This window comes from Balaenoptera ricei, chromosome 10 (assembly GCF_028023285.1).
Source record: "Balaenoptera ricei isolate mBalRic1 chromosome 10, mBalRic1.hap2, whole genome shotgun sequence".
NCBI classification, from domain to species: Eukaryota; Metazoa; Chordata; class Mammalia; order Artiodactyla; family Balaenopteridae; genus Balaenoptera; species Balaenoptera ricei.
Window position 1 is genome coordinate 61,918,319 of NC_082648.1, and position 144,179 is coordinate 62,062,497.

Genomic DNA, 144,179 nt, shown 5'->3' on the forward strand with positions numbered 1-144,179 from the left:
TTTAGATGATGAGATTTTGAGTTTCTGAGTTGATGAGATTTAGATGTGATTTGGGATTTGAGTTGATGCTGTAATGGAAGGAGACCTTTACGGATTTAGAATGGGATGAACGTATTTTGCATTTGGGAGGGACATGAACCTTTGGGAGTCAGAAGGCAGGTGGTGATAGGCAGAATGACCTACTAAAGATATTCACGTCCTAATGCCTAGATCCCTTGAATATGCAGTATTACAGGGAAAATGAATGTAATTAAATTGATGGACCTTAAAATAGGGAGATTATCCTGGATTATCTTGGTGGGCTCAACCTAATCATATGAGTCTTTAAAAGCAGAGAACTTTCTCCAATTGGAATAAAAAATATAGGGCAGAAATAAAAGTCAGAGAGTGATTTAACCTGCCATTGTTCTCTTTGAAGATGGAGGGACCAAAATGACAAAAGATGCAGGAGACATTAAGGATCTGAGAGAAGTTCCAGACTGACAGTCTGCAAAGAAACAAGGACCTCAGTCCCACTGCTGCATGTAACTAAATTCTGTGAACAACCTGAGTGAACCTGGAAACAGATTTTTCTCCCAGAGACTCCAGATAAGATCCCAGACTGGGCAAAACCTTGACAATACTTCTGACATACAGAACTTTGAAATAATACATTTGTGTTATTTTTAGCTGCTAAATTTGTGGTAATTTGGAAGAGCAGCAATGAAAAAATAATATAGCCTGTGATTCAAATGTAATGATGAAGATGTCAAATCTTCTCTCAATCTATGTCAGTGTTTACTGTTACAATGGTATCTGTCTCCACTGGAGCAAGCTTTGTGATTATGCATATACATGTGTGTGTATGAGAGACTGATGACAGTAGTGACCCCAGTTTTTCACCCTTTTCTCTATTCAAACCCTTTGCCATGTGAACATGAATTTCCTGTCACTAAAATGATCGAGTTAATTTCCGTACCCATTGATTCTGGGATCAGCCATGTGATTTATTTGGCTATCCCAATGAGGTTTAGAAGGGATGATGTGGTGAGCCAGTTTTGAGTCTAAGCCTCATAGGGAGGCTTACTTTTCCTTTGATCTGTCTTGTAATCTGTGACATTGCCAAGAGAATATGCCCAGGCTTTACTGCTATGGGTTGAGAGACATGTGGGCAGTGTCAAGTTGCCCCAGTTGTCTCAAACAAAGCCATCCTGGTTCATCTTACAGCCTAGCCACCCCCATAGCATGTGAGTGAGTCAAATAAAGTCCAGCAAAGCCACCTAACTGCACACTAGGTGATTAACAATCTCTTATTTTTGTGTACCACTATGGTTTTATCATTTGTAATGCAGAATTATCAGCCAATAGACAACAGATATAGTGTGATTATTTATCTTTCCCATTAGACCAGGGGTCCCCAACGCCCCGGTACTGGTCTGTGGCCACTTAGGAACCAGGCCGCACAGCAGGAGGTGAGCGGTGGGCGACTGAGCGAAGCTTCATCTGTCGCTCCCCATCGCTCCTCATTGCTCGCATTACCGCCTGAACCATCACTTGCATTACCACCTGAAACACTCCCCCACGCCAATCTGTGGAAAAATTGTCTTCCACGAAACCGGCCCCTGGTGCCTAAAAGGTTGGGGACTGCTGCATTAGACTAAGCTCCTGAAGGGTAGGGAAAATAGGTCTATTCACTATTTTATTCTCAGAATCTAACACTAACTGTGACTTTTTAATGTGTATTTGTTCAATTTAATTAAATTTCTTTTGATCCTTAAAATTTAGTGAAGTCAGAGTAAGTTAGCAATTGCTATTATTTTCAAGATTATGGAGAGTTTAACTGAATAACAAGAAGGTTATTTGACTTTTCCAACATCATCCTGCCTGAAAAGAATTCAAAAGGACTTCCCATGAATTCTCAGAGTTGGGGGCGGGGAGGAAGTCTTTGCTGTCACTGGTTTTGATTTATTATTCAAGCACCCTATTCCAATGCCTTTTAGAGAGTGGATTAGAAAAAGGCCCTCTTAAAATTGGGATAATTTGTTTTAACTAAAATTTCTCTATATTGTGCATCCTACTTGCTTTTTTAGGTTTCTATGAACCACCCAACTCTTGGGTATATAATTCTGGCTTAAGAACAAGTCAATAATCTTTAGGTGGCTAAAGAGGATCTGAGAAGCAAAAAGTCAAACTTTACTATTTTTTTTTTTAATCGACCTGAAATGCTTTTATTTATTTATTTATTTATTTATTTATTTATTTATGGCTGTGTTGGGTCTTTGTTTCTGTGCGAGGGCTTTCTCTAGTTGCAGCGAGCGGGGGCCACTCCTCATCGCGGTGCGCGGGCCTCTTACTATTGCAGCCTCTCCCGTTGCGGAGCACAGGCTCCAGACGCGCAGGCTCAGCAATTGTGGCTCACGGGCCTAGTCGCTCCGCGGCATGTGGGATCTTCCCAGACCAGGGCTCGAACCCGTGTCCCCTGCGTTGGCAGGCAGACTCTCAACCACTGCGCCACCAGGGAAGCCCCAAACTTTACTATATTTATCTTGCTTCTGTGTAAATGATATTTTTGAATGTCAGTAGCATATTAAAAACTAGAGATACCTCAAAGTCCTCTTCTCCCTTCAATTACCATCTCATAACTCATCTTATGCATGGGAAGCAGTAGTTACAGTGTTCAGAAGGACAAAATGTAATCTAAACTCATAATTAGACGACAGTGCTATGGGTGGAGGTTCTAAGGAGAAAGGTTCAGAAATTAGAAATAAAATTGGATTACAGAAAAATGTTCTTCTGACTATTTGACACTTACTCTTAGCTTACGGCTCTGTTCTTATCTCTCATACTTTCCTTAGAAATGGAAAAATACAACAGAAAGAAAATTTTTTCCTGCTCAAGAAGATGTCCCTTTCCCATTCTCTAGTTTTAAAAGGCTAGTTGGAAATTAGCATGAAGCCTAGAGGAAAGGAGGTGGGTGATGGGATGTTTGGGGCTGGGATGTTCTCAGCCTGAGAGAGAAACTCTTTCCCTTGGATTAAGCTTTTGAGGTTTTCTTGTCATTAAAGTATTAACACACAGAGGACCCTACAGCTGCCCTTCCAAGTTGTCTAGGCTTCAGGCCAGAAGAGAAAAAGTACAACTGATACTTTATTCATAGTCTAATCCAATTCCTCCATACTAGAATATCAGGTAACGAATCTGAGTTCATTGTCTCCATCCCACAAAGCATGGATAATGACCAAGAATGGTACCTGTACTCGTCTATCAGAGGACTCTCTTTTTCCTAATAAACAAGTAGATGCTTTACATTTGCAGTTTTTCATAAATTATACAAAAGTTTCACATATAATATGTTACTTGATATAATAACTTCTTGAATATATTGTTGTTACTTTATGATTTTGGAGACTCTGACTTGGAGTAGTTGACTTTCCTAAAAACACACCATCTTGGCATAATCTAATCTCTACTCATCTAAACAAAAAAGTCTAATATTTCATTCTGTCTAATGCAGCTATTTTCCTAGTATCTCACTCAAGCTTTGCTTATATCAACAGAATAAATTTTTAGTTGGACAATCAGAATTAGATATAGTCAGTTCATCCCATTAGGTGATCTTAGCTCTTTCAGTCACAATGTGAGTAGTTGAGTTTCACTTTCGACACTGTGATGTCCTGCTTGTTTATACATGTGTTATTGAATTGAATCATTTAGTTTATTGGCTCAGGTGTTCATCTTTGAGAAACCAAAGTAAAACCCTAAAAATTATTTTTAAACTTTTGTCTTTTGTCTAGGCTCTATTTATTTTTCTTGGCTCTACTATTTTTTTCCCTTGTATTCTTTTATAATCTTCTTAGAGCAAAATATAATAATTTCTTTTTTTTTTCCATCACCATTGCTAAAGCTCAATTCCAATTTGTATTGAACAGAGTTGCATATTGGCAACAGTAATGGCCTGAAGCCCAAGGTCTGCACAGAAAATGTTATAACACGTTTGAAGTTTAAAAAGGAACCACCAACAAAATATAATAATTTCTTTATTGCTTCCCATTCAAGAGATTCTAATTCATGTTTTCTTTAAAACATTATGCTAGAAAATAATTACTATTTTTCCTTTTTATGTCCTCTTTGTATCTATCTATCATCTATTTTGTGTAGTATCTCTGACAATATCTCCTTTATCCATGTGGATCAATGATGTGACTAAATTTGTCTTAATATTGTTTCAGAGATGCCATATATCCAGTTATGTATTCTAATATAAAGAAGGTGAAAGGCATCTGTAGAAAATATATTTTGCCAAGTTTTGGAATATTTAGTATAGAAAAACACTGCATAGTGGCTCTGGACCTTGTTCCTTTGAATTCTTTCAAAACTGAGGTAACTGTTTCAGCATTGCAGTTCAATACCATTTCATTAAATTCCAGATGTTTTATCCAAGACTTTGTCAGAAGACACAGGAAATTCTTTATTAATTTTTTTCATGGCTAAAGAGAGACCTGGGAAGTCTATAGTTTGTTTTCCTTTTCTCCAATTCTTATAAATGAGTTGAGCCATGTGGAATTTTAAAACAATCAATCAATAAATGTTTTAATAAAAAGTAATATAAAAATTATTTTGTTTTTCTCTAAGCAAATTAAAAATATCAGGTAGCTGATCTAGAGGAAAAAAGTCATACCTGAAACAATCACAAGGTAGACATCAAAAGGTATAATGATAAGGCTAGTACAGACAAGTTATAGGGTGGAGAAGTAAAGCTCAAACTGCTCCACAGAATATACAAACTATTTTATTCCAACTAAGCAGCCTCTGGAACAGTGATAACTCTGTCTTGCAAGTATTATGTTTTACATAAAACTACTAACTTTTACCTTTAACTCTAATTTTCTGTACATACTCCATCATGTTCCTTCAGCAATTCTCCACATTCTCACAATAATCAATTCTGATAATTGAACCGTAAGAGAAATTACCCCAGAAGTCATGCTTATTATCTTAAGCTATCATTTTAAAGAATGAATCGTGAGAAAAGCACAGACCAAGACAAAGCCAATTTAGTAGTGGAAAAAGCAGGATTAGGATTGGGGAGGCCACACAAACTAATCTGTGACCATAATTTCTGATGTAACTTTTGGAAAGTGATTTTATTTCTCTGGGTATCAGGTTAGTCATTTTCAAAAATGAGGGTTATCTGAGAAAGATGTATGCTGATCACATGTTGAGAATTCAAAGTCTATAGAGATGAAGGTGGGATATGGTAGAGAATGGTTTCATAAGTAAGTTAATGATGTTATAATAGTAGAAACAATGTAAGATCAGCTCCTCTTGGATACTTTATTAATGATATCATTTTAAAATGGTTTTAGGCCAATAGAGAGCAAGAGAAGAATTAAGGAAAAGAAGCATGTACTTAGGATTAAGCATGAAATAGATACACTTAGATGAAGAGCAGGATATGAGATCTGGATTGATGAAAAAGGAGGATGTTTAGGATCTCAGTGTTAACAAGTGGAGAAAAAGGGGCAGAGATGTAGACTTTTGAAGGCTATCATGATATATTTATAACTCTGTCCAGTACTCATTATTTTTTCAAATGTTGTGAGTTGCGATCTAAAGTTTCAGAAACATGAAGTTGTAATGACTAAAGACACTTTTTGTTGTCATATCTTTCTTCTCTCAAACAAGAATAGGTGACCCACAACATACTCCTGTGTGCCTACTGTCTGAATTGTAGCAGATAATCTGTACGTAAGTAATGCCACTATTATCATATAATGTTAATGAGGCAAATATTTGAGACTTAGGAATAGATACAACTTCGTAGAATGACAACAAAAGAAATTGCTGCTTCAGATGTTGACAGCTTTGTCTACTATGGTGGGACCTAGAAGGATCTTGTGTTTCAGTACAATCTTAAGACTTTTGGTAACAGATGGATTATTGACTTGAAAGCAACAAAAGGTCAATGAAAATGTTGTTTTCTATCAGTGAAGATCTACAGAGTTATGACTTTGTTTCCTTGTTTTGGCATTGTGTTAAATTTTCACGTTTATATTTTAATTTTATCTATTTATATAAAATATAGAATACATTGAACATATTGGATGACTTAGGTGAATATAGACTTTGAAATTATCTATAAAATTACAAAACTTTGTTAATTTTGTTTCATGTAGATAATTACTTTCATAATCAGGTGTAACTATCGACTATATTTATAGACAATGTGTGAATTTAATAGCTTATTGTAGCTATTTTATTCTGTTAACTATTTATTTTTTATTAGCATAATGATGTACTTAAAGCATAAATACCAACCTATTTTCTGAGGTTTGAGTGCAACAGTCTTTTCTCTTTATGTATAAATACGTTTACCCCTGTACAAAATTAGGAATTCAGGACATTCAGTTAGGTATTCAAAAATTTTTAGTTTCCTAGTAGACTTTTTAATGGTTGATTAATATACTCTCTGAGAGTTGACATTTTACTTATTCTGAATATGTATTTGTGCCCCTTAAGCCACGTACATTTAGTTAGCTACTATATTAATACTTTCCAAATGTCTCTTTAGGCCATTTGCTTACTTATGTAACTTCAGATACTGTCATGACACTGTGGTTCAAGAGAGCCAGAGTTCACATTAGCATTATTTATTAAATTTGCCAATTCAAAAACATGAACACAAACACAAGTTTTGTTTTTTTGTTTTTTTCCTACAATCATTAGCAGCAATGCTATTTTATGGATCAAATTCTCTCAATAGCCATCAGATCCTTCCCAGAATAGTGTTATAATCTATGCTTTCCAAAGTGAAATGTAGAAAAGTTAGAGAGGTGTCATTATTGAATCATAAAGATAATGAAAATCTTACAGAGTAAGTTTTACACTGTGAAAAAAGTTAAAGGACTCATAACGCTAGCGTTATAAAGGGCGTGGATCATTTTATTAGGCTTTATCTTTCGAAGTCAGATTATCACTAGTTTTGACGTATTTTAAAATTGCAAAAATATTCTAGGACAGACTCTATAACTACTGCATGCATAAATGAAAGAAAGTGGCTCTAGACTAAAAAAATTATGTAATTTCAAGGAAAAAAAATATTTATTCCAAGAATTCTTTAGTTTGTGGAGGAATACTTATGCTTTTAAGTATTAAGAATGGTGTGCACTGTGTTTAGAGAAGTGGTTGATATTTATAAGTTAAAAAATGTAAAGGATCATTCTCCTTTCCAGTTTGCAATCCTAACAGAGAATGGCATCATCAGCTGTCACTGGAAAAAAATATTAACCCATCCAGTAACTAGAAAGATTTGACAGTATCATGTTTAGCATAAGAAGATGGTAGTGATAATCTACTGTCAATAGTTTGGTGTTATTTTTTTCCATTGTATTGATGCATAAACTGGCGATCTTAATATTCAACAGCAAAAATCAAGTCCAGATTATACAGAAGGTAACCTTTGTGGTTTCTTATATATGGAAATATTTATAGTTTTAAAAATTTATAGAATATCTACGTTTCTACTAATTGAATAAATAGTATTTTGAAAGGGTTTTACTACACACAAGGTATTGTGGGAATTCAAAATATCAACATGTAATTATTATTTCAAGATTATAGTACAGTTTGGATGAAAGTAAATAATGTAGAAAACTAAAAAACAATTAAATTTTTAAAATCATGACAAAAATTAGATGAGAAAAGACAAAGTATAGGATTAATCTCTGAGCAAACTGTTCAGGTAATATTTGGAAGAGTAGTTCAGAGGTATGTGAAATAGTTTCAAATGAAGTCTGTTAGGGAAGACCTTTTCTTTTTCTCTTCTTCTAGGACCCCTATAATTCGAACGTTTTTGTGTTTAATGTTGTCCCAGAAGTCTCTGAGACTGTCCTCAATTTTTTTCATTCTTTTTTCTTTATTCTGCTCTGTGATAGTTATTTCCACTGTTTTATTTTCCAGGTCGCTTATCTGTTCTTTTGCCTCAGTTATTCTGCTATTGATTCCTTCTAGAGAATTTTTAATTTCATTTATTGTGTTGTTCATCATTGTTTGTTTGCTCTTTAGTTCTTCCAGGTCCTTGTAAAACGTTTCTTGTATTTTCTCCATTCTATTTCCAAGATTTTGGATCCTCTTTACATCATTTCAGGCAGACTGCCTATTTTCTCTTCATTTGTTTGGTCTGGTGGGTTTTTACCTTGCTCCTTCATCTGCTGCATATTTCTCTGTCTTCTCATTTTGTTTAACTTACTGTGTTTGTGGTCTCCTTTTCACAGGCTGCAGGTTCGTAGTTCCCATTGTTTTTGGTGTCTGCCCCCAGTGGGTGAGGTTGGTTCAGTGGCTTGTGTAGGCTTCCTGGCGGAGGGGACTGGTGCCTGTGTTCTGGTGGGTGGGGCTGGATCTTGTCTTTCTGGTGAGAAGGGCTGTCTCCGGTGGTGTGTTTTGGGGTGTCTGTGAATGTAGTATGATTTTAGGCAGCCTCTGTGCTAATGGGTGGGGTTGTGTTCCTGTCTTGCTAGTTGTTTGGCATGGGGCGTCCAGCGCTGGAGTCTGCTGGCCGTTGGGTGGAGCTAGGTCTTATTGTTGAAAGAGAGATCTCTGGGGGAGCTCTCACCTATTGATATTATGTGGGGCTGGGAGGTCTCTGGTGGTCCAATGTCCCGAACTCGCCTCTCCCACCTCAGAGCTTCAGGCCTGACACCAGGCTGGAGCACCAAAACTCTGTCAGCCACACAGCTCAGAAGAAAAGGGAGAAAAAAAGAAAGAAAAAAGAAATAAAAATAAAACAAATAATTATTAAAATTAAAAAATTAATAATAATCATAAAAGAAAAGAAGAGAGCACCCAAACCAATAAACAAATCCACCAATGATAGCAAGCACTAAAAACTACACTAAGATAAACATAAAAATCAAAACCAAATCAGTCACAGACAGCAAACCCCAAGTCCACAGTTGCTCCCAAAGTTCATTGCCTCACGTTTGGGATGACTCGTTGTCTATTCAGGTATTCCGCAGATGCAGGGTACATCAAGTTGATTGTGGAGATTTAATCCGCTGCCCCTGAGGCTGCTGGGAGAAATTTCCCTTTCTCTTCTTTGTTCGCACAGCTCCTGGGGTTCAGCTTTGGTTTTGGCCCCACCTCTGTGTGTAGGTCACCCTCAGGCATCTGTTCCTGCCCATACAGGACAGGGTTAAAGCAGTGGCTGATTAGGTGGCTCTGGCCTATTCAGGCCAGGGGGAGGGAGGGGTATGGTAGTTACAATTGGAATGCAGGACAAGCCTGCAGTGGCAGAGTCCAGTGTGACATTTCAACAGCCTGAGGCACGCCATGTGTTCTCCCAGGGAAGTTGTCCCTGGATCACGGGACTCTGGCAGTGGTGGGCTGCACAGGCTCCCGGGGGGTGTGGATAGTGACCTGTGCTTGCACAGAAGATTCTTGTTGGCTGCAGCATCAGCCTTAGCATTTCATTCCCGTCTTTGGGGTCCAAGCAGATAGCTGTGGCTCACACCCATCTCTGGAGGTCATTTAGGCAGTGCTCTGCCTTCAGAGGACAGACAGGGAAGGAATCCCCTCTCCTTGCGTGCCCCAAAACAATGGTCTCTTGCCTCTTAGGCAGGTCCAGAGTTTTTCACGGACTCCCTCCCGGCTAGGTGTGGTGCACTAGCCCCATTCAGGCTGTGTTCACACAGCCAACCCCTGTCCTCTCCCTGGGATCTGACCTCTGAAGCCTGAGCCTCAGCTCCCAGCCCCCACCCACCCCAGCGGGTGAGCAGACAAGCCTCTCAGGCTGGTGAGTGCTGGTCGGCACGGATCCCCTGTGCAGGAATCTCTCCACTTTGCCCTCTGAACTCCTGTTGCTGTGCTCTCCTCTGTGGCTCCAAAGCTTCCCCCTAGCCCACCCCCTGGCCCCACCAGTGAAGGGGCTTCCTAGTGTGTGGAAACTTTTCCTCCTTCACAGCTCCCTCCCAGAGGTGCAGGTCCCATCCCTATTCTTTTGTCTCTGTTTTTTCTTTTTCCCTACCCAGGTACGTGGGGATTTTCTTGCCTTTTGGGAAGTTCGAGGTCTTCTGCCAGCGTTCAGTAGGTGTTCTGTAGGAGTTGTTCCACATGTTAATGTATTTTTGATGTATTTGTGGGGAGGAAGGTGATCTCCACGTCTTACTCCTCCGCCACCTTGAAGGTTCCCCAATAATGTACATTTTAAAAGTAATTCTAAGTATACATGTTTTCACATCCAGGTTGGTCTTTCTCTCAATGACCTCATTATTCAATGTTATTTTTTGGAGTAGGGACAATTTTACAATATAATTATGGTGTTCATTGGCTAAAATAAAAGCAAAGTATCTCCATGACCCTCCTGTGTTTTAGTGCAATACCTTACCAAATTTCTGCATTTAAAAGGTTCTTACACAGAGTATCCTCACTATGGAGGATAAAACACTATGAATCCATCCTAACTACTACATGAATGATTTAAGTTCAATAGGAAGATTGATTCCTTGACAGTAAGAGATATTAAATATTAGAAAATATTTTATGATGGTTTAAGTGATCTCTGGAGTTATTTAACATGGGTAAATAACTTTAAAATTGCCATGTAGAATTTAAAAAACTGTTTCTTCTTTGAGAAATCTTCTAGTTTTAAAACTTTGATAAACATGCAAGCTGCTTTTGAAATCTAAGCTCAGTGGATTACTTTTTCAGAGGCCAGATGCAAAAGGCATCTGTGCCCAGCTGTTCCAAGAGTCACTTCTGCTCATAGGGTGAACCAAAATCTGTAACCGAAAACAGTCAGAGATGTTCTGAAAATAGATATTTTAATGGTAGAAAACCATCATGAGTGTGCTTATGTATCTAAAAGGTTGCACATATAAAAAGAAAAAAGACCAAGAGAGTGAAGGCAAATCTGTTCCTCTGTTCCTCTAATTTGTATCTAATATACATACCAATATAAAGAAATTACTTTTACTTAGGTAAAAACAAGTTTCAAGACAACTGAATCTAGAATACTGGACACAGTTTTTGCTATCCAGTCTTTTAAAAGTACTTTTATTTTCTAATTATAGTGAAATGAAGAGAGATTTTTTTGAAAAATACGGAAAAAAATGAGAATATAGTGAACAGCACTATTATTCATTCAATTATAACTTATGCTTAGAAATTCTTTTTCCAAACACTATTTTCTTCCAAGATTAAAATCACACCAATCATAGAATTTTGTATCTTGTTTTTTAAGCCATTACTTAGCATTTTCATTTTTAAGTAAATCTGTGTATAAACATACTTAAATCTAGCATAAATGTCTAACTGCATATCATTATATGGAGGTATTTATAATTATAAATTATTATAAATTATAAAAATTATATATTATTGTAATTATACATTATAGTTTTAAATTATTATAATTATATCTATAACCTGCCTAAATATCCCTGAATTTTATATATCAACTCTGATAATTGAAATTACACTGTCAAAGGAAGTGGATATATATTTGTATTAATCAAACAGCACTATATTCTTGACTTTAAATAACTAGAGACATGGATGAATCTAGAGACTGTCATACAGAGTGAAGTAAGTCAGAAAGAGAAAAACAAATATCATATATTAACGCATATATGTAGAACCTAGAAAAATGGTACAGATGAACCAGTTTGCAGGGTTGAAATTGAGACACAGATGTAGAGAACAAACATATGGACACCAAGGGGGGAAAGCGGTGGGGGTGGTGGTGGTGGTGGTGGCGCTGTGATGAATTGGGAGATTGGGATTGACATGTATATACTAATATGTATAAAATGGATGACTAATAAGAAACTGCTGTATAAAAAAATAAATAAAATTCAAAAGCAAAAAAATGATTAAGATGGTAAATTTTATATTATTTGTATTTTACCATGATCAAAATTTTAATTAAAATAAAACAATTTTTTTAATTAAAAAAATAACTAATTAGATACAAGTGTGTTTTCAAATGCTTTTTCAGAATACATTAAGTAGTTTGTGTATTTTTTTCATATATAATTTATTCCTGACTTGTGGGCACTAACACATTCCATAGTAAACCACTCATAGTCATCACTTTTAATTTCACTGTTTTATTGTATTTCTTTGTATTCTATTTCAGTTCTTGGTGTCTATGTTTATAAATATTCTTTTTTGTGGTCCATATTTTTCAAGTTTTGGGTCAAGAGCTGCCACCTGCATTAAATAAATTTGAATACCTTTTCATATTTTTACATGCTTTTAATATTTTACTTAACATTGAAATTATTTGTTGTGACAATTTTTAAATATTTTACTCATCAATCCCCAGGTCCAAAATTCTTTTTTTAGAGAATGCAAGTGAGAGGCAAGATTTAAACTCTTTCATATATTTAGCTGTTTCGTATACATGGGCATGTATTTTTCTCTCTCCTATTATAGTGTTTTTGTCAAACTTTCTAAAAGTACTTTGTTTTCATAAATTTTATTATGTTATTTAACAGATATATTTATGGATACACATTATGTTACAATAAAGTGATTCTGTTTGCTAGGTATATTGTTTTAACTCTAACAATTTAATTTCTTTGATATAAATAGTGTTATTCAGTCATGTTTTAATTTGAAAAGAATCAATCTATGTCCTTGCTTTTGTTTTAAACTTTGTATTTAATTATATTTTACATATGTCTCTTGTAAGACAACTGGTGTTTAATTTTAAGACATATATGTACATTTGCTTTTCTTAAAGAAGAGTTCAGTTCATTTATATTTCAGATTAAAATATGTCTGGGAGAAAAACTCCAGGAATGGTGGAATAATGACATCCCCAAATATGTTCCCCCAGAAATACAAAAAGAACACTGGTAAAAAAAAAAAATGTAAATATAAACTTTTTTCTAATTCTGGAAGTTAACCAAAGGCTTGCAAAAATCCAAAGAGTATTTATTCAAAACAGTACAAACAGCTGTATCTCAGTAACAATGAGCTTTATCACATTTTAACCTACCTTATTCTTATTCTCCTGGTAATCATAGTAGCTATAAAACCAGTAGCTTAATGACCACTGCAGGTGGCAGAATGGATTTGAAGCTCCACAAATGTCTCATTACCAGAGAATTGTCACTCTATATAACCTGTCTAGAATTTCCCTGGAAATCTCCATTCACAGAGCAAGTCTTCATTTGACCTGACTCAGAGATCACTCAGTGAGAAAAATTCTACCCGCAACGTGTTTGTTGACAATAATCAGTAGCAACTGTACAACACTGCAGTTGCCTGTGACAGTGACAGCAATTGGGGCAAATAAGAATCTGGCCAAAAAACCTTAAAAAGAAAATCTGAGAATGAGCTATCGGTAGGGGACTTAGAAATGTTGTACCATATTCCTGGAATCTATAAAGCTGCCCACATGTTCAGAGCTGTACACATGCTTAGGAAACACCCAAAAAAGCATTACTTCCTCATCTCCAGCTAATCTTGAGAATCCACACAAGTGTGAAATGAAGGCTTTTAAACAGATTTGTAAACTAACTGCCACATCATTGAAGGCATGCCCCAATTCACATATAGAGAGAACAGAAGACTTATTGGTTTAAGGCATCTAATAAAATATTTATCCACTCTTTAGCTGACCACTAAGGTAACTATGCAACTTCAATGGCTGCACATTGCAAAGAATACAGACTTAACATAGTTCAGTAAGGTCATTTGATAAACAAATAGGAACAACAAAAATAACAGAAATAAACAGCAATAACAACAATCTCTGGGTAGCAGGGATGGGTTCTGACTTCCAGAGATGCCACATAATATTATAAAATACATTTTTTTCCAAAAAAATTATGAGATCAGAAAGAAACAGGAAAGTATAAATATGCACAGTATATGCATATGCAGGAAAAAAAGCAATCCATAGAAACTGTCCCTGAAGAAGCCAAGATATTGTATTTATTAGATAAATATTTTAGATTAACTATTATAATATTTTCAAAGAACTAAAGGAAACCATGTATAAAAACTTCAAGGAAAGTATGAGAATGATGTCTCACCAAATAGAAAATGTCAATACAGAAGTAGAAATTATTTAAAAGGAAAAAGAGAGAACCAAATAGAAACTCTGCAGTTGAAAAGTTCAATAAATTAAATGAAAAATTCACTAGAGTGTTTCAACAGTGGATTTGAGCAGGTGAAAGAAAAAAATCAGTGAATTTGAAGGTATGTTAATTGAGATTATTCAGTCTCAGGGATAGGAAGTAAAAAGAATGAAGATTGAATAGAGCCTCAGAGACCTGTGGAACATCAACAAGCATACCAATATATACATAATGGGAGTGACATAACAAGAAGATGAGAAAGAGCAGATATAATATTTGAAGAAACAAGGCATGGATACATCCTAAATTTGATTAAAAACATTGTCACATATTCAAGAGGGTCAATGAGCTCTAAGGAGAATACACAAAGAAATGCACACTTGGAGAGGCAAGCTTGTCACAATAGAATAACAATAGGCTCAGAAGGGATTAAACTGATACTAGAGAAAATGGATTCGGCTATTGCTACTAGGGGAAAGTCAGGGATTGCTAGCTGAAGGCAGCAGAAAGTGACATCTGAACATTATGGCAACAAACAACAGATGATCTTCTGAGGAAGAAACTGAGTGATTTAACATGGAATAAGGTGTATATCTTGACAATTGCTTAGATCCAAGGAGAAGGAGAAAAATGTAATATTCAGAAATCTATGAGTCAAGCAGATGACATGGGGAGGGAGTTCTCTTAGTAGGCAGGGTCCTATCTACTAGCTTCAGGGAATTTAGGCTATCTTTATGTAAGTATATGTGGAGGGGAAATGAAAAGGACAATATGTGGGGATTAGGTATCAAGAAAAAGGAAAAAAAATCATATTTTGATCCCTGAAATAACCAAACTGGAGAAGTAAGCAAAAGGATAATGATAATATGCTGAGAATCCAATGAAACATTTTGAATTTTAATCTTTGGCCCTGACACCAAAATCTAGGTCCTGAAAATTCAATGGGTTTGAGTCTGCTGGTCAGGGTCAAGTGTTCTCACATTTGGAAGTCTTGAGTCTGGAATCCAGGGAATGAGACATGGAAAAGAAAGATAATTAAAATACTCTGATTCTGTGTATAGACCAATACTAGATTTTTCTAAACTGTCTTTAATTCACACATGACTTTATTCTCACATGTGACTTGAAACCCACTGATGATTCAAAATCATGCCAATTGGTTTTAATAAATAGTTAAGTCAGTCTCTATTTTTTATCATATCTAATAATTGTATGATGCTTTGCACCTTAGAGAAAGCATATTCAAGTAACAATTTAATTTTTTTCTGTTTTGCTTAAGACACAAAATCTTAATATAATAATAATAGTAAATTATCTTTCTTGGTTCACTTAATTTGTCACTATTTATAGTTTATTATTTATTTCTTATACTCTGGCAAATTTGAAAAAAAAAAATAGAATGAAGGGTGATTAACCTTAATCCTGATAACTCACAGCTTAAAAAAAAATATCTAAAGTATAGTTAACCTCTGTAGTAGCTAAACAAAACAGTATAATAAAATCTTTGTCTGGGAGATTAAAATAGCTTAGAAAAGTCTAGTTTTCTGGACTTCAGTTTTCTCATCTGTGGTAGGAGGCATTTGGACCAGCTTCAATAGTTTTCAGCTTGGGAGAGGTATGTTGCATAGGGTCATCTGGACATGGGGAGAGCATTTTGTTTGTTTTGTTGTTTGTTGTCTTCTCCATGATTTGTGGGATACTACTGGCATTTAATAAGAGAACTGGAACTATTGTACTAAACTTTTGCTATGTTCAAGATGGTTCTGCCCTATGAATGATTCCATATTTAGTGTTAATTTCTTTTAGCTTTATAATGCTTTAGTTTTCTAATCCATGAAAAAGAATATATAATCACATATTGGAAAAAATGTCAAAAATATTGTATTAAGACACACCTAACTTGAGTGTCTTTGAAGTCCTTTTCAATTTTATTATTCATAGATCTGTGAACTTTATAGTTATTTAATTTTTAAAACAATGGTTGTTACATTTTTAATTCATTTTCTCTAACATCCCCTGCTCAGCAAAACTCCTACCAGAGTAAATGATCTATACTTTAGAGATTTTTTTTGTGTCTTTTCCAGCATTTTCAATCAGTGACTCATATATGAGATTTTTGAGTTACTGAATGAAAATTGACTAGCAAGCTAATTATTTACCATATATTCCTACTAGAAAAAAATACTTCATTCCAAAACTGTATACTTCCCCCCCAATTCCATGATCTTTTTCAAAAATAGGTTATACATTGTATATTATATTTTGTAAAAGCTTCATGTTCGCTCCTATTTTCTGTTGCTTTTACTGGGATTAGCTAATTTTTTCTTTTTATCATTTCTGAGATCAACAAAAAGTATATTCTAAGATATCAACCTCTGCGATTGTGAACATTGAATTTAAAGTTGAAAGTGATTTAGAGCTTGAATATCTATCACAATAGCTTATAACGTCATCCAAAAAACTTTCTGAGCTGATTTTTTTTCTTTTCTTCTCAACCTAAAGGCGAATAATTTGGGAAGTTTAGGCAAAATCAATTTAGTAGTTTTTTTTTTTTTTCTTGTACTTACATGAGAATGAAAAAGTTAAATTTCTCATTCTGATAAAAATGCCAGAAATGCCTCCAGCATCTATTGACACTCACATTACTCAAGAACAGCTAAATTTATAAACCTGAAACTTGATAGGGGTGGAGCTCTTATTGTGGAAGAAAAAGATTAAGATAAATGTATAAAAATTATTCAAGTTTTTTGGAAGATATGATGGTTTACATATATATGTAATTTTATGGGATGTATTATGGGCTTTTGTTCAATTTCTCTAGTGAATAGCACTGCAGGTTAGTAGACTGAATACAGAATTAAAGTTAGACATTCTCAATTCTAATTTTCATCTTTGCTGTCAATTTCTCTTAGCTTTGCTTTCTCAATCTCTAGTCTTTAAAAGAGAGGAGAAAAAAAAAATAGTAATCAGTTTGGTACCTTGCACTGCTGTGAAATGTGAGTAGCTATTTAATTGATAATTTTCTAAGAATTGATATGTATATGAAATTTATTGAGCTTTAATTAGAAGTTTTATTTAAAGCACATTATGGAAATCAACTGGAATCACAAAAGGAGATCACCTTCAATTCAGATACCCTATTACATGCACTCTGCATGGTCTCCTGGGAATAAAATGTTCATTCTGTTTTTCCATGAAGTTGACTACAATACTTTCTGGGTCCAATCTAATTTAAGTCCTCTTCGTCATAATTTACTTGAATATTATTAGCATTGGAAAGGGGACAAGTAAAGGGAAGGAGTTTCTGTCACTGAAATTTTTAAACCTTTCTTTGGTAGTGAAAACCAAAGTCAAGCCCTTTTAGTTAGTATCTACCTGGTGACCCAACACTAGAACTTAGCCCTTTTATGACTCTGTGGAGACTTCTGAGTTTACCTATTTTTCAATTTTGCTATTAGTATAGTTAATTTAGTAACTATAGTATCATAAACACAGGGTTGAGAATAAATTTTTCTCTACTATCTCATTTATACAATAAAATTATGTTAATTTTATAAACTTGTGAGTAGTTCCTCAGTTTTGGCTCTCAACACACATTAAGGTTTTTAGATCAAATGAGAGCACATTGATGTCAGTGACATACCATCCTTACTTCTGCTTCTGCAATAACAGCAAATTCACCACACTGAGTTTTTAATATAGCTGCCTGAATTGCATCTAATCTACTTTCAGTGTTATTCTCACTGACCCACATGTTTGGCAACCAAAACCAATTACAAGCCTTATTAAAGCCTGAACAATAGAAATGTTATTTTATTAGCACCTTATTTTGTGTCCAAGCTCCTTTAGATTTACATTTGTTCACTATGGGCCATATGATGCCCTATCATGGGGAAAAATGAAACAGAAAGAAAATTCCCTGAATCTACTTGAGAAAAACAAGAGTGCAATTTGCCACACAGCATGCCCTCTGATATGCACAAACAAGAACTTGTCATAACCATCTGTAGCTCTGTTTACATGAAGATACATGCAGGCCAAAAACCAGAGGAAGTCTATCTGAATTAATAAATACGTGGAAGAGGAGCTTGCAAGAAATATATCTTTAACAGATACAGGCAAGTCTGTTTTCAAGTGCAAGGGAACTTGGAATCAACAAAAGTTCACTGTCAGCCGAAGTTTGTTTTTATTTTTCAGAAACATGTCAGGATATCAAGAAAATGTGCTGGCAGCAGGAGAGGTAATTAAAAGGTGGTACATAAATATTTGCATATATGTACATTTCTGACATTTCGATTCTTTAATGCTTTAATAATGATAATATGTGAATGATAACATTAATTGAAATTTATATGTGAAAGAAATGAAGTTGCTTCCCATACTCATCATTTTAATCCTCAAAACTATACATGTATTATTAGTTTCTTTACAGATGGAGGGTCTGAGGCACTTACCAAAGATCACATAGTTGGCACACAGAGGCAGAGCTGCTGTCAAAATCTAGATAAACAACTAATACTGTATCTCTTGAAAGTCTAGCAGTGAATTACAGGAGAATGAAGACTCCATGTTAAGGAGTTAAAGACTTTCTGTATCCTGTTACTTGGATATTTATTGAGTGACAGGCAGTGGATATTTGTAGCTGACAGAATGTTGATTATGCCTAGGGCATAATAGGAGTCTCTTCATAGAAAATAATTTTAAGACATAGATGCCTAAAAGACTAGATGCATAGGATCTAGTCCTGCTTGTACCGAATTGCAAAATTCATTGGTATTTTACTTAATTTTCTAGGATGATTAAAATTCAAAATCTCCATCGTGACCTGTAAGAACCTAAATAAATCTACCTGTATCCTCAACCACATCTACTCTTCTACGCTTTGCTCATTCCTTTATGGTCACACTGTCCAGGTGTGCCCCACCTAATGAAGTTTTGGTATGCTGCTACCATAGATATTTGTATGATTCTCTATCCCAACTCCTTCAGGACTTTTGCTCAAATGGTACCTTCTCTGTGAGACCCTCTCTGGCCATCCAATCTAAAAATGCTTTTTCCCCCAGGATACTTGTTATGTACTTTCCAAACTTTACTTTTTAGCATCTATTACAATTTGTATGTATATGAAATTATATATTCACTTTTATTGTCTGCATCTCCCACTAAAATGTAATCTCCATCGAGGTAGAGAATTTTCTTTGTGCCCCACTTCATAATAGTGCCTGACAAATAGGAGATACCCAATAAATATTTGTTGAATGATTAAATGTGTGGATGAATGAATAAATATAAGAGCTGCATCTAATCTCTCATCCTAAATTACACTTGTCAGTAGTTTTCTGAAAAGTCTCTGCCTACTTTCCTTCATTCCTAGTTCTTTGCTAGCTAGAAAGTCTCTCTCACTCATTTATCTGATGCTAGATATCACAGCTACTGTCCACTTGTCTGGAACTCTTCCTCTTGTGTTAAAGATTCCCTCTGATCCTGCTGGGAGTATCAGGTCCTTTACAATCTAACTGTAAATGATTCCCTCACCTATACAAAAAGTCTACTCCATTATCTAAAGATACATTCATTCTATAAAATTATTTCTCAGACTCCCCCTTCTCCCAGGTATCTAAAACCTTTCTATACCACAACCTAATGAAACTATATCCTCCCTCTGAAACACCTGCAAATTTATAGAGCCTCATACTTTAGTATATCATGAATGTAATTTAAAAAATGACCAAGTGCTATTCCAAGGTACCTTCCTTTTGGATCAGTTGTTTTTTTTTTTTTCACTTTTCTATGAACTAATTTTCTTGTTGAACTATTCCTCATTTAGTCACTTTGGGAAAGCCTCCAAAGCATAAATTTAGCTCATTAACATACAGAATTGCACTTTGATAAATTCACTACAGACTTCACACTCTGCAAATACCTTCATCCTCAAGTTTGTACTTGAATGTGTCCTAGAGCAAGTATGGCCTATATTTCAAAGAGAGACTAAAAATCTTACAGATTTTGCTATAATTTTATAAAAGTAAGATATCATTTATAAAAATATTTTCTCAGTGTCTGGGATTTATATTTTTGTGCATTTCAATTTTGACTATTATAGACACTCATGTTTAACTGGTGTTATAAGTGTTCATGCTTGTAACACGGATTTCTTTTAAAGTACTTTCAGCAAAATTAAATCTGAGGCACTTTTATAACAAACAACATAATAGTAGGACATTTTGTTCATGCTTGATTAGTTAACACAAGTGCAGAGAAACCTCAAAGGATACCTTCCCCTACAACCCTGTTGAGCATTTCCCTCATTCTGTTTACATGAAATCCCTTCCAAAAACAGCTTACGGAGAAGTTGAGTTTTGATTAATTACATAAGAAAAAGTTATTTATTTTTTCTTACTACTGTTTTAAATATAATAATGCCACAGATAAGCAAATTCTCACTTTTTGAGGATGCCAAAGTGACACCTAAATTGTAAAACACACACACATGACTCATATCAAGGTTGACAGTCATTAAGGACACTTTAAAAATATTTGTGGTATGTCTGGGTTAGGAGAATATCACTATTCTTTTCTTTCAGACACCATCCCCCAAATCTGGGAAACATTTTCTATTAAACAATGTGGTTCTTTTCCTGCTGGAAACTCTTTAACAATAAAATAACTAAGATGATATTAAATCAATTACAGACAAATAGCATTAATTAATGTTAATTATGAAAATTGTTCATGATTTACTTTAACTCATAGCTAACCCCTAAAATTAACAATGGTTCTATGTTGGGAGCTATCATGATCTGCACTGCCTTCCTCTGATGTGGATCACTCTAATGATGTAAAATTTTCTTCTAGAACTCTTTAGAAAGGCTTTCCTCATAGATACCACTCCTCCAGTACAGCTGTATCCATTTTTCTTATCCATTATTTTTTCTCACACACTCTAAAAGTGTTATCAATAGGTCCCCACTGACTTGGTCTCAGTTTTGCAGCCCTTAGGGTAGAAAATTCACAGTATGAGAAGATTTCAGGATAAGACAGATCTTGGCTTGAATGTTGGTCCTGTTAAATTATGTTGAGCAAATAACTTAACCCAGAGCTATGTTTTCTCATCACTACATGTTTGTAATGAGCAACGAATAAAGATAATGTATAATCATGTGGCATACAGGAAGTAGCTGATAAATGTTATCTCATTATTTATTATGACCTTATTTGCAAGTTCACACTCATTATCACCTCAGTAGTGGTTAAGGTACAAATGCTCATAAAATATTATTTATCAAGAGTATAACTCTTGCCTTTATAATTGAATATTTCTTGACATTGTCTGGAGAAAATATTGATTGACATTAACGCCATGATTGGAGTAACCTCCAAAATAGTGCTTATATCTGAAGTTAGTTTGCCCCAGAAACACAAATCTCTTGAGAATGAGATTTGCGTGCAGGTCAATTCATGGGGAGTTTTCTCTGGGGCAGTACCTATAATCATGTGAGAAGCTGCACTGGTGGAGAGAAATGGTAAATTGTGATGAATTTGCAAGACATAGTTTTCACAGAGTCCTTGGCTGATCCTGTGAGGGACTGTGGAGCAGGGATGGACCTTCAGAATTGTTCTCAGTCATGAAAAGGGAGCCAGGCATTTGTAGCCCAATACAGATCAGTCATTGGGTGCAAGCTATGCTCAGGGAGGGAACATGGTGTTGGGCGAGGCAGCTCCCTTCAGATCAGTTTCTGGAGAGGGACTCAGCTGTGAGCTGTCAGTAGTCAACATACCTGGTAGCTGGAGGAATTAGTGCCTGGGTTCTGAATGGGGGATTTAAGTGTTGTGCCAGAGAATCTACTACATGTGCCAAACTGTTATATTTCATAGATTCATACATTTTTAAATATAGAGCATAAGTTTGCAAATGTTTTCTTGAACCAAGTAAGAATGTTAAGAGACACACAAATACTCACTCAACAAGTATAGGCTGTTTAAAAATAGTTGCAAAAAAGAAAAGCATTTTAACATAAAAAATGTAGAAGAAAATCAAGATGAAAGCATAATCATTAAATTGAAACTTACTATATATATGTGTGTATAAATGATATAAATATAATCTCTATCTCTCTATCTATTTTTCTCATATTCCTTCAGAATTGTAATTAAGGAGGAAAAAATAAACCACTATTAACCTCAACATTAGTATTCTTCCAATATTCCTTAGGAGTGAGTTGGATAGTTTTTTCAAAAGGACTCACCCTTGTCCTACAGTAATGATCAGATCAGGCTTATGATTCCTCATTATACATTTTTCAAATATGCAAAAAGTCAACCAAGTCAAAGAGTTCTATGCATATGGCTTTTGAAAAGAAACCTTAATAATTTCAGTTCATCCACATAAGATTTTATCAGCAATAGTACTTTCTTTATGATACCAACAATTCCATGACATCTGCAATTCACGTATAATAGAGAAGGTTATTTGAACTTATTTATTTAAACTTCTTAATTTTGTTCACTTGAGGGCATATTTAAACATATTGATATTTTTTCATGACATTAATATTTACATCTTTTATATCAACACTCTTGAATCTCCATCTATGACATTTTTTAAAAGATAGATGGATGAATTTCAGATGTGTGGCTGCCTGTAGGTCTCTATTTATAGAATCAAAGGGGTCACTGCTTATCTTGTCCGGCACATTGCTGAGCTAATGTAATGCACCTCCTTTGAAGTTAGTGGAATCTCAGCTCTTAGATATTCTTTTTTATGGCATAGAGTAAAATAAGAAATAAATTTACTATCAAGAATATCTCTGTAGACTATATTCATAAATCATATTTTTATAGTGTTTCTTGAAACCAGTAATTGATTTTGCCTAGTTAGGGAAAATGCAATCTAAGTATAAACAGATAAAGTCTTTCATTTTATTAGAGAGAATTAGCATCTTATTTTTGATATGTGAAGAACCAGTCAACTTTCATCCAGTTTGAAGTTAGTCTGAATTATTCCAGGCGATCATCTTGATGTTTTATGCGTTATGTTATTAGTTTAAAAACTATATTGTAAAAAGGTATTGTTATCTATCATACAATAAAAAAATTTGAGAATCTAAGTGGTTAAAGTTTCTTGTTCTAAGTAAAAAGTAGGCCAACCTAACTTAGGCAAATCTGTTTGTCTGGAGTCTAATGGTCCTGACTTCTTCTAACCAATTATAATTACAAGGATACAATGAGATTAAGAAATACATTCTCATGAATAAACTTACATGGAAATACATTTGCTCTTGATTCTTGCATGTTCCTGGCCTTTGAACCTGAGGAAAAAGCAAGTATTTACTCTTTTTAGTAACTGCTTCTCATATATTAATTATAATGTTTCTCATATATCAATATTTTTTTTATCTATGCCCACACATATAATACATACACACACACACACACACACACACACACACACACACAAAACACACAAAATACATATATGGGAAGTCAGTTTGAAGCGGGCTGTAAATTTTAATAAATACAAATATAAAACTTGGATTTTTAAAATCCTTGTTATTCTACGTATGATTTGTGTAAATTGAGCAAATTATCTAATATTTCTAAATCTCAGTTTCAGATCTTTGAAATGGAGATAATCAAGATAAGATTGTTCTGAGAAATATGAATAATATTTCTTCACCATTTTATATTTAGTAATCAATAAATTCTAGCCATTAGTAAAATTATATACTGAAAAGTCATTTATAATTTGAAGAAGTTTAAATAGCTTCACTTTTTGTCTCAGTTTAGTTAGTAAAAGGGAAATTTAAGTTATAACCAGAAAAAAGTAAGTGACAAAGACTTGTAAGAAACACAATTCTTTCTTTTGCATGTCTTTATGTAGAAATAGTCATTTTTACAGCTTTAATGAACTTACATATTTTGGAAACAGTTTTGATTAAGTATTTTCTCCAATTGCCAAATCACTTTTATAAAATTGCAGAGAGTCTCTCAACTTGATTAGGAAAAACATCAGAGAACTATTTAAAATATAACATTGGATTCATTATGTTAGTAGGTTGTAAGCTGCATTGTAAATTAGATTTAAGACAATTCAACTTGCCAATCTGAAAAACATTTTCCTGTAAAAATCCTCACTAGAAAATATATATTCTTTACATCTTAATAGAATATTTGCATACTCTTATTTTTAAAGAAAACATTATGTTTTCTAAAATTTAACAGAACACTAAATTATTCCTATCAAAATTCAGAGAGGCACTGGTAACAATGCTATTCAGATGTTGAATAGGACCCTTTGTAAGCAGTTCAATTATTTTTCAATTCCTTTTTCTCTGTGCTTTGCTTAATGCTCAACAATACATAAACTGAACTTTCACTGAGTAGATGTTATGTTCCAGGAACCATGAAAACTATATACAAATGGAGTAGTAGAGTAAGGAAACAGAGACACGTGATGATACCATCAGAATCATTTCTAAAACAAGAATAATTCCTAAAATTTGTACAGGATGAATTAGTTGAACTCAGTCTTAAAGTCTAAAAGTTTTGAATAAGATACAAATTGAAAGCAGAAAGAGAAGCAAAAGCATAGACACCATGGAAGGAAACACATGACATGTTTATGGAATGACAACAATTTTGGAATGGCTAGACAAGAGGTAGAGATGTATTTTCCTTGAGCTAAAAAACCTTGTGATTCAGGGATCCTCACTGGCACAGGCTCCTTCTAAGAACCTGGGAAATACCACAACATATTCATGTAGTCATATATTTTTAAAAAATTATGAAATTGATATACTTTGAATATAACTAGTTATGACCACTGTCTCTCTTGACTATGATTTCTCCTCTGTGACAGTTTTTCTCATGCCAGGTGGCATTGGAGGAGGCTATTGCCATTGTTATTTGACTAATGGGAATTAGAGTAAGAGTTTATGCTGTTTGTATGTTTATGAGATTTAAAATCACTTCTGCATATGTTGTTATTGCCAGTGTAGGCATAGCTTCCAAGGGTCCTTACTGCCCAATGTATAGACACACCTTGAGTTGTAATATGAAAATAAGACACAGGTGTTAGGTTACCTTCTGGATTTTGTGATGATTCTTTTATTTGTAAGATTTTTAAAACCTTTAAAAATTTTATGTGCTTCAACTATGCACTCTAAGTAAATATGCATTTTAATACCTGCTGGAAATCTTGTATTCTTTTCTCAAAAAGCCTCCCCCTTCCTTTGCCCCACAGCTGTTTAAGCTTCAGGTGCCACAAAATGTATATCTTTTCCTAACCATTGGTTTCACAGAGGATGAGATATGAAGAACCATGGGAATGAGGTGAGGATGGAGAGGTGTGTAGAAGTAGAACACTACCACAAAAAGGAAAAAAAAAAAAAAGAGCTGTTCCTATTTATAGGCTAGGAATGGTTATAGCTTAAGTAAAGGATAAGATATCTTCCATTCCACTTTCACCATCCTGTGGTAGTTTTTTTCTTAATATGCCCAAACGCTGGAAATTTGCTAAAATATGTATTATTCATTGTATACTGTGACCAATATATATTTTTCTTAAAAAATTGTGTATTTGGTGAGTAGAAGCTGTGAATACTACCATTTTTAATAAAAATTACAGGAGCTTTCTTATTTAAAAGTATTATCAGGCTGAACCTGATAAAAATCAATTGTCCATCTATAACAAATAAGCTTAGAATAAATGTCTTAGATAATTTTGTGCATATATAATAACCTCAATTGTCAAATCCATCATTTAATAAACAAATCCTGGGTTTTGTTATCATTTGGTAGCATCTCTTTCATGATTCTTAAATTTTAATATAGTTTATATAATTTTAAATAACTGAGGTGTGTGTGTGTGTGTGTGTGTGTGTGGCATGGTTTCTCCATCTGTTTAAAAATAAGGAAGAATTTCAGTGTGGCACCTCAGGATGCCAACTTCAAAGAAATGTTTGTTTAATAAAACTCCAACATGCACCTTCATTCTACAAGAGCACTCTGTAAGTAAAATTAATTGTTACTCTTGCTTTCTTCTTAGCAAATTACCTTCATCCCTTCTTGAACTAAGTTCCTGCAGGATCTGCCCTAAATATTGTTAAAGAAATCAGAAGGATTTTATACTATGAATGTCATCATGGTTGAATTAATTCTATAATAAAAACGTCATTATTCTCAATTATTTTCTTTAAATCGGCGACTAATTGCTTTGATGCTATGTGGACTTTGCCTAAATGGACTATCAATGAGTATCTGGCTGATCAGTATACATGACCTGAAGTGTCATCCTCTCTTGGAAACGCACAGGGGAGTGGAAGTTTTGCTTCCTTTGTTCCTGGCTAACATATAATACAAGCTGAGCAGAGCATTTTTATTGATAGGGAAATTTTTCCAAAATTTAATTATCAGCATAGAGTGGGTGCCTTGTTTCTGGGTTTTTACCAACTGTGGAAGACAGGCATATAAACATATGACTCAAATAAAATGTGACAAATGTCATAATAGTGGAAGTTATACATGCTAAATGAAAGCTTAGAGAATGGAATGTCTCCCTGAACTCGGGCTACAATGAAACTAAGGTGGTCTCTAGGAATGGATAACTTTTATCAGATAAAGAATTTGGGAGAGAACATTATAGATTTATGGAGCACATAAGTGTTGTGACTCAGGAAGTTCTAAATGTAGAAACAGTCATTTGGTGTGCTTAAATAGATGGTGTGGAGGGTAAAGATTGGAGACAGGTGAGGAGAAGGGCTGTAAAACTATTTAAATTATAAAGAGCCTTAAAGTCATACTAAGGATAATCTCTTTTTTTCTGAATGTAATGAGAAGCCATTAAAAAAAATTAAAACACAAGAGTTAAATAATGGTACGCATGTTTGACAAAGTTCATGGGTGACAATGAGGATTATACGTTGAAGAAAGGAACCTGGAGCTACAGAAACTAGTTCTGAGATTATTTCTGTAGTCCACAGAGATAAAGATAAGGGTCTGTCCTAAGGCAGTGACAGTGGAAAAAGAAAAAAAGAATATACAGTGTTCTAACTGATCATCTAATCTCAAATTTTTACTTTCTTTAACCTAAACTGCAGATACCAGATTAATATTTTCCAAGCAGAACTTGAATCTTGTCATAGCCATGTACAAAACATTCAATGGTTTTTTGTTTTTTGTTTTTTAATTATTTATTTATTTATGGCTGTGTTGGGTCTTCGTTTCTGTGCGAGGGCTTTCTCTAGTTGTGGCAAGTGGGGGCCATTCTTCATCGCGGTGCGCGGGCCTCTCACTATCGCGGCCTCTCTTGTTGCGGAGCACAGGCTCCAGACGCGCAGGCTCAGTAGTTGTGGCTCACGGGCCTAGTTGCTCCGCGGCATGTGGGATCTTCCCAGACCAGGGCTCGAACCCGTGTCCCCTGCATTGGCAGGCGGATTCTCAACCACTGCACCACCAGGGAAGCCCCATTCAATGGTTTTAATTGAATTCAATTCAATTACTTGTTCAATTACTTATCAGGTTAAATCTTTGTCTTCATAACAAGACTTACACCCTACCTTTTTTTACAGTATTTTATTTTTGCTTCTTTTGTTTCTTTCTTCCACAATCAGAAATCTAGTCAAACCAGTCCTCTTTCTGTACTCCAAAAATGTGTTCACATAAAATTCAGCAAATTATTTGGCTTCAGTTGCCTCATGTTTATAGAGAAAGTAACAGACCTACTTATAGGACTTTCATGAATATTAAATTAGACAATCACTTATTTAACATAGAATTCTGTTTTGGAAAGGATGAAAGAAATTTAGCAATTTACATTATTATTTCTATTCCATGTTTCTATGACTTCGCTCATGCTCTGCTCTGTATGTAAAATTATATGTACCTGTCTTTGTCAAAATCTGATCTTTCCTCCAAGGCCAGGATCCATCTTCATGTGTACCTTCTCCCTCTGTTACCCAAGAGCCTGTTGCTTTATGTTTTCCTTGTTCCTGAGTTATCATTGCATTCTGCTTTGTATTTAATTACGTTTTTATTTGCCCTCATCTATCTGACATTTTCTTGAATGAAGAAGTCATGTTTTGCTTGTAATGGAAGGCAGCATGATTAGGATCATAAATATATTCAATTAATTTTAAAGGCCTCGTGAGAGATTAGAATACCATTCACTTACATCATGAGGCTACTAATCTAATAGGATCCAAAAGAGGTTCTTTATGAGATCTTGAAGTGGGCACTACTAAAACCTAAATGGTTTTATTCTATTTTCTAGGTGACTATAGCAGGACTAATTAATGCTTATTTTGAATTTAAATTGAGTTTCTTATATGCTAAGGACATGTGCAACTTGGGATGTGAGGAATGAGTTGAAGGTCTACTAATCATCAATTTTGATTGAGTTTATTTTCTGGTAAATTGTGTGTAAGAACACATTTTTTAAGCTGTGAAGAAAAGCGCGCTGTTCTGTTGCAGGAGGAACATGAAATGTCTGAGTCTATAGTAAGGTTAGTGTGATGAGGTTGCATGACTGGGATGCCCATGAAGCATAAGAGAAAGAAGAAATAAGGATCAGGATATGGCATGATTGACAGTGAAAACATTTTACGTATACAGGGGTAGTATAGGTGGAAATTCAGAAGTCAGGGCAGTGAACAATGCTGCACCCCACTGGCTCATTAAAGGAAGACTTCTGCTGGAGAAGTAGATAGAATGCCTGAGGCAAACAATTCCATGGATAAAAACTAAAAGTACTAATGACTCCAACACCATACTGGGGCAAAGAAGTATCTCTGAAATAGAATCTACGCAGGGCCTGTATTAGTTTCCTAGGGCTGTTGTAATAAAGCAGTACTAACTGGGTGATTTAAAACCATGGAAATTTATTATCACACACTTCGGGAGGCCAGAAGTCCAAAATTAAGCTGTTGATAGGCCTATGCTCCCTCTAAGGCCATCAGAGATCTTTCCTTGCCTCTCCAGCTTCTGGTTGCCCCAGTGTTCTTTGGCTTGTAGGTGCATCACTCAATTTCTGCCTCCACATTCACAGGGCATTCTTCCAGTGCGTCTGTCTTCACATCATCTTCCCTCTTCATACACCAGTCATGTTGAATTAAGGAGCCACCCTAGCTCAGTATAACCTCATCTTAACTAATTACATCTGCAATGACCCTATTTCCAAATAACATCACATCCTGAGGTATTAGGGGTTAAAACAACATATCTTTTGAGGATTGTGATTCAAGCCATAACAGGGTCCACTCACTTAATTCAATCCACAAAGAAGTACCTGCTTTTTATTAAATATTCTGACTTCTTTCCTCATATGTTATTCCTTAATAATTCCATGAGACACTTTCTCTATCCAAGACCTCCCTGTGATGGGAGCCCACAGGTATTAGCTCATCTGGATCTGTTTTGGGGAAAGTGAATCCCTCTGTTTGATATGGAGATTGGCCTGTCTAATAGTCTAATGGTTTTCTTTTTTCAGAAACGTGAATGCCCATGGAAGGAGATAAAAGATTAGAAAGTTGTTTTTTTTTTAAGACTAGGTATCAGAAATGAGTAAATCAACATAATTCAACTATCACCAGTTTAACAGCATTTCAAACCACTGAAATTCCAGATCATTATCTAAGACATTGAAATTAGTACATATGAACCTACAACCATAATTTTGGGCTAATAAAATTTTTGGCAAGGGAATTTCCAACTCTTTAAAGCCTACCTTAAAATAGCCGTATCATAGTAAATTGGCTAAGTGAATTACTGATTGCTAAATGACTATTGCTTAGGAATTAAATATTTGTTTTTAAAACCTGAGGAGAAGAGATGATTATTGTAATTAATTCACGTTCAATTACACCCTGTTAATGAGGATCTCACTGTCTAATCCATACCATTTCATGACTTACACATTCTAGAGGGTTGAAGTGAAGCCCACTGGAGAAGCAACGATTGCGATCACTTGAACCATGGTTTAAAGATGTAAATGCTGGACTTTCTAATCTCAATAAAGAATTAAAGGTGTATCCATTGAAGCCGTTATCTATGACATTTTGTTTTGACTTGGCCTCTGATAGACCCTATTTTACACCTTGCTAGCTAATGCAACGTTCCCCTGAATCTATCAGTTACCCCTCAGAAAACTCCAACATGAAAAGAAGCTACTGACTTTGTAGAAATATAACCTGGAAGGTTGCAGAGATAAACAAGAAGCAGGGTACTGTTGTGAAATAATTATGAACCTTGCTTTCAGGAAAATGACATCATTAAAAAAACAGTAGTGTAAAAAATTTAATTTTTACTTACTATATGTATAAGAAGAATGTTTTAGTATGAAAATATAGTCAACTATTCATTTACTGTTTTCCCCGTCTTTCTAACATATAAAACAGTTGATACATGGTGGAGACTCAAAAAAGGTTTGTTAATTGATTTGAATATCAATCAAAAGGACTGTTTTAACTCTGAGTGCAACAATAACTAGAAATTTGAAAACATATTTTTTTTCTAAGATCATTAAATAAAATTAGTTTCTGAGATTTTTGTTGACTGCTTACTTTCATTAAAAATACTGCAATTACATGAAGGAGAGACTACCACCAAGGTAAAAGAGTGGAAAATTTCTGCCTGTTATTGAATAAGTTAATCAGATTTTACTCTTCTCCATAGAACACTTTTTGATAACAATTAGCATCTGATGGGAAATAAATACAAATTCATAAGACATTTTATCAAAATATGTAATATAAAAAAGTTTATAAAAGCCCTTGTGGGAAATCAATAAGGTGTCAGTATATTAAATTCCATTTAGAGTAAAACATTAAACTATGATTATTGAGAACATGTAAATATTTTATTTCCAAAGAAAGAAACAAAAAGACAAGGGGCATTCTTATAAACAGTTAAAAAAACAAAAAGAAACAATTTCAGAAGTTAATATTCAGTTTTAGCAGGGGGTAAAAAACAACAACATAATTCTAAACAAATGTCTATTCTGAATAAAAGTTGTACATTACAGATATAGTTTTCTATATTGCCTGCCACTACTAAATTTAACTTCTAAGTTATATAATACTTAATATAACTAAAGTCAGTTTTCAATGGAAAATGCATTTGTTTCTGTCATTAAAGTTCAAATAAAACTATCTTTCAGCAATCTAAGTTTACTTATAAGTGTGTAATTATCTAATTTTAATACAGTTTGGAAATATTATCTATAATTAAACTGTTATAGGAAAGCAAAAGAAATATAACAACAAAGCTTTGTGATTTTTACTCCAATATCCCTTTGATGTTCTAGCCAGAATCAACCTTGCCAATATTTGCACGATGATTAAGTTACTGGGAACAAACAATCTACTGGCTGGCAGAAAGACCTCTGAACCTTTTTAAAACCAGGAAAAAAGAAAGTATTATAGGACTTCTAAAACAAGTCCCTGTGTTCTCATCCCAACCCCACTTTCACATCATTTAGAATATTCAGTTCGTTTTCATTAAAAATATATTGAGGGCTTCCCTGGTGGCGCAGTGGTTAAGAATCTGCCTGCCAATGCAGGGGACACGGGTTCGAGCCCTGGTCTGGGAAGATCCCACATGCCGCGGAGCAACTAACCCGTGAGCCACAACTACTGAGCCTGAGCGTCTGGAGCCTGTGCTCCGCAACGGGAGAGGCCGCGACAGTGAGAGGCCCAATGGGCCAAAAATTAATTAATTAATTAAAAAAAGAAAAAAAATATGTTGAATACAGGAATGAATCAGACAAAATGCTCTTCAGCTTGTCTCAATTCAACTACTAATTATTAATTTTTAAAATGCCAAAAAATTGTTAGATGTTATAAAATTGCATGAAACAGATAAAATTAAAGTTAATATAAGGTAATATTAAATAATCACTCCCATGTAGCCACAGTCTGACCTGGCTTTGCGAAAACAAGGAATTCTATTATGCATTGTGAGAGGAGGGCACCAGAGGTCCCTAGGCTTGAAATATATTGCTATGAGTTTACCTGAGATTACTCCTTGATTAAAGCAGAATACCTTTGTTGATAAGAAATCATGAGAAAGCAATGCCAAGCCTGGAAAGTGTTCCCATTCTCATTGTTTTATATAACATATCCTCTATCTTCCAATACTGTACTGTAAAATCTAAGGGCATATATAATATTAATTTAAATCTTAATAAAAGAGTAATTTCAATTTAAACCAATAAAAACTAAACAACACCAGGTCCCTCCAAATGCCCACATCATCAAATACATTTCGAAGCCAACAAATGATGAGGATTTATTGCTTATATTACAGGAAAAATATGAACAGCTCTCTGCATATAGCTAATAATATATTCATATATTCCTAATATGTAAGGTAAATCTATTTTTTTAGCTCACATACACAATGATATTTTGTTATTTATAAATGGATTTATTTAACACTGTATTGTCTGATTAATAGGTAGGGAAAACTGTTGAATGCAATATATGAAAAACAAAACAAAGAGACCTTGCCCTAAGGATCTTCTAGTCTAATAATTCTGACCTAATGATTGTTTTATATTCAGATTATTACAATATTTGAGGATTAAGCATATCTTTATTATGGCATTAAAAAAAGAGGAACATTGCTGTTACTGGTAGAGAAGCAAAAAGGGGGAAAATATTGTGTTTTTATAAACCTGACCATTTTCATATTTTCAGAGGGGAAGCCTGAGCTCTTTCCACTACATTAAACTTTCATGCATGTCTAAGTTAAACAATATATAATATATATTTAGCACAATATGAAAGAAACAAAAATAAAGAAAAATATTAAAAGCAGCAACATAACAGATTATCTTCAAAGCAAACAGCATGATTTAAAGCTGACTTCCCAAATTAGCAAGGTTGCAGGATATAAGGTTGCTAGACAAAAAGGGGAAACAATCCAAATATTCATTAAACAGAGAATGAAAAAGCAAAATATACTATATCCATACAACAGAATGCAAGTCATCATTTAAAAATAATGAGCTAAGTAAATTGGTATGGAGTATAATATATAAAAATATCAAAATAATATGTTGTACACCTGAAACTAATATAATATTGTAGGTCAACTACACTTCAATAAAAAAATTTAATTTAATTTAAATTAAAAATAAAAAGAATGAGCTAGTGATATATAAAACAACAGGGATGAACCTCAAAATAATTATGCTGAAAGAAATAATGCAGACCAGAAGATTATGTATAGTATAGTTTCTTTTGCATATATTGCATTGGCCAAAAAGTTCATTTGGGTTGTTCCATAACATCTTATGAAAAACCTGAACGAACTTTTTGGCCAACCCAATATTTCTGGAAAGTGCAAACCAATATATAGCGACAAGTAGACCGGTTGTTGTTGCCTTGGAATGAGTGGGGTGTAGAGGGGCAGGTGGAATAATTGAGAAAACTTGGTCTAATGAATTTGTTCACTATCTTGATTGTAACAATTCCCTGGATGTATACACATGCCAAATATATCAAAGTGTACTGTTTATTATATGTCATTTGTATTTCAATCATACCCTAGTAAAGATGTTTTCAAAAAGAGGTTGAGATCATTCCCAAATATTTTCAGCTCTTAGGGAAAAAAAAAGTGAAAGTGGATGAATTTGATTTTGTTCTAATGGAGGAAACATAAATGCAAACAGGTGAATTGTTGTCAGCTTGGGAAGTGGTATGAGAGCAGTGAACGACACAGCGTGGATCCCAAAGGAAGGAGCAGATACCTCTGCCTTGGAGAATTAAGGAAGGAACACTTGACTTAGTTCAGGATTAGTTATTATTTTTGTTTACTTCCTAAAATACCACTCAAACCCTAAAAAGGGCAAGTTGAGGATAGAAGACAGAAATAAGAGCCTCAGAATGTTTTGAATTCTTTTCCATAGGCAACAGTTCTTAGTGAGTTGGTCTTGTTCCTGGGGGAAGTTTTTGGAATCTAATGAGGCCAAGAAGGTTTGGTCTTCAGAGTGACTGGGGAAGCCCTTCTGACATACAGTAGGCAGGACTAGAGTTGCTGGATGTCCAGCAATGCCAGGGCAGTAAAAACAAAAACAAACAAACAGAAAACAAAAACAAAAAAGACTTAAGAGTCTATTATTCTATTGTCTATCAGTCTATCTATCTACCTATGTCTATCTGCCTGTTATGTGATCATAGGCAAAGTGCTTTACTTCCTTGTCTTCTAGATTCCTAATTTATAAACTTATCCTACCTCATAGGATTGCTGTGAAAATTAAATAAGATGATGTATAAAGATTTCAGCAAAATGCCAGACACGTTGTTCACTAAATTTTAGCTATTATTATCTATCATGGAAAATTAAGTTTATTGAAGGGAAATATAGAAAAGGTAAAAAGATAGGCAGTTCCCACCATGTAACCACCTCTGGCTTAGGAGATGATATGTCACTCCAGACTCTCAAATAGTCATAACTTAAAAGAAAATCATTTCTGTTTTGTTTTTGTTTTTAAAGCACATCTGAGGGGGAAAAAACAACCAACGATCATGCAAACAAACAAAAAAGTTATTTCACAAATGGGGATGAATTAGGATTTTTCTATCTTCACAACTGTAACTTAAAACAAAACCTCTCTAATTCAAATCTTTTGGAACATGGAGAATAAAGGTTTGCTAAATATTCTATGCTGACATACGCATGAGTGATTAAGGCAAGAGGGGATTTATTGTTTATCCGTAACATTATAAAATTACCAAATACAGTCATTTATATTTGGAAAAATATATCTTATTTTAATTTTTTTGGTATAGAATAAGGAACATTTTTGCTAACTTTGAAATGACATTTCTTTATATCAAGAAGCTATATAAAACATAAGATGAATGATTTAAATCTGGCAATAGTATTGAAAAAAAAATCCATAAGACAATGAGCACCCTTTATGGAAGTCAAAGCTTTTTATACCATTAATGTAAATTTAGGAGAAAAAAAAAAAAAACCCACAAATTCTGGTTTGTTTTATGTCGTTAGGTTAGCCTGTCTGCCAGTTGAAACCCAGTAAAATCTAAAGAATACAGTTAAGGGCTTAGATTTCCTAGGAGTCACTAAAAGACAGTAGCTGTGCTCTTGAATTAGTGTATATCACCATATGGCTCATGAGATTCAATTAATTAATATCTATGGTATGCCATGGGGTTTGTGCCTGATAGGCACTGTATGAATTCAAGTTATTATGTTTATTTCAAAATGGCTAAAGGACACTGCAGAATAAAAAACTGTGTATACTTTGAAAACAGAGCAAAGGGCTTGGCAGAATGTAGAAGTACTTCAAAGAAGAGACTTCTAACTCCAGGGTAAAGAGATTCATCTGTGTGTGAAAGGAAAGGGCATGGAAAATGGGCATTCTTTCCCTTGAATTTTTCATTTCTAATATGGCAAAATGCATTAATTAATGACTTTTCTTTCAATCAGTTTTTTTAAACAAACATTTACAGTTATCAGACTAAATAAAACACATCCTTTCCAGAAAATGGTCCATTTATTTCAAGTTAATTTTCTAAACAAATTTAATTGCAGTATAGTGACTGCTACACTGTCTTCAAATTGAATTAATTTAAGGATACTGCTCACCATTATTGAATCATCATGGTTTAGGCATTTAACCAAATGCCAGGGGAATACCTGTCCAACTTAAATATAGATTTAATACTTTATTTGAATTATTGAAGAATTGTTAAGTTTATTTGACCATAAATTATGTATTCAGAATATATCTCAACATATGGAGAACTCTGATACGAGTTCTCCATAATGAGTTCCATGTAACTTAGCTTTTTCAAACAGGAAAAATTTTAATTAATTTGTATTTTAAGTATATGCTACAATTGTGTATTTTAATTAAAATGGAAGATAAAAGAAGGAAATAGACTAAAATTACAAGATTAAAAAATATCGATAATTCTAGCATGTAGATGTTAGTTATTTGCAGGTTTATTAGAATATACTTCCTACTTTTGTGTATATTTGAAAAATTCCATACTAAAAACTTTAAAAGATCATTGATGGGCTCAAATAAGATGAGTAATATTACTGAAAAACTTTCAAAGGTAAAGGAGCTTACAATTATGTTATCATAATATACTACACTAGACTGTATAAAATACTACAATTTTTCTATGTAATATACTGTAATATCTTTGCCTTCTATACCTTAGTTGACTATGCTAGTATAATTACTTTCTGTTTTTATTACCAACAGTGAGTGATTTGCTAGACAACATTAAACTAATTTAAGTCCACTTTGACTCCGTCTCATTTCTGCCATATGTTCACATAGAAATATTTTTACTAATGATTTTTCCTTCTAAAATTGAATTCTGTCATTATTCTACTAATGAGTGACAATTTTTTCTTGAATGCATGTCATGTCGATTTGAACTATTAGATTTGTGAAGAGGGAAAAAAACGTAGTGAGGAAAATGTGGCAAAAGATAGATGAGAATGAGAGAGATAGACAGAGAGATAGGGAGAGAGGCAGGGAGGTAGGGGGAAGAGAAATGGATACATGCACACATAAATACATAGATATTATCAAAAATCGTTTCAGCTAATTTGACAACGTTCTTTGGGCATTACTAAATTTTGACTAGTACTATAGAAATTTAAAATTTAAAACATTTTAAAATTTAAGAAAATTCTTTTTATATCCTAAGTCCAAATTTGTATTTAATTCTTTGTTGTCCCCAGAACATTACATCATGTTCTATAAGTCCCATAAAATATTTGTTAAGTCACCAGGGCATATTCTGAGAAAGAAAAAATTAAGAAGAGTTGAGATAGTTACAAATATTTATTTGTGATCTTTAATTTCAAAATGTGATAAAATATGCCTATAAAATATCTCTTAAATATAAAGAAACATTAAAAAATATAAAAATAGATCAGTTAGGCATAAGGGGGAACTCTTAAATTTTTTGTCAAAATTTAAGAAATAAAAGATCTAATAATCAGGCATATAGTTGACATATACCTGACATAAACATAGTAGTCTTTCTATACCAAAACGCAAAGAGATAAAGTTTTTACACTTTTATTAACATTTTTCTTGTTTTAAAATGTAAAAAATGTGATAAATTATATTGAAATAATGGAAAATTATTGCCAGGTCTGACTTTTAAGAATTTTAACGACTGTTATAATCTTAAAGCAGAGGTTATAATCTTTTTTTTTTATTTTTCAAGAGGAATAAAAAAGATATTACTTTCTGTTATAGAAAGTGAAGTGACTAAATAATTTTTTTTTTTTTTTAATAATAATAATTTTTTTAAGTAGCAATCTTTCCATCTAAAAATTTTAGGACATCAGTGTTAACATCTTTAAAAGGAATCATTTGCATTTTTGTAAACACCACTAAATAAAATTTACCACATATTGACTTCCATATAATACAAAAAGCATATAAAACTTTTCTTTGTAGTATGATTCCATCTCATAACTTTTAAAACTTTCTTACTGTTCAATCTAAATTTCATTGATGCAAATTAAATTTTCTTATTCAAATTTCAATGGAAAATAACAGACCATAATGTACATATTTCTAGAAATATATGAACATGGAACAGAAGCAAATGAGAGCGTTTAGGTACAGCTTGTTGACCTTTTCCCCTCAATAAAAATAACCCGCAAATTGAGAATTACAGTATCTTAAGAAACCATGGCAAGATGAACACAGGAGATATTAAAGTAAAGATTCTCACATAATAGTGTTGGACGACTTGGATTGCAAACACTGAATCTGCCATTGTCAAGGGAGTGTTGGTAAGAGTCTGTATCAACCTGTGTAAAGAAATATTCTAGTCTGCAGGGCTGGTTTACACTTACAATAAACAGTCACTGCACAGGAAACAAAATTAATATAATAATATTTTCATGTAGAATGCATATATGTCAGGTTGCCCTTTATTTATTTTACTTCCTGAGTAACTTAATTCAAGAAAGGAGGGGCTTGGCCAGTGCAAATAAACATTTTAGTCTTAAGAGTAGGCATATTTTTTATTATACTTGTGACTCTGCAAAGGCATAGATGCAAATGCTGTATCTTTAATGCTGTGTTGGAACACACATTTGACTGAAATTAAACATATATTATCAATTTTCATGAAAAGCAATGTGTCAGTCACTTTCAGTCTTATCAGATATAGTACTATGAGAAACAAATTCCTATCTCAGTCCTCTATCTTAATATTCTAATAGAAGTATTATTATCTAAATTATCTAGTATAAATTTTAGTAAATTACTTAGAAGCGTCAATGGAAAATTCTCTGTGAGTTTGAGTCAATGGAGTAAAATAATCATTTCAGAAAATAGAAAATATGTCTTAACACTGTCTATAAACTTCAAATGTAGAATGTAATAAGAGAGAAACCATACTGGTTTTGTATTCTTGAAAACAAGTTAGTTTTGATACCAAACATTTTACGAATTAAATAAATAAAACATAAGAGGCTATTTGGTAAGTATTTTAAAATAGATTTAGATTTGTAATTTTCATTGGAAGAAATCAAAAGAAAATGTGCTGGATACACATGTGACAAAATAAAGATATACAGCAATGAGCTAGAGAGAGTGAGAGACAGTGAGAAGAAATATTCCTATAAGGGAGGAGATTAGTCATGGCCTTATTTGGGGAGAACATACTGTGTCATTCCCATTGAGAACAGGTATAACATTTGCAGTATACATAGCTACACACACAATTACACACACACACACACACACAATATTCTCCTTTACTGTATGCCACAATTGCAAAAGACCTGAACTGTGAATATATTTCTCTTCCCTAATATCAGAAGTCCTAACTGTATTACCCAGAAAATATAGTGGGTATTGTTGATAACATGAAATCCTGGGCTAAGCCAGTTCTATGGATTTGGAAAGTGCTGACATTCTAGTTATTGAGTCACTTTTCAGATAAAAAAGAAAAATAAAAAGGAAAATAGTCCATGTTCTAAAGCAAATTACAAATAGCCTCCAGACAACCTCTTAGGTACTTATTTAGAGATACCAATACTTCACCTCAACCCCACTTAAGAAAGGGGTGTCTCCTGCTAAAGTGAGGGCAATGATTGGAAAAAAAATGGAATCCTGAAAGCTGTAATGGGGACATGTGGAAAAAGCCTGATAAAGTTGCAGACACTGAGCCCCTAAATTCTGATAATCCTTTGCCAGTATTTCTACTAGCCTCTCTAATCCTAGGACAAGTAGACTCTCCATCCCCAGAGGTAGCTCCCCTGCTCCCCTCTGAGAAGATTAACCCTGCATTGCCTTCAGAAACTATAAAGGCTCCCTGAGGCTGCTGCCTTGCAAGACAATGCTGATTCTTCTCGGGACCCACCCTCACCACTTCTCTTTATTTCTGGACCTATAACTCCATTCAAGTCAGGATGCCCCTGACTTGGAGCAGGCCCCTTAAGTTGAGGAACAAAGTATGATCCATGAGGAATTATGCTACACTCCAAAAGAACTACTTGAATTTTCAAGTTTATACAGATAGAAATCTGGGCATATGCTGGGAATGGGTTTATTAGGTATGTGGGATAATGGTGGGAGGAACATAAAGATGGATCTGGCTGAATTTACTGATATGGGTCCACTAAGCAGAGATTCTGCATTTAATGTTGCAGTTGGAAAGGGAGTTAGAAAAGTCTCTAACAGTTTGCTTGACTGGTTAGTTGAAACTTGGATCAAAAGGTGACCCACTGTGAGTGACATGGAAATGCCCAACCTCCCACAATTTAATGTAGATGAAGGGATTCAAAGGCTTATGGAAATTGAAACACTAGAGTGCATTTGTCATTTAAGACCTACTCATCTAACCTGGGAATATCCAGAAGAAATACCTTTCACCATGACTGTGAAAATAAATTTATGCGTGGAACTCCAGCATCACTAAAGAGTTCTGTAATCACTCTTCTTTGTAGGCCAGACCTTACAGTGACAACTGTGGCCACTGAATTGGGAAACCTAGATGCAAGAAGAGTAATTGAATCCCAAGGGGGCAGGGACTAAGTGACTGCACTCAACCACCAAAGACAAGGTGCTTGTGCTTACCACAGTGGACAACAGAATCAAAATATCAATCAGAATAGTCTGACACCCACATCTATGGTTTTGGTTAGTTGATCATGGTGTTCCTAAAAGTGGAATATATAGAAAGATTACTAACTTCTTACATGATCTATATAAATAGAAATGTTTTAGGTCAAGTGAACATGAGGTTTACCTGAATTATCAAAACAGAAATGTCCCCTCAATCAATTCCCAGATTTCAGTTTACAGACCCAGAACCCCTTGAAAGAAGGGGAGGCTGAGTTCCTTTAAGGAAGGATCCTGGTATACTGTTGAAGTTTTTTATACTGTTACTCTTTCTCACAGTCTTCCCCAAAGTGCTCTATAACCTTTTACCAGGCTAACTGTGCATTGGGGTAAATAAATTAATCAGACCTTTTAGGGACAACTAGACACTGGCTTTGAACTGACACATTTCAGGAGACCCAAAATGTCCCTGTGGTCCACCAGTCAGAGTAAGGGCTTATGGAGGTCAGGTGATCAATGAAGTTTTACCTCCGGTCAGTCTCACAGTGAGCCCAGTAGGTCACTGAACCCATCCTGGAGTTAATTTTCCCAGTTTGGGAATGAATAATTTGAATAGCTATACTCAGCAACTGGCAGAATCCAAACATTGGTTGCCTGACCTGTTAACTAGGACTATTATAATGGGAAGGGGCAATTGGAAGTCACTAGAACTTTCTCTACTGTTCATTTAATAGAAAAATAGTAAATAAAAGGCAATACAACATTCCTAGAGTGATTGCAAAGATTAGTGCCTACCATGAGGGACCTGAAAGATGCAGGGTGCTGATTTTCATCACATCCTCATTCAACTCACCAATTTGACCTGTGCAGAAAATTGATGCATCTTGCATAAACCAGTGGATTATTATAAGCTTACCCAGATGTGGTTATTCTGATTACAGCTCTTGAACTAGATGTGGTTTCATTGCTTGAGCAAATTAACATATCCCCTGGTACCTGGTATGCAGATCCGGCAAATGCCTTTTTATCCATCCCTGTCAATAAGGCTCACCAGATACAGTTTGCTTTTGGCTGGCAAAAGAAGCAATATACCTTCACTGCTCTACCTCATAGGGATCTTGATTGCTTTTTTCTTCCACAAGGTAACACACTGGTCCATGACATTGATGACAAAATTTGGAGACTTTGGCAAGCCCGTATAGGTGAATCACAATACAGACCCTTATAATTTTGTAGCAAAGCCCTACCATACTCTGTGGATAACTACTCTCCCTTTGAGAAACAGATTTTAGCTTTCTACTGAGCCTTACTAGAGACTAAATACTGAACCATGGGCCACCAAGTTACTATGCAACCTGAGCTGCTCGTCATGAAGTGGGTGCTATCTGATCCACCAAGCCATAAAGCTGAATGTGTATAGTAGCATTCCATTATCAAATGGAACTGGTATAAATATATACAGGAGATCAAGCCTTAATCTTTACTGTACATGTGCTTAATAACAAAGGGTTAAACTATGTGAAGGAAAAAAAATAATAGAATTGCAAAGAGCATAGATGAGTCCATGATTATAGGTAGAAAGTTAAACACCCTTTGATCACAAATGCACATATCCAACAGGCAGAAAATCAGTAAGGACACCTGAACTCACGATCAATCAACTGGATATCATTGCCATCTGTAGACTACTTCATCCAACAACAGAATACACGTTTTTCTCAAGCTAACATGAAACGTTCACCAAAATAGAGCACATTCTGGGCCACAGAAAACACCTTAACCAATTTAAAAGAATTGAAATCATACAATGTCTGTTCTCAGATCACAATAGGATTAAACTAGAAATCAATAACAGATAATTAGAAAATCCCAAAATATATGGAGATCCAACAATATACTTCCAATTAATACATGGGTCAAAGAAGAAATATAAAAAGAAATTTGAAAATATTTTGAACTAAATATTTGAAAACACAATTTATCAAAATTTGTGGTATACAGAGAAAGCAGTGCTTAAAGAGAAATATGTGACATTGAATGCATATATTAGAAAAGAAGAAAATTCAAAAATTAATAATCCGAAGTTCTACCTTAGGAAACTAAAATAAAGAAGAGGAAGTTAAATGCAAAGCAAGCAGGAGAATAGAAATAATGAATATTAGAGCAGATCACAGGAATTGAAAATAGGAAATCAAGAGAGAAAATCAGTGAAACCAAAAGCTGGTTCTTTGAAAAGATCAATAAAATCAATAGGCCTCTAGCTAGCAAGCCATGACTCCTTGCATTCCCTTGTCTGTCTCTCCAATCATGGGGGCAGCAGTGCCTTGTGTCTTCTCTTCTCTTATGGATCCAGGAAGTGTTTCTGATTTTTCAATATGTTCAGCTGTCTACTTGTTAAAGACTAAGTGGTGACTTTCAACTTCTTACATGCAGAATCAGAAAACTTGCTCTTTTTCAAAATTGTTTTGGTTATTAGGTGCTTTGCATTTCCATATAAATTGTAGAATCTGGTGCCAATTTTTTCAAAAACCCTGCTAGAATTTTCATAGGAATTGTTCTAATCTATAGATCAATTTTAAGGGAATTACTATCTTTAGTACATTGAGATTTCCAAACCATGAACATGGAATGTCTCTCCACCTATTTAGATCTTCCTTTATTTTCCGCATCAAAGTTTTTTATTTTCTTGCACTTTTTTTGTTGTTGAATGTTTTCTAAGTGCTATATTCTTTTTGATGCAATTGCAAATGGAATTGTAGTCTTAATTTCATTTTTGTATTGTTCACTGCTTGTATGTGGAAATACAGTTACTTTTGTATATTGATCTTGCATCCTGCAACATTTCTCTACTTATCCTGTGAACTTGCTGAATTTAAATATCTTTTTAATAAAATCTTTTTGCTTAATCAACCAGGATCAGCTTTTTTTCCTGACTCTGAAAATATATTTATGCACATCTATACATCTAGGAATTAAAAAAGAAATATATGTGTGTGTGTGTGTGTGTGTGTATATACCTATATACACACACACACACATATATATACACACACATAGAAAAAAAATTAGAAGATTACACACCATTTCTTCATAAGAAATCTCTCAGTAAATAAAGAATTGGAGGGATATGCTTTAACTCTATAAATGTCATTTACTAGAAACTCAGAGCTCACCATCACAGTTATTATTCAGCCTTGTACTACAGTCATTGTCAATGCAACATATACAAATAAATTAAATATATATAAATATTGGAAATTAAGAAATGAAACTATCATTATTTATAAATAATAAATCTTCCACCTAGAAAATCCAAAGAGGCAATAAACATAATACTATAATTGGGAAAAAGTACACCAAGGAGACTATATCAAAAAACAATATAAAAATGAGTAAACTTCCTATGTATTTCTCTATAGTAGCAATAATTAATTAGTATTTGGAATAAAAAAAGAACCTATTTACATTGATCAATTTTATAATACACTTAAATGTAAAAATAAGCTTAAGTTAAAAGTGTTATATGAAAAAGACCTGACAGCAACAGTAAGAACTATAAAACTTTACCAAAAGACATATAAAAAGACCCAAATGAATGGAAAATATATACCGTATTTTTGAAAGAAGAGTCATTATTGTCAAGATGAACATTTTTCAAAATAACTTATAATTTCTATACAACACCAATCCAAATTTTTATAGGATATAAAAGAATAATGGTTTCCATTGTGCAAATTCCTCCCAGGCAATCCTAGAATCTGTTGTAAATAGGAAATTGCTATTCCAGCTGAAGTGGGAGCTCTTCCAGTAGTGTAAACAGCATGGGAAGACAAAATGAGAAAAAGACTTCTACTCCTCTTTCTAGATCTGTGGGATACAGGGTGATAATGCACAGTGTAAAAACTATGATGTCTGGAAGATCTCACTGTCACTAAATACATCACGGTGATAAATCAGGTGTGTCTGGAAAGGTAGTGGTTTTAATTACATTAGAAAGGTGATTTATAAGCCCAAGGATTATAAACTGTTTCTGCTTCATAGGTTCAAGGCCAGTATCCCTCTGACTGTGAAAGTTGAAGTAAAGTGGAGATCCAAGAGGGCAGCAAGAAAATGTCCTGGCACTTTTACAAAGGATTCTGTGCACCAAAATTCAATATTTTTGATCAATTTTTATCAGTACTTACATCATACTAAACAGAAATGTCCATTACCAACAGAAGGCATAAATACCTTATTGTGTACATTCATACAATGGAATGTTATACAGCAATAATCATTATTGAGCTACAACACTGTCAAATAATATTAAGCTAGAGTAGTCAGATGCAAAAGAATACACTACATAATTTAATTTATATATAACTTCAAAAGCAGATTTAACTAAACAATTTAAATAGAAGTAAAGAGAGTCATTACCTTTGGGAGGGAAGAAGGAGATAGTGATTGGGAGAGGACATGAAGGGATTTATGGGATCTGGCAATGCTATATTTCTTGACCTGGCAGTATTTATTCTGATAATTCATTGAATTGTGCATACACGATTAATGCATCTTTCTACATGGGTGTTATATTTCTTAAAATACAAATCCCTCTCAATCCTATAATATCCTCCTTCCTTCTATTAATATCCAAGTTGAGGGAGAAACAATCCATATTTTCTTTCTGCTTTCTCACCTCCAACTCCCTCCTCCACCAGTTTCTATTTCTACATCTCTCATAACACTTACATCTCAAATGTCTCCATAGATCCCCTAATTATCCTGAGCTATAATGCATTCCAGAATGCTTCGCATGAGCAATGGGGAATGAGCTGAGACTTTTAATCTCAGCCTGAGTGCCTAGTCCATGCAATTAAAACAATAAATTCAGGTTTGACAGTGATTTTTTAAAGTATTTGCTTTGGACCCTGACCCTTGTTTCACAACCCACATGTCTTGTTTTTCTTTCTTTCTTTTTTTTTTTTTTTTAATTTTTATTGGAGTATAGTCAGGTCCTTCATGAGTCTTCAGCCTCAAAATTCCTGTATATCTCTAGTCCTTCCCCTAGCTACATAGGTAAGATAGTCCTCATTTTGACCTGGTTCTGTGGATACTTTCAGACCTAGTTAGTTCCCCAGAAATTGTGAAACTCCATCATGGGGGGATGTTAGGACTTTAAACCTCACCTGGCTTGCTAAAGTAACTACTCTTCATTAGGTCAGCTACTTCTAGAGAGGTAAAGCATTACAGTCACAAAGTAAGAAACAAGAGCTTAAGTAAATGACATTACCATTCTTGAGGAAGAAGACCAGCAATACTTTGTGGGAGCTGAGATATCTAGCTAGTAAAGAACGGACTCCAACTGTGGTGGGCAAGTGGAGTAAGAATTAAGAACAATACTGTTGGAGTTCAGAAGGATTCAATAAATAATAATCTCTTTTCTATGCCTGAGCTGGGATCAATTGGGCGTAGACTCAAGAGTCAAACAGACATTAAAAAATCAATGGTGTCCCTAGAGTAGAAATCATATCCTAGGAGAAGCAGTCCCAATGGCCTTGCTAATATTTAACGTCTGAAATATACAGATTTACTGATGCAGATGAACAGTTGCAGGGCTTCTGTATAGGGGCAGGTATGTTACTCAGCTCTGAAAAACTACGAGTCAGGAAAGGTTTGACAATGACTCTTAACTGAACATGTCCAAGTTCTTCTCCCAAATTCCAAATCAGATCATCAATCTTCCTTTCACTGGGGATAAGTGAAAAAGGGGTGCAAAAGGAGGCCGAGTATTACCAGGTAGATTTCCCAAACATGGAGATCAGGGGAAGAGCTAGATCCCTACTAAGGCAGACTGTGGTTCAAAAGTTATACTGGTTAAGCTCTCCATTTGAACTTTTAAGACTTACCACGGAGCTTAATATTTTTGACAATTGTATCCTGTTTGAAACTGTTTCTTTTTATGTATTCCCTGAAATCTAAATTTCATGTTTCTTAATCCCCTCTTTGCTCATTCCATCTCTATCTGCTTTTGGACACCACATGTTTTTCTTTTCCAAACTTCTAATCCTAAATTTTTCCCCTCTCCTGCCCATCCTCTCATTTCCCTTCTCTCCTCTCCTCTCCATTTCTCCATATGCACTCATTTGATACACTTTATTTTTTATGGCTTTATATATCACCTCCATGTAGATCAATAATTAATTCATCAAACATTCATTTTACCGTTACAGTGAACAAATCTCCTAAGTGCTGGGGACAGAAAGATATAATTAGGTAAAATATGTTTTCTTTCATGAAGAAAGTTTTAATGTAACACTTGATAACTTGAAAGCAAAAATAGTAGTAGTTTCGTGCAAGTCCTCTGGACCCTGACCTGCCTGAGTATCTAGCCCAGCTCTACCACTTCCAAGCCATGAGGCCTTTGACACATTACTTATGCTTTTTGTGTCCCAAGTCCTTTATTTCTCTATGTGTGTTTGCTTATTCTAAGAGTTCAATAATTATTTAACATTATTACTTGTACATTGCATTTTAGATTTAAAAGCATTCAATATACCATATATCATTTATTTTTGCTATAATAATCTGAAAATTTATTTTTTCCATAAAATTGAGGCTTATGGGACTTTTTAAAAGGTTAAAAAAATCATAAAACAGAGTTTTTATTTATTTATTTATTATTTATTCTATTTGATTTATTTTTGGCTGCGTTGGGTCTTTGTTGCTGTGCGCGGGCTTTCTCTAGTTGCAGCAAGTGGGGGCTACTCTTCATTGCAGTGCTCAGGCTTCTCATTGGGGTGGCTTCTCTTGTTGCAGAGCACGGGCCCTAGGCACACGGGCTCTAGGTGCACGGGCTCTAGGCGCTTCAGTAGTTGTGGCACACAGGCTCAGTAGTTGCGGCTCATGGGCTCTAGAGCACAGGCTCAGTAGTTGTGGCACACGGACTTAGTTGCTACACGGCATGTGGGATCTTCCCGGACCAGGGCTCGAACCCGTGTCCCCTGCGTTGGCAGGTGGATTCTTAACCACTGTGCCACCAGGGAAGTCCATAAAACAGAGTTTTAATTTTAACCTCTGACTTCTAATTCTCTGTCCAGTTTTTTTCCTCATAGCTACTGCCCTAAATTTATCTTAAGATCTGCTCTCTCTTCTAAGCTCCAATTCCACAACTGTTACCTAGGCATCTCACTGACACTGTAAAATCGACCTCAAAATAAACAGGTTCTAAACTAGATCATCTATCCCATAAATGTTTCTTTTCTTGAATTCTTTACCTTTGAGTGACAGGAACATTTCCTAGACAAGAAATTCCAAAATATCAGTATCATTTCCCATTCTTTTCTTCATTATCCCTATAGACATCTCATCTTCTACAGTTTCCATCTCTAGTCTTCCTTCATGATATCTGACTTCCCAATCCCACTGCAACAGGCTTTATCAGAATTTTATTACCTCTAGTTAATATTAATTGTTAACTAACTGTTTCTGTGTGAAGTGTCTGCAAAGACAAATCTGTTCCCCACAGTGCTCGCTGTCAGGCTAACCACGATTCATTGAAATTCAATAATCTGTCCAGCGTTGCACTTAGGTGCTTTACATACATTATTTCATTTAATTTTCACATTAATCCCCCAAACATAATTTACCAGTCAGTATTACATATGAGGAAACTGAGGCTAAGTTTCTTCCATTTACACAGTTGGAACTGAAACACAAGCATGCCCAATTCCAAATTTGTGTGCTACCTCGCTGTTTTTTATTTGTTTGTTTTTCCTTCAATCATTTTACTTCCCTGCTCAAAATAACACAGAATGCTCCCATTGCCTTACAAATTACACCCAAACTCATTAGCCTGTTATTCTAATGTTCCTTGATCTGGTGTCAACTTACCATTCTAACCTCATTTTCCACTTCTTGTATACACATTCAACTCATAACCAAACATGCACTCTAAATCAACACACTCCACAATGTCCTGCTTCCATCCTGGTGTACAAATTAGTCCTTCTATTTAAATGGCCTTCCTCCTTAACTCTAGTTCTTCAATTGATTCATCCTTTTAAGGTCTAGCTAAATATCTCTTCTGCAATGTCTCTTCTATTTTTTTTTTCTTTCTGAAAAATTAAGCAGGTATTTTAAATTACAGAGCAAAGAAGCATAGAGAGATTTGGGATGGTGTGAGATGGGACTTCCTTTTGAATTGTGGGAGAAGCTCAAAAGTGAAAGGAGAGATGGGAAAGAAGTGGCGAAAGGGAGGTTTTCTCAGGTAGACCAGTTTTAAAGCAGAATACATATATGTTTTGGGTTCCCCTAAGGGTCTCCATGACTGCGAATCCCTGGATAACATGTGTATCCCCAGGAGTACGTTGGATACCCAGTTTAAGGAACAATGGATTAGCAAGAGAGCTATCAGCAATGGGGACCAATGGTTCAGAGGGTTTTCTCCCATGCCACTTGAGACACCTTGAACTCTTTCAACAGAATGACATTATTCCTCTGAACTTTCATAGTATTGACAATTTTCTAATTTGTATTTGAGCTTTATTTTCTATTTACTTAGCTTCCTAAAGTAGCATATGTCTGTCTCTAAGCATCTTTGTACACCGAAGCCCCTGGATAGTAATCAAGTACATAAGAGAGACTGCTACCTTGAAATTACTCTTCATTTTGCATGAAAATATGGTAAGATATTATAGCCAGTGGTGGTAAAGCAGAACCTAGTATATACTATTATGCATGAAGTGACAGGCACCAAAGTTCAGATAATAGACATAATAAATTAGGCTATGAAGTTTGACTTCTCTGACAGAAAAATTTCTTTTAAGTGTCTTAGAAAATTGAGCTAAATGCAGTCAATGCAGCTAAAATGTTTCTAATGACTCCTTGCAAATTCTGCATTTTGCTGTGCTTTATTAGAGATCAGTTATGAACATCTCTTTTTTCTTTTAAAATGTACTTTCACAGATAATTATCTCTGTTAGTGGGCTCTATATGGTTTACAGAGGGGAAAAAATGTATAAAACAACAGTACTGAAAATTTAACCATAACTGCTTAGAATGATAATTCTAAATGAAGAATAATAAAGGAGTTTAGAACAAGTCTCTTAAATATTGAATATAAACTACTTACTCTTGCTACCACTTAAAAATTTAGCAATGAACAGAGTTTATTTGGGATGACACATACAATGCTTTAATTATTGAAAAGCGTGACTGTCCCCATTACAATCATAATGCATATCTAAAGTTAAAAAGAATTCCTACACATAATTTAATTTTAGACCCATAATGGATTTTTAATTTTCTTATCTGAAAGTATAAACATCTGTTGATTTTTCTTTCACTAAATCTCTCTATATATTTAAACATAAATATATATGGATATTGGAATGAGAGTGTAGGAGAGATAAGGGAGGACTTATCAAAAGACTCTTTAGAAAATATTTAAGATGTAAAAAAAATTTTTAAATGTTTCCTTGTCCAAATTCTATTAACTAAGTTTGATGTTTATGATTCAAATATTTAGTTAGTTTAGTTTGTTAGTACAGTTTGGTTAGTTTAAGCTAATTGCCTTGTCTATACTGCTATAATAAATTATACTTAGGTTATTTAGTGCTACTCTACTCACTTTGATTGACTCAGAAATTTTTATTAAAAAAATTTTAGTAATAATAATATTATGTATAGTGACATTTTAATATGCCTTATATTTTACAAGATATAAATCATTTGCTTACTTGAGGGGAGTGCTAACGATATAGTAGAGGTATTCGAGATTTTAAGTCAGTTTACCATAATATGAAATATGCAAGTTCCAAACTAATAAAGAAACAAGAATGTAAAATAAAAGTCCTCTAGTACCTATTATGGTGCATGGTATATTATAGTACAAAAAATCAGATGGACATACAAACCCAAACAAAAACACAAAAAAAGAAAAGCTATGTTTTTGAATGAGTATTTATATAGTGCTTAATATGTCAGGTTCTCTTTGAAGACTTTACAATAATTAATTCATTTAATCATCTTTTGAGAAAGGCACTCTTATCAAATTAAATACAGATGTGCCCCAGAGAGGCTGAGTAACTAGCTCAAGATTCCACAGTTGGTGGTATGTAAAGCCTGGATTCAACCAAGTATTTTCACTCTATACTCTGTGCCCTTACAAAAGGTTTCACCTTATCTCCCATTCGAGGTTTCAATGGAAGCTTTCTGAGTATGTAAGATGTGAGCTGAAATACAATTTTAATTCGGAATTTCTTATAGAATATCCTATTGTGAGCCTACAATACACCTAAACAGGGAAAAAAAAATTCATTCAAGCATCGTTGTATATGTTAACATTCCTAGATACCAGAATTCTTACAGCAAATGTAAGCTAAGTTCCAACTGACAGAAGAACATCTCTTTAATATTACCTCTATTTATTTCAGAGATTCATTTCTGTAAAGGTCCATATTTCTAGATTATAATCTTCAACAACTGTAATTATATAGCTCTAGGTATTTGGTTATTATTAACTATGGAGGTGACATTTTCTTCAAAATATTAACCATGGCTGCTGACTTCTTATCCTCTTATTGTTGGTGATTCAAGTGTACAAACTTGGAGTAAGAAAAGAACTTCCAGGATAAACAACCCCTTGATAAGTTGTTTCTTTCCACTAGCTTTAATTGGCATAACAATCTCACATAATTAATGTATATAATCTGGTGAGTTTAGGCATATGAATACACTTGTGTTATCATCACCACAATCCAGGTTATAAACCTATCCATAAACTCCAAAAGTTTTCTTGTGTCTTTTTTTTTTTCTTTTTTTGTGTTAAGAATATGTAACATGAGATCTACCTTCTTAACAGTTTTTAAGCATGCATTACCTTATTGTTAATTATAGGCACTGTGTTGTACCCCAGATTTCCAGAACTTATTTTGTATAACTGTGACTTTATACCAACTGAACAAGTTCCTATATCTCCCTACCCTTATCTCCTGGCAACCGTCATTATGCTGTCTACTGCACCTTTGACTACTTTAGATGCCTCATATAAGAGGAATTATGCAGTATTTATTCTTCTGTGGCTGACTGGTTTTACTTAGCATACTGTCTTCCAGGTCTATCTAGGCTGTCACAAATGGTAGGATTTCCTTCTTTTGTAAGACTGAATGATATTACATTGCATGTATATACCACATTTTCTTTATCCATTCAGCTCTCAAAGAACATTTGGGTTGTTCCATATTTTGGCTACAGTATGTCCCCTACATACGTACCTTCAAGTTGTGAACTTTCGAAGATGCGAACATGCATGCCAGCCCCTGTATGTCAGCTGTTGTACTGTACTACTGTACTTTTCAAGGTACTGTACCGTAGATTAAAAATGTTTATTTTTTTGTTTGTTTTTTATGTACGTATTATTTGTGTGAAAAGTATTATAAACCTATTATAGTACAGTACTATATAGCTGATTGTGTTAGTTGGGTACCTAGGCTAATTTTGTTGGACCTATGAACAAATTGGACTTATGAACTAGCTCTCTGCATGGAACTCGTTTGTATGTAGGGGACTTACTGTATTAAGCATAATGCTGCAATGAACATGGGAATGCAGATATCTATTTGAGACAGTGATTTTATTTTATTTATTTTTTGATATATATGCAGACAAGTGGAATTGCTGGATCATATGGTAGTTCTATTTCTACTTTTTTGAGCAATCGCCATATTGTTCTCCACCTTGGCAGCACAACTTCTATATTCTTACCAACAGTGTACTAGGGTTCCAATTTCCCAAAAACCTCACCAACACCTATTATCTTTTTTTTTTTTTTTTTTAATAATAGTCATCTTAAAAAATGTGAAGTGATAATTTATTGTGGTTTTGATTTGAGACTGGGAAAAACTTTGTGGTACTAGACTTCAGAGAATTATATGCTGGACAATTCACTTTTAAATTCAGGATAGGAAAACGCATTCTGTTGAGGTAAATTAAGGAACATACTGTTGTTTTTTTCTTTTTTTTATTTACATTTTTCTTGTCAAAAATAATTTTTCATATAAGAATATATTGTGAACATCCTTCCACAGCATACAATCATCATCTTGGAGGTCTTTAAAATCTTTAAGTATTAAGTATTCAAGCCACTCTTTTTTTTTTTTAAATGGCATTATGTTAGAAAATAATTTAGTTTGTCTCATTTTGCAAGAATTCTTTTTATGCACCTTGAGGACTTGAGATATCACTACCAATTACAAATTGAGTTACTCTTAATCACATAACTTTTGGTGTAGAAATTTCACTTTTATAGCAATAGAGACACATGCATTCATGTAAGATGTAGGTGTGGTTAAAAACTTTTCATACAACTCCACAGACACTGATGTTTTTGGTCCTATTAACAGAAGTAGACCACTGGAAGAGAGAAGGTGATGACACTTCAGCTCCCTCAGGTAAACACTGATTTCATCCCCCCACCAATCTTATGGTTGGAGAGATTAACTCACTTGCTCAAGGTCACTCAGTTGATAAGTGGTGGAGTGGGGGTAAGTTTGGTCAGCTTGACTTCAGAGGTTATGCCTTACCTTCCAAGGAAGTGATTTTCAAGGTGTGTCTCAGCCCCAGGTGCATCAGATCACCTGGAGAACCCCTGAAGGCTCACTAGATGAGACTCTTTGCTGGACATTTTTCACAGAATTAGAACAAAAAAATTTTACAATTTGTATGGAAACATAAAAGACCTCGAATAGTCAAAGCAATCCTGTGGAAGAAAAACGGATTGAGAGGAATCAGGCTCCCTGACTTCAGACTATACTACAAATCTACAGTAATCAAAACTGTATGGTACTGGCACAAAAACAGAAATATAGATCAATGGAACAGGGTAGACAGTCCAGAGATAAACCCAAGCACCTATGGTCACCCAATCTATGACAAAGGGGGCAAGAATATACAATGGAGAAAAGACAGTCTATTTAATAAGTGGTGCTGGGAAAACTGGACAGCTACATGTAAGTGAATGAAATTAGAACCCTCCTTAACACCATATACAAAATAAATTCAAAATGGATTAAAGACCTAAATGTAAGATTGAATACTGTAAAACTCTTAGAGGAAAACATAGGCAGAACACTCTCTGACATAAATCGTAGCAAGATCTTTTTGACCCACCTCCTAGAGTAATGAAAATAAAAACAAAAATAAATAAATGTGACCTAATTAAACTTAAAAGATTTTGCACAGCAAGGGATACCATAAACAAAATGAAAAGACAACCCTCAGAATGGGAGAAAATATTTGCAATATTTGCAAATGAAACAACTGACAAGGGCTTAATCTCTAAAATATACAAACAGCTCATGAAGCTCAATAGCAAAAAAAGAAAAAACAAAAGCAACCAAATCAAAAAATAGGCAGGAGATCTAAATAGACATTTCTTCAAAGAAGACATACAGATAGTCAAAAAGCACATGAAAAGTTGCTCAACATCACTAACTATTAGAGAAATGCAAATCAAAACTACAACGAGGTATCACCTCACACCTATCAGAATGGCCATCATCAAAAAAAATCTACAAACAATGTATGCTGGAGAGGGTGTGGAGAAACGGGAACCCTCCTACACTGTTGGTGGGAAGTAAATTGGTACAACCACTATAAGAACAGTATGGAGGTTCCTTAAGAAACTAAAAATAGAGCTACCATATGATCCAGCAATCTCACTACTGGGCATATATCCAGAGAAAATCATAATTTAATAAGATACATGCACCCAAATGTTCATTGCAGCACTATTTACAATAGCTAGGTCATGGAAGCAACCTGTCCATTGACAGAGGAATGGATAAAGATGTGGTACATATATACTATGGAATATTACTCACCCATAAAAAAGGATGAAATAATGCCTTTTGCAGCAACATGGATGGACCTAGAAATTGTTATACTGAGTGAAGTCAGAGAAAGACAAATATGATATTGCTTATATGAGGAACATATTGTTTCACAAGACTTAAAGATGCTTTAAGGAGCACAACACACTGACCGTCCAAAAGATGAAGGCAGAACTCTTTGTTACTTACGGCTGTGAATGACAGAAAGGTGCCTTACAGGGCCGCACAATCTGGGAACATGATAACAGTGAGCTGGAAATATAAGGGGCAGCTTATACATGGCAAGTGAGGTAGGGTTAGCTAGATTTCAAGGGCTTCCTGCCATTTAGCTAATTTGAATAATTTCTCTGGCTCTCAGCCATAGAGGCTGTCCCCAGTTTTCTGGTACCTGGCCCAGTGGTAACTGGAGATCTTGTACGGTGGTTGGAAGTGTGAGACACTGATAAGAGAAGTGGTTGAGTGTGGACTGTTGTAATTAGCTGCTCAAGGAGAACTGACTAGCCTCAAAACTAGGTCAAGACAGCATTTCAAGAAAAAGCTTTATTACACACATGAAGAAAGACAAGATTGAAGAATGCATCTGACATGTGGCCTGGATGGACTGGGAAAGGGATATAACACACACACACACACAAAGTTGCCAAGCTTATAATAACTGACATTATTTCCAGGCACTGTTTTGAGCATTATGCATGTGTTATTTCAATCTTTGCCAACACGAGGTAAATGCTATAATATTTGAAGTTTACAGATGAGGAATCTGAGGCACGGGACCTTAAGTTATATGCTCCAGAACCTAAAGTTCCTATGTTGGAAATAGAGGAGCCAAGGCAGTGTTAATCTTAGAGCTCAGGTTCTTAACTCCTTCTCTCCTAGCCATGCCCACCAAATGCTGATTGTCTTGCTGAGATGGAATTTATTAAAGTTATAAAGATGTAATTATATCCATGCACAGAACGGTGTTATTTCTCGCAGAAATGCTAAGCGACCCAGATGTAAGAAAGAAATTGAGGTTTATAGGGCAAATCACTGGCAGGAAAAGGATATAGATATTGTGAGTTAGGGTGTAAGGGGTCCAAATAAATAACACATTCTTCATAACTCAAGAATGGAGCAAGTTGAGAAAAAGGTGCAGGAGTATGAATAATAAAAACAAATTCTCACGTTAATTCCTATGAAAGGTGATTACAGAACATGGCTTCCCTTCTGCAACCAACAAAATTGCTAATTCCTCATCCCTGAGTTAGATATACTTACCTGTCACCGGAACAGCTGATTAACTAGTTGCTTGTCTTTCCCTTCAAGGGCAGACTTCTTTCCATATGACAGAGAGTAGGTAATTATGCAAGATCTATATAAATAGGCTTGCTCCCAAAAGGGAAGCAGCTGAGGTAAGCATGCTCAGTGTTTTCTCTTAAATATATCTCAAAGATTATATTATCTTAAATTATCTCAAAGATAATTTACTTTCCTTCCCTATGTAAAGATGTGTGAAGAATAGAGAGAGAGCCAGAGATGTTAGTTTAGTAGAAGACCATGCATGGAGACAGAAGGAGTAGAAAGCAGCTGCCTTCCTCATTCCTACTCCCTTGCAATTTTGAGCTCAGGGGAAGTGACTGATCAAGGAGTTTAGCTTATTGGGGAAGAAAGTGAGGTCAGGCTTGGAATACGGATTGAGAGAAAAGGATGGGTTTGAGTGACTAGAAGTTCATGGGGCTAGGGGAGGGAAGGGTAATAGGGATATATTCTAGTTCACTAGAAGGTAGGAGGTGGTGGTGGAGATAGTTGTGAAAGGTTTTTTTGTTGTTGTTGTCGTGTGTTTGTTTGTTTTTTTAAAAATTGATACTAAGGACATGAGCAGAAAAGGTAAAAAGTCTTTATCTTGAGTGCTAACCCTAGCTGGCTGATATGGTCACTTAAAACAGTATCTTGAGAGAATTGAAAAGCCATTTTCAGATTGTGTTTAAAAGAATGCTAACACTGATTTTTGTGGTCATGCAGTTATGGAAGGAGAAGTAAAGGTTTGTATGCTGAATGTTTGTTATTCAGTGTAAAAGCAGGAGTAAAGTTTGAAGTGAAATGTAGATTAATTTTTTTTGGTAAAAAGGGAAATAATCTATGTTCTTTGTTAATGGGTTATTCACATTAATGAATTTTCTCAAAATATTTCAAAAGTAGAGTGGAATGGATAATTATAAAACCAAAGACAAAATCCACAATAAATGCATAGAGTAATTTAATAGGTTAAAAAATGGTAATTTTTCAAGAAGGAGGAGACTGGCCAAAAGCCATGAAGAGGCATTAGGACAATGCAGATATTCTCTACTCTTTGCCCCTGAGATAGAATGGACTATTGTCAAAATATTTACTGCCCCTTCCTACTGACCCCTGCTTATTGGAGACTTAAATTCCATTTGCTAATGTGACTGGCTTTACCCAATTAGTCATGAATGGAAGAGCTGCCGTGTCAGTCTTCCAGGAGACAGCATATCTCAGGTAGGGGAAGCACCTTCAATAATGTGAATAAATATGTGAGAAATAAAGATGTGAGAAAATAGAGCCATAGTTGTACCACAATAGACATTCATTTTTATTGGTTTTAAGTCAGTTATTTGTTACTTCAGCATTACTTAGACTAAGATATCAAACATAGTGCCTATACCTGGCACCATGAGTTTGAGAAGCTTTAATGCAGCAATTTCCTTCACACAGAGGAGAATGATAATTAAGTTGATTATAACCCATGCTTTGCTTCAAGTGTTGTAAAGATAACTGATGCTAATGAGGATCAACATATTTATTCCTCAGTGACCATCAGGAGTCTAATTCTAGTTATTCCATGGCTAATAATATTAATGTGGAAAGTTAAGCAGATGAACCTATTAAGCATATTGAAAACTCAGCAATAGTTTCTAAATAGATGAATATCACAATGTGCTAATTCATCAAGACTTTCATTTTGGTAAGTTTAATTAAGCATTCTTTCACTTAAAATACACACAATTTCATTTACTCTTACATTTTCTGAAGCACAATGCAAATGAACTTTTTTTATGAAGTGAGGTCTAATAAATTACTTTGCTAAGTGTTTCTTTGCTTTTCACATTTAACAGATGCTTCAGTTTAAAAATGTCCATTTTACTCAAAGAGAAAAAAATTGTCACTCATGATTAGAGCTATACTTAAATTTTATAAAGCTCTCAATTGATCCACAAATCACATTCTGTGTTACTCTTCAAAATACAAAAGAAATGGATGAAAGCTGTGAAGTACATATACAAGTGGAAGTAATGGCAGAGACAGAAAAGAGCAGGAAGTAGAAAAAAAAATAATGTAAAAGCAATTGCATGTGGGAATTGAGTAAATATAAACTTTTTTTTCATTTATAATGCCTGGCTTAATGGCTTCTTTGTTGAATAAATTTTGAAGGGCTACTTGGATTACCTTTTGCAGTTTATTTTCTCCCTCTATCTTTAAATCATGCAAAGATAGTAGTCTATGCAGAGTATTTAAATCTTTTCTGGAAAAGATGCGGTTTTCAACAAATAATTGTTTTCTAAAATAGAAATTTATATCTACTTTTTTAGTGCTTTCATGTTGTATTTCAATTTGCTTGTGTATCTGTTTTTTTCTATCAGACTGCACAACTAGACCAAAACAGAAGATGTTTCACAAGTATGCTTGTGTTCTCAGGGTTTAACACCGTGTGCAACACATGGCAGATGTTTATTAAACGTTTCCGAGAGCTTTCTAAGATCTCTCAGCTTTTCTGAACATCTGAGGTTATAGGATTCGTTTGACTTTGTTTTGATTTTGACAGCTTTGAATGAGTTTGAAGTGGTAAATAAGTCAGTAATTGGAAAGTTCAAACTCTGTCAAGCATATGACTATAATTATTTATACCTTTTCAATATAATAATAAAAAGACTCAAACATTTTTTCATGGGCTGCTATTCCCTTATCAGTATATTTGATTAATCTCATCACTGGTATATCCTAATTTTCAATTCATTATTTCATAAAGTAACTTCAAGTCTTTGAAAATAAACAGATTAGGAGTTTTTAACTAATAAGTGCATTGAGATAAGATATATTTTGTTTGCTAATTTGCTTGTTTGCTAATTTTTCATGGAGAGACTAAAATCACCCTTGGTTTTCATAATGAAAATTATTTTATTTGAGAAAAGATGAAGCTCACTTAGAGATTTCTTTGTCTTCCCCATCACTAACACATGGATCTATTAAATGTAAAATTGGTAATTATAGTAGAAGACTGAAATATTTAAGTATCGCCATATTTAAGGCAAGATAATAGGAATATCATAAGTATGTGCCACAAAAAAACACTACATAATAATCCTGTAAAGGGTATTTTTTAAGCACGAATACAAAGCTGATGATTTCTGGTAAAGATCAAAGTGACTGGCTTTGAAAATGGTGGAAGGATTGGACATGGTGAAGTTTAAAGAATTTTCATGATATGCTTCATAATAAACATGAGCAAATAAATTCTAAATAAAACCTAGAGTTATGAAAGAGGAAGAAACATTCTTGAAATGATCCCATGTAAACCTGACTTGAGTAACAGCAGAATATTCAATAATGTTTTAATCTGGAAAATTTGGGAAAACAGATTTTTGGAAAAGCTTAGGACGTGAAAAAACTGAGGAGTCTCTCTAGATCCTTAATTCTGACTGCATATTAGATCATATCAAGTGAACAAAATGAAGGAACAAAGTTTTCCTATTTTTGAAGACATTTCACTACATACACACACAAACACACACACAAACCTATATACATATACACACACAGTGCCACATACAAATTTTATGTTTGTGTAAATGTACAAGTACACATTTGCACAAATAGATGTGTTTATTTGAAAACGCAAGTACGCATATCCATGTGTGTGTATAGGTAAATATCTAACTACACGAAGTATGGACATGTATGTGTGTGATCTCTAAGCTGAATAAATATCCTGAATAATAAAAGATAAAAAAGCAACTTATCCTTTAATGTTACCATTTTGATCCCCTTTCTTAATTCAAATATACTTTTCCAAGGGGCATTTTCAATTATTTTTAAATAAATTAGCGGTTCCATTAAAGCACTTTCTCATACACTGAGGCATTCCAAAGTGTGAATATAAAATTTCAAATGTAGATTTGATAGAATGTCTAAACTCTCCTTTGAATTGTTCAGTTCCTCCCTTCTCTTTGTAGTGGTACATCCCAATGTCTTCCTGTTACATATAATGTTTTCTATAATCACAATTTACTAAAAGCTTAAAATCTGACATTTCGTGCTCCATTTGAAAAATACTTGATTAAATATTTCAAACTGATATGGAACATTATGTAACTACAATTTAAAGTATTTACTGTCAAAAATCCCAATACCATTTTAGGACACTTAGTCTGATTTTAAATATATCTTTTGAAGGGCTCAAAAGCATTTCTAAAATCCAATGAATGATGAATGACATAGAAAGTATTACCACCATGCAGATGTTACCGTTTAACGTTCAACATCACCTTTTAACAAAACTATATTTCAGTAAATCTATCAGTGTTTAAATACAACTTCAGTTTGCATTTTGATTTTAGAATTTCACAGCACTTTTGGAAATAATTATAAATAGAGCTCATATTACAACATATTACAAATTATATCTGTCTGGTTTCTTAATTAAGAACTTTTTCAACACAATGCTTTGCCCTATCAAATTTTAGAACTTTAATATAATAAATAATTTTATCTTCAATATTGAACTTTTTAATCTGAAGTTATAGGAGCTTTCCCAGTTATTTCTGTGTTTCATCTTTAACAAAGAATTTTCAAAAGCTTTATATCCATTTAATTAGTTCAATACAACAAATATAAACCACTCTTCCAATTAACGTTGAGTGATTTTCTCTTTGGAGAATCTGATATCACCAATATAAAAATCGGAATTTATCTGCTTGCAAATTCTCCTTTTGTAAATAGAGCCAACATATTAACAGTCATTGTTTCATGTTTTATATGTGCAGAGGAAAACTTAGATTTGAAAATAAATGAAAAAAATGTAGAGGAAGGGCCACTTTATTTAAATAAAATGTATCATTGCATGGAATGACATTGTAAATGCACCTTCTGCCGCTGCATATAGTTAACATCAACTCTGGAGAGGGCCAGTCTTCCTAAATTAACCATTAACTTCTAAAGTAAATGCTGATGTTTCTTTAACAGATTTATCTCTTCTGATTTTATGCAGTCAGGGGTAACACCAAGCTTCCTATTGTGGACGAAATCAACTCTCTTGAAAAATGGACATTTAGTATGTATTTTTAAATTAAACATGCACTTTTGTTTTAGTTCACTGATACAGAAAACAGTTATAAACATTTTTTAGACTTACAGCACATTATGTGCATAAAGCACTGTAACACACATATTCAGTCTACTCTCCATTGGGTCCCTGGCACTAGTTCTCAGTCTCAGTTTCCTGCACAAATTTCTCCTACACCTCAATTACCATTCTTGTGTTCTCCTCCACTGCCGAATGGCTGGAGGCCGTATCTACTGGAGCCCCAAAGTGGGGTGGGGGTTCGCAGTGGAAGTGGTAAGCCCTGGCAGGGTGGAATATTTTGTCACACCATTGTTCAGAATTGCCGGAGCATTATGCAATAAAAAGCAGAAAAATTAGCAACTGTTAGCGTTATTATTGTTTTAAAAATTCTCTATGTATAATGCACTCCCCTATTGGCTGCACCAGGGACAATCTGTACTTCCCCCATCTTGGTACCATTCTATGATAGCTTACTGCATCTTTTAAGTCAGCACACTGGACTCAGCACAGGTGGTACAGCTAGTGTCTAGCAAGGGGGAGATGTGTTGAAGACTCCTCATGTAAGAAGGTGTTAACTTTCCATTACTGCTGCTCTTGAAAAACTCTGCATCCTACATTTAGGACAAAGGTGTTTGCTAGGATGTATTTGAGAAAGGGTTGAGTAAACAGAGCTGTATTTTTGATGGCCTGGTGGTCTTTCAGACTTGACCAAATTAGAATTCTGCAAAATTCATGTATCTCATGGTTTCTAAATGGAGCCATGAGAGAGACTGGAAGTACAAAGTAGACATTGGCAAAACCCCTCTAGGTTTTTAATGTGACTATTTAAAAATTACTTTTTTAAACAAATTTAAAAATCCGTGAAAAAGATATGTAGGACAAGACCTTGGGACCACATTTTGATTAAAAAAAATAAATTGGGGATCTTTGAGCATGCTTATAAAGTCATGCTCTCAGTATGACCCTGAGCTTGAAGTGTACAAGACAGCAAGCAGTAAGGGTCCTCAGAAGGAACAAGAACAACTACTTTTCAGATAATTGATCAGAATCCAGAAAAAGATGGTGATGGTGGTGATGGTGAACTCATGATTCTACTATCCTACACTCAACAAATGGACAAAAGTGGCCTGCCTTGGCATCCACTACAGCCAACAAATTCTGAACTGACAAGACAAAGACTTGTTCAAACCCACACTCACCTTCCTTTGTGCAGCTCTGGGGCTTTTGCCTTTATAAGCTTCACTCTTCCCTTTGGTCACAGAGACTGTGATCCAAAGGCTTCTTTCTCTCTCTCTCTCCTTCTCTCCCCCCACACACCCCATCTGTCATCTATATATCATGTATCTATCTATCTACCTATCTATCTATCATCTTATGCTTTATGATTTTCTCTAAGTTCATCTTTGACAATCAATCTATGGGCACCATTTCACTCAACCCAATCTCTTTGCTTTGGATCAGGTTTTCCTGTCTTGTTTGGTAATAAACTCAGATTAACTCCCACTATATCTCTGTTTTTGTTTTCCTTTTTTCAAAGCATAAATCAACTCTCCTAGGGAAACCAGAACCCACAGTCGATTTAGAGTTACCAACATGAGTTCTTCAACTCAGTCCATCTTCTACTTAAATTATACCTTTCTAACAATGTCAGAAGCTTCTGATTTGATGAATGAGAATTCATCAATTCCTTGTCTTCTCAAAAAACCAGGTTTTAGTTTTATTGATCTTTGCCATCATTTCCTTCATTTCTTTTTCATTTATTTCTGATCTGATCTTTATGATTTCTTTCCTTCTGCTAACTTTTGGGTTTTTTGTTCTTCTTTCTCTAATTGCTTTAGGTGTAAGGTTAGGTCATTTATTTGAGATGTTTCTTGTTTCTTGAGGTAGTATTTTATTGCTACAAACTTCCTGCTTAGCACTGCTTTTGTTGCATCCCATAGGTTTTGCGTCATCATGTTTTCATGTCCTTTGTTTCTAGGTATTTTTTGATTTCCTCTTTGATTTCTTCAGTGTTGCAAATCAATCAATGGGATAAACCATATGAACAAATTGAAGGAGAAAAACCATATGATCATCTCAATAGATGCAGAAAAAGCTTTCGACAAAATTCAACACCGATTTATGATAAAAACTCTCCAGAAAGTAAGCATAGAGGGAACCTACCTCAACATAATAAAGGCCATATAACCCACAGCAAACATCATTCTCAATGGTGAAAAACTGAAACCATTTCCACTAAGATCAGGAACAAGACAAGGTTGCCCACTCTCACTGTTATTATTCAACATAGTTTTGGAAGTTTTAGCCAAGCAATCAGAGGAGAAAAAGAAATAAAAGGAATCCAAATCGGAAAAGAAGAAGTAAAACTGTCACTGTTTGCAGATGACATGATACTATACATAGAGAATCCTAAAGACGCTACAAGAAAACTACTAGAGCTAATCAATGAATTTGGTAAAGTAGCATGATACAAAATTAATGCACAGAAATCTCTTGCATTCCTATACACTAGTGATGAAAAATCTGAAAGGGAAATTAAGGAAACACTCCCATTTACCACTGCAACAAAAAGAATACAATACCTAGGAATAAACCTACCTAAGGAGACAAAAGTCCTGTATGCAGAAAACTGTAAGACACTGATGAAAGAAATTAAAGATGATACAAACAGATGGAGAAATATAACATGTTCTTGGATTGGAAGAATCAACATTGTGAAAATGGCTATACTACCCAAAGCAATCTACAGATTCAGTGCAATCCCTATCAAACTACCAATGGCATTTTTCACAGATCTAGACCAAAAAATTGCACAGTTTGTATGGAAACACAAAAGACCCCAAATAGCCAAAGCAATCTTAAGAAAGAAAAATTGAGCTGGAGGAATCAGGCTCCCTGACTTCAGACTCTACTACAAAGCTACAGTAATCAAGATAGTATGGTACTGGTATAAAAACAGAAATATAGATCAGTAGAACAGGACAGAAAGCCCAGAGATAAACCCATGCACATATGGTCATCTTATCTTTGATAAAGGAGGCAAGCATATACAATGGAAAAAAGACAGCCTCTCCAATAAGTGATGCTGCGATAAATGGACAGCTACATGTAAAACAATGAAATTAGAACACTCCCTAACACCATACACAAAAATAAACTCAAAATGAATTAAAGACCTAAATGTAAGGCCAGACACTATAGAACTCTTAGAAGAAAACATACGAAGAACACTCTCTGACATAAATCACAGCAAGATCCTCCTGACCTACCTCCTAGAGAAGTGGAAATAAAAACAAAAATAAACAAATGGGACTAATGAAACTTAAAAGCTTTTGCACAGCAAAGGAAACCATAAACAAGATGAAAATACAACCCTCAGAATGGCAGAAAATATTTGCAAACAAAGCAACTGACAAAGGATTAATGTCTAAAATATACAAGCAGCTCATGCAGCTCAATATCAAAAAAACAAGCAACCCAATCCAAAAATGGGCAGAAGACCTAAATAGACGTTTCTCCAAAGAAGATGTACAGATTGCCAACAAACACATGAAAGGATGCTCAACATCACTAATCATTAGAGAAATGCAAATCAAAACTACAATGAGATATCACCTCACACTGGTCAGAATGGCCATCATCAAAAAATCTACAAACAATAAATGCTGGAGAGGGTGTGGAGAAAAGGGAACACTCTTGCACTGTTGGTAGGAATGTAAATTGATACAGCCACTATGGAGAACAGTATGGAGGTTCCTTAAAAAACTGAAAATAGAATTACCATATGACCCACCAACCCCACTACTGGGCATATACCCTGAGAAAACTATAATTCAAAAAGAGTCATGTACCACAATGTTCATTGCAGCACTATTTACAATAGCCAGGACATGGAAGCAACCTGTGTCCATCAATGGATGAATGGATAAAGAAGATGTGGCACATATATACAATGGAATATTACTCAGCCATAAAGAGAAATAAAATTGAGTTATTAGTAGTGTGGTGGATGGACCTAGAGACTGTCATACAGAGTGAAGTACGTCAGAAAGAGAAAAACAGATACCGTATGCTATCACATATATATGGAATCTAAAAAAAAAAAAAAAAGTTCTGAAGAACCTAGGGGCATGACAGAAATAAAGATACAGAAATAGAGAATGGACTTGAGGACACGGCGAGGAGGAAAAGGGTAAGCTGGGACGAAGTGAGAGAGTGGCTTGGATATATATATATACTACCAAATGTACAATAGATAGCTAGTGGGAAGCAGCCACATAGCACAGGGAGATCAGCTCTCTGTCCACCTAGAGGGGTGGGATAGGGAGGATGAGAGGGAGACGCAAGAGGGAGGAGATATGGGGATATATGTATATGTATAGCTGATTCACTTTGTTATACAGCAGAAACTAACACACCATTGTAAAGCAGTTATACTCCAATAAAGTTGTTAAAAAAAAAAAAAAAAGGGAATTCATCAATCCCAAATTGGTCTTTTGGAAGGTCAATTGGTGCCATAAAAAAATCACATATCAGGGGTGCAATGATTTTTTATATATTTGAAATATTTTGTTTTTTTGATATTTGGGTCAAGACTAAGCATAAAAAAAGACATGTCCTTATTTATATTGAAGGAAAACCAGAAAAAGAGGTTTATACAAAACAGTGATGGAAACAACTTAATATTTCGTCTCCAAAGTTTTCTTCCCCTTACTTATCTCCCCTGACTTTCATTTTAGCTTAGTAGCTCTCGTTCAGTCAATTAGCAGAGGGAATAAAGCTTAGACCCTTACTCAGCTGCTCAAAGGGATTCTCTATGCTCTTTAATAGCAAGTGCATCTTCATTAGTATTTATTTCTAGCACGGGAGAGAAAATCTATATAGATGCTAGAAAGCAAGTTACAGACAGAATTAAGTGAATGGAAAACTAGTGTTGAAAGGTGTAAACATCAAGTATAAAATGACATTATTTAAGGTATTAGAACCCTGACTAGCAGAATAAAAACAAGCATTTAGGCCAATATCAGCAAAAACTTCTTAATGATTATGACTTTTTAATGATGATGAGTGTATAACACTCTCTCCAGGGAAGAAATGGAAGCTATCGTTTATAAACTCTGTAGCTTAACTGGATAAAAGATAAACCACTAGACAACATCCTTTTGGGAATAATATGCATTGGCAAGTAAGATGAGATAGTCTAAAATTAAGAGTGGAAAATAAATTTATGACACTCTGTTTCTATCCTATAATTTTATATGTAAAATTAAATTGTCATTCACTTTTCTGAATGATAACAAAAATTACTTCTTTAACTATTTCTAAATGAAAAACTCAGCCAAGTTTTCCTTTCTTGGAGTTATCTGCCTAATAGCTATAGTTACACTAAATATTTTGACTTGTTTTACCACTCTTAATTTCCCCATTCTCAGCTAAGGAGATACATATGCTGGAAAGCCACCACATTTGCTGAAAGGGGGCTTGGAAGTCCTGATCCAAGTCAATTAAAAATGTACCACATGTCAATCATTAATATTTTCAGTGACATGAAAAGCAGTACCATCTACCAATTATTTTTCAATACAGAAAACAATGAATAAATTATGTCAAGATTTCCAGCAGCTTGTTGATCTCAGCGAAAGCATCTTAATTTTTGACTATGAACAATAAGAAATTTTCAGGGTCATTATATACAACAAGGTTGTTTTCTTTCTAGAGAAAAGCCTTGTTGGGAATCAAGGCTAGAGTTAGGAAGGAACAGAGCATATCCCTTTGACACTTAGGGGAAAATATACTAGAAATGGTTTGTTGCCAAATTGAGAACATATGCGTCATGCGATTTTGTTTCGAAAAATATCTTTGATCAGCTTGAGACCAATGTTCCCAAGAAACATGCATGTCGAGTGTGCTGTCAGAGTCCTTCCCTTCGCTGAGGTATCTACAAGGGATGTGAAAAAGGAAAAAACAATCAAAACCCAGAAACATGGGGAAGTCACTTTTATTTTGTGAGATAATTTATCATGGAAGAGTTTACATTATTTTTAGTAGAGAAGATTAAGTGGTAAGCCCTCTTAAAATTTTTACTTAGCTAAGAGACATTATTTCAGCTTTATGTATAGCTTCTCATTAAGGGTCTTGGTATGTCTGGAAGATGGTTGAGTAAAAGTAAGCTTACTGCTCAAAACATGTTTTAAAAAACAGCTAAAATCAATAAATGGATGAGCTATTCATTATTATTCAGAACACGCTGCTGGAAATTGACAATTGTTAACCCCGACTACAAAAAACCCTACTGTGATCCACTAGTGAGTGGCATCATGTTGACTAAGGCTTATCACATATTTGAAGCCTGAAAATTCTTTAAATTTACAAGTAAAACAAAATTATGCTGAACATGAAAGAAAACATTAATGTGAAGTATCTTTTGTTGAAGTAGTGATTTTTGTATCAATATAGGGTCCATTGAAAACTGAAAGGTAAGTGAGCTGATGGTATTGACATCCTAATAACCTCATGTTTTGGACATGAATTTAAACTTTTCACCAGTATATGTCAGTAAAATACTATGCAATTATAGGGATGATCCCATGGAAGTAGATTTTATCTATAACAACATTTATAAAACACAGAACACTGTATTTCTATACTCTGTTACATAAACATTTTTTGAGCCTACGTTTTTGTTCAAAAGCAAGGAAAATCTCTGCTGAGAATTTCTTTCCATAGTGAAACTTCCTATTTGATGCAATCTGTGTCCAGCACTTTTGCCATTATCACCTTTGCCACAAGCATTTTTGCTACTAACATTTTCACAGCATAACCAATTGGCCATAAGGCAATTTTGCTGTCAAAGATTAAATAATGAAAAACAAAAGAGAGACATAAAAAAAAGACACAATGAAACATGAGAAATAAATAAAATTTAAAAGACTATATTGAGAAATACAAAGATATTTGAATACATTTAAAATGTGTGTAGACTCTTGGGGCAAATAACTGATTTTGTGGGTTGTACCTAAGCACTTGTCTTCCAAGTCTCTCATTCACAGTTACATATATATATATATATATATATATATATATATATATATATATAATTTGATTCATCTCCTTGTTCAGCATCACGCTTTTTCTTTTTTGCTAAAATTTCTTTCTTCGTTAAGAGAGGTATCAGTTTCCGAACACTAGGATGCATATTTGTAACTGAGCTTTGTATTCATTGTGAAAACCTCTACAATGTTGTACGCTTTTGGCATCAGGTCACACGTCCACTGATAGATGTTCTAAAGTTCTTTGGGAAACATGGGCTCAACTCTGTGCCTTTGAGGCCCTCGACTTCATTCTCCTCCAATACAGTGTGTTTCAAAACAAGAAACCAAATGTTGGGGGGAAATCATCATCATCTGTCAGCTCAATAAAGCCATCAGTAACATTGCTAACTGGAGGAAATTCTAATACATTTCAACCAGCTAAAACCAAACTGGCAAACTAAAAACTGTCAACTGTTATTTTATCTTTCACGGCAAAATTGTGTTACAGCCAATTAGTTATGGTGAAAATGTTTGCGGCAAAGATGTGTATGGTGAAATCAATTTAATACATTTCCTTCATCACACAAATTATTCCTTGTGTTTTCTGTTGCTTAATATAGTGTCCATGAGGTGGGGAATAGTTCCATAATTCATGACTCATGGCATATATAATCTTAGACTACATTGTGCCCTTTTATCCACCATACTCCCAACTCTGGTAAGCTATTTATATGAACTAAATATTGATAGTGCTTAAACTATAATCATCATGATCATTAAAATTATAGCCAGAATCTGTATGGAAAACATACTAGGTATCTATTAATTTCCATCATCACGGAATTACAGTGAAATGTGAACTAGACCCCATTAGATAGTTCTGGAATGTGTAAATTTTAAGAATTCTTCAATCTCCCAAGAATCAACAGTTCCCAAAGGTCAATTCTGACAAAACATAAGATATATTTAGATCAAGCAATGGAGCTGGTAATGTGCTCTGTATACTTTAATTCCTTTACACATTCAAAGCCTCCAAGCAGGCAGGGCAGGATTTACTTGTTTCACTTTACACTTAGCTTTCCCACTCAGGAGCTTTAAGGTGAAACTCCCAAAAGATAACAAGAAGCTAAGAGGAGCTCATCTAAATGCAACCCAGTCATTCAGGTTTAGATAATAGCCACTGCTGAGATAATTTATGGTTTTCAACATTTGTTAGCATTGGTAACCAACCAGGCCCTAGCAACTGTATTAAGTCATGAGCTGACACAAGTGCAAAGTAATTTGCACAGGCTGAAAAAGGAGAGTCACAAAGAACTTTAATAATGTAAGTTTTATTTGAACTTTGCCATCACCCTAGTTTACAAAAGTTAATTCCTATCCTCAGTTTCCAAAGACAAAGATTAATTGATCCTCCTTATCTGAGTGTTCTTCGATTAGAAATGTTCTTTTCTCATCTATATCTTCCATCATAGATGGTGGTCGCTCAATAAAAAGATGTCCCCTGAACCAATGCTTCCTTTTTTCAGAAGTACAATATGTGGCTACAGGTTACTGCTTTTGTAAAGCTATTACTTTTACTGTCAACATGACTGCTGCCCTAAGATGTCTCATTAGGTGGAATAAATTGAGACAAACAAACACAACATTTGACCAAATGCCCTCCTCCCCCCAAATATCTGCTTCGGTGATTAAAAACTAAATATATAACTTCTGTAATCAGACATTAAAAAAACCTGGAGAATGGGAGTTAACCCTAACTGTACCTCCAAGAAATGTGTCATTGGATAAGACCGAAGGAGAGTAGGAGAGTAACCAGATTCCTAAATTCTAAAAACCAGAAAATGAGGAGCTCTTCCACTATGCACTCCATTATAACACAAAAGTATAAATAAAACTATTCAAAGATGTAAAGACAAACAGAAGATTCCACATCTAAAAAAAGCAATGGGTTTATTCATGAAAGCTAGTTAAACATATCATTTGCCTGTGTGACAGATTCATTTAAATTCTATTTCCTGTGGGAACATAGATGAAAGCTTGAATTCAGCCCAAGTTTCGGCTTGTGCTGTCATTTATAAATAGGACTTTAAGTTTCTGGTTTGATTTCTTATTGAGAGATGATTAAATCCCTTAAAGTACACAGCCAAAAGGAACCATCAATTTGTATAAAATATTTATAAATGAAAATTAGTCAAGAAGCCTTGTCTTGAGCTTACCCTGCTCAACGTTAGCATTAACCCCTACTTAATTTTAAGACCGCTCAACATAATGAGCCAAAAATTATCTCTGTCTCACATATATTATAGATTTTTACTTTTTAGGATATTAAATACAAGAAATTTTGTTTGACATCTATCTGTATGTCATTTAGACTCTTGTATAATACTTCCTCTTCAATATTTTGAAGGAAAAAAATTATCCTGAATAATTCTACCTGTTGGTCAATACATAAGTGTTTTAGGGTTGAATTGATTCTCCCTCAAAAAAGATATGTTGAAGTCCTAATCCCCAGTACTTCAGAATGTGACCTTATTTGAAAATAAGGTCAATATAAATGCAATTAGTTAAGATGAGGACATACTGTTAGAGTGGGCTTCTAGTCCAATGTGGCTGGTGTCTGTATAAGAATATTGTTATGTGAAGACACAGAGAGTTAGGGAGAACAGAAAGTGATGATGGAGGCAGAGATTGGAGTTATGCAACTACAAGCCAAGGAATGCCAGGAATTACTGGTAGCACCAGGAACTAAGAAAAAGGCATGGAGTAGATTCTTCCCTATAGCCTTCCATAGAACATGGTCCTGCCAACAACTTGATTTTAGACTTCTGGCCTCCAAAAATGAAACAAAAAATTATTTTTTTTAAAGCCACTCAGTCTGTGGTACTTTGTTACGGCAGCACCAGGAAATTAATACAAGTCAGACAAAATAAAATTGCTTTTAATATAAAGACTATCAAGCTTAGATTTTCTTCATCTCTATCTTCTCCCTTTAATTATACCCCTGACATTTTCCTGCATAAGGGGAATAAAGTGCTGCTGACTTCCCAGAGCCAAACAAATAATGTAAGAGAGCCAAGCCAAATTTTGAGGCTGGAGAAAACGTCTGGTTCTCCTTACTCTAAAACACAAAACATAAGACCAAAACACAAAACTTGATAGAAAGCTCTAAACATGAACTGAACATTTCAGTAATTGGCAAATCATTTTCAGGATAATGTGTCTAAATGCTATAAACCTGGCTGAGCAGTATAGAAGGACTGAGGAACTAACACAAGTCACAGAAGGTATGGTTTTTAACGGCTATGTATGACGCAGGTATGGTTCAGGCAAATGACTGAACTACATAAACTATTAGCATCAAATGTAGTGAATGCTGCGATTTTATTACATGACCTCATACCTAAAAGCAGGCTATCACAAGGTAGGTGGATAAAGAGATAGACTATAGTATAGGATCCATTATGAAAATGCAGTCATATAAATTGGGCTAACACAAAAAGAGAGGCTAAAAAATGCTTTCACTTATTCTTCCCTGTCTTCTTGATCACCAGAACTAGCTAGGAACACAGTGTAATTCTAAATGCTACTACTGGCTAATTTTTTGATTACTTTTTGTTTCTTAATCTGTCCTTGACTAACACTGAAAATGTTCTAACCTGAACCTCTAGAAGAAAACCATTAGCAGATTCAGGTGACAGGAGACAGGCTGGTTAACTTGGGAAATTGAGAGAGCATTCATTATTTAGGAACTAATATTAAATTTCAATCTTTTTCATCACTTATGCACCACCAAGCCAGTCTTAATTTTGCTGACGATGGATTCTCATGAGGGTAAGAACATCTGAAATTCCAAATACCAAGCTGGTTTATTAGCATGATACTCTTCATACTGTGGTTACCATATATCAATTCCTTCTATATTTTCCTCTATTTCCTTAGTTACCCTAACTCTACTCTTTGTGATACAGTTTACTTTGACTTTCCATCTTGTGTTTCTTAAAATCCTACTAACACTTGAGATATCATAAACACATTTTGTGATGAGTCTATGCCAAATGCCTTGCTAGGTACTTTGTAAAGCATCATCTCCAAATTTTGACAAATGTAGAGACTCTTCTTTTTCTTTCTATTTTTATAGTTATCTCTGTTCTCTAGATTTTTATTTGTTTTTCTGGTTTTGGAACATTTTGATGCCCTTATTACCTCCAACTCATATTTCATTTGTGTGATAGTTCTGTTATTTTCTATCTTGCCTCTGTCTTCTTGCCTTAGTCAGGAGTCTCACTCAAAGTAGTCTTTCATTGTAATCTGTGAATAATTGCTTAGGGAAAGTTCTAGAGTCTAATTAAATTTGACATTAATTTTTTTCTAACTTTCTGAGTTGCTATAAATGAAAGTGAGCACCTCATGGACTAATGGAGGTTTCTTTAGATGAAAAGTGATTCAAAACACTGAGAATCACACCGAGAATCTGACATCACATAGTGTAATATAAAAGTAATGAAACATAAAAGCAGAACAAAATATAAAATATTGGACAATGTCACAAAATGAGAAACTCTAAGTAAATGCAAAAAATCTCACTTCAATTAATCATTCAGTAAGCACATTAAAAAACAAACAAACAAGGAAACTATTATAAGCCAGGCAGTGTCATTATTTACAAATAATATAATGGTATACTAAAAAACAGATGAATCAATTGACAAATGTTTGAAATAACAGAAGAGATTTCGGGAGGTCAATGCACAAAAATCCACAGCTTTCATATATACCAGCAATAACCAATTAGAAAACAGGAAAAGAAATCTGAAAATTATACATAGTAGGAACAAAAATTTATAATTTATCTTGAAATTAAATTTGTATAAGAAAAATTAAAACACGAATTAAAATATATTAAATCTGATTACATAGAGTTGTATACCATCTTTTTAGATAATAAAAATAATATTGTTAAAAAGAAAATAATATTTAAACATATAAAAATTGATAAATCTGAAAACTGTAAAATTTGTAAATTTGAAAATTCACATTAAATAGTTCAATTCATAAAAGGATACTAGACCAAGTTAACTAATGGATAACAAGTACAGAAAAATATTTGCAAAGTATAAAATAAGCAAGGGATTAATATCTGAAATACTATGGAGCTCCCACTCCAGTGAGGGGGCACAGGAAATGAAGGTAAAAAGCAAGAAAAAAAAGGGCATTAGGAATATGAAATATACAGAACAGGGAATGTTAATTGCTAATAAATATAGACAAATGTGGTGCTTCATATAGAAATAAATGCAAATTAGTATGATAATAAAATAAGTATATTTATAGGACACTATAATTGAAATTAAAACACTACCTACACATATTCTTTTTCAGGATTCATCAGTAACTAAATACACATGTGGAAAGAAGTATAGTGCATACCCTACAGTAAGTATCTATGGGGGATTTAAAACATCAAAATTTGAATGGGAGGGGAGGGGAAAATGTAACTTAAAAAGGAGCTTTGTCTGGACGAATCATGATAGTAAGCCATAATCAGAGAAGGATGACATCTCAGCGTGTCTGTGTGTGTGTTTTAATTCATGAGGTCCTTAAACAGAAAAATAAAATTATAAATTAAAATAGAGAGAGTCAATTCCAGATCTATTTAAGTAGAGGATCCAAGAATGAGGATCTTTAATCTATAGTTAACATAAATAATCAACATATTTCTATACACCAAGAAAAATAACTTGGAAAATAAAATTTTAAAAATACTTATGGAAGATAGTCATTTAATTTTTTTAAAGTTAGGAAGTCTTTAGAATGTATATAAAAATATTAGAACTATAAGTAAATTTAACAGTGTTATTGGATCAAGGTCTATATATAAGAATCAAATTTATTTCTATATGCTAGCAAGAATCAACTTGAAAACAAAATTTAAAATACAGTATGAAAAAGCACACATTGAATTAAGATTCAGAAAGATTTTAAACAGAGGAATTTAAAACTTGTAAATATGTCTTCTGCTGAATTTTCTGAAACTTTGTAGATATCTCCTAGCACTAAACTGAATGAAAGATCACTGATTTCAAGAATAAATAATTTATCTTCAGAAACTGTTAGACCTTGACTTTCCTATGTTTTCAGCTTCAATTCATTCTCTTAATAGAATTTTAAAGCATTCAGTTATCTTGATATGTGTAGTAATATTAACTACTATGAACTGAGTGAGCAATGTCTCTGCCTCTCCATAATTACATATCATATGTCTGAATTCCAGAAGCAAGATTTCAGCTTCAAATAACCTAAATGAAATGTTGACTAGATAGATGCATTTTGCTGTTGGGGTGTACATTTCTTGTTCTACAGGAGATTTATTCCATCTTACAAATGATCTTGGGGAAAAGGAGAGTAGGAACTGGTAGATGCAGCATAACAAAACTGATCAAATATTAGGTGAATGACCATTACATAAAAACATAATTCTAACTATTTTGGTGTATTACTCCTTATAGTAGTTCTCAAAAATTCACAACAATATTGATTTTCCACTTTGGGCGAGTCAGAGCTGATTGGAAAATTTACAATCAAAGAGAGAAATATACTCTGCAAGTACTCAGATTCAATTAAAAGATTCAAACTCATTGTGAGTTTGGATGTAACATTGGCAATATTGAGAGTACTAAAATATGCCTTCTTTAAACTGCAAATAACCCCTCTCTGCACCATGCTACTTTTCCTCACCTATGCTAATTTATATTGGGCCATTAATTCAAATATGTTATTTCAAATTATGTAATATTCTGTACTAAATGCAATTTTGAGGGATCATTAAAAATATTTGATTCAATGGAGTAAACTGCTTCTTTCTGAACATATGGGTAGGGGTTAGAAAAACAGATGTACAACAGAGAAGACCAAGTATACTGCTATTATGTGTTAATGTTAGGGCTCATATTCTCTAAAATTTCATAGCCTGATCCCTGCCTATTTTCTTATGATTCTAAATAATGGGGCTGCTTAACCTAATCCAATAGAGTCTCCAGATGTATATATATTCTTTACTCTCAGTGTTGAGACTCCAATTTTCAAAGCCTAGTCACCAGTTTGTCATTTTCTTCCCAAGGATAATTTATAGCAGGGATATTCATTGTCTTCAAGGAAAACATTGTCTTATCATAGAATCTGTTTCACCCCCACCTTCCAGCATAGTTCTCAGAGTCTGACTTACTTAAACTTAAATACCACATGTTGGACTCCAAGAATCCAGCCCAGAACAGACTATAACAAAACTAGTCTCATTAAAACTTAGCCTTGAATAAATGCTGGAATAACAAGACCTCATACCTCCTAAGATAACTGTTTGTAAACCCCAAAATTTTAGGGACCTTCAACTGTAAATCCATGTTTTGGAACGTAAAATAATGAAAAAAATTAACAATGTTAATTATGCACTCAATTTACATTATAAGCTAAATTCTTAACTTCTAATTCAGAAGCATGTACTTTCAGATTAATGAATTGGTCAGTTTATGCCAAGAAAATGGCAGTTGTATTTGCATTACATTTCTGTAACAAGGGCCTACTATGGTCCTTTAGAATTTTGCTTTTGGAACCTTCGGTTCAAGATGGCAGAGTAGAAGGACATGCGCTCACTCCCTCTTGCAAGAGCACCGGAATCACAACTAACTGCTGAACAATCATCGACAGGAAGACGCTGGAACTCACCAAAAAATATACCCCCACGTCCAAAGACAAAGGAGAAGACACAATGAGACAGCAGGAGGGGCACAATCACAATAAAATCAAATGCCATAACCACTGGGTGGGTGACTCACAAACTGGAGAACAATTATTCCACAGAAGTCAACCCACTGGAATGTTCTGAGCCTCACATCAGGCTTCCCAACCTGGGGGTCTGGCAACGGGAAGAGGAATTCCCAGAGAATCAGACTTTGAAGGCTAGCGGGATTTGATTGCAGGACTTTGACAGGACTTGGGGAAACAGAGACTCCACTCTTGGAGGGTGCACACAAAGGAATGTGCGCATCAGGATCTGGTGTGTGTGTGGGGGAGCAGTGACACTGTAGGAGACCAGACCTACCTGCTAGTGTTGGAGGGTCTCCTGCAGAGGCAGGGGTGGCTGTGGCTCACAGTGGGGATAAGGACACTGGCAGCAGAAGTTCTGGGAATTACTCCTTAGCATGAGCCCTCGTGGAGTCTGCCATTAGCCCCACCAAGAGCCTGTTGCCTCCAGTGTTGGGTCACCTCAAGCCAAACTACCAACAGGGAGGGAACTCAGCGCCACCCAACAGCAGACAAGGGAATTAAATTTTTACTGAGCTCTGCCCACCAGAGCAACACCCAGCTCTACCCACCACCAGTCCCTCCCATCAGGAAGCTTGCATAAGTCCCTTAGATAGCCCCATCCACCAGAGGGCACAGAGCAAAAGCAAGAAGAACAACAATCCTGCAGCCTGTGAAACAAAAACCACATTCACAGAAAGACAGACAAAATGAAAAGGCAGAGGACTATGTACCAGATAAAGGAACAAAAAAAACCCCTGAAAAACAATTAAATGAAGTAGAGATAGGCAACCTTCCAGAAAAAGAATTCAGAATAATGATAGTGAAGATGATCCAGGACCTCGGAAAAAGAATGGAGGCAAAGATCGAGATGATGCAAGGAATGTTTAACAAAGACCTAGAAGAATTAAAGAACAAACACTTAGAAGAATTAAAGAACAAACAAACAGAGATGAACAACACAATAACTGAAACAAAAAATACACTAGAAGGAATCAATAGCAGAAAAACTGAGGCAGAAGAACAGAGAAGTGACCTGGAAGACAGAATGGTGGAATTCACTGCCGTGGAACAGAATAAAGAAAAAAGAATGAAAAGAAATGAAGGCAGCCTAAGATACATCTGGGACAACATTAAATGCACCAACATTTGCATCATAGGGGTCCTTGAAGGAGAAGAAAGAGAGAAAGGACCCAAGAAAATATTTGAGGAGATTACAGTCGAAAACTTCCCTAACATGGGAAAGGAAATATCCACCGAAGTCCAGGAAGTGTAGAGGGTTGGCAGGATAAACCCAAGGAGAAACATGCCAAGACACATAGTAATCAAATTGACAAAAATTAAAGACAAAGAAAAATTATTAAAAGCTACAAAGGAAAAATGAAAAATAACATACAAGGGAACTCCCATAGGTTAACAGCTGATTTCTCAGCAGAAACTCTACAAGCCACAAGAGAGTGGCATGATATGTTTAAAGTGATGAAAAGGAACAACCTACAACCAAGATTACTCTACCCAGCAAGTATCTCATTCAGATTCGATGGAGAAATCATAAGCTTTACAGACAAGCAAAAGCTAAGAGAATTCAGCACCACCAAACCAGCTCTACAACAAATGCTAAAGAAACTTCTTTAAGTGGGAGACACAAGAGCACAAAAGAACCTACAAAAACAAATCCAAAACAATTAAGAAAATGGTAATAGGAACATACATATCGATAATTAACTTAAATGTGAATGGATTAAATGCTCCAACCAAAAGACACAGGCTCACTGAATGGATACAAAAACAAGATCCATATATATGCTGTCTACAAGAGATCTACCTCAGACCTAAGGACACATATAGACTGAAAGTGAGGGGATGGAAAAAGATATTCCATGCAAATGGAAATCAAAAGAAAGCTCGAGTAGCAATACTCATATCAGATAAAATAGACTTTCAAATAAAGAATGTTACAAGAGACAAGGAAGGACACCACATAATGATCAAGGGATCAATCCAAGAAGAAGATATAGCAATTATAAATATATATGCACCAAACATAGGAGCACCTCAATACATAAGGCAAATGCTAACAGCTATAAAAGAGGAAAACAACAGTAACACAAAAATACTGGGGGACTTTAACACCTCACTTACACCAAAGGACAGATCATCCAGACACAAAATTAGTGAGGAAAAACAAGCTTTAAATGACACAATAGACCAGGTACATTTAATTGATATTTAAGGACATTCCATCAGAAAACAGCAGAGGACACTTTCTTTTCAAGTCCACACAGAATATGCTCCAGGATAGATCACATCTTCGGTCACAAATCAAGCCTTGGTAAATTTAAGAAGACTGAAATCATATCAAGCATCTTTTCCAACCACAGCACTATGAGATTAGAAATAAATTATAGGGAAAAAACCACAAACACATGTAGGCTAAAAAATACGTTACTAAATAACCAAGAGATCACCGAAGAAATCAAAGAGGAAATCAAAAAATACCTAGAGACAAATGACAACCAAAACACAATGACCCAAAACCTATGGGATGCAGCAAAAGCAGTTCCAAGAGGGAAGTTTATAGCAATACAATCTTACCTCAAGAAACAAGAAAAGTCTCAAATAAACAATCTAACCTTACACCTAAAGGAACTAGAGAAAGAAGAACAAACAAAACCCAAAGTTAGTAGAAGGAAAGAAATCGCAAATATCAGAGCAGAAATAAATGAAATAGAAACAAAGAAAACAATAGCAAAGATCAGTAAAACTAAAAGCTGGTTCTTTGAGAAGATAAACAAAATTGATAAACCTTTAGACACACTCATCAAGAAAAAGAGGGATGGGCTTCCCTGGTGGCGCAGTGGTTGAGAATCTGCCTGCCAATGCAGGGGACACGGGTTCGAGACCTGGTCTGGGAAGATCCCACATGCCGCAGAGCAACTAGGCCCGTGAGCCACAACTACTGAGCCTGCGCATCTGGAGCCTGTGCTCCGCAACAGGAGAGGCCGTGACAGTGAGAGGCCCGCGCACCGCGATGAAGAGTGGCCCCTACTCGCCGCAACTAGAGAAAGCCCTCACACAGAAACAAAGACCCAACACAGCCAAAAATAAATAAATAAATAAATTTTAAAAAAAGAAAAAAAAAGAAAAAGAGGGAGAGGACTAAAATCAATAACATTAGAAAGGAAAAAGGAGAAGTTACAAAAGACACTGCACGAATACAAATCATCCTAAGAGGCTACTACAAGCAAGTCTATGCCAATAAAATGGACAACCTGGAAGAAATAGACAAATTCTTAGAAAGGTATAATCTTCCAAGACTGAACCAGGAAGAAATAAAAAATATGATTAGACCAATCACAAGCACTGAAATTGAAACTGTGATTAAAAATCTTCCAACAAACAAAAGTCCAGGACTAGATGGCTTAACAGGTGAATTCTATCAAGCATTTAGAGAAGAGCTAACACAGATCCTTCTCAAACTCTTCCAAAAAGGTGCAGAGGAAGGAACACTCACAAACTCATTCTATGTGGCCACCATCATCTTGATACCAAAACCAGAAAAAGATACTACAAAAAAAGAAAATTACAGACTAATATCACTGATGAATATAGATGTAAATATCCTCACAAAATACAAGGAAACAGAATCCAACAACACGTTAAACGGATCATACACCATGATTAAGTGGGATTTATCCCAGGGATGCAAGGATTCTTCGATATATGCAAATCAACCAATGTGATACACCATATTAACAAATTGAAGAATAAAAACCATATCATCTCAATAGATGCAGAAAAAGCTTTTGACAAAATTCAATACACTTTTATGATAAAACCTCTCCAGAAACTGGGCATAGAAGCAAACTGCCTCAACATAATAAAAGCCATATATGACAAACTTACAGCCAACATCATTCTCAATCGTGAAAAACCGAAAGAATTTCCTGTAAGATCAGGAACAAGACAAGAATGTCCACTCTAGCCACTCTTATTCAACATAGTTTTGAAGTCCGAGCCACAGCAATCAGAGAAGAAAAAGAAATCAAAGGAATCCAAATTGGAAGAGAAGAAGTAAAACTGTCACTGTTTGCAGATGGCATGCTAGTATACATCGGTAATCCTAAAGATGCCTCCAGAAAGTTACTAGAGCTAAGCAATGAATTTGGTAAAGTTGCAGGATACAAAATTAATGCACAGTAATCTCTTGCTTTCCTATACACTAACAACAAAAGATCAGAAAGAGAAATTAAGGAAACACTCCTAGTTACCATTGCAACAAAAAGAATAAAATACCTAGGAATAAACCTACCTAGGGAGACAAAAGACCTGTATGCAGAAAACTATAAGACACTGATGAAAGAAATCAAAGATGACACAAACAGATGGAGAGATATACCATGTTCTTGGTTTGGAAGAATCAGTATTGTGAAGATGACTATACTACCAAAAGCTATCTACAAATTCAATGCAATCCCTACCAAATTATCAATGGCATTTTTTACAGAACTAGAAGAAAAAAATCTTAAAATTTGTATGGAGACACAAAGGACCCTGAATAGCCAAAGCAGTTTTGAGGGAAAAAAAGGGAATCAGACCCCCTGACTTCAGACTATACTACAAAGCTACAGTAATCAAGACAATACGGTACTGGCACAAAAACAGATATATAGATCACTGGAACAGGACAGAAAGCCCAGAGGTAAACCCATACACCTATGGTCAACTAATCTATGACAAAGGAGGCAAGGATATACAATGGAGAAAAGACAGTTTCTTCAACAAGTGGTGCTGGGAAAACTGGACAGCTACATGTAAACGAATGAAATTAGAACACTCCCTAACACCATACACAAATATAAACTTAGAATGGATTAAAGACCTTAGTATAAGACTGGACACTATAAAACTCTTAGAGGAAAACATAGAAAGAACACTATTTGACATGAATCACAGAAAGATCTTTTTTGACCCACCTCCTAGAGTAAGGGAAATAAAAACAAAAATAAACAAATGGGACCTAATGAAACTTAAAAGCTTTTGCACAGCAAAGGAAACTATAAACAAGACGAAAAGACAACTCTCAGAATGGGAGAAAATATTTGCAAACGAATCAATGGACAAAGGATAATCTCCAAAATATATAAACAGCTGATGCAGCTCAATATCAAAAAAACAAACAACCCAATCAAAAAAATGGGCAGAAGACCTAAATAGACATTTTTCCAAAGAAGACATACAGATGGCCAAGAGGCACATGAAAAGCTGCTCAACATCACTAATTATTAGAGAAAGCAAATCAAAACCACAATTAGGTTATCACCTCACACCAGTCAGAATGGGCATCATCAGAAAATCTACAAACAAAATTGCCGGAGAGGGTGTAGAGGAAAGGGAACCCTCTTGCACAGTTGGTGGGAATGTAAATTGATACAGCCACTATGGAGAACAGCATGGAGGTTCCTCAAAAAACTAAAAATAGAATTACCATATGACCCAGCAATCCCACTACTGGGCATACACCCAGAGAAAACCATAATTCAAAAAGACACATGGACCCTAATGTTCATTGCAGCACTACTTACAATAGCCAGGTCATGGAAGCAACCTAAATGCCCATCAACAGACGAATGGATAAAGAAGAAGTGGTTCATATATACAATGGAATATTACTCAGCCATAAAATTTCATAAAATGAAATTGGGTCACTTGTATTGATGTGGATGGACCTAGAGACTCTCATACAGAGTGAAGTAAGTCAGAAAGAGAGAAACAAATATCGCATATTAAGGCATATATGAGGAATCTAGAAAAATGGTACAGATGAACTGGTTTGCAAGGCAGAAATAGAGACACAGATGTAGAGGACATACGGACACCAAGCAGGGAAAGCGGTGGGGTGGTGGTGGTGGTGGTGGTGGGATGAATTGGGAGATTGGGATTGACATAGATACACTAATATGTATAAAATAGATAACTAATAAGAACCTGCTTTATAAAAAATTAAATTAAATTAAAAAAAATTTTTGCTTTTGTTCACATTTTTGAATTGATATCTCCACTTTTTATAAGAGAAATGATCATATTAACAAAGCTTAACTTAATATTTCTTGAACTTTAAAGCTATTCTTAATTTCTATCTGATGCTACAGCATTAGGTTTTTTGTGTGAAGAACACAAACACATAAATATAAAATAATAGCCTTTTGATTATCTCCTAAATTTCATAGACGTTCTCTAGCAATTTTAACTGGAATTTGGAAGTGGCTTCTCAAGATCATGTGAAAGTTAATTTATCTCATTTTCTCTGTCAAATATTTCTATTTTATCCTTGACTATTTTTGAATGCAGCTTGGAATCCAAAGAAAAGTTGTCTTTTATAAAAGTCAGTCTTCCTGCATAATGTTTAATGGTTAGATATATCCCTGAGGAAGGATCTAAATTCATTGCAAATGATACTTTAATGGAGCCTAGCTTTTTTGTCATGCAAAGAGAGCCAAACGAATGTGGCAGCCAGCAGCAATTCCTATGGGAAGCAGTGCAATGTGAAGCAAGTGATGCTGTCAGAAATAAGTAAATAAATACCTCTAGCTTTCCCATTCTAACAATTTAATCCCATCAAAGAAATACAGAACATGATTTACATGTTGTTGATAATCTTTTTAAAGAACAAGTCCATGTGCTATGGTTTGTTTGCACTTATATATCTGATAGGTATTTTATTCATGATATGCTGGAGAAATTATTAGCTCCTACAAAGTTGCAAGATGTTCATAAGTGAATATACATTCATTTACTTTAGAGAAATGACCCCCTTTCATAGCCATGGGTTATGTTAATTTGTCAGTGTCCATTCTAAATCACTGTATGTTATCTTTTTTTTACATATATTGTCCTACACATTATAGTAGGAACATCCATGGCTCTGAATGACTTTACAGAGCTATGAAATTTAGAACAGAGGAGAAGCGGGAGTGGGAGGAGGAGGAGAAGCACACATGAAATACCTGTCTGGAGTTAACATTCTCTTCAGGAGAGAAGCAAATTCCATGAGAAGTAACTGTTGTAAACTTAATAAGAGTCTAAATAGTTGCAACAGGAGGTAACAATGATTTTATATTCAAGTTAATATTTTCAATAGGTCTCATTATAGAAATTTTCTATGCTGTTCATTTCTATTTTATTATGAGATGTATACAATAGTTCATAAAGAAAAGCAAATAAAGTAGGTATATTATTATTAACTAGATAATTACTAAATTTTAAAGAGGATGAATTGATCAGTCTTTACATTTATGCTAGTCAATTTTATGTTTTTTCCCTTTTTCTTAGCTTTGATGTTTTTCCTTCATTTAAAAAAATTTTTATTTTATATTGGAATATAGTTGATTTACAGTGTTGTGCTTCAGATGTACAGCAGTGAATTAGTTATACATATATATATATATTTTTTCCAGATATAGGCTATTACAGAGTATTAAGTAGAGTTCCCTGTGATATATAGTAGGTGCTTGTTGATTATCTATTTTATATGTAGCAGTGTGTATATGTTAATCCCAAACTCCTAATTTATCTCTCCCCCACAGCTTTCCTCTTTGGTAACCAAAAGTTTATTTTCTAAGTCTGTGACTCTGCTTCTGTTTTGTAAGTAAGTTCATCTGCATCATTTTTTGGATTCCACATGTAAGTGATATCATATGATATTTGTCTTTGTCTGACTTACTTCACTTAGTATGATAATCTCTAGGTCCATCCATGTTTCTGCAAATGGCATTACTTCATTTCTTTTAATAGCTGAGTAATATTCCATTGCATATATGTACCACATCTTCTTTATCCATTCATCTGTTGATGGACATTTAGGTTGCTTCCATGTTTTGGCTATTGTAAATAGTGCTGCAATGAACACTGGGGTGCATGTATCTTTTCAAATTATGGTTTTCTCTGGATATATGCCCAGGTGTGGGATTGTAGGAGGGTTCCCTTTTCTCCACACCCTCTCCAGCTTCTATTGTTTGTAGACTTTTTGATGATGGCCATTCTGACCGGCGTGAGGTGATACCTCATTGCAGTTTTGATTTGCATTTCTCTAATAATTAGTGATGTTGAGAGTCGTTTCATGTGCTTTTTGGCCACCTGTATGTCTTCTTTGGAGAAATGTTTATTTAGATCTTCCACCCATTTTTTGATTGGGTTTTTTGTTTTTTTGCTTATTGAGCTGCATGACCTGTTTGTTTATTTTGGAGATTAATCCCTTGTCGGTCACTTTGTTTGCAAATAATTTCTCCCATTCTGAGGTTGTCTTTTTGTTGTGTTTATAGTTTCCTTTGCTGTGCAAAAGCTTTTAAGTTTAACTAGGTCCCATTTGTTTATTTTATTTTATTTTTTTATTACTTTAGGAGGTGGATCAAAAAAAGGTTTTGCTGCAATTTATGTCAGAGTGTCCTGCCTATGTTTTCCTCTAAGAGTTCTATAGTATTTGCTCTTACATTTAGGTTTTTAATCCATTTTGAATTTATTTTTGTGTATGATGTTAATGAGTGTTCTAATTTCATTTGTTTACATGTAGCTGTCCCGTTTTCCCAGTACCACTTATTGAAGAAACTGCCTTTTCTCCATTGTATATTCTTGCCACCTTTGTCATAGATTAATTGACCATAGATGCATGGGCTTATTTCTGGGCTTTCTATCCTGTTTCACTGATCTATAAGTCTGTCTTTGTGCCAGTACCATACTGTTTTGATTACTGTAGCTTTATAGTATAGTTTGAAGTCAGGAAGCCTGATTCCTCCAGCTCCATTTATTCTTTTCAAGATTCCTTTGGCTATTTGGGGTCTTTTGTGTTTCCATACAAATTTTAAGGTTTTTTAGGTTTAGATCTGGAAAAATGCCATTGGCAATTTGATAGGGATTGCATTGAATCTTTAGATTATGTTGGGTACTATAGTCATTCTGACAATATTGTTTCTTCCAATCCAAGAACATGGTACATTGTTCCATCTGTTTGTGTCCTCTTTGATTTCTTTCATCAGCATCTCATAGTTTTCAGAGTACAGGTCTTTTGCCTCCTTAGGTAGATTTATTCCTAAGTATTTTATTCTTTTTGATGCAGTGGTAAATGGGATTGTTTCTTTAATTTCTCTTTCTGCTCTTTCATTGTTAATGTATAGAAATGCAACAGGTTTCTGTGTATTAATTTTGTATACTGCAACCTTACCAAATTCATTGATGAGCTCTAGTAGTTTTCTGGTAGCATCTTTAGGATTTTCTATGTATAGTATCATGTAATCTGCAAGCAGTGACAGTTTTAATTCTTCTTTTCCAATTTGGATTCCTTTTATTTCTTTTTCTCCTCTTATTTTCATGCCTAGGACTTCCAAAACTATGCTGAATAAATCTGCTATAAACATCCATATTCAGATCTTTGTAAGAACATAAATTTTCAGCTCCTTTGGGTAGATATCAAGGAGTACAATAGCTGGATAAACATAGCAAGAGGATGTTTAGTTTTCTAAGAAACCACTGAACTGTCTTCCAAAGTAGCTGTACTGTTTTTCATTCCCACCAGCAGTGTATGAGGGCTCCTGTACCTCCACATCCTCATCAGCCTTAGGTATTTTCAGTGTTCTGAGTTATGACCATTATAGTAGGTGTGTAGTGGTATCTCATTGTTTTAATTTTCCAAATGATATATGATATGGAACATCTTTTCATGTGCTTATTTGCTATCTGTATATCTTCTTTGGTGAAGCATCTGTATAAATCTTTTACTCATTTTTAAATTGGGTTATTCATTTTCTTATTGTTGAGATTTAAGAGTTCTTTGAATATTTTAGATAAGTCTCTTATCAGATAAATTTCAAATAAAATGATACCATTTCACAGGTAGTGCAATTACATTATAATAACAAACTATCTTTAATTCCTCTCTCCCATCCATCAAAACAATGATAATGCTCATTTTACTCATATGTAAGTTACAGTCATCCAATACATTGTTGTTATTATTATTTTAAACAAATTATTCTCTGCTAGATCAATTAAGAATTATAAAATTAAAGTTTTTATTTTACCTTCACTTATTCCTTCTTCGAAGATCTTCCTTTTTTTATGTAGACCCAAGTTTCTGACCCTTATCATTTTCCTTTCCTCTGAAGAACTTCTTTTAACATTTCTTGCAAGACACATCTACTGGTAACAAATCTCAATTTTGTTTGTCTCAGAAAGTCTTTATTTCCCCTATACTTCTGAAGGATAATTTTGAAGAATTCTATGTTGGGAGGTTTTTTTTTGAATACTAAATATTTTACTCATTTCTTTTTGCTTGCACAGTTTATAAGCAGAATTTGGATGGTCTCATCTTTGCTCCTCTGTAGGTAAGGTTTCCCCCCCTCGCCCACCCCCAGCCCCTGGATACTTTAAGAATTTTTTTATCTTTGACTTTCTGCAGTTTAAATATGATATTCTAAATGTAGTTTATTCAGCATTTATCCTGCTTAGTGTTTTCTGAACTTCTTGGCTCTGTGGTTTGGTATGTGACATTAATTGGGGGAAATTCTGATTATTTCCTAAAATATTTCTTCTGTTCCTCTCTCTTCTCTCCTTCTGCTATTCCCATTGTGCATATGATATACCTTTTGTTGTTGTCCCACAATTCTTGGATAGCCTGTTCTTTTTTTTCTTTTCCATCTTTTTTCTATTTGCATTTCAGTTTTAGAAGTTTCTATTGACAGATTCTTATGCTCAGAGATTCTTTCCTCAACTGTGTCCAATCTATTAATGAACCCATTAAAGATCTTTTTTTCTGTTATAAGGTACTGTTTTTAATATCTCGAATATATCTTTTTTTCTTAGAATTTCCATTACCAATTTGCTGTCAAATGTTGTCTATCTTTTCCTTTAGAATCCTTAGCATATCAATCATACTTTTTTGTTTGTTTGTTTGTTCTTACGGTCTGATATTTTCAAATTCTCTGCTATGTCTGAGTCTAGTTCTGACAGTCTTGCTCTGTCTGTTACAACTGTGTTTTTTTGTTTGTTTGTTTGCTTGTTTTGCCTTTTGGTATGTCTTGTAATTTGGGGAGTAAAGGCTGGACATGATGTACTAGGTAAAAGCAACTCAGGTAAACAGGCCTTCAATAACGTGGTGGTAAGACATGTGGGAGAGGGGGATATTCCTGTATTATGATTAGGTCTCAATCTTTTAGTGAGCTATGCCCCTAGGCTATGAATTTCACAAGTGCATTTCAGTTCTTTTCTCTTGCCTAAGGTGGGAAAGGATGGCTAGAGGGGCTTGGAGTTGGGTATTTCTGTTTCACCAGGTATGTTAGATTCTGATAAAACTCCAATAGGTTAAGCTCTGGTAAAATATTGGGTTGGCCAAAAGTTCAACCCAATAGTTTCTCTTGAGGGTAGGCCTTTTTAAGAAGAACAGAATGCTCTGGCTATTTCAAAATGGTTACTTTTCCCCCTCCTCCTGATAGAAGCCAGAATGGATTTTTCTATGATATTCTCTGTAACAACCTAGTAGAACTCTAGGGTTTGTTTACTCATGAAATTGTGGGCTCCTCCCCAAGTTTTTACCTCTCATGCTGTCACACTGAGCCTCTAGCAATTCATCAATTACAGTTCAGATTTTGCTACTAAGCATTGGTTTCAGGGGAGATTTCAGCTTGTGAGTTTCTTCTCAGCTAAGTTGTGATTCTCTGTATCCTCCTGTCTCTTCAATTTTGGAGGCAGTGATATGTCCTGTGACCTCATTTCTCTGGTACAGCTAAGATCAATTTTTGATTTTTCCATTTGTTCAGCTTTTTTTTGTTAGGATAGAGTGGTGACTTCCAAGTTCTCTTCCAGGAGTCTGGAGGTCTTTTGTATGTATTATTATTGTGATTTGTTAGTCATCTAGAATATATGGGTTGATTAATTTTACCAACTTCAGAAAAGTTTCAGATGTTCATTCCCTCCAAATATTTCATCTACGCATTCTTTCTCTCTTTTCTTTTTGAAAATCCAATTAGATATATGTTAGATCTTTACCTCATCCCTAGTTCTTAACTCTTTTTTTTACCTTTCATCTTTTCATTTTTATGTGTTCCATTCTGTAAAAATCCTTCTAGATTGCCAATTTCCTTTTCATGTGTTTCTGTCTAATCTGATGTTAAATAAATTCACTGAAGATTTTTATTTCAATTATTATGTAGATAGATAAGACAGATAAATATATTTCTAGAAGGCTTACTTATTTTCCTCAAATACATTAGTTTTTTGGGTAACTTTTAGTTCCTAGCAGATTTTTAAAAACATTTCTTTGGGGTTTCCCTGGTGGTGCAGTGGTTAAGAATCCACCTGCCAATGCAGGGGACACGAGTTCAAGCCCTGGTCCGGAAGATCCAAAATCCCGCAGAGCAACTAAGTCCATGCACCACAACTACTGAGCCTGCGCTCCAGAGCCCGTGAGCCACAACTACGGAGCCTGCGCACCTGGAGCCTGTGCTCCGCAACAAGAGAGGCCATCACAATGAGAAGCCTGCATACTGCAACGAAGAGTAGCCCCTGCTCACTGCAACTAGAGAAAGCCCATGCACAGCAACAAAGACCCAACACAGCCAAAAATAAATTTCAAAAAATTTTTAAAAATTGAAAATTAAAAAAAAAACATTTCTTTGTATACAGTAAAGCATTATTTTTAGATAATTTGTGTCTGATAATTCCAATATTGAAGTATACTCAGGTCTGTTTCAGCTCTTTACTTTTCTGCTACTTGTCATTAACAGGGCCTTAGTCATGATGCTTATATGCTTCATATTTTTTTGTATATGTTTTTCACATTTTCCTCACAAAATTGTTTATGAGAAGTGATTTATCTACTTATTTCATTTTTTCCACTTTTTGCTTCTTAATTACTGGAAATCAGGCAAAGAAACAATATTTTAAGAAAGAGGAAAAGAGAGAGGAAGGTAAGAGAAGAAAGAGAGAGAGAGAATAGCAATATTGGTATACTTATCTTGACTCCTGAACTCTGTACAATATGTAGCTGGCAGAATCAGTAATTCTTCACTGTTTTTGATTGTTCAATTTTTTAATCAGAATTATTTCTGAAGATTCTCTCTTTTTATCAGTGCTCCCTATGACACTGGGATATGCATTTTTCTACTCTATATACATTTTTATTAACTTATGTATGATATTAGCTTTAGCTCTCTCTCATATAGGAATTGAGTATATTAGCTTACTTTCTCCTCAACTGACAAACACCAATTATAGACGAAAAATGCCTTCAATTTTTTAATTAGCAGTTTACATCCATTTATATTCTTTTAAAAACTAGAATGCGGTGGAGAAGCGTGTATGCAAAACATGTGCATATTAGTTCTATAAGCCATAGTGAATTTCTGCAGTAAACATACAGAACAGATATAGGAAGAGACAAAATCCTTCAATATGTCCATTCCCTCCTTAAACATTTTAATATTCTCTCCAGTGCCTTTATAAGGCAATATGCTTATAAATAAGCACACTATTTCCCATGCTATTCAAGTTCTTTACTCCTCTGGATCTGGCTTGTTCTTACTTCATTCTAATAAATAAGCATTAACTCTTGCCCTTGTTCTTTCTCCTTATCATCCAAAATTTATGCTTCAGCTATGTTGATTTATTTTAGTCTCAAACTCCAGATACTTCTAAGCTTGTCTACCATATACCACATTCCCAACAAAAGGGGAAATTAAATGTGAGGTTCCTTATTTTTTTCAGAAGTAGAACTTTAGATCTACCTACTTTCATGCATCCTTAATGTAGTCAGCCACTGAAAGACAGGGGCATAATGTTTCTTGCCTTCTTCTATATATCAAAACTGACTGGGTTTTGTCTTACCTGAGGTCTGTTCAGTGCAGACTTCTAAATGATAGATTGCCCCAGGGTCTGTCACCTAGAGTTTTTTCTTTTCTCTTTTTGCTTCCCTTTGTGCAATACCACAGCTTTTAAATGAAGTCCCCACCAACAACAAACCTGATCACATTTCTTACCACTCCCCTTCTCTCTACTCCAGACACAGTGGTCTCCTCTTTTAGCTTTCTTTTCCTCATCGAGACAAACTTGATTTAAAAAATTATTTATATATGCTGACTCCATACCCACTTTCTTTCATACTCTAAATCTGCTCACTTGCCAATCCTAGGTATTCACATGATTTTATTTTTATACCTATATGCACATTAACTTACAAATTTATTTCTCTAGCCCACAGCTCCTCTATGAGCTGTGAAACTTATACCCATTCCCTGCCTCCTTTTCATTTCCACTTAGATGTGAAAAAGGCATACTGAGCTCCAAATATTCAAAACTGAAAATAATCACTTCTATTGTGGCTGAACCCAGGGCTTCCTCTAATATCCTCTAAGTGAATGCCAAAAACATCTATAATTCTAGAACACTAGGACCTTCCTTGGCTCCACTTTACCCATTTCTCTGTATGAAAACTATTTCTAAGTTTCATTATTTATTTAAAAACCTTTATTTTAAATTAAAGTACAATGCACATAAATACAAGAATACAAATCATCAGTACAGAGCTCAGTAAATTATCATACAATTACCAGCACTGGAAAAACCTGTTTATGTTTCTTCCTTGTTACTATCCTTCTATCCTCCCCCCAAATAAATACTATCCTAATCTCTAACACCATGAATTAGTTTTGAGTAATTATGAACTTTATAAAATGGATTCATATATTATGTAATTGTTTGTATGTCTTTTTTTCACTCAACATTATGTTTGCAACATTCAACCATATTTTTGCTTACAGCAGTGGTTCATTAATTTTTCATTTCTGTATATTATTCCATTGTATGAATATACAAAATTTAATTATCCATTATTCTGTTGATGACTTTTTCAGTTATTTCAAATTTTTGGCTGTTACACTGAGCCTAGTGTTAACATTTTTTGTGAGTCTTTTTGGTGCCCATATGTACATATAAGTCTGTCGGATTTATCTATGAGTCTAATTTTTGGATTATAATGTATGTATAGATTTGACTATGGTAGATAATGACCAGTCATTGATTTTTCACACTTGGATAATTTTTAAATATTTTCTTTGTCTTCAACCATATTCATACAACTTTTAAGAAAGTACAATTACTAAATTATTGCAATAATCTCCTCTCTGAATCAACATGGGATCCGCTTCAATAATACTGCCTTCTTCTAGACTCATTAATCTTTTTGGAAATGAAGATATGACCCTTACTTACACTTCCACCACAGCACATCTGAATATGATGTGCCCTACTCCCCACTCTCTACTTCCTATGCAACCACCACCACAAGCACAGCATTTGCCTATCAACTCCCGATCTTCCACTTAAATGTTTGCTCATATTTATATGCGCTAATATAATACAGATATTATATAATACAGATACAATTATACATATATTACTGTGATTCTTTTATAAATGCCTCTCTGCTACAAGATTGTAAGTTTTGTAATGGCAGAGACTCGATGTTATTTCTCCTCCAACTTTGGATCCCTAATGCCTAGAAAAATGTATAGGACATAGTAGGTATTGAAAAGAAATTGTTATTGAATGCATGAATAAATGAGTGCTATTTACCTTATGTGGAAAACTTTCTCTTCCCTTTCATATTCTCACTTTATCTGGTTAATCACAATGCATCCTTCATATCTTAGCTTATACATTGTTGACTAGGATATCTTTCGAACCAAAGCTTTAGTAAAGTGCTCCCCCACTATTGTGCTTTACTTGCAAATCAGTTCTTTCTTATTCTAATTTAGCAGATGATGCAGCCATGTCTATCTCTTGTCTATCTAGTTTAAAAGCTCCCTGAGATAGAAGCTGTATCATGTTCACAAGAAAACACCAGTTCCTAAAACAATTACTAAAATAAAGTAAATTTATGTAAAATGTTTTTTTTCCTGACTTGGGACTAGTTTTTTCATTTAAAAAATTTAAATAATGTTTTCATTTTTATTCAATATAAGAGTGTCATATGATTCATTACATTAGTTCCATATGATAAATATGAATTACTTCAGGCATGACAGTGTCAAAAGTAATTCACTATCTAAGAAGTAAGATGAAGAAAAAGATGAAGATGAAGAAGAGTAGGAGAAAAGGAAGAAGAGGCTAGGATAGAGGAGGAAAAGAAAAGGAAAAAAGAAGGAGTAAGAGGAACAGAGAAGTTTGTAATATAAGGATAAAAACTACTTTCCCTCTTCATCTTCTTTTCACTTGTACTGACCTCAGCCTTCAATATTTCTAACTTTCATTGCTTTTTTAGTCCAAAGCTCCAACAACAATAGATTGTTGTAAAATATCAAGGAAGATATTTTGAAGTGTGTGTAACTCACCCCTAAAGTACAAAACCCTAAGAATATATATACATACATACACATGTGCATATATATACATATATGTGTACATACACACATATATACATGCATATATGTACATGTATATATGTGTGTATATATTGAATATATATATTTTTAATTAGTAAAGCTTTTGTTTTGTTCTTTTTATTGCAATAATCAACGCTGACAAGGCTGAAGTGTTGCGGGCACTCTCGTGGAGTTGGGTACCATGGTACTACCCCCTCCTAGAACTGAGTTTCATAGTTTTATTTTTTATTTTTTTATTTTTTGGCCACACCGTGCCGCATGTGGGATCTTAGTTCCCTGACCAGGGATGGAACCCATGTCCTCTGCAGTGGAAGTGCAGAGTCTTAAACTGCAAGGGAAGTATATATATGTACATGTATATATATATGTACATGTATATGTGTGTATATATATATTATTATTAGGGTTTTGTATTTTAGAGGTGAGTTAAAAATACTTCAAAATATCTTCCTTACTAAAAACATATACATATATATATATATATATATATATATATATATATATATATATATATATATATATTATATGTTTTTAGTTTCTACAGCAGCTTTATCAAAGAGTCAGTAGTCCTGAAATTGACTTGGGACTATTTATCTACTTCTCTGAAATATGAATAGCTCCCCATTTCTAGAAATGACTAAAGACTGAGTAGATCAAATGAACAGGTAAATATATTTCATCAGACCTTGATATATATTTATATAGATTCTGTAAAATTGTTTCAAAGTTATTTATCCAATTTCAACAAATTATGAAAGTGCATTAGTAATATTGATTGATAAAATTATTTTTCAAAAATTTCAAGAATTCTACACATTTACTCATCATTTACTATGAATTAAATGTAACCCATGATGTTAAATTATGCAATTGTCTTTAGTCATTTAAAAGAGAGAGAGGGAAGAGTCTTGATTGCATAGAGAATACCAATGTTGGTTGAAATGGGAATTATGTCCTTTATAAAAAGATGATATTTTTCCACAGATGTCAAAGATAATAAAGACTTAGTAGCATGACAGCTACAGTACATAAGGAAGAGTAATAGTAAACAATCCATAGCTTATGGAGACATTATTAGAGTGATTTAAGGGTTAAGAAACCTCTGAGAAGCTAATGATCAATAATTGTCAGTAGTTTATATTGATTAACTATGTACAAAGTACATGGTAAAGTACTTGAAGACCACACTATGAAATATATCCTCTGGGCAACAGAAATATTAAAATTTGAAGGAAAAGATGAGGTTGACTCTGCTTTGATTTATGCTATTTAAACACAAAATGTTTTCACATTAATGGTTGCTTTCAGAATTAAAAGGATCACAAATGTACGCTAAAATTATAAATATTAACAACTCCTCTATTTCTTAATAAAATAATACAGAGTTGTTAATTTGCATTTGGAATTTTTTCTTAAAATATGTATCAGGGTAAACACAAAAACTGCAGTATAAAATGAGGTTATATGGGAGTCAAATGGCTTCTACTGTTCAAACAAGCATAAATATTTATTATTATTATTCAGTATCAAATTAATCCAATGTTATTTTTTAGGAGATTACAGGAGCCATAAGAAAAAGTAAGCCCTCTAAAAATGGTAGTATAATTTTATTCTATTTCATCAGTAAATTTTAAATATTCAATAATATATTTTTCTCAATTACAATAATGCTTCTTACCAATTATTTCCACACATGGAACATATTATCTGTTTCTTTTCTTTAGAATCTTTAGCTTTATCTAAAAAAATACATTTTTATTCACCTCATGAATTTAATTCAGGAAACAACATTTAGGTAAATTTCTGTCATTAATACAGCTCTAGTTTTTTTTATAATCTTCCAAAAGATGACTGTGCACAGTATCTCATAGTCTTTAAATTGCTGATCGATACTGAAAATTTATTTTTCTATTCTTGAGTATAGATAGAAACCAAATTTTTTTGTCTGTGATTATACTGGTACAATCAGAAACCTGTGAGTTGTAAAACAGCTGCCCAACACATTTTATGCTTTGGTCTCCATAGTACTTTAAAATTAAAGCAAATACAACGCAGAAGCCCTCCAACTTTGGATAACCTCATGCTCTCCTTGTTCACACATCATGGTGAACATCATTGCTGGGAATCAAATATGGGGAACTAATACTGTATAGTTCTCAAAAATAAAACTCTGAAAGCTATGTAAAATATACTTCTTACTCTTACACATGTAATTAAGATAACATCTAAGCCTGTGTCCAAATTATCTGGCAAGGAACCTCTCCTAATCTCTAAACTTTTGTCACAAAAGTCAAGCTTTTTGTCTCTTCTTTCTATAGTTGGTAATCCCCAAATGGTTATCATATATTCTAGCAGTAGCTGGAGGTTTGGTCTTTAAACATTCACTTAAAGTTCTGTGTTAACATGTGTGATTTGATAGGCCCTACTGTGAGGATATGTACAACCATGGTGATATTTATCAAAAGTAATATCAAATTGCACAGATCATGTGATGTGAATGTATTAGTAGAACTTACAGGAAGTAAGAAATAAAACGCATGGTGAAATATCAATACACTAAAAAATCTACATTTATTTAGATATGTGAGAACCTTCACTTACAATGTTATGAAAACTCAGTAATGGTAGTAAATACTAAAAAAAAAAAACAGAGTAGTAAAGAGTAAAATAATGATTAAGAGCCAAATACTATATTTTAGATTGTTTAACAAAACTGAGAATGCTGAAAACCACTGCTTTATTGGATGAGTACTGGGTTAAAAATTGACTAGTTGTCAGAGCCATTTCAAATTCCATTTCTACCACATATTAGCCAAACTTTTTGTTTATGTGTATGTGTGTTTACTCATTTATAAAATTGGATTGGTAATAACTATATTACAGAAAAATTGTGAATCTGAAGTGGCTCAAAGCCTGGAAAATAATAACTGAAAATAAATATATATATTTGCTTTCTTCCTCTGCTCTTCATGGAAGTAATCAGTCTTCCAGAGATAAAAGAAATAATGTCATGTTGCTCCTGATTCACTGTGTTAGTTTAGTAATCTTGAACTTCCATCAGAATAGTCAAAGCATTTATCATATACAGACAGATAATGGGAATCAAATTACACTTCAAATTCATGAATTGTGTGTATGCTTGAGGTAATGGGTCCTGTCAAATAATTTGTTTGATATAGTAGTTGCTTTAATTTCCTGTGTATTTCCTCACATGTAAAATCAGAGGAATGGAAAAGACCAGAGGTATGCAAACTACAGACCATGGGCCAAATACAATGCTCTCCTTGTTTTTGCATGGCTCCTGGCACCACTCCAGCAGGCTGCCTGGCCCATCTTTCCCTTAGGATCCCAGTGCCTGCTTCCCTGACAGTTGTATCCCACTGCTGCCCCAGGTCTGCAAGGGCCACTGTCTATACACTGGGGACTTGACTGATGAGGCAAGGGCCCAAACTTTGAGTTGGAACTTTGAGTCCAAGGGAGATGACTCACCTCCAGCCAAGCTGTACAAATTGAGAGAGCCAAGCTCTCTGGAAGAAGAGAAGGGCGCACCATGGGGATCTGGGAGTAACTGGGTCAGAAACTAAGCCAGGTACCCACCCTCTCACCCACAAGACCCCTTCTGTTCATCCTGTCTTTCTTTTACAGAGAATGTCTACAGCTGACGGCAACTAAGTGCAAAGCACTCCTACTCCCCTGTGGACCAACCCCAGGCAAATAAGGTGGGGAAGGGATTTTACCTAAAGTACCTGTCTAATATCCTCTATTTTGCCTTTTGACCTGCAAAGCTTAACATTATTTATTATAGGTCTCTTCACATTTTTTTAATGTGGGTGGAAGTCCTTTTTATAGCCGCTTTCTCAGCAGTCATACACAGATTATGAAGAACTCTTTTTTTCTGAAGAGCCTTAATGCCCTGTGACTGAGTCCAACTATCTGGGCCATGGATTGTATTTTCTTCCTATGTATGGTTCAGCTCCTCCTTCTCTCCTTTCCTATCTACAGAAGAATAAATTTTTACCAAGATGGGGGAAGAATGGAGGCATCTCTGAGGTAAGGAAATCTTAAGTCCAGGCCATCATAGAAAATAACATTTTATTTCTTGTTTTTCTTACCACTTCTCTAAATCAATTGGGTTGCACAGAGAGATACTTACATAGGAGTGAATAGGCCTTTATCCTTTTTGCAGAACAAAAACCCTACAATTAACATCATAGCTAATGGTAAAATACTGAATGTTTCCCCTAAATCAGGAACCAGATTAAGAAGCCCTCTCTTATCACTTCTATTCAGTTACCTGTGTGTGGACTTTTCCAAGGCAGTTCAAAAGAGGCATCTGGCTTCAAGCAAGAGTGAAGAAAGTGCAAGCAAGACTGAAATTATAATCTTTTATAAGCTAATATTAGTAGCATCCCAGCAATTCTAAGTGCTAGTGTATGTGAAATAGTTGAATAGATACATAAAATTGATGAAATGAAAGTTTCTTGAAATGGTCTGAATGTTTGGGTCCCCTCCAACTTCATACGTTGAAATCTTAACCCCTCAGGGGATAGTTTTAGGAGGTGAGGACTTTGGGAGATTATATCAGGGAGGCAGAGCCCTAATGAATGGGATTAGTGCCCATATAAAAGAGACCTCAGAGAGCTAGCTCATCCTTTTCACCACGTGAGGACAAAGTAAGAAGGGACGATGTGTGAACCAGGATGCTCGCCCTCACTAGACACTGAATCTGCCAGTGCCTTTCTTAGACTTCCCAGCCTCTAAGCAAACAAGTAAATGTTTGTTGTTTACAAGCTGCCCAGTTTATGATATTTTGTTATGGTGGCTTGGATGAACTAAGAGAGTTCTGAATTTTTTTGGGGTTTTTTTGGTATTAATTCTAAACACATACACTGGAAGGATATACAATAACTTGTAGAATTGAAGTTATTTCTCCAGAGGCAGGAAAGAGGGAAGTATGAAGTTACAGAGAAAATATTTTATGTTTCTTTACCACTAGGGCTTTCTGAGCAAATTTTACTGAAATTTGGGACCTGAACTAAAAGACAAGACTTTGAGGTTAATTTATGACTGAAGAGAGAACTCCAGAGACAGGCATGTGTTATATTTCTAAGAAGGAAGAGTCACAGGACCATAAAGACATCCTTTGGTTTTAAAGTTGGAGACACTGGCCTTATTTCTCCCCTGGAGAGATTTATTTACTTTCCAAAGTGTGAGGACTCAGGATTATTCTCGTTACGTTTTCCTCAGAAGCTGAGGGTAAGAGCTACCTCTCTATCCTATGTAACCATCAAGATTCTTTTTTTTTTTTTTTGAAGTTTTCTTGCCTACTGTAGACCCTCTTACATGTAGGATACATTTGGTTCTCATTGCATCACCTGAGGTGTAATAATCGGGGCAAAAGGAAAGCAGTAGAATTATTGGCTTTAAGTAAATAATATATTTTGCTTCAGAAACTTCACTTCTGAATTTAGGATAATATTAACAAATATAGGTATATGAAATACTTTCAGATAGAGGTATACATAGGAGTTACAACTGTGCATTATTTTAACAAAATAAGGTCTGAAACAAATATAAATATGAGCATGGTTAAAATCTGGTTGGACATGCAATGTTGCTACATTGGTCCCGTAATTTTAAAACTAACAAATAAAAAAATTCCTTTTTGGTAAAAATGTTGGTAGAAAGCACAGGAAAACAAAACAAAACAAAACAAAACAACAGTGGGTTAAAGAAAATTTTGACCTTCACACACACTTTCTTATATAGTGGAAATATGAAGACAGTCTAATTTCACTGCAAAATATGTAAGGATGTTGTCTGCTTTTCAAGGGAGCAAGATGAACTGCTTGTACTTACAACCTTGTAGGAAGTAATTCATAGAGTATTTAATATTCTGATTTGGGGACAGCTTCCTTGGAAGACTATAATTTTAATTAATAAATGCTTTTTTATAAAATGATCACTTTTTCTGAACAACACTGCACTGATTCAAAAAGGCTATTGTTTTCTTAGAATTAATTTTAAAAGTTTTCAAGTGAATGATTTTGGCTATAAGGATAATATTGTCATGAAACTGGCAAAGAGGTCAAGTGAGTGTGCACTCGTGCAATTTATATGTCATGTGATGCTCACAGAATTCTAAAATCTTTATTAAATAACTATAAGGAATCATATGCTTCCATCTGCAGCAGATGGCAGTGCTGATTTCCAAATGGGAACTTCTCCAGGTTAGGATAACGTCCCTTGAATAGTTTAAGTACTAATGGTGTACCCACAGTCGATCTTTTAATTACTTGAACTGCTCCTAAATCATATCACCAGTCATTATTTTAACTTTAATATGATTGAAGATTTTCCTATGGGGATCTATTAAAGGAAAGGAAAAATTTAATCACATAGCTCGATGATTCTTAAGTCATTAGTCAGCATACTGAGTGAATCAGTTACTAATGCGTTCAGCCAGAAATAGTAGAACATGGACGTTTATTTCAATCACCAGAAAGAAATCAAGAGACCCAGAGTTCAGTAGTCATACTGTGCAGCTCACTGATACAACCGGGGACCCACAATCTTTTAATTTCTTTTTCACTAACCATTAAGTGAAACATTAGTGTGCTAGCTTCTATTCCCATGTTTAATGTGTCATGGTCTCCAGATGGCTATTGCTGTTCTAAATCATACATTGGTGTTATAGGTAGAAAAAGAATGGCAAGAGAGAGCGAATAAATACTGAACCCAGATTGGAGGAAAAAACTTTCTAGATATCTTCAGGTTACATTACATTGGCCAGAAATGTGTCATATACTTCCCCTAGCTAAGAGCGTCTGAGAAAGATAGCAATTTGGACTCAGAATATTGCTGCACTGTGCAAAGTTAAGGTTCTGTTATTAAGGAAGAGTGAGAAATTGACACTGGATGACCATCCCAACAGTATAAAATAAATATCTTCTCTGGGTCACAATAAATTTGAATTATAAAAAAAAAATATCTCATTGAAAAGAATATTGATTTACATGTGATAGAGTGTAACAATAGCTATTAATTGATAGCTTACTACTTCAAAAAAAAGATATCAGTCCTTTAAAGTGTTAAAAAATTTAAAATAAACACTTTACACAATATAAATTATTACTCCAAGCATACAAATGAGGACCTGAGACATAAAAAATTGGCTCATATTACTCAGCTACTAAGTACTGAAGGAGTAAAACCGAAGTAGTACTAGAGGAGTAAAACTAGGTATTAAACTCCCTAGCCTCAGTGTCTTCATTTGGACAATGGAGAAAATAACAGTAAACTAATAGTGATGTGGAAAGGATCAGATGATATCATAGATGAAAATATCTTAAAATAGTAAGTTCCCAGTAAACTCCAGCTATTATGACTATTCAGCTGCTTTGCCACATTTTTTAAATATTCTGAAAAAAAAAAGTGCCTAGATTAGCTTTTCATGTGTATTCAGTTCTACACTTGACCATCTAAAACCATTCTACTTTTCCATAAATATACTTAAAAACAGATTCATTAAAACTTTAAGATAGTTTAGATAAACACGCAAAGCAGGATGACTACAGAAATATTTTCCTAAGGATTATTTTAAAGTAAATTATTTCCTTTTCTAAAAATTCTCACTAACGTACAGAAAAATACAAAGCTATCCATTTTACAGCACATTCATAAAAACATAAAAACTGTCTTCTTTAATCTTCACAATAATTAACAAAATAAACAGGACAGTTGTTCCCATTTCCACTTATTTAGAAATGGTAAAATTAAAACTCTACATGATTAAATAATTGCCTAATTCAAAAGCCTTTGAAACTACCAGAGGAGGGACCAGAACTCAGTCTGCTGTACTAAATTCTAAATCCAGTGCTTTAAATATAACATGCAATAAAAACTGTAATGACATCTTACCTTCATATCCTTACTGATTCAGAAATTAGATAAGAAAATGAGCATTCATTCAAATGTATAAAAATGAGAATGTTTTCTTTTTTGGCTGAATAATTTTTGAATATCCTAATTGTTCATGTGAATACAGAATACTTTTGTACAAAATAATACTTTTGACTTTTAGCTTTTATGTGTTGAAAACAGCCTGACAAAAACAAGTCAATAGAAAATTAGTGAAAGAATTGAAACTTTTAGTTTAAATATTGCTTTTCCAATTGATTTGGTGAATGGCCTCAGGAAAATGGTCTAAGACATTTGCAACTGTTTCCTCATTTGTAAAATTGGAAGTAAAATGCTTACTTTCCTACCTCACGTGGGTATTACATGAACTAATTAGTTAAGTGTAACTAGCAGGTAAAGGCATGTTCTGATTAGTTACTTCTACAGAATACAGAATTGACTGGTCAGGCTTACTAACATTTGCTAAAAAGTAATATTGACTGAGAAACAATGCAGGTTTATTGTAAGATATATTAGTAAATTTAAAACTCATTTGCCAAAAGAAATAAATACTGAATTGGGTTTGTTCTTAAGACAGAATACACCTGTGTTTCTGGTGAGTTAAAGAAAGATCACAACCAAAAAGTTTACTAGAATTTCTCTATTACAAACACTTGTAAGAAATCATGGGACATGCATTCTTTGCACTAAAATGGATCTTTCATTTCCTGGAATTCCACCATTCTCATGTTTGAATCCTCTCTTTAATTTACGTGACAAGTCTATTTTTATTTTGACTACTTCCAGTGAACCTATTACATTTAAACATGAATAGTTAAGTTTTTAAGAAGTAAAACATACATCAGCAGAAGTGCACAAAATATGAATGCATAGCTCATAAGCTAAAGCTCAGTGAATCATCAGAAAGTGGATACACATGTAACATAATCAAGTAAAGAAAAAACAGTTTTAGCATCACCTAAGTCCTAAAACCCCTTCCCTATCCACATCATCTACAGTTTCCCCAAAGTACGGCTGCCAGATAAAATACAAAATGTAATATTTGGTACACAGTAAACAGATTTTCATTGTTCATCTAAAATTTAAATTTACCTGGGCATCCTGCATTATTTTTTCTAAATTGGACAACACTTTTAAAGACAACCTCTTCTCCTTAATTCTAACAACATAAATTAGTTTGGCCTTAAAAAAGAAAAGAAAAAAACTTTGTGAAATGAAATTGGCATATTATGAATACTTTTCTCTGTGATTTCTTTTACTCTGCTTTGTGTGTGTGAGCTTTACCCATTGTTCACTTCTATTGCTATATTCTATTTGTCTGAATATACTACAGTACAGTCTTCACTATAATGTTGACGGACATTTGAGTAGTATCAAGTTTGAGCAATCGTAATTAATGATGAAATTAATGTTCTTGTCCTTATCTATTGGTGCCCATGTGGATAATTCTTTCTGAAACTATAATTCTTTAATATCATCTAATTGCCACTCAAAATTCAAATTTCTTGAATTATCTCAAAAATGGACTTTTACAGTTGATTTGTTCAAGCCAGGTTCCAGAAAAGATACAACATTGCATTTTGTGGATAGTTCCCTTATGTCTTTTTTTTCCCCATTTTTTAATCGTGGTAAAATACACATAAAATTTAGCATTTTAACCATATTTAGGAGTACAATTCAATGATATTAAGTACATTCATAATGTTGTGCTACCATCACCACATCACATTTTTATTGATTGCATATTTGGAAGTGAAATTGCTGGGTCAAGAAGATGCATATATTCAATTTTAATAGAAATTTCCAAAGTTATCCAAAATAGCTGTGCCGATTTATATCCCTACCAGCAGATTATGAGAGGTCTTATTTCTTCACATTCTTGTCAATACTCGATATTGTCAGTCTTTTTAATTTTAACCATCCTGGTAGGAATGCAGGAATGCCTTCAATTTGCATTTCTCTGATTTCTAGTGAAGTTGAGGACATGCTCATACAGTTTTAGGCTATTTTTATATCCCTTTCGTTCAGTGCCTTTTCACATTTCTTGCCTGCATTTTCTATTAGTATGTTTGTTTTTGATAGTTGTTGTTTATATTTTCTTGACACAAGCATATATATGTAAGTATATATATGTGTGTGTATATATATATATATATATATATATATATATATATATATATATGTGTGTGTGTGTGTGGCTTCACAGTAAAATTTTATAGCTCGTTTAACAAGTCCTACATCCTTGCTTTGTTTTTTATCTAAAGGATTTTTTTTGGGCTACTTTTGAATTATGCCTTTAAGTAAAATTTAGATTTAACTAGCCAATTTCCATTAAAAACTACCTTGGATATTTTTAAGGAGTGCAGTGAATTTATAAATCAATTGGAATAAACTGACATCTTTACACGCCTTCCAGTCAATGACATGGTAATACCTTCATTTATTTATATCTTGTGGTAGGCAGAATAATGACCTTCCAAAGATATCCATGCCTTAATCCCCATCATAAGAAAATGTGTTAGCTTCTATGGCAAAAAGGGTTTTGCAGATACAATTAAGAATCTTGAGATGAGGAAATTACTGTAAATTATGAAAGTGAGCCCAGTTTAATCTGAAGAGTCCTTGTAAGAGGGGGTCATGAGGAGATGACATACTACTGGCTTTTATAAAGGATAGGGCCATGAGTCAAGGAATAGAAGCTTATAAAAGCTAGGAAAGGCAAGGAAATGGATTTTCAGCTAGAAGGGACACAGCCATGGCAACACTTTGAATTTATGACTTCTGACTTCTAGAACTATAAAATAATAAACTTGTGTTTTTTAAGACACAAAGTTTATGATAATTTGTAAAAGCAGCAATAGGACACTGATACTGATATTGGTGCCTGGAAGTGGAGTGCTACTGTGTCATATACCTAAAAATGTGGAAGTGTCTTTGGAATTGGGAAATAAACAAAAGATGGAAGTATTTTAAAGAGCATTAAAGAAAAGCATAGATTGCTTTGAACAAACTGTTAGTAGATATACAGTTATTAAAGAATCTGGTAGTGAGTATCCAGGAAGCAATGAGGAACATGGTAGAGAAAACCCCCAAAGAGGGGGATGCAGTGTGGTTAATATTAGAGTGATGCAATGTGAGAAGGAATTGAAGTGCTATTGCTGGTTTTAAATATGCAAGAAGGTACTGTGAGCCAAGGAATACTCATGGCCTCTAGAAAAAGAACAGATCTCTCCCAGGAGTCTCCAGAAGAAATGCAGCCCTGCAGACACATTGATTTTTAGCCCAGTGGAACCCAGTTTTGACTTCTGATCTTCAGAATTGCAATTTGCTGCAGCAGCAATAAAATATTAATATAGTTAAAAAATTTTTTTCTATAAATAATATTTTGTAGTTTTCTACATGGAGGTCTTGAAAATTTTCCAAGCTATTTTAATGCTATTGTAAAGAATTTTTTAGGTTCATTTTTGTTTTTGTTGAGAGTGTATAAATTTAGAGTGCAGAATAAATTTCTCTACAGTGACATTTTTCCAGTTAACTTGCTAAACCACATAATAATTCTAGTAATTTATGTGGGGATTTAAAAAAAATTACAAACCTAATAATAACAACATTATTTCTTTCTTTCCACTGCTAGTACTCTGGTTTTTTCTTCTCTTACTGTATTGACTAGGACCTTGAGAACAATGTTGAAGAAAATTGGTGGTCATTGTTTTGATCCTAATTTTAAAGAAAAACATTTGGTAATAAAGTATAATGCTTGATGTAGATTTTTCACAGACTGCCCTTTACCAGCATAAGCAACTTCTTTATTCACAAATATGGTTATTTGCAAAGAAATCCTAAACAATCTACATAAAAAAATACTAGAACTAATATTTGAAATTAACCAGTTCAAGGGATAGATGCTCAATATACAAAAGTCGTAGTATATATACATCTAGATCCCTAATCTTGGTTTCAAAAACCAGCCTTTAATAAAAGCAATCAAAGCTCTTATAAGAAATGGCTGCTTGTAGGACTAGGACAAGATGATCCTGGAGTATATTATAATGCCAAAAAGTAAGAAAGTTCTCCAAAACAAAACAAAACAAGATGATCCTGGAGTATATTATAATATATAATATATAAACAAAACAAAACAAAACCAAAAACAAAAATGACGGGAGTATGTCAGAGGAACACAGGAATCAAATAAAAAAGCTGAAATAATTTGAGCAAAAAATTTAAAAGTAGTATTTTATTATAAACCAAAGTACAAAAAAAATTTTAAATGATTTATTTATTCTTATGAATTTATTTATATCAGTTCATACTGGGCTCAATTCAAACGGAAATAAGTAAATAACCAAATAAGTAAATTTTAGGGAGACAAATTTCCCATGCAGAACAATTCCAAACAATTTATGTAAATATTTCACTCTCAAGGAGGTGAAGCACAGCCCCCTACTCCTTAAATTTGGGCTGCACATGGTGAATTCCTTCCAAAGAGTACAGTATGGAAAGGAGGGGAATAAAAGAGTAAATTTATAGTGGAAAAACTAGACAAACCCTACTCTGAAGATAATCAAGATGATATCTGTCAAAGATAAAGAAGGCCGGACACTAAAGTGGTAAGGCCAGATTTTAATCAATACTATTTTATTGCACTAGGGAGAGGGTCCAGCATAAACGGAACTCAGTATTGATTTGTACAGAGGTGACTGGGCATTTTAAATGGAGAATGAGGAGTAGGAAGTGGGGCAGACAGGGGACTCAGTAGAATCAGGGAAATGAAAAATTATAAAGCATTAGTCACTATAAATACTGTTTAGGCTCTCTGTGTCTGTTAGCCAGCAATTATTAAAAGTTACAATTCTATTCTTTCATAGAGACTGGAAGACAAAGGCCCTATCCATCCTGATGACAACATTTTAAAGAAAGAGCTCTCAGGTCCTTGAGAAAGACAATCCTGAGTTGTAGGATATATATACACATCTCAAAGGCACAGAGGAAGAATTCACAGTTGTAAGCCCTTCTTAGTAAATGTTCTAAGAAAGGGTAGTCATGGGGCTTATTGTCAGACATTGGCTAGAACAAACAAGAAATTCTTTTGGCAGCCTTGAGCTTTCTCAGGCAGATACTTTAAGGTGGCTAGGGTCATTCTAGGGATATGGACTTCACCTGTTAGAAACTGTTAGTGCTTCTTTAAGTCTTTTAATGTGGGGAATGAGAGTAGTTGAAACCATTTGTGTTGAGAGTGTGTAGTTTTTAATAGGTCCAGATGGAGGCCTAGTCCAAAAGGGAGCTCAGAACTTGGCTAGAGTCTGGTCAAGGAGAGAATCTTTGTCATATCAACTGAGTTGTTTTGCTGATAGTAACGTATGCTTGATGTGATAAAATAAAAGTGGCACTTTACCACTGTGGACTTTCTCTTCAAAACTTATAACTCCTGTCTAATTATGAGAAAGACACCAGACAAATCCTAATAGAGGGGCATTCTACAAAATTCCTGACCAGTAATACTCCTTAAAATTGTCAAGGTCATCAAAACTAAGACAGCCAGATGAAAGAGAGGGATCACAGCATCATGCTGGTATAAGACATTGTTTGATCTGTTCCCCCTTAAACAACAAATTTTTGGCAACCATCATGAATGAAAGTGCCTCTGTGAAAGTTGTGGGATCCAGCACCATATGCCAAGGGACCTGGAAGGAGTCTTGCCTACCTGCGCATAGTGTAATAAGCAGACTTCAGTATTGCTGTGGATCCTGCAGTAGCCTGTGAACTGGTTCCAGGGACTCTCAGTCATGGTCTGGGAGCACCTGGAGAATACTGACTTGGGAATCGCCCATGGACAAGAGAGGCTTTGTGGAAGCCAGGCTTCCAGAGAAGTTCCAGCCCTCCGTTGGAGCTAAAAACAAATTACAAGTTTTGATGCACTGGAATGGGTAAAAGGAACAGCTTGAGTTTGTCTACGTCAACCATCCCCCATGGTGGCACAGTTTAGGGCTAAACAAGTTCTTTTTGGCCCATGATTTCCGCTGTGTGGGAAGAAGGAAAGTGAGTGAGTGAATTCCCAGTTTCCCAGCTGTGCAGATGGTGCCAAAGAGACTCATTTCTCTCTTGCAGCATCCAAACTACAAAACTGAAATCTTCATGACTGGGGTGAGGGAGGAGATCAGGATGGAAGCAGAAAAATTCTCAGAGGGAATTAAAGGGACATGGTTCCTGCTGACTGCATTGTGGACTCCATCAGGAATCTAGCACACAAGTTTCTGCGAAAGAGTGATGGAAAGTGCCATGGATCCTCCAACTGAACTGTGGTTTGTTTGTTTTTTTTTAATTTAATTGTAGTATACAGATTAAAGTACAAAAGTATTAAAAATAATTATAGTTACCTTAAAATTTCAATGAGCAAATAATATAAAAATAAGCATATTGTATATATGCACCACATCTTCTTTATCCATTCATCTGTCGATGGACATTTAGGTTGGTTCCATATCTTGGATATTGTGAATTGTGCTGCTATGAACACAGGGGTGCATGTATCTTTTTGATTTAAAGTTTTGTCCAGATATATGCCCAGGAGTAGGATTGATGGATCATATGGTAATTTTATTTTTAGTTTTCTGAGGAACCTCTATACTGTTCTCCATAGTGACTGCACCAACTTACATTCTCACCAACAGTGTAGGAGGGTTCCTTTTTCTCCACAACCTCTCCAGCATTTGATATTTGTAGACTTTTTAATGATGGCCATTCTGGCCGGTGTGAAGTGGTACTTCATTGTAGTTTTGATTTGTATTTCTCTAATAATTAGTGATGCTGAATACTACTCAGCCATAAAAAAGAACTAAATAATGCCACTTGCAGCAACATGGATGCAACTAGAGATTATCATACTAAGTGAAGTAAGTCAGAAAGAGAAAGACAAATACTGTATGATATCACTTATATGTGGAATCTAAAATATGGCATAAATGAACCTATCTACTAAGCAGAAACAGACTCACAGACATAGAGAACAAACTTGTGGTTTCCAAGGGGGAAAGGGAGTGGGGGAGGGATGGACTGGGAGTTTGGGGTTAGTAGATGCAAACTATTACATATAGAATGGATAAAAAACAAGGTCCTATTGTATAGCACAGGGAACTATATTCAATGTCCTGGGACAAGCCATAATGGAAAAAAATATAATAAAGAATATATATATATGTGTATATACCTGAACCACTTTGCTTTACAGCAGAAATTAACACAACATTGCAAATCAACTATACTTCAATAGAAAAAATAAATTAAAAATAAGAAAAACAAAAAACAAACAAAAAAGTATATTGTGACATTAAAAAATAAAATAGGGGAAATAGAAGGGTAGAGTTTTTATATACAATTGAATTTGTTATTGGTGTAAAACAGACTGTAATATCTATAGGATGTTTTCTGTAAACCTCATGATGCCCATAAAGCAAAAGCTTATAATCGGTTCATGAATGATTAAAAAAAAGAAAGGGAACCAGAGAGACTTTCCCGGTGGCACAGTGGTTAAGAATCTGCCTGCCAATGCAGGGGGCACGGGTTTGATCCCTGGTCCGGGAAGATCCCACATGCCGCAGAGCCCGTGCACCACAACTACTGAGCCTGTGCTCTAGAGCCCGTGTGCCACAACTACTGAAGCCCGCATGCCTAGAGCCCATGCTCCGCAACAAGAGAAGCCACCGCAAGGAGAAGCCCATGCACCACAAGGAAGAGTAGCCCCCACTTGCCACAACTAGAGAAAGCCTGCGTGCAGCAACGAAAACCCAACACAGCCAAAAATAAATTTTAAAAAATTAAATCTTTTTTTTTAAAAAAAAAGGGAATCAGAGCATACCGGTATGAAAAAAATCACCAATTTACAAAGGAAAGCAACAAAAGATGAAGAATGGAAAAAGGGAACTACGAAACAGTGAGAAAGCAATTGATAACAAGGTATTAGTGGTCCTTAACTATCAATAATTACTCTAAATGTAAATAGATTGAATTCTTCAATCAAAAAACATAGATTGACAGGATAGGAAAACAAAACAAAACAAGATCCAACCATATGTTGCTTACAAGAGACTCATTTCATCTTTAAGAGTACACATAGGCTCAAAATGATGAAATGGAAAAAGATAGTCCATGCAAGGGGAAACTAAAAAAAAGCAGGGGCATCTATACTTATATCAGACAAAATAGACTTTAAACCAAAAATGGTAACAAGAGAAAAAGAAGGTCATTATATAATTATAAAAGGGTCAATTCATCAAGAATATAAAATAATCTTAAAAATATAGGCACTCAACACTGAAGCACCTAAATATATTATGTAAATACTAACAGATTTGAATAAGAAATAGACAAATAATCATAGGGGACTTCAGCATCCCATTTTTCAATGATAGAGCATCCAGTCAGAAAGTCAACAAAGATGTTGGACTTGAATCATACTTTAGACCAAATGGATCTAATAGACATATATAGAACCATCCATTCAAGAACAACAGAATACACATCTCAAGCTTTCACAGAACACTCTCCAGGATATATTGCCAAACAAGATAGGCCACAACACAAGTTTTAAATTTAAGAAGGTTGATATTATAACAAGTATCTTTTCCAACCACCATGGTATAAAACTATAAAAGGAAAGCTGGAAAATTTACAAATATGTGGAAATTAAACAACATGCTCCTGAACAACCAATAAGTCAAATAATAAATCAAAAGAAAAATTTAAAAAATCTTGAAACGAATAAAATAGAAACAAAACATACCAAAACCTACAGGTTACAGCAAAAGCATTTATAAGAGGGAAGTTTATAGCATTAAATTCCTACAGTAAGAAAAACAAAGATCTTAAATAAACAACATAATTTTACATCTCAAGAAACTAGAAAAAGAGGAACAAATTTAGCCCAAAGTTAGCAGAAGGAAATAACTAAGATCAGAGCAGAAATAAATGAAACGGAGACCAGAAAAACAATAGAAAAGATCAATGAAACTAAAAGCTGATTTTCTGAAAAGATAAAATAAAATTGGCAAACCTTTAGCTAGTCTATCTAAGAAAAAATGAGAGACTTAAATAAAATCAGAAACAAAGGAGGTAACATTACAACTAACACCATAGAAATACACAGGATCATAAGAAACTACTCTGAACATTTATATGTCAACAAAATAGATAACATAGAATAATGGACAAATTCATAGAATAATACAATTTACCAAGATTGAATCATAAAAAAATAGAAAATATAAACCAACTAATAATGATAAGTAGAGTGAATGAGTAATCAAAAAACCTGCAACAAAGAAAAGCCCAGAACCAGAGGTTTCACTGGTGAATTACCAAATATTTAAAGAAGAATTAATGCCAACACTTAATAAACTCTTCCAAAAAACTGAAGAAGAGGGAATAATACTTCCAAATCCATTTTATGAGGTCAGCATTACCCTGATACCAAAGCCAGTTAAGGATACTACATGAAAAGAAAACTACAGCCAAATATCTTTTATTAATATAGATGCAAATATCCTCAACAAAAACTGGCAAACTGAATTCATTAGCACATTAAAAGAATCATACACTGTGATTAAATGGGACTTATCCGAAGGATGCAAGGATGATTTAACATACACAAATCAATAACTGTGATAAATCACATTAATAGAATAAAAGATAAAAATCATATGACCATCTCAGTAGATGCAAGAAAAGCATTTGACAAAATACAACTTCCTTTCATGATAAATACTCTCAACAAATTGGGTGTAGAAAGAACATACCTTAACATAATAAAGGCCATATACGACAAAACCCACAGCTAACATCATACTCAATGGTAAAATGTTGAAGGTTTTTCCTCTAAGGAATAAGAAAAGGGTGCCCACTCTCACTACTCTTATTCAACATATTACTGGAAGCCCTAGCCAGAGCAATCGGGTAAGGCACAGAAATAAGAGGCATCCAAATTGAAAAAAAGAAGAAAAAATTGTCTCTGCTTGTGAATGATATGGTCTTACAAAAATGTACTGTACTTCATTTTATTGTGCTTCACTTTATTGCTCTTCTCAGATATTGCCTTTTTACTACTTGAAAGTTTGTGGCAAGCATGCATTGAGCAAGTCTACTGGCATCATTTTTCCAACAGCTTTTATTCACTTTGTGTCTCTGTCACATTTTGGTAATTCTCACAATATTTCAAACCCTCCATAAGCAAAAAGATTATGACTCACTGAAGGCTCAGGTGGTGGTTAGAATTTTTTAGCAATAAAGTATTTTTTTAAACTAAGATATGTACATTTTTTTTAGACATAATGCTATTGCATACTTAATAGACTACAGTATAGTGTAAATATAGCTTTTATACACACTGGGAAAACAAAAAATTTGTGTGACTTGTTTTATTGCCATATTCACTAGTGGTCTGGAACCAAACCCATGATATCTCCGAGGTACGCCTATAGAAAATCTTAAAGACTCCACCAGAAAACTGTTAGAACTAATCAGCAAATTCAGTAAAGCTGCAGTACACAAAACCAACATACAGAAATTAGTTGTGTTTCTATACACTAACAACAAAACATCTGAAAAAGAAATAAAGTTTTACTATTTCCTTTAGAGCCTTTACATATCTTACTAATTTTATCATTCTTATTGTACTAGGGAGGGCTTCCAGAAAAATAAATGTTGAACAGAAGTTGTGAAAGTCGAATTATTGGGGTTGGTTCTGATCTTAGAAGAAAAGCGTACAAGGTTAGCAGATAATTTTTTTGTAGATGCACTCAACATTTGGAAGACTGCTGCCTTGCACTGGGACAAGGCCCTCATGCTACAGTTCTCCTGACGTGCCCCAACCTCCTGTACCCTATTCCCATGAACTAGATAAGCCCCGTGGGAAAGTATCGGTGGTCATTACAGACAAGCGTTATGTCCATGATGTTCAGGACTCATATCTTTTACAGTACATTATCATAATGCTAATATTAAAAGTTTATTCAAAATTTGGCAGGTTTCTTCTTGTACCTTATGTGGAATATTCCTTTAATTCCCCCCTCTCTGGCTGTGAGAATCTTCTAAGAGAAGACTTATCTAAAAAAGGGTGCAAATGAACTTATCTACAAAACAGGAATAGAGTTACAGATGTAGAAAACAAACTTATGGTTACCAGGGGGGTAAGGTGGGGGGGATGGATAAATTGGAAGATTGGGATTGACGTATACACACTACTGTATATGAAATAGATAACTAATAAGAACCTACTGTATAGCACAGGGGACTCTGCTCAATATTCTGTAATGCCTATATGGGAAAAGAATCTAAAAAAAAGTGGATATATGTACATGTATAACTGATTCACTTTGCTGTACACCTGAAACTGACACCACATTGTAAATCAACTATACTCCAATAAAAATGTTTAAAAATGACATCACTTTTTGAAATTTAGTTAATTTAAGGTTCTTTGTTTAAGTCCCTTATGTGTTGAAAAATATCTGATATTTTAGCTTCCCTAGCTTATTATCTTTGTTAGGATGGAAGCATCCACCTCTAGTGACTTTCTACAACCTCATCACAAGCAAAAGACTGAAAATATTTTAAAATCTATAGTGAATCTTGCAAAGTTTATTATTATCAAGAGAAAATAGTTCAAAGAAAAAATATATTTATAAAAAAAGAAAAATATAAAACATTTTTCTAGATTTAAGATATCATAAGACCCTTCATATATTTAATAAAAGTTTTCAGCTCTTGAAGTTAAAAATACAATGAAAACAACAATTAAAATAATACCACGTTAAAGGTACATTTAATTATAAAGTTATAACTATATTTTATAGATAAAACTATTTATAATCTTTATCATAAAGAAGCAACGTGTTTTTAAATTGTTATTGGTAAAGTTTTACTTGAAAATTCTAAATGTACCTGTGTTGTGCATATAAGGCTCTTTATTCATAAGTGTGTTGTGGACATTACAATTATGGGTTGTCAATCAAGCAAAAAAATGCTATAATTTGATTAATTTATTCAAAACTCTCATGTTGAAATCAAGAGAACTTGAGGAGATTAACCAAGATGGCGGAGTAGAAGGACGTGCTGTCACTCCCTCTTGCGAGAGCACCAGAATCACAACTGACTGCTGGACCATCATTGACAGGAAGACCCTGGACTTCACCAAGGAGGATACCCCACGTCCAAGGACAGAGGAGAAGCCACAGTGAGACAGTAGGAGGGGCGCAAGCAGAGTAAAATCAAACCCCGCAACTGCTGGGTGGGTGACTCACAGACTGGCGAACACTTATACCACAGAAGTCCACCCACTGGAGTAAAGGTTCTGAGCCCCACGTCAGGCTTCCCAACCTGGGGGTCAGGCAACGGGAGGAGGAATTCCTAGAGAATCAGACTTTGAAGCCTAGTGGGAATTGGATTGCAGGACTTTGACGGGACTGGGGGAAACAGAGACCCCACTCTTGGAGGGCACACACAAAGTAATGTGTGCATCAGGACCCAGGGGAAGGAGCAGTGAGCCTGGGGGAGACTGAACCAGACCTACCTACTGGTGTTGGGGGGTCTCCTGCAGAGGCGAGTGGTGGCTCTGTTTCACCGTGGGGATAAGGACACTGGCAGCAGAGGTTCTGGGAAGTTCTCCTTGGCGTGAGCTGTCCCAGAGTCTGCCATTAACCCCACCAAAGAGCACGGGTAGGCTCCAGTGTTGGGTTGCCTCAGGCAAAACAGCCAACAGGGAGGGAACCCAGCCCCACCCATCAACAGTCAAGTGGATTAAGGTTTTACTGAGCTCTGACCGCCACAGCAACAGGGAGGGAACCCAGCCCCACCCATCAACAGTCAAGTGGATTAAGGTTTTACTGAGCTCTGACCGCCACAGCAACAGTCAGCTCTACCCACCACCAGAGCCTCCCATCAAGCCTCTTAGATAGCCTCAACCACCAGAGGGCAGACAACAGAAGTAAGAAAAACTATAATCCTGCAGCCTGTGGACCAAAAACCACAGTTACAGAAAGATAGAGAAGATGAAAAGGCAGAGGGCTATGTACCAGATGAAGGAACAAGAAAAAACCCCAGAAAAACAACTAAATGAAGTGGAGATAGGCAACCTTCCAGAAAAAGAATTCAGAATAATGATAGTGAAGATGATCCAGGACCTTGGAATAAGAATGGAGGCAAAGATTGAGAAGATGCAAGAAATGATTAACAAAGACCTAGAAGAATTAAAGAACAAACAAACAGAGATGACCAATACAATAACTGAAATGAAAACTACACTAGAAGGAATCAATAGCAGAATAACTGAGGCAGAAGAACGGATAAGTGACCTGGAAGACAGAATGATGGAATTCACTGCTGCGGAACAGACTAAAGAAAAAAGAATGAAAAGAAATGAAGACAGCCTAAGAGACCTCTGGGACAACATTAAACGCAACAACATTCGCATTATAGGGGTCCCAGAAGGAGAAGAGAGAGAGAAAGGACCAGAGAAAATATTTGAAGAGATTATAGTCGAAAACTTCCCTAACATGGGAAAGGAAATAGCCACCCAAGTCCAGGAAGCGCAGAGAGTCCCATACAGGATAAACCCAAGGAGAAACACGCCGAGACACATAGTAATCAAAGTGGCAAAAATTAAAGACAAAGAAAAATTATTGAAAGCAGCAAGGGAAAAACGACAAATAACATACAAGGGAACTCCCATAAGGTTAACAGCTGATTTCTCAGCAGAAACTCTGCAAGCCAGAAGGGAGTGGCATGATATACTTAAAGTGATGAAAGGGAAGAACCTACAACCAAGATTACTCTACCCGGCAAGGATCTCATTTAGATTTGATGGAGAAATCAAAAGCTTTACAGAGAAGCAAAAGCTAAGAGAATTCAGCACCACCAAACCAGCTCTACAACAAATGCTAAAGGAACTTCTCTAAGTGGGAAACACAAGAGAAGAAAAGGACCTACAAAAACAAACCCAAAACAATTAAGAAAATGGTCATAGGAACATACATATCGATAATTACCTTAAACGTGAATGGATTAAATGCCCCAACCAAAAGACATAGACTGGCTGAATGGATACAAAAACAAGACCCATATATATGCTGTCTACAAGAGACCCACTTTAGACCTAGGGACACATACAGACTGAAAGTGATGGGATGGAAAAAGATATTCCATGCAAATGGAAATCAAAAGAAAGCTGGAGTAGCTATACTCATATCAGATAAAATAGACTTTAAATTAAAAAATGTTACAAGAGACAAGGAAGGACACTACATAATGATCCAGGGATCAATCCAAGAAGAAGATATAACAATTATAAATATATATGCACCCAACATAGGAGCACCTCAATACATAAGGCAACTGCTAACAGCTATAAAAGAGGAAATCGACAGTAACACAATAATAGTGGGGGACTTTAACACCTCACTTACACCAATGGACAGATCATCCAAAATGAAAATAAATAAGGAAACAGAAGCTTTAAATGACACAATAGACCAGATAGATTTAATTGATATATATCGGACATTCCATCCAAAAACAGCAGATTACACATTCTTCTCAAGTGCGCACGGAACATTCTCCAAGATAGATCACATCTTGGGTCACAAATCAAGCCTCAGTAAATTTAAGAAAATTGAAATCATATCAAGCATCTTTTCTGACCACAACGCTATGAGATTAGAAATGAATTACAGGGAAAAAAACGTAAAAAGGACAAACACATGGAGGCTAAACAATACGTTACTAAATAACCAAGAGATCACTGAAGAAATCAAAGAGGAAATCAAAAAATACCTAGAGACAAATGACAATGAAAACACGACGACCCAAAACCTATGGGATGCAGCAAAAGCAGTTCTAAGAGGGAAGTTTATAGCTATACAAGCCTACCTAAAGAAACAAGAAAAAGCTCAAGTAAACAATCTAACCTTACACTTAAAGAAACTAGAGAAAGAAGAACAAACAAAACCCAAAGTTAGCAGAAGGAAAGAAATCATAAAGATCAGAGCAGAAATAAATGAAATAGAAACAAAGAAAACAATAGCAAAGATCAATAAAACTAAAAGTTGGTTCTTTGAGAAGATAAACAAAATTGATAAGCCATTAGCCAGACTCATCAAGAAAAAGAGGGAGAGGACTCAAATCAATAAAATCAGAAATGAAAAAGGAGAAGTTACAACAGACACTTCAGAAATACAAAGCATCCTAAGAGACTACTACAAGCAACTTTATGCCAATAAAATGGACAACCTGGAAGAAATGGACAAATTCTTAGAAAGGTATAACCTTCCAAGACTGAACCAGGAAGAAATAGAAAATATGAACAGACCAATCACAAGTAATGAAATTGAAACTGTGATTAAAAATCTTCCAACAAACAAAAGTCCAGGACCAGATGGCTTCACAGGTGAATTCTATCAAACATTTAGAGAAGAGCTAACACCCATCCTTCTCAAACTCTTCCAAAAAATTGCAGAGGAAGGAACACTCCCAAACTCATTCTATGAGGCCACCATCACCCTGATACCAAAACCAGACAAAGACACTACAAAAAAAGAAAATTACAGACCAATATCACTGAAGAACATAGATGCAAAAATCCTCAACAAAATACTAGCAAACAGAGTCCAACAGCACATTAAAAGGATCACACACCATGATGAAGTGAGGTTCATCCCAGGAATGCAAGGATTCTTCAATATACGCAAATCAATCAATGTGATAAACCATATTGACAAATTGAAGAATAAAAACCATATGATCATCTCAATAGATGCAGAAAAAGCTTTTGACAAAATTCAACACCCATTTCTGATAAAAACTCTCCAGAAAGTGGGCATAGAGGGAACCTACCTCAACATAATAAAGGCCATATATGACAAACCCACAGCAAACATCATTCTCAATGGTGAAAAACTGAAAGCATTTCCTCTAAGATCAGGAACGAGACAAGGATGTCCACTCTCACCACTATTATTCAACATAGTTTTGGAAGTCCTAGCCACGGCAATCAGAGAAGAAAAAGAAATAAAAGGAATACAAATTGGAAAAGAAGAAGTAAAACTGTCACTGTTTGCGGATGACATGATACTATACATAGAGAATCCTAAAACTGCCACCAGAAAACTGCTAGAGCTAATTAATGAATATGGTAAAGTTGCAGGATACAAAATTAATGCACAGAAATCTCTTGCATTCCTATACACTAATGATGAAAAACCTGAAAGAGAAATTATGGAAACACTCCCATTTACCATTGCAACAAAAAGAATAAAATACCTAGGAATAAACCTACCTAGGGAGACAAAAGACCTGTATGCAGAAAACTATAAGACACTGATGAAAGAAATTAAAGATGATACCAACAGATGGAGAGATATACCATGTTCTTGGATTGGAAGAATCAATATTGTGAAAATGAGTATACTACCCAAAGCAATCTACAGATTCAATGCAATCCCTATCAAATTACCAATGGCATTTTTTACGGAGCTAGAACAAATCATCTTAAAATTTGTATGGAGACACAAAAGACCCCGAATAGGCAAAGCAGTCTTGAGGCAAAAAAATGGAGCTGGAGGAATCAGACTCCCTGACTTCAGACTATACTACAAAGCTACAGTAATCAAGACAATATGGTACTGGCACAAAAACAGAAACATAGATCAATGGAACAAGATAGAAAGCCCAGAGATTAACCCACGCACCTATGGTCAACTAATCTATGACAAAGGAGGCAAAGATATACAATGGAGAAAAGACAGTCTCTTCAATAAGTGGTGCTGGGAAAACTGGACAGCTACATGTAAAAGAATGAAATTAGAATACTCCCTAACACCATACACAAAAATAAACTCAAAATGGATTAGAGACCTAAACATAAGACTGGACGCTATAAAACTCTTAGAGGAAAACATAGGAAGAACACTCTTTGACATAAATCACAGCAAGATCTTTTTGGATCCACCTTCTAGAGTAATGGAAATAAAAACAAAAATAAGCAAGTGGGACCTAATGAAACTTCAAAGCTTTTGCACAGCAAAGGAAACCATAAACAAGACGAAAAGACAACCCTCAGAATGGGAGAAAATATTCGCAAATGAATCAACGGACAAAGGATTAATCTCCAAAATATATAAACAGCTCATTCAGCTCAATATCAAAGAAACAAACACCCCAATCCAAAAATGGGCAGAAGACCTAAATAGACATTTCTCCAAAGAAGACATACAGATGGCCACGAAGCACATGAAAAGATGCTCAACATCACTAATTATTAGAGAAATGCAAATCAAAACTACAATGAGGTATCACCTCACTCCTGTTAGAATGGGCATCATCAGAAAATCTACAAACAACAAATGCTGGAGAGGGTGTGGTGAAAAGGGAACCCTCTTGCACTGTTGGTGGGAATGTAAAATGATACAGCCACTATGGAGAACAATATGGAGGTTCCTTAAAAAACTAAAAATAGAATTACCATATGACCCAGCAATCCCACTACTGGGCATATACCCAGAGAAAACCGTAATTCAAAAAGACACATGCACCCGAATGTTCATTGCAGCACTATTTACAATAGCCAGGTCATGGAAGCAACCTAAATGCCCATCAACAGACGAATGGATAAAGAAGTTGTGGTACACATATACAATGGAATATTACTCAGCCATAAAAAGGAACGAAATTGAGTCATTTGTTGAGACGTGGATGGATCTAGAGACTGTCATACAGAGTGAAGTAAGTCAGAAAGAGAAAAACAAATATCGTATATTAATGCATGTATGCGGAACCTAGAAAAATGGTACAGATGAGCCAGTTTGCAGGGCAGAAGTTGAGACACAGATGTAGAGAATGGACATATGGACACCAAGGGGGGAAAACTGCAGTGGGGTGGGGATGGTGGTGTGCTGAATTGGGCGATTGGGATTGACATGTATACACTGATGTGTATAAAACTGATGCCTAATAAGAACCTGCAGTATAAAAAAACAAACAAAACAACTAATACTAAACTTTCATTGGGTTATTTGTATGGAAACATGTTAATATAAATGTTTCAGACATTACATGAAATTTCTAAAAATCTTATATTTGTATTTGTATGGAAATATGTATGGAAATATGTTAATATAAATGTTTCAGACATTACATGAAATTTCTAAAAATCATATTTGTATTTGTATGGAAATATGTATGGAAATATGTTAATATAAATGTTTCAGACATTAAAAAAAAAAAAAAAAAGAAATCAAGAGAACTTTTTGTACCTCTGGGGATATTACCAGCCTAGTAATATCCAGTAATATCCACCTAGTCTCCTCAACCAGAAAGCACTGGAATGGAACAACAAAGCCACCCATTGCTGTTTGCAGTAGACAAAGTGTCTAACAATATTAATAATAGTGTTGTGGAAAATATACAAAATAGCACCAAAAAGGCCATGCTTACAATTAAGAATTCAAATAATGATTTCAGATGATTATTTAGACAATTCAACTGAAATAGGGTAGACACTTTTCCCCTCAATTTAAATAGCTAATCCTTTGAGGGCAATAATTTTTTATTAGAGAGTCTAAAAATACATCAGATAGAACTCTTTCTGTGGAGATGACTTTGTAATGTAGTACAATTAAGTGGCTGATCAGATAAGGAGCTACAATCTTAGATTTACTATTAAGACAAGAAGCGTGTTAGCTGCTTCCTACCAGAAATCTATGGCATAAGAGTGGTGAAGTGAATAAAGCAAGATAACATAAGTAGAATGATTATTTGAAATATCACACTCTGTTGCTTAAAAAAAATCCTACATATTCTCTTATGTTTTCTTTCTCTTGGTAATTGCTCTGTGTCTAGAATGCAGTGTGTATTTCATAAACATTTGTTGAGAAAATTGACAAATGAATTAATTCATATTTTATACTTTAGTAATAATAACTTTTCTGTTTTTCAGGTTAAATTATACTAATATTTTTTCCCCAAATTATGCAGGTGTATGCTATATTTCTGGGGGGGAAGGGAGGTGAGTTTAGGTAAATCTGGAACTATTGGGTTTTGATAAAGATGACTGAAGTCTTTTCAGTTTTAATTTCATAAGTGACTCTAACATTCATTGTATTTAATAATGTCTCTTTTACTATTAATTATTCTTTAAAATATTTCTTAATTTTGGCTAATAAAATAAGGTAATTTTGATTCATAATAATACATGAGAGGCAACAGTAAAAACAAAAAAAAAAACAACAATAAAATTTAAAACATAGATTTGTATAGATTTAAATATTGACAAACTTTTTTTTTCTAGAAGAAATTTTATCTAAATATTTTTACTATATTATTGACCATCTTTTTGTTTCAATAAATTTGAAGGAAAGAAAGACAAATGGTGAGCCATTAACATCATGTTATGGGCCATTAAAATCATCATGAAGAATTAAAATTTTGATGCTAAAAGGAAAAAAAAAAGAATCATTTTACCCATTTGCTACATATTAAGAGAAAGCAAATTTGTCCCTAGAGACTAGGACAGTGCCTTTCATGTAGTCAACTTTCATTACATGTTTTATTATATTGGTTATTTTACTTATATTTATTATTTATGTTAATTAACTATATCACTATTATCAATAGGGCTATGTTCTCTGTATACATTATTTTATTTTAGCAGGAGATAAAGAACAAAATAACAGACTTATAAGAATACTTGAAATTGACTGTATGGTTACTGCTGATGCCTACCCTTCTTAGAGCTTTTTTCTTTCTTGTGCCATCTAGGGTTTGTTATGCAATACTGCATTATATACTAGGTTTATTCATTCAAAAGGTTTGTTGAGAGCCTTCTATGAACCAGGAATAAATGGACGTATGAATAGAAGAAACCATCCATTTGAAGATCAGAGGGAAGAATCAATAAGTGGGTTAAATTAGTCAGGTTCAAGGAACAGAAAAAGGCCAGTAGTTGTTGTACTGTAGTGAGTAAAATGTAGGCTGGCATGAGATAAAATCAACCAAATTAAAACAAAAATAAGAGTTTGCAGTCATTCTTATTGCAATGGAAGTGTATTAAATTATAAACTGAGAAGTGATCAAGGTGTGGCTTAAATTTAAATAAATAATGCCAATTGCTATGTTGGGTATTAATAAAGGAAGCTGGGAGACAAGTTAGGAGGTTACTGTAGTCATTCCAGTGAAAGCTGACAGTGACTGAGACCAACATCGTAGCAGTGAAGTTGGAAAGGAGTAGATTTTTCTGAATGTGTTGTGGCACCAGAGTCTGCAGGACTTGATCGCAGACTGGGTTAGAGTTTGAGGAAAAGAGAATAACCAAAGAACACTCATTGAAAACTCCATGAAGTAAGTGCTTTATCATAGCAAGAATTTGGTCAAAGAATACTGAATGGTTTTGTTTTCAGCAACTGGATGGATGATGGTTCCATTTACTTGGATGTGGAAGGCTGGGGAATTAAAAAGTTGAATTATTACCTTTATATTGGATTAATCAATCGGCAACATAACAGTCATCACAAGCTGGCTGGGAATCTAGGATTATTCAGTGTCTTTAATGTAATATACTTTGAATATACTATAAAGACATTTTCATCTGCGTGATCAAGAAGCCTGATTAATTTGGACAATTTCCAGAGCACATCTTGGCCAGAATGTATTTCAAAGACAAATTAGTGGACAACTTGATGCTCAGTGGGGAAAACATGCTTATGCAGTGTACCTAGTGTTTCTGCAAGCTTAGAATAATAACTGTTATTCATCATAAACTAAAGCATTTGGGCACCATGAGCCTTTAAGTATGACTAATGTAAATGCCTTTCTTTTAAAAAATTACCTATATTTATTTTGTTTCTCAAAGCAAAGATCAAAGAACTTTAAATTAACAAAACTAGAGAAAAAGATTGAAAAAAATTATCTTCAACATTTGAGGAGCCTCTTGATTACTGGAATTTTATTTGCTACTGAAGATAACTGATTTGTTTTGTGCTATTATTTTAAATTAAAAAGTAAGGTTGAGAAGTACAAAAACAGATAACTAAAAAAAACAATGTAGGCATGTAATGTGTTGTTTTCCATTACATGTTCATTACACATGTAATGTGTAATACACAGGAAAACAACACATTACGTGCCTGATTTTTGTACTATAATGTGTCACTATTACCTCTCAAATTACAATTGTTAATTTTAATGAGTATCCTCTACTGATAATATCAATCTCAGTCAAATTTAAATAATCCTTATGATTAAAATAATTATATTAAAATATCATTGAATATGATGCTATATTAATATATTAATATGATATTAATTTTGCCAATATTTTTGGATTAATATGGATTTCCAAAGAAATATTTATGCTCTTGACCATGAATTTATCATTTAATCATGAATTTTATGTGTATATGCAAACAGCTTTCATTACTTGACTCCTGAGGTATTGGCCTCTTTCGCACAAATACATATATTTAAAAAATGCAGAATAAAACAATAATTATTTGTCATGTCATTGATTAGTGAAACATAAAGTCACCAATAAAAATTTGCGAATTACAGAATAGTTGTATTCTAGCATCTACTAGTGTATTCTGGAATTGTGTGTTACCATATGATTAGTTTTCTGTATAAGGAATATTGACAAAATATACTTTAATGCAAAATTGTATTCTATATGCCGGAATTCAGAGGGGAAAAAAGAAATGAAAGTGGTTAATCTATTGAATTATAAAACTGCAGGAACAGACACTTGGAATTGAATTTTTATTATCAACTGGTTGGATAGTAAAATTTTAGTTTACAATTCAGTCTCCCAGAATTCTCAGACCTTTGAAGAGACTTACTGAATATAACTTTTTCCAAATACTTCAGCTCTAAAGAGAAGTAAACCCTCTGATGACTCAACAAAAAACACACACATACACACTCATAAAATCATAGAGACCTGAAGATAACATTGACACAATGCATATAGAATGTTCCACAGGGAGGGAAAGGGAGCGTGTAAAAAAAATGAATTGTAGTAAAATGAGAAAGATGTAAATCTAGTGAAAAGATGACTACTGGGAGTGAATGGTGCCAATTCTACCTTGAACTCAGAAGTTCTTATAAAAGAGCTTTACAGGAGAAGTTGAAAAGGGAAGCTTTTCTATAATAGCTCTCATTTTTCAAGAATCTCCCCATACAATTATAGGGTGGGGACTCCTCAACACTTATAGATAGAGCACAAGGTAGTGCCAAGAAAACTGTGAGAAACATCCAACTAGGTGTTGGGCGCAACTGAGGCAAGGAGCTGATTGTTTACACTTGAGAGAAGCTAGTTGCTTAGTATTTTACAAATATAGTCTTATTGAAAACTCCATGAGGTAAGGGCTATATCAATTTATAGAATAGGAGAGATTAAATAATTTGATAATTGTTAATCGTCTCAATGATGGAAGTATTACCTTCTATGACTCATCCCGAAGTCTGAGTTCTCAACCACCACTTTATCCTGTCATGTTATGATTGATTTCCACTATGAACAAAAGACCAGCTTTTTCAAAAGATGCAGATATGTAAAACAAGCAGGATAACACCAGGGGGAGAGAAGTAAGAACAGTGGAAATGAGCTATGATAAAAATATTGTAGTTCTGTAAAGGTGACAGAGATAAGGTCAGTGATTGGGAGGTTTGAGAAAGATAAAGAGCAAGCATCTTGAAAAGAAAGAAGAGAGTGAGCCTCTGCAGAATGGGAGTAGGCAGTGTGCTAAGTAGACTTCAGTATATATTATTGTGTACATATTATTGCAGAGGTACCTCCAGTTTTCATTTCTGTGTGTCAGGAGCTTGGAAGTTGCCACTCCATCCCAAAAAACAAGTAAAAAGCTTAACAGGCTGAAAAATCAACATCTCTTCTTGGATCCATAGGAGAGGGGAGGGAAGTACATAGGACAAACTGCTCCCTTCACGACTGGAGAGACAGACAGGCAAATATAAGCAGTCCCAACTTATCAGAGCAGAGATGTACAAGCAGAAACCTCTGCAGCAACTGGTGACAGGGTCGGAAAACTGGAACTGTAACTGATGAATTGCTGGAGGCTCAAATACAGAGGACTCTAAGAGTCAAAAACTGCAGGGGTTCCCCCATTATTGAAGGGGTTCTGAAATTTTGTGTGATTTATCTCCAGGATCTTGACCAGGTTCTCAAGATGAATATCAGAGAAAAATCCCTTCATGCTTCCAACAGGGGGAAGGGAAAAGGAATTACTTTGAAATACACAAGGGCACTCTGCTCTTCTTAGCCGAGCCTGACCTCAGGGGAAACTAGTTACCCGGAGCCTAACCTGCTGGGGTATTATCAGAGCTTTACTCACCTGGAGGAAGGTAAATACCCAACTCCAGTCAGCTCTATCCTTGCACATGAGAGAAGGGAAATGCCCACTCCAGCCACCCTGTCCCACCTAAAGGGGCAGAAAAAACTGAGATCACTTGTGAAGTTCAGTGCAGAGGCATATGGTCACTTAAAGACTGAGACCTAGTAAGAGGACTGTAGAATGCCTCCCCTCCCTCCACACCTCACCTCCATATTACAAAAAGCCTATTACAGCAGTTCCTTTTATTTGCTATATCATGTCCAGCTGTCAAAAAAAAAAATTTACAAGGCATACCAAAGGCAAAAAACACAATTTGAAGGGACAGAGCTAGTGTCAGAAACAGACATGGCAGGGATGTTGAAATTATCAGACTAGGAATTTAAAACAGCTATGACTAGGGGAGTGACATTATCAAGATTGTAAAGCAGGTGACTCCTAACTTCGGTCCACCTCACAAGAAAACCAGCTAGCGGCTATCCCTATTCACTGGCAAAGCCCCTTAACAATTCCCAGGAAATAAAACTAGAATCTGGGTAATAAAATAAAGTCCTTTGTGCTTCATCTAGTTTCATTTGCTCATAGTATGCTGTGTGCAGAGGCCTTGCCTCAGGTACTTCAGACCAGAGTTTCCCAGGGCCAAAAGGCTGCGACCTCTAATGGCTAAACTGACACCTCAGCTCCGCGGGCTGTTAGCAGAAGAGCTGCGCGCAACACGGCAATTCAAGATAGTGGGCTGTGCGCAGAGACACTGGGCCTGGCACTGCGAGATCTGGGGCTTGAGCAGCACAGCTGCATGCCAGATTCCTGAGAACTCCACCCCCTCCCCACTGATGAGATCCCTAGAAAGCAGCCCTGCCACTGGCCTGTCTGGGAGAGGGGGTACTCTAGAGCAGGGGTCCCCAACCCACGAGCCGCAGACCGCTACAGGTCCTTGGCCTGTTAGGAGCCGGGCCGCACAGCAGGAGGTGAGCTGCGGGGGAGAGAGCGAGGCTTCATCTGCTGCTCCCCATCGCTCCCCATCCCCCGCATGAGCACCTGAACCATCCCCATCCTCCCACCCCCGTCTGTGGAAAAACAGTCTTCCACGAAACCGGTCCCAGAAAGGTTGGGGACCACTGCTCTAGAGCACAGAGTTTGCACCTCTCCATTCTTTGATCAAATAATAAAGCTTTTCTTTGCTTCCAACTGGACTTGGTCTTGTTCTATTGGCTAGAACGACACCAGGCAGGAGGACCCTTGTTAGGGAACAACATAGACAAGACACCTTTGTGAAAATCCCAGAACTTGGACATGAGGCTGAAGCACACACCTGGACCACAGAGACCTAGAAGGAACATAGTAGAAGGGTAAGAAGAGTGGATTCACATTGACCACATCACTCCTCCCACAGGCCAGCACAGGACTGTACGGAGAGGCCCCTCCTGGTCATACAGTTGTTTCAGTAGGACAGAGAGAGCCCAACATGGACATCTAGCTTCTCCAGCATTGTGGGACACTTCCTGAGAGACCCACTTGGGTCTCACTTTATGGGGATCACTGAGGGAATCTGCAGGGCTGGACCACTGGGGCTCAGAGATGGAGAAGGTGGTGGGGCTTAACAGCGACCAGCACTCAGGTCTTGGAGGACCTCATTTCTACAGGCAGTGGCTTCCATGCAGAGATGCCAGCAAACAGCTCTACTCATTTTTAGGGGGGAGCTGGTGGTCCTCTCTGGACAGGGAGTTCGGTTGGCAGTTGTGATTGGCTTGGGTCCCCAGCCTATGGACCATATTTGCTGGGTAGCCCGTTTTACAACTCTACCTGGGCAGGGAAGCAAATTTGGAGCCCGGACCAAATGCTGAGCATACCCTTCACTCCCAAGCCCCAGGAAACCTGGCCACAAATGCCCAGCAGCCTCAGAGCACATCCTATGGCCACCAGAGTAGAGAGGCAAATCAGCATCCCCGACCAATTGTTGAGCATAGCCTCCAGATCTGCTCAACCAGGAAGCCTGACCTGAGACCCTGGGCAGTCTTAAAGTACATCCTTCATCCCACCCAGGCAGGGAAGCAAATTCAGAGCCCTGCTTAACTCTGAACATGCCCTCCAGTATAGCCCAATCAGGAAGCCTGGCCAGAGAACCCAGGTAGCAATGAAACCCACCCTACAACCCTCTCAGGCCCATTTGTTGAGCATGACCTCTGGCCCACCTGATCAGAGAGCTTGCACAGTGACCTCAGGTAGCCTCAGAGTCCGGCCGATTGTACTGCCCAGCCACAGAGCCCAGCCTATGGTCTTGTCCAATTGCTGAGCACAACCTGCATCCTTGCCCAGGCAGGAAACTCAGCCAGTGACCCCTCCCAATCACAGAGGATAGCCTACAGATCCACCCAACCAGGGAGCCTGGACAGCTCCCTGGTCCAACCACAGGAAACAGCTGCAGCCCCATCCAACTGTGGGGTACAGCTGAAAGTCCCACCTAAACAGGGAACACAGCTGATGACCTTGCCCAACAGGAGAGCAAAGACAGAGACTTGCTCAGCTGCAGAGCCCAGCCAGTAGCCTTGCTGAATTCAGGGCAAAGACTGCAGTCCTGCTTGATAGCAGAGCATAGCCTAAGGCTTCCAACTGAACAGGAAGTCCGGCGTGCAGCACCTCCTAAATGCAGAGTCCAACCAGCAGTACCATCTGGGTGGGGAGCATAGACTGAGGTCCTACCTGACCAGGAACTCAGGCTAAAGACCTGTCCAATCATGGAGTCCAACTAGCAGCACTGCCCTACTGGGGAACACAGCCTGCAACCCCATATGAACAAAGGTAATTGCAGAGCCCCACTTATGGCCACACCTGACCACAGAGCATGCCTACTTGAACACAGAATTCAGCCAGCAGGCCCACCCAACAATGCAGCTGAAATAGTGACACCCCCTGACCTCAGAGCATGAGCAGTGGCCTCACTTAACTAGAGAATCTGACAGCAATCCCACCTTGCCTGTGGACACTACCAACTAACCCATTCAGAATCCCAAGCTAGGCTGAATGATAAAGGTCTTTCCCTGCTGAGGTGAATGTGTGTAAAGTATAGAAGAGAACATTGCATCCTCAAATGCACCAATATCAAGGCAAAAATACAAAGATCACAGAAAGTCTGGTAAACATGATGCCACCACGGGAAACTAATAAAGCTTCAATAAATGATCATAAGCAAATGGACATCTATGAACTGTCTGACAAATAGAATAATCCTATTAAAGACATTCATTGAACTACAAAAACACACAATTAAACAAAATTGGGGGAAAATGCATAAAGAAAATGAGAAGTTTGAAAAGAAATAGAAAGCATTAAAAAAAAAAAAAAAAGAAAAAAGAAATCCTAGAGCTGAAGAATATAGTGACTGAACTGAAGAATTTAAAAGAAAGCTCCAAACGCAGAGCAGGTCAAAACAAGGTTGCCCAACTACACCACCTCTACTCAACATAGTACTTGAAGTTCTACCCAGAGCAATTAGGCAAGAAAAATAAGTAAAAGGCATCCAAATCAAAAAGGAAGAAGTAAAGTTGTCTCTGCTTACAGATGATATGATCTTATGTATAGAAAATTCTAAAGACTCTACCAAAAAACTGCTAGAACTAATGAATGAATTTAGTAATGTTACATGCTACAAAGTCAACATGCAAAAATCAGTTACATTTCTATACACTAACAAGGAACTATTTGAAAAGAAATAAAGAAAACAATTCAATTTACAATAGCATCATAAACTAAAAATAGTTAAGAATGAACTTAATGAAGGAGGTGAATAATCTGTGCTCTGAAAACTATAAGGCTTTGATGAAAGAAATTGAAGAATATATCAATGAATAGAAGGGTATCCCATGTTAAATGGATTTGAAGAATTAATATTGTTAAAATATGCACACTATCCGAAGCGATCAATGAAATTAATAAAATCTCAATTTAAATTTCAATGGTATTTTTCACAGAAATAGAAGAAACAATCCTAAAACTTATATAGAACTACAAAAGACCCTGCCTGAATAACCAAAGTAATCCAAAGAAAAAAGAATAAAGTAGTCAGCATCATATTTCCTGATTTAACCTGTATTATATAGCACAAATAACCAAAACAGCATGGTACTGGCATAAAAACAGACACACCAATCAATATAATAGAGAGCCCATAAATAAATCCATGCATATATAGTCAACTAATGTTTGACAAGGGTGCCACAAACACACGATGGGGAAAGAGTATTCTCTTTAATTTGCAGTGTTGGGGAAACAGGATATCCACATGCAAAAAAAAAAAAACAAAAAAAAACATTGGATCTCTATTTTATACCATATACAAAATTAACTCAAAATGGATTAAAGACTTAAATGTAAGACCTAATATCATAAAACTTCCAGAAGAAAAGATAGGGGAAAAGTTCCTTGACATCATTCTTGGCAGCATTTTTTTGATATAACTCCAATATATCATATATATATGAATATTATTCAGCCTTTATAAAGAAGGAGATCCTGTCATTTGCAGCAACATAGATGAATATGGATTATGCTATAATTAGTATTATATTATGCTTAGTATTATGCTAAGTGAAATAAGCCAGACTGGAAGACAATACTGCATGGTATCATTTGTATGTAAAACCTAGAAAAGCCCCCAAATTCAAACGTATACTCTACACATATAAAGAGTATAAAGTGGTTGCCAGAGGCAGGGTGTGGGGGGATTAGGGGAAATAAGAAGAGCTTGGTAAAAGAATACAAACTTTCAGTTATAGGATGAATAAGGTCTAAGATTCTAACATTTTTATAGTTGATAACACTGTATAATATAATTGAAAGTTGGTAAGAGAGTAGAACTTAAATGTTCTCTCTCTCTCTCTCTCACACACACACACACACACACAAAGTAAATATGTGGGGTGATAGATATGTTAATTAACTCCATGGGGTGATAGATATGTTAATTAACTCCACAGAGAGAATTTTCACTGTGAATGTCAAATCCTCAAGCTGCACATATTAATGTCATAAATCTATTTGTCAAGTATAACTCAATTAAGCTGGGGAAAAAAAGAAAATATGGTATATATTAAAATGGAATATTATTTAGCCATTAAGCGAAGAAAATTCTTTCATTTGCAATAACACTGATGGACCTTGAGGAAATTATGCTAAGTGATATAAGTTAGAGAAAGACAAATACTGTATGATCTCACATCTATGTGGAATCTAAACTGCTCTCAGAAACAGACAGTAACATAGCTGTTGCCAAGGGGCTGAGGATAGGGAAAATGAGAAGATACTGGTCAAAGGATATAAACTTTCAATCCTAAAATGAGAAAGTTCTGTGGAACTAATATACAGCATAGTGACTGTAGTTAACAATACTGCATTATATACTTGAGCACTAAGGGAGTAGATTTTAAATGTTCTCACCACACGCACACACAAAAAACGATAATCATGTGAGGTGACAGAAGTGGGAGCTAACCTTACTGTGGTAATTCTTTCACAATATATGCGTGTATGAAGTCATGTTGTACATCTTGAAATTATACAACGTTATATATCACTTATATCTTAATAAAACTGAAAAAATTTTAAAAAATATTGAATAAGATTTCCCTGTCAAATAAAATATACTTATATTTGCACCATGTATACAATATTGATTAAAATGGCTATTTATTAGCATACGCTGTTTCAGCAAATATTAAAGAATCAACAACAAACTAACCAAATCTCACCTAAATGCAGTGAATCACTAATAAATAACAAAATAAACTAAAAATCCACTTGGAAACTAAAGCATGATATTCTTATATAACAGAATGCCATTACAATAACATATGTCAAAAGGTACAAACTTCCAGTTATAAGATACATAAGTTCTGGGTATATAGTGTACAGCTTCGTGACAAAAGTTAACAATATTTTATTGTATATTTGAAAGTTGCTAGGACAGTAGATCTTAAAAGGTCTTATCACAAGAAAAAAATTGTGTAACTATGTGAGGTGAATGATGTTAACTAAACCTACTGTGGTAATCATTTCACAATATATACATATATCAAATCATCATGTTGTATACCTAAAACTAATACAATGCCATATGTCAATTTTATCTCAAAACTGGAGAAAAGCAAAATAAATAAAATGACATAGGTGTATGTTTATGGTATGAAAATTAACTTATGCCATGTTAAGTGGAAAAAGCATGTTCGAAAATAATTGTATGATTCTCTTTCTCACTATTCTAAGAAACATTATTTCGTCACTTAGATATAAGGAAACCAAGGTTATACACCAAGTACTTGGCAAAAATAGAATTTGAACACAAACTAGTTTGTGCCAGAGTCCTTGCCTATATACAGAAAATTGTGGTGATCTATAATTTGTAGACTTAATATTTTTCCATTTTATTTGTATTATCTTTATTATACAGTATAACTGATTATATAATAATACATATTTCAAATAAAAATTTATTCAAAATCAACTTGCTTCATTTTTCTCCTAGGAGAAATATATACACACAATATGTTTTACTTATAAGTCAAAAATATAATAAGTATTGTGTTTTGGATACGTCTATTATCTTGATCATACCATAGGATACTAGTGAGGTATTGAAAATACCTAATATCATAGCTTTAACAGGGTTTCAATATTCTTCTGAGGCTCTAATGAATCCATTGGCAATGCATTTTGCAAACTTAAGTTAGCTAGATACTGTGTTGGCCAAAAGTTCGTTCAGTTAGTGAATACGTTGTTCAGTAAAGTTCTTCGTGAAAAATGAAAAATGCGTGCTTTATTTTTACTTAAAACTGAACAAACTTTTCGGCCAATCCAATACTTTCTCTGTGTAGAATAAGTGTATAGAATAGAATCAGTGGGATCACTGCAGTTGACTAGAAAACCATAAAGTCAGTTATTAGGGGTTTCTCAAGTTATGATTCATTCCCATAAGTTATTAGATTTGATTTTGAAGATTACCTTAGGATGTTTTAATATTTGGATCATTCTTTCATGAAGATTTTCAGTGATACTCCCTGTCTAGCTTACTTCTCTGCACCAGAATTCTGCTGCCAGAGTTCAAAATGCTCAAAATTGAAGATTAGAACAACTACTTATATTCAAAATTTCTGAAAAAGAGAATGTTTGTTAGATAAATTCTGCTCACTTGTATTAATATAATAATTTAGAACAAAATCCATTAGTGTCTACCACTTTCACTGAAGCATATAAAATCTCACTATAAATTTCTTGATTGAATTTTCAACACTTTCTGACAATTGCCTTTTGTCATTTAAATACTTATTATGAAAGGGCAAAGAACAAATTTAATTTAGTGTCTAATTCTGAGCGGATGCGATCAGTGTTATGGTAATAGTCCAGTTAAATAAGGTAAGGTGTGTAGGGTTTATTAAGTTCCAACTCCAGAGCGTAAGAACTCTCGTAAAAGAAATATAATTTGATGTTTCTGACACTAGTTGCATGGTTGAGAACACATTTATAAAGACACTCATTTATTAGTATGTGCATTTAGACAGAATAATCCCAACCTGCGCATTTGATGGTTTAGCTGTGCCTCATTAACAATGTCAGGTGGTCCAGAAGCCAAATGGGATTCTCTGCCACTAACAGTTACGGAAAGTTTATACACATCTCTCAGTATGATTCATTTTGCCTCAATATAGCCATTTTTTCATCACTGGTTTAAGTAAGACTTAAAATTTTAGTGAAATAGATGTTCTGAGTGCTTAAAGGGTGTGTGTGTGGGCTTGCATGTGTACACGTGCATGTGTGTGGTAGTAGGTGGGCAAGTTAAAGTGTAACGTTTATTTATTCAAAACATTAGATAATTTATTCCAAGGAAAGAAGTACCTCATGTTGGGCTTCCCTGGTGGCGCAGTGGTTGAGAATCTGCCTGCCAATGCAGGGGACACGGGTTCGAGCCCTGGTCTGGGAAGATCCCACATGCCGCGGAGCAGCTGGGTCCGTGAGCCACAATTACTGAGCCTGCACGTCTGGAGCCTGTGCTCCGCAACAAGAGAGGCCGCGATAGTGAGAGGCCCGTGCACTGCGATGAAGAGTGGCCCCCGCTTGCCACAACTAGAGAAAGCCCTTGCACAGAAACGAAGACCCAACACAGCCATAAATAAAAAATGAAACTTTAAAAAAAAAAAAAAAAAGAAGTACCTCATGTTTTCCCTATAACCTGCACAGATTTGGAAATTTTGAAGAAATAATTCAGTAATAAAGAAGTGCTTATTTGCATAAAGAAATACTTATAAAGTATTATGTAAATGAACACTTCTATCTATATTCTAAAATCTATGAAGAACTATGTTTTAGCTTATAGCTATTTAAATGTAAAAGGGCCTCCTTTAAGTGACTACTATGATTACATTAACTTTGTTACAGTAAACAATTTAAATTGTTTAACTTAATATTTAGTGTTCTACACTTTGTAATTATCATGTAATCAGCATGCTTGCATCTATTAACCATAATTTAAAGAAGCAGCATGTTATCACTCTTGTCAGATTTAATTTGATGAAATATACTTCATTCTTCTTAGTTTACTTAGGAAAGGATTTCTGTGGTACACAAAGGAATGACAATATGATGAAGAAAAAAAAACACTTCATGTGAGTATACATGTCAGAGGGCAAATAGTTTGCAAAAAATAGCAGTGAAAAGATGGTCATAATATTAAAATCCTCTTTTTTACTTCAAGTTAACAAGAAATTTTCTAGCATTTGGTATAGAGACAGTAATCACAAAGCACTGCTTTTTCTTTTTTTTTAATATTATCAGTTAAGACCAGATTTCCTTTTTCTTTTGGCTTTCTAACCTTTAGAATTTATCAGAATTTACATAATTGTAAAGGATAAGATTGCTAACTTAAAAAACTGGATCTAAGCAAAATACTCTTATGTGGAAGATTGAAAATTAAAGCTATTTTGTGACAAAGACTGAAATAAATTATACCAGCCACATATATTTTTCTTAAAAATTAATATTGCCATGAATAGAGAAAGTACTTTAGCCAAAGGAAACATATATTAAATTTAGGAATGTGAAAAATGAAAGATATTTTAGGAATAAGATTTTAAAAATATATTTGAATCTCAATAATAGCTGACAATGCAGATGTGAAATTTAATGCAAATAATAAGAAAACATTATGAAAACAGAAGCATTTATTAAAAAAAAAAAAACATAATATCTGGATTTACAACTCCATCAGACTGGGGGAAGGGAAAAGGCCTAAGTAAAAGCATGCTGAAACCATTGTTGCTATGAAAAAGCAGTTACTGATAGCATTTAATTATTAATATTGAAAAATTAATTTAGGCTAAAATATGGATATTAAATAATTAAGAGCTTTAAGAACAACTCTTTTTTTTTTTTTTTTTTTTTTTTTTTTTTTTTTATAAATTTATTTATTTATTTATTTATTTATTTATGGCTGTATTGGATCTTCGTTTCTGTGCAAGGGCTTTCTCTAGTTGTGGCAAGCGGGGGCCACTCTTCATCGCTGTGCGCGGGCCTCTCACTGTCACGGCCTCTCTTGTTGCGGAGCACAGGCTTCAGACGCGCAGGCTCAGTAGTTGTGGCTCACGGGCTTAGTTGCTCCGTGGCATGTGGGATCTTCCCAGACCAGGGCTCGAACCCGTGTCCCCTGCATTGGCAGGCAGATTCTCAACCACTGCGCCACCAGGGAAGCCCCAAGAACAACTCTTAATAGAGGTTGTAATAAGTTGCTAGGGCTGCCAGAACAAAATACCACAGACTTGGTAGCCTAAACAACAGAAATGCATTTTCTCACACATGCTGGAGGCCAGAAGTCTAACATCAAGGTGTTGGCAAGTCTGGTGTCTTTTGAGGCCTCTCCTTGGCTTGCAGATGCCCACCTTCACATTGTGTCCTCACGTGGTCTTTCCTCTGTGTGAACAGGTGTCTCTCCTGAATCTGAATTTCCTTTTCTTATATGGATACGAGTCAGACTGGATTAGGGCTCACCCTAAGGGCCTCATTTTTACTTAATCACTTCTTTAAAAGCTCTGTCTCCAAATGCAGTCACATTTTGAGGTAATAGGGGTTAGGGCTTCAATATCTGAATTTGGGGGTCAGGGAACACAGTTCAGCCCATTAACAGAGGTAGAACTTCCACACTACAAGGGAAAAGGGTATAAAGAAAATTTTTAAAAATCCAATTAATCTTGAAGAAAGTAGAAAGAATTATATGTTGCAAGAAATAGCAGACAAGTAACTAAATAAATCAGTGAGCACAGTAAATGTGAATTGGTAGAATTTCTCAGTTTACAGGAGGAAAAAGTAACTCAAAATTGGATTGCAAAATATATCATCAAAACACAGAAACTTAAAATAACATACCCAAACCAAACAATACAAAAAGATAAAAATCAAGGAATGGGAACCACGGAAGAACACATTTAATAACATTCAAAGTTAAGAATTAATATATGGCAAAGAGAAATTAAATGTTAATAAAAAATAAACAAACATATGTGACCAATAAAGAAATGTGAATAGTTGTAGCCAAAATTGCTTTGAAAGCAAGAAGAGATAAAATTTCAAATGCAAGTAGATAGGATAAAAACTTTCATTATAACATAAAATTCACCATGGGAAACACCATCTTATATGGTAAAATCAAAATAAAGCAAGGTATATAACAATAGCATTGCATGGGCTGCTTTTTGCAAAATACTGTACAAAGCGATCTATATAGACAATGTAATCTGAGTTATGATTTATATATAATGCATGGAGAATAGTGCAGAAACATTCACTACCTAACACTGAGAGGTAGGTTCCACTTTCTTCCTGCCTTATACATTTCGGGTATGTATATTTTTACTGTTTTATGAAATCTCCCTTCTCCCTTACTCTACAAATGATAATTTATGTAAATTTTTATTGTTTTACAAAATCTCCCTCCACCTTCACACACACACACACACACACACACACACACACACACACAAATGATAACTCATACTTCTCAAGAATTATGGAGGATTGTCGAAAAAAGAAGTGCTATCTAAATGTGTTTTGAAATCACAGGGTTTATGAAGGCACACAATCAGAGCCATCAAAATGTAATTTTTACATGGAATCTCAACATCCTTTTTTTTTCCTTTTGGCATTTCCATTATTTTCATCCTGGAATGAACCTAAAACTTCTTTCTCTGACAGTTCCTGCTAAACCATACATATTTGAGGGTGTGCACAATTTTGTACTTTCTATTCCATTTACACAAGTTGAAAGAAAACGTGGAAGAGAAAGAATAACAAGAAATAGAAAAAATATTCTTCAAACACACACACACACACACACACACACACACACACACACTCAATGGAATAATCATATCTATGTAAAATTTAAACTTCAGGCTTATGTAGAACTTTAGTTCCCGTATCATCTCCCAGGCTGCATGAACAATTTGATATTGAGCGTCTCTCAAATGTTTCTTAGTACTGAAGAATGAGACAAATGTTGCTTTGAAGAATGTATACCACACTTATACCTACTCTGTAGATAAGTCAACATCATACTATAGTCATCTTTCTCTTTATATAACTTTTGACCCATTTTAAAAAAAAGATTGTGTTTCTGGAATATGCTAATAGCTACCTTATTACATATTTTAAAATTCTATTTAAAATATTAGTGAAAGTAATGTTGGCTCTCAAAAAGAAATGTAAGTCTGAAATATTCAGGCAGACCCACATATAGATAATAATTTTCTATGTAGCAAAATAAAAACCAAAAGACAAAAAAACCAGAAAGGCATTGAAGACAGCCTAATATGTATCTGCTAATAATATATATGTAACTAATTTGAATATATTATATACATATATTTTAAAGTCTTTATTGAATTTGTTGCAACATTGCTTTTGCTTTCTGTTTTGGTTTCTTGGCTGTGAGCCATGTGGGATCTTAGTTCCCTGACCAGGGATCGAACCCACACCCCCTGCACTGGAAGGTGAAGTCTTAACCACTGGACTGCCAGGGAAGTCCCACTGATATATTATATTTTAATAAGCTTTTTATTTTAGAACAATGTAGATTCATAAAATAGTGGTAAAGATATCACAAAGGTTTAAATACACCCTATAAACCCAGTAACCTCTGTTATTTATATCTCACATGAGTATGGCAAATTAATCACAATTAATGAAATAGTATTGAAGCTTTATTATTAACTCAAGTTCATACTTTATTCAGAGGTTTTTTTGTTTTGTTTTGTTTTAACAGAGTGTTCTTCTGTGCCAGGATCCCACCGAGGAAAGCACATTATATTTAGTCATCATGTCCCCTTAGACTCCCCTTAGATGTAACAGGTTTCAATTTTTTCTTGGTTTTGTTGATATTAACAGTTTGAGGAGTATTTACCAGGTCTTTTGTAGAATGTCCTTCAATGAGGATTTTTTCCGATATCTTTATCATGATTAGAATGGAGTTATATAGTATTTTGGGAGGAAGATCACAGAGGTGAAGTGCCATTCTCATCATACCACATCAAAGGTATATATTATCAACACTGTTGAGTTTAACCTTGATCAGTTGGTTCAGTTAGTGTCTTTCAGGTTTCTCCACTATAAAATTAATCTGATTTTTTCTCCTCTTTTCATACTGTACTTTCTGGAAGTCACTATATGCAACCCATATTTAAGGAGTTGGAAGTTATGCTCCACCTTCTTGATAGCGAAGTATTTATATAAATTATTTGGAATTTTTCTATATGGAATATTTGTCTATTCTCTCCCACTTACTAAAGTATTCAATTATTTTTATATATTAGTATGTATTAATGGATTTTTATATATTTTGTGTTATAATTCATAATTCATTTATAAGTCAATTAAACACTCCTTTATTTTTTGTTCAAATTTTTCCAGCTTTGGCTGTTGGGAGCTCTTTAGGTTTACTCTTGTGTCCATCTGACATACTATAATTATTGTAGGGTTTTTTTTAGCACTTCCTTGTTTTTTGGTACTACAAGAAGCTCCAGGCTCATCTTGGGTATTTCCTGTCCCAGTTCTAAAATCAGCTAGTTTTCCAAGGTGTTCTGGTTATTTTTGCTGGAGAATGTTATTAGAAAACAAACTCTTTGTGCTAGGTGTGCTTGTTGCTACTGGGTTGTCTTTGCTCCTAGGCTCTCTCAGCTGAGAGAGCAAGGAAATGTAAGTGCATATACTAACTCATGCATATATATAAATTTATAAATAATTCCATATATCTGTATTTATATTAAGTGAAAATGAGTTCATATTGATGTTTCAAACTCTAATCCATTACCACATAAATCATGCTAGTCTACTCTCTTTTTTTATCTGTAAATTTCTATTCCAAAAGTGAGAAACCTGACCCCCACCATCAACCAATTAATAGTGTTCAATGATAGTGTGCATATGTGTGCCTATATGTGTGTGTATGTGTGTGTTTCAAATCTGTTATCCTATATTTCCATGGGATACAATGTTATCAATGAGAGTACAGTTCTGACTACCATTCCTTTTGCTGCATTAAAATTAATTCTTCTGATCCATTCTGCATTCCATCCTAGGATGCCCTGACTTCTTAAATAATTTTAAAAATTTGCCTACATCGAAGGTCAGTCTTTGTGCTGTAAAGTTCTATGGTTTTTGACCAATACATGGAGTCATGCATCCACCACTACAGTGTTATTCAGAATAGTTTTACCACCCTAAAAACTCCTGTGTGTTTTACCTGTTCAATGCCCACCATTTCCTTCTCTCCTTGAACCTAGCAACCACTGTTGTATTTACTATCTCTATAATTTTGACTTTTCCAGATTGCCAAATCAATGAAATCATATATTGTGTGCTCTTTTAGAACTGGCTTCTTTCACTTTGCAATATATGTTTTGGTTTTCTCCATGTCTTTCCACGTCTTGATAACTCATTCCCTTCCATTGCTAAATAGTATTCCATTGTATAGATGTACTTCAGTTTGTTTATTCATTCATATATTGAAAGAAATCTTGGTAGTTTCTGGTATGTTTTTGAATAGAAGCAATAAAAAGGACATACTTTTTTGGTTCCCAATTGGAAGGAGAACATGTTTAATTTCTCATCATTAAGTATGATGTTAACTATAGGTTTTGTAGATTTTCTTTGTCAAGTTGAGGAAGTTCCTCTCTATTCCTAGTTTGAGTTTTTGTCATGAATGAGTTTAGGATTATGTCAAATGTTTGTTCCTTTTTTAAGTTTTTGGTGTCAATTTATTTGATTATATATTTTTTCCTTTAGCCTGTTGATGTAGTAAATTTCACCAATTGGTATTTCAGTGTTGAATTATGTCAAATGTTTGTTCCTTTTTTAAGTTTTTGGTGTCAATTTATTTGATTATATATTTTTTCCTTTAGCCTGCTGATGTAGTAAATTTCATCAATTGGTATTTCAGTGTTGGAATAGCCTTGTATATATGAAAAAAATCCCACTTGGTTATTGTGTATAATTCTTTTAAAATATTTTTGGATTTGGCTAATATTTTGTTGAAGATTTTTTGCATCAATGTTCAGTAGAGATAATGATTTGTAGTTTTCCTTTCTTGTCTTTATATGATTTTGGTATTAGAGTAATGCTGACCTCATAGAATAAGTTTAGTGGTATGCCCTCTGCTTCCATTTTCTGGAAGAATTTTGGAAGGATTAGTAGAATTTATCACTTAAAGTTCTGGTAGAATTCACCAATGAAACTATCTGGGTCTGATGTTTTCTTTTGGAAGGTTATTAATTCCCGATTTAATTTTTTAAATAGATATACGGCTATTTGTATTATCCATTTTTCCTTGTATGAGTTTTGATAGTTTGTGTCCTACAAAGAAGTGGTCCATTTCACGTAAGCTATTCAATTTATTATCAGAAAGTAGTTCTAAGTATTCTTTTAGTATCCATGGCATCAGTAGTGATGGGTCCTCTTTCATTTCTGAGATTGGTAATATTCATCTTTGCTTTTTTCTTGGTTTTCTAAAGGTTTGTCAGTTTTACTGATCTTTTCAAAAGAACAAGCATTTGATTTTATCATTTTTCTCAATTGTTTTCCTTTTTCTCAATTCCATTGATTTCTGCTCAGATTTTTCTTTCTTTTTTTCTGCTTGATTTAAGCTTGTGTATCTCTCATTTCCTGAGGAGAAAGCTTAGGTATTGATTTTATGTCTTTCTCCTTTCCTAATACATGTATTACCTAGTGTTATAAAATTTCCCTCTAAAGCATTGCACTAACTGCATCTCAGAAGTTATAATGTTGTATTTTTATTTTCATTTAGTTCAGAATATTTTAAATTTCTCTTCAGACTTTTTAAAGTCATTTTCTTAGTCATTGCCGTAGGTTTTTGTTATTTTTTAACTAATATATATATATATATATATATATATATATATATATGGAGAGAGAGAGAGAGAGAGAGAGAGAGATTGTGTATCTTCAAATAGCAGTATACCATTTCACATGTAGTGCAGGGACCTTTATCATAATTTCCAATTCTGCACTTTCATCCCTTGTGATATTCATTTAACTTATACATATGTTATCATCAACCAACACATTTTTACTGTTATCTCTTTGCACAGTATTATTTTTACATCAATTAAGAGTAAGAAAAATATTTAATTTACCTACATTTTTTCCCATTTCTGACATCTTACTTTTCTTTATATAGATCCAAGCTTGTTTCCTTCCTTCCAAAGAACTTATTTTTACGTTTCTTCTGCTAGTCACAAGGTCCTTCAGTTTTGTTTTCATTTTTCAATGAGAAAGTCTTTCTCATTTACATTTGAAGGATGATCTGTTGTATATACAATTCTAAGTTTGTTCTTTTTTATTTCTTTCAACATATTAAGTATTTCACTCTGTTCTCTGCTTGCATGGTTTCTGACAAGAAGTCCACTAGTATTCTTGCCTTACTTGACTATAAGAAAACCGGTTTTTCCTCCTGTTTCTTTTAAGATTTTTTCTTTGTCTTTGGTTTCTTGCAGTTTGATATGATATGCCCAGGGTTTTCTGTTTGTTTATTTATTTTGTTTTATTGGAAGTATCCTTTTTTTGTTCTCTGAGGTTGTTTGGTGCCTGTGATAAATTTTATAAAATTCTCTGTTATTATTACAAATATTCCATACACACCTTTTAATCTTTTCTCTACCTTCTCATTCTGATTTTCCAATCATGCGTATGTCATACCTTTGAAATTGTCTCATAGCTCTTAGATGTTGTGTTTGTTTGTTTATTTGTTCTTAATTCCTTCTGTGTATTTCAGTTTGGGAAGTTTCTATTGACTTATTTTCAAGCTTAGTGATTTTTTCCCAGTCTTGTCAAGTGTACAGATAAGCCCATCAAAATATTCTTATTTCCTAACACTCTCATTTTGATTTCTAATATTTCCTTGTGATTCTTTCTTATAGTTTCTCTCTGTCTCCTTAAATTACCTATCTGTCCATACATATTGTACACTTTTTCCATCAGACAGATGCCTTAACATATTAAGCATGGTTACTTTAAATTCCCTGTATGATAATTCTAACATAATATCTGATTTAGGGTCTGATGTTTAATTTTGTCTCTTCACATTGTGTTTTCTCTTGCCTTTTGGCATGACATAATTTTTTGTTGAGAAGTAAACATACTGTATTGGGTGATAGGAACTGAGATTAAAAAAGCTTTTAGTGTGAAGATTTAAGTTAATGTGTCTAGGAGTTTGGCTATGTGTAATATTTGCTATAGCTATATGTGACAGAGTCTTCAATTTCCTTTGGTGGCCTTTTTCTATTTCCCCTTTTGACTTTGGGTTTCCCTAACTAATCTTTCTCAGAGAGAGTTTATATCTTGTAGCTCTACTGGCTGAATTGACATTTTTAATACTGGAGTCCTGTTATATTACACACTATAATCTTCCCATTAAATCTCAGAGTTTTAGTGGGTATGTGTCTTGGAGCTTTGGCAATCACAAGTGTTTATCCAGGGATATAACGCCCCCCGCCCCCATCCTCTACTTTTCCCTGCTGTGGCATTCTCTAATTCCTTGAACACCTGACCAAAATTGAATATGGAGTTTTTCCCCCACTCAGGTGAGACAGGAAGCTAGAGGGGAATGAGGTTGGAAGAATGCCCTTCCCTCAAATGAGACAGTGCTCCAGCAGTCTTTCCATGAACATAGGCCTTTGTACTGGAGAAGTATCTAGGTCTGTTCCACAATTACCCTTCCCCTTCCCCTGTCCCAAAGAGATCATTTGGGAGATCTTTATCTTGAGAACCAAGCATGGTCACTTGATATTAAGCTCAGAAAAATGAGGGTCACCAATAGCTCTTCACTTGCACACTAGTGCACCTTGAGTCTCTAGCTGTTCGTCAATATTACCACTTAAGTGTTCCTATCAGTTTATGGCTCCAGAGGCTCCTGCTCCAGGTAAGCCGACCTGGCTATGTCTCTCTGGACGAACTTGTCTTTCCAGATTTCAGGAAAGTAATTTGCCCTGAAACTTAGTTTTCTGTTAGATCAAAGAAAAGTCATTAATTTTCAGTTTGACCTGCTTTTTCTTGTAGTAAGAATGGGAGTGGCAACTTTCAGGTTCTTTACATGCCAGATATGAAACTGAAAGTCATCATTATTTAATCTTAAAACACTTAAATTATTAATGAGTAATTTTTAGTGACATGGGAAAATATCTACAATGTAATGTTAAATCAAAAAAGTGACATAAAATGGTATATGCAAATATAAAAAAATAAAAATTAAAAATAAATAAAATTTTAAAAAGTTAAAAAAAGGAAAAAAATGTATAAAGCATGATCTCATTCATATAAGACAGTTGTTATAGAAGGATTGAAATATACAAAACTAGCAGTCATTTCTAGGTAGTGATATTATTCGAGATAATGTTACATCATTTTTGCCCTAACTGCCCTCTAATGAGTACTTGTTAATTTATTGTCACACATTACAAACTATAATCATTTTATATATATATAAAACATTTACCCATATATAACATTTATAATTTTATATTTCTATATAATTATATATAAATACATTTCATAAATATTTAATTCTTATAATATATAACAAGCATATTATATAATAAATATTTGTAATTATAAAATTATACACAATTACATTTATATATAATTTAATTATTATATGTAACATTTACCAATATAATTACCAGTTTATAATATATTAATGTCATTAAATTAAAATATTAACTTCTTTAACTTAAAACTTAATCAATTGATTCTTCCCTTTAATAATAAAAAATAAAAATATATTAATAACTCTCATTTATTAAATACCTCAATTTATCAGGTCATAAATCAACAAATATTTATTATATTTGTGAATTTTGGGCTGAAATAGTTGAACAAGGTTGCTAGAAACTGGGTCTTCAAGTTTGGATAAAATTCAAGTAATATTAGAAAAGAGTTCTATCTATCTATCTAGCTCTTTGTTTCTTGTTCAAGTAAGCAGCTCTTGTTCTGACCAGAATAAAAGAGGCTGTGTAGAATTGCCTGTGAATGCTCTTTGGGAATTATTATAAGAGGTCGCTTAAGAACAGTTCCTCCCTCTCCAGAAGTGTGTGTCATTTGGCTTTATAACACACCCAACTCCTACAGAGCCCCATAATTTACAGCACTTAACTGTCATACATAATGAGAAGAGATTGTTTAATATGTCTGACAATAATTCAGCAAGTTGTCAAACTAGATTATCAGCTCCATTAAAATTCAATCAGACAAAAAAAATTCAATCATACACAATAAATGAGATACTTGATTAATTTCACAATATGCTGGCTGTAGTTTGACCTCCTCTAGAGAAAAAAAAAATTATATGTATCCAGAGAAGATACACACACACAATTACTTCAGGGAGAATTTTTATTTTACATGGGAAACCAAAAGTACTTGTGCCTAGTAGCTTTTTTTTTGAGTTATTTTAAATATTATATTTCTTCTCTTAACATGGAGTATTCATTGATATCTCCAGATCTGCTGTATATTTCTCTTAAAAGCAACAGGCTAGATTTCTCATCCATGACACAAGGAAATAAAGCTTGCTTTGTACATCTGTAAAATAAGTGGCTTACATGAATGTGAGGTTTTCTAGCAGAGCCAAATGGGCCACATGGCCTATGTTTTTATAGTGCAAGTAAATTTTTCTGGCTATAAGTATAAATATTTTTCATCTCAAGGAGAAAAAAAAACAAAAAAAAGAAGTCACAAAGAAAATGGCTTAATTTTTCTGGAGACTGTATGGCCTCATTTTAGGACATTGTTGATAGTTATCAGGTTTTTTATTTTGGATGTTTTTTGAGATTTTTTGGCTTACATAAAGTTAGTATGGTGAGATTCTACTCCTGTCATAAAAAGTGAGATAACCTCAATCTCTAAATAAAATATTTTCTTTTAGATTCCAAAGAAAAACTTGCCCTTATGAGTGTCAGAAGACCAGGGTTTAAATTTAAGCTCTTCCACTTACTGTTTGTTTAAACTTCATCAAATTATTTAATGTTTCTGAGCTTTAGTTTTCTTATCAGTAAACGTATTTAAGTAAACCCATCTCACACATTATGCTTGTGAATATTAAACACAATTTTGTACCTGAATAAGATTTCTAAATTTTAAAGGGCTATGCAAATGCAAAGTAAAATTATAGCAATAATATTGTCATTGGTCTCATATGGTTCATGAATCATAAACATAATTGTACACTCAAAATATATTTGACAGTGACATAAAGCCATTTATGTCCAAAGAAAACTTAATAAGGATTTTTTGGTAGCACTTCTCCAATTTTCTTTCTCATATCTCCCATCCCTGCTGGGCAAGACTACAACATTATACCTAATGTCAAATGTTGACATCACACAAAAGTAAAATACTTCCCTTTTGTACAAAAATTTGTATAATAAGAACCAACTTTAGAAGAGTGACCCCCTTAACTTAGACATGTTCCTAAGCATTTTACATAATTTATGTCTTAAAGATTCATAACCTTACAAATTAATTTATGTTATTACTCCTTTAATTTTACAGATGCAGACATTGAGGAATAGAGTGATAAGTGACTTCTTTAAGTCAGTCATCTTCTAAGTAAAAATGTAAAAAATTAAACAAGAAACCCTGACTCTGGGATCCACAGTATTAAGCAATATACTACACCACCTTTAAAATCTAGATGGAAGTGTGGAACTGAACTCAGATACTCAGATTTTAACATTATTTTTTATTTCAAAATTCATGTCAGGCTAAATGGCATGCTATGCCATTAACAGGAAAAAAAAATGCCAGAGCTACAGGAATAATAGCTGAGGGGTTGGGATATATGCTAAAAGCTTACATGACTGTTCTAAAGTAATTCTTAAAATATTATGGTTATTTTAACCTCCTTTGATGAAAAAGGATAAATGTTAAGAATTAAGTGAATCCTTTTAATCATACAGCCAGTGAGTGAAGTAGCTGGGATTTGAGCCAATGTTTGTCTTGCATCTAACCACTACACCACCAAAGTAATTTTAAAGATATTTCTTTAAAAAGAGGCAATCATCTCTCCATTACACATTACATTCTACAACCTAAAATAGATTAAATATTTAAAATTTATGATAAAAACAATTTTCAAAGCAAAAATTGTTAGATAATTTTAAAGTTAAGCACTCTGTTTTGAAGGGAATCTTAGGAATTTACAATATTTTCTAAAGCATCTGGGCATTATAGATTGAGATTTAGAGTAGAAAAATTTAGATCCACTATTCTTTCTTCTGCCTAATACAGAGGAGTGTTGTGAGTAGAGAAAATGAGATCAAATATATGAATACATGATAAACACTTTACAATGACCTAAAACAATAACTTACTATGACTAAAGAATGAAAGATAGTACAGTTTAACAAAGTTTTTGTTAGAAGATTAGGAATCAATTGCTTTCATTACAAGAAAGCAATGATGTAACTTAATTGAATGCATATTAGTTCAAGAGTAATAAGGTGTTTTAAAAGGTGCATGGAAATTGCCATTGAGAAATTAATTTGAAATCAGAATCTCAGGCACAGCAACCATATATTCTTATTAAATAGATCTCCAATAGGGCAAAAGAGTTTTCTGTTGATTTTTAAAAAATAACTACTAAAAATGGTACAAATAAACCTATTTATAAAACAGAAATAGAGTCACAGATGTAGAAAACAAACTTATGGTTACCAAGGGGGAAGGGGGGG